The sequence below is a fragment of the Pinus tabuliformis genome, chromosome X (assembly GCF_031772625.1).
Source record: "Pinus tabuliformis cultivar Carrire ecotype Pingquan chromosome X, CPIR1, whole genome shotgun sequence".
Taxonomy (NCBI): domain Eukaryota; kingdom Viridiplantae; phylum Streptophyta; class Pinopsida; order Pinales; family Pinaceae; genus Pinus; species Pinus tabuliformis.
This window is the reverse complement of record NC_142308.1, coordinates 698,963,659-699,107,837: the sequence shown is the minus strand read 5'-3', so window position 1 is coordinate 699,107,837 and position 144,179 is coordinate 698,963,659. Positions and strand designations below refer to the sequence as shown.

Below are 144,179 nucleotides of genomic sequence, written 5' to 3'. Positions count from 1 at the left end.
CTTGTCTTTCTTGGCGAGATTGATGCTGTAGCTTTCTTTTTTTTCTCTACGGTCTTCCAACTTTCTTCATCTTGCATCTCCTTCATCTCTTCTTTTTCTTGGGACATTGGTGTCTTAGCTTCGCGATCTATTGTGTTCGTCCTTTTAAAGATAGTCAGAGAAGAAGTTTGGTCTAGGAGATCTACTTTCCTGTTAAATGTGTGCGATATTTGAATCCTCATAATTGTTGATGCTTGAGAGGATAGGGCTTTCTCCATGCTTGCCTTGAGAGTTGTTTATTCTTGTCTGATTTCTTGTGATTCAAAGTCTTCTCTAGAGAATTCTTCTTTGATGACAGTGTAGTGTTCTTTTTGTGCTCCTTCCCACCATGTAGATCTGTGGTGGTTTTTTCTAGCAGAATTTTTCTGGGAGGCTTTTGGGCAATTTTTGGCTAGATGGCCTGTCTTAAAGCAGGATCGACATATGAAGAGGACACTTTCATAATTGAGTTTCTGGTTCCACACATAGTCTTTACTTGTTAGGTTTATTTCAGCTGGGAATCTAGCACTGAAGTCCATTTCCACACAGATGCGTGCATAGGTGGTTCTAGCATATTCCTTTGTTTCTGGGCACCTGCAGTAAAATTTTCCAATTGCATTTCCAATGGCTTTTAGCGAGGAGAGATTCCAGAGATGCAAGGGTAGGCTTGGCAATCTCACTCAAACTGGGGCTGGGGTTATAACTGCTGTTGAGGGGTCGAATGATGGGTTCCATGGCTTCATGAATAGGCCTGAATTTTCCCAAAACCAAAGGCCGGAATCTAGAATACATTGTCTGCTTTCAGGATTTTCAAAATCTACTATAAAGAAACCCCTATCATAGGGATAGATATTAATTTCATCAGAAATGACAAGCTTCCATACCTCTGAGATCCAATTGTGAAGAGCTGTCAGCCGCGGCCAAAAACCATTGAACTAGTAGATTATGGCACTTTCGAAAAACTTCAAAGCCTCATCGAGTGAGGCCTAGACCACCTAGATAGTGGGAATTGGGGCTTCAATGACGATATGGGCAGGAGCTTGCCCTCCAGAAGCGGACGGAACTGAGCCAACACAATTTCTAGAAGGAAGAATTCATAAAATATTACACATATATATCACTATGCAAAATTTTGGGTGTACATATACATATTAAGGTTTTAATAATCATTGATAAGAATTTATATGAATTTGATGAATTCTTATAATAACTCATTTTTAGAAATAATAATAATAATAATAATAATAATAATAATAATATATATATATATATATATATATATATATATATATATATATGAGTTTTAGTAATGGGTGGTAAGAATTTAATCTTCTATTTTTTTTCTTTCTAAATTTATATATTTTTTCCTTCTTCTAATTAAAATCTATTCCAATTAAACCTTAAAAAAATCATTTCATTACAAAACAATTAATATCTGCTTTAATATAAGTTATTTAACTATTATTGGGGCAGATCCATCCACCCGAAGGGATCTGCCCGTCAGCCAGGGCGTTGAGGAGATTTGACCCCGTGACCTCCCAACTGGAAAAGTACTTAGCAACGGGAACTCGACCAATTGAACTATCCCTTGGGGCTATATCAATTTTATTACTTTAATTAATTTGACCAAATAAAATAAAATATTGTTAATTTATTATATTTTTACCAATTTTTTTTGGTTAATTTTGGTAAATTTCATATAATTAATTTTATTTGATATTCTTTTTACATCCCCTTAAAACCATTTATTAATTTATGGGCAATTTGACTAAATCTTTTAACTTTGTTCTTCTAATCTAATTCCTCTGTTAATTTTATTTAATGTTAATTCTATTAACTTTATTCTTATTATTGACAATATTTATTGTAATTTGACCTTTCTTTCTAAAATCAATAATTATTAACCAACCTAGATTTATCTTAACTCAACGAAGGGAGGAGAGGGATCAAATCTCTTTGCATCTTAAGATATTTCCATTTCAAGATATTTGATCCCTTTGGACCCTTGACAGATTAGTTAATATAAATCTAGATTGGTTTAAATAGGCTATATTCCATATAAATACCATTAGATCTCATAAACTTAGAACTTATTTTTATTTTTATGTATTTTGACCAAGTCAAAATATTTACAATATATGATAAGACATTACAAAACATCTCTAAATATAAAAATTATTTTAAATTAATAATTATTAATATATTGTTTTAGTTCACTTTCTCTTTACTACCCTCATAATTAGATTTTAATTTATTTATTACCGGACTAATAGTCTTCGTATCAATAATATAGTTTATTACCGGACTAATAGTCTTCGTATCAATAATATAGTTTTATGTCCTGGTTGAAGTGTTTGTAATACTACATAATATTTTAGAAAAACTCAATATAAAAAATTCATATATTCATAATAATTTTAATGAATTTTTATAATAATTTATCTTTTTGAAGTAATAATTCTCATATATATATATAAGTTTTAGTAATTTTGAATAAGATTTATTCATATTTATTATAGATTTAACAATTTTTTCTAAAAAATTTAATATTTTTTAAATATTTTTTTTAAATTAATTTTAGAATAATGATAAATATTTCTTAAAATAATGAAAATAATTTATATTTCATATGATATATACCATCACAATGCCATGTTTGATCTTTTGGCTGATCCGTAATGAAGCCCATCAATGATTGTGTTAATGGTAATCACAATTTTTACATTTTGAACAAATCTGGATGGAGCCCATCTGCATTTGGAATTAGGATATATTTTTATTTTTATTTTTCTGAGATTTATATAAATGTTTCAAACTAACAATAAGATATTTTTATATAAATCATCTATAAATTCCAAAACAAAATTACTCTTCTCAAATAAACTTACACTCTAAAATTTACCTGTTAGGTAATGCCTTTGATAAGGCAGATGGGAAAAGTAATCACTTTCCCCCATGAAATTACTTCGTGAGCACTTTATGAATTCTATCAAAACTTTGCAAATAACTGTGCCAATGGTATCGATGGTAGGTTATATCCATCGACATCTTAGAATTACCTTGGTATATTCCGTATGTATTGTGTTTATATAAAATGAATTAAAATTATATATATATATTTTTTTAATTTATTTATTTATTTATTTATATATATGAATATAAAGAAATTTAATTAGATTTAAAAGATAATATGGTAAAAGTGATTTTGATGTTGATTTGGCATTTTTTTAGGGTGACATGGGATCTAGGTTGTCATTCTATCTGTTACTTATTAATAATATAATTGCATTGATATGACACAATACAATCATCAAGCTACTTTTATTTAGTGATTTAGACTTGGAATTTGTTAAAATTTATATTGTCAGAAAGTTCTTAATGAACAAAAGACGATGGTGGTGAGTAATGATTAGTAACGATGATGGCTTTAGAAATGAGTATTGCCTTGAGTAATAAAGATAATATTTTTTCGTTGTGGTTCATGGACACCCTGGTCAATGGGTGGTGCTACGTCCACAAAAAATTCTGGGCTAATCGACCCCGTAGGGAATCTAGCCCTGCGGCCCACTAGCTAGGCCTGACCCCAAGGGCTTCGAGGAGAATGGACCCTGTGACCTCCCGATGGTCAGGCACTGATTTTGACCAATTGAGCTAACCCCTGGGGTTCCCTTGCATAAAGGGGTTGATCTGTGAAGTTTTTCCATTTGTTATAATGGAAAATACCTGAAGAAGATAAATGGTAGGGCATGACAATAATATTGCTAACCATGTTTTGGAAATACCAATACTGCTTGAACTTAACCTTAGATAAAGGGTCATATTGAACAACTGTGTAGAAGAATACTCCCTTAAAGAGGGAGTTATATCCTAAAGATGAAAATGTGGAAAGGAGTATGCAATCCTATGTTTCATGTTGCTCTCAATTTAGTTCAAGAATACTCAAAAAAGGAAAGTGTGCCAAAAATATTTTTCATACAAACTCTGCTACAAATGTGTGTGTGTGTGTGTGTTACGATGCAATACATGATTAAGGTAATGTTGAATACCTTGATTAATGCATAGAGTAGATGCATGGATGTTTATATAAATTTGGAATAAGATGTATAGCTTGATGTAAGTGTGGAAGCTAATTTGTTGTGTATGGACCATAATTTAAGAACCTTTTTAAGATAGAGATAGTACAAGTACTCACCCAACAAGTGAGTGAGAGTGCTATATATAGCAAGTTCTTACATGAAAGGGAAAAGTTTATTTGTAATGGAATTCTATGGCTACAAAGGCTATACATAGGAGCAAGGATAAAGCTCCCAATCATGAATTGATTTCTATAAGCCCATGTTGAAGATATAAGGATGATGTTGGTTGTTTTTTAGGCACTAGGACCAATTGGCCCTCTCATCGATATAAGTTTTACATAGGGATGAATGAGAAGACTAGTAGAGTAACATTTGATCAGATCAAAGAGTCAAGTTCTTTGATCTTGCTAGATCAAATAACTACAATAAGTAAGTTACATGTTGAAAGTAGTCACCTAGATGGACTACAAAAAAAAATGTTAGGATAATAGAGTTGTAAAAGTGGTACACTGATGTAATATGAGATGGAACGAAGGTTATACATGCTTTGAAAGTGATCAAGATAAAAATTGCTACACTATTTCAAGATCAAGTTGTAATGCTTGCATGCATGGAAATGCACGAGGAAGTCCCCTTGATTATTATAGAATATAATCTAGGATAAAAGTCGTGTTAAGAATATTAAAGGATATGGATAAGGATTATTGCATATATTTAATAAGTTGAAGTTCTAATTGAACTTGTGAAACTTTCCTTAAGAAACTGAATGCAAAATTCCATCAAAAAGGGTAGATTGAGATGAAGATTATACATGATGGATTTGACTAGGCCGATGAGAAAAATGGTGTTGTAGACTTCAAGTTATGTAAAGGATTCAATGGAGAGGCTAGAGTCCCTTGGAATTCTTGGGATTAATCTAATTTACCTTTCTTTGGATTGAGAAAGTTGAATTTTGTTAGCAATTTAAGCATGAAAATGTTGGTAAACATGAGGAAATAATAATGAATTGTGGTGCATATATGCTAAGGAAATATTTGATAATGACCATTGATTATAAAAGTGTTGTAGCACATGCATTGTGATTGGTTTACTAGTTGACATCATTACTTTGATTGTGAACATTAATAGATGTAGATTTCTCTAAATAAAGTCACACTTATTAGAAATGTGAATGAGTGCAGTAGAAGTACCTCCAACCATAAAAAAATTGAGAACAATGACAAGGGGTTTCTTGTTTAAAAGGCATGGTCCAGTTGTGGGAAATCCTAGGAAATATCGACTAGTTAAGAATCAGGTAAGAATCCATTTAGACAAATTTTATATCTTTAATGATAATTTTGTAATTAAATGTCTAGTTGAAACTAGTACCCAAATAAGGTATGATCAAGGTAGAAAACTATCAACAAACCAAGATAGTAAATCTTGGCAATACACATATGCTTTGAGTTTTCATGATTGACAACAACTAAATGAGTGAGTATAACACTTATGAGATGGATTATGTGTGGAAATGTGAAAGTTCTAATGAATGCATTCAAAAAATGCATGATTATATACTTCAAGAATTATGAAAGTATATTTCCAACTGAACTAAGTCAAGCATGATATCGCATCCGTAATAAATGCACGATGTGCATGTGGATATGAGCATCGACCTAGTGATTTCTAATTCTTGAAATAAGCAATATCATTATGACATGTTGAGTGTTTTGGTAGGCACATGTAGATGGGTGATTATCTTCTCTACTGATAAGAAACAAAATAAATAATAGAAAATGCGAAAATTGTATGACAAGCATGAATGTGTCATTGTCATTGATACCTAGTGGGGTATGCTAGAATTCTTGAGATGCATTCCTCAGTTGTTATGACATGATTATTTTATGACACCCATATTATGAGTTATGATACATATGCTTGGTACACTAAGGGGATGCATATTTGCATGGAGCAAGCATTTTTATGATTACATGACCTAAAGGGAAAGAACTTACAAAACATTAAGAAAATTGTTAAGTATTGAAATGAGTGGTGTGAATTCCTTATCCCATATGACAAAGTGTAATGGATGAAACATGTAATTAGTGAAACAAAATGATTTTTCCATTGTTGGTTTTGGTCTTCTAGTTAAAGGAATAAATGTTTGAATTGAATTTTGATATACATGGAATGTTAGTAATGCATATACCTAATGTAATGATAGATCCTTCCAATTTATGTGATATATATGTGAGAATTCAATATCATTTCAAGAACAATTTTAGATGTTATAATGAAAGGACTTGATGCATGTATACTAAAATTGTTTGGTTGATTGGAAGTTCATAATGTAGGTGGAATGGCCTTGGATATGGCAATGAATGTAAGCCCATAATGAATGTTGGGTACTATCACCTATAGGAGCCAAACATCTTGAGAAAGATCTTATGCTTATGAAAAAATTGTTTCTATTTGATAGAAATTATTGTGATGATATCTCATAGAAATGGCATGTATGTGATACTGGGGATATGATATATCTACCAATGAAGGATAAATGATGGTTGTTGAGATGGAAATCTTAGGAAAAAAGGTCACTATACTGACATTGGAACATTGAGATATGTTTTGATCACCATGAATTCTTTAACATAGATGTGTTGTGCCATGATCGAGAAAACCAATGGGATACGTTGACTATAATATTATAAGTCACTTTGAACTTCATATGTAAGAAAACCTTGGTAAGATGGATTTCTTAAGGGGTTGTTTAGCAAAGAGAGTGATGCCTGAGCTTGGAGGGTAAGTGACTACAAAGAAGAGGGGACTTAAATGAATATGGTATGAATCATTCTTGTTACATGCTAATTGGGATAATCAATCCATTAGGTGTGTTCAAGAAATAAATGAGTTGAATTGTTGCCTATGGAAATCTTGTGAAGCAAGGAACAACCATATAGATAAGTACTATACTAAAGTACACAATTATCTTGAAATCCATGATTACATTTTCAAGCTAAACATTCTTATGCATAAGATAACTGCAGTGTAAAATGAATATAATTTACATATTTTTTCAATGATTGATGTAGGCATCTACTAGAATGCTAGAAGTTTGGAGGTAGCCAGAAAATGAAGATGAATGGCTCTACTAAAGCAGTAACGAAAGGGACATGGAAAATGTTGTTGATGTAAAGGAGGATAGTGGCATTAGTGTAGCTAAAAGAGGCGCTATGTATACTATTGTAGTGAATAAGGACATGTTGACAGTGTTGGATACCGCCAACATACAAGGGGGTCTCCTCGATGTGAAGTCCCAATTAGACCTCACACCATTTGGAGTAGGTGCCCCATCCGGAGTGTCGACCTGACCACCATAAGACAAAGGTTCATCTTGGTTTCAACGGATAACATAAGAGATTATATACATAAATCTTGAATAAGCAAGTTGACATTGTGAAACTCCAATTGCAATGTGTAAAAGGAGACCTTCACGAGGGTGGAGACAAAAATGAGCCTCTAGAAGGAAATAATAGTACTAACCTAAGAGAGACACATAAGCAAATAAATATTCATTAGTTATCTAGCAAAATAGTTCACATAGACATGATGATTATTAAACTACATACAACACACCTTCAACAAGATAAATACTAAGGCCACCAAAATAGTTCAATTTCCTTAGTAGATATGAACAAAAACATATATAGAAAACATATAAATAATAATCCTAAGACATTCACAATGCATGCATGAAAATGTGTTGGCTCATAGAGCTTAAATATTAGGTGAAAGATACAAGTACACAGTTACAATGTTGATGCACTAGTTCCAATAGTGGAACATTAAGTCACTTCTTGCTTCGCCAAATAATAGTTTTCTCTCCTAGGCCAAGTAGAGAAGCCAAGACTAGCTCTCCAAAGCTTAAGCATCCAAAATCCTTTTGCCCGAGTTAAGAGGTTTATCTTATAATAAGGGGGATGACCTGTCATATCCCCATGTGTCTTGAGTTACCCTCATGACTCTTGGACTTCTAATGTGTCCTTTGGAATTCTAAACAACTCTTGAACTTCTAATGACTTTTGGACTCCTCCTAAAATCAATTTGTCCATATATGATTACGTGACTTTTCATATTCCACATATGACTCTTGGACTTCCACACATTACATTTTGTACTTTTCTTGAGAATATATCATTACATTCCACATGATGATGTGGCATGACACATGGACACATATTGACCATTATGATGACACTTGTACAAATTAAAACTTGACAATGATGACATGGACTTCATGATGAGGTGGCAATGCCAAGTTGTGTTCCTTGCTGCTTCATCTTGCATTCTTGATTGTGGATATGATCTATGCTTCATCTTCATGAAAGATCCACTTTATTTATCATATTTACCCTCCAAAGGGTCTTTGATCATATCAAAATCCTTTGAGTCATCATGCAATGTCTTCTTTCTGCCTTGGTCCATGATTTTCTTAATGTCCTCATGATAGATTTCTTAGTGCTTGTTCTTTGCACGTGTTTCTTCATGCTCTCTCCATGCTATCTACTCTTGAGTGTCACCTTGTCATTATTGGAAGACAATCCTTCCAATGCAAATCATTCATGACATGGAAAGATCGGTCTTAAAAACATCTATTTTATCCATACCTAGCTCATAGAATGATATACCCATGATAGGCCCGTGAGAGGGTTAAAAGAAGTAGGCTTGTCTAAGAGGGTGCAATCAAAATCATTAGTGGATTAGGAGGGTTCCACACTATGAGGAAGAGCTCTCCTTGGTCTAGCGTAGTGGGGGAAACTGAAGGGACAATGTGGAAAGCTCCATGCTTCAACGTTGTGCCATGTGCTCTAAAGAAAAGAGAGGAAATCCTAAAATAATAGTTTGGCCAATTAAGGGTGAGGGGAGGCATCCTTCAACCTTCCCTACTATGTCACGTGCTCAAAGGAAGAGTCAAATGAAGGCTTAGGGTGCATGAGTGCACTGGGAAGGAGGGAAGGTGAAAGGTTGAGGCTTCAGAACTACGCCATGCACTCAAAAGGAAAGGAGACTCCTAGGAGAGCAAAGTTTGACTGATCAAAGAGAAGAGGAAGCCTCCTTCAACCTTCCCTACTATGCCATATTATCAAGAGGGAAATAATAGGTGGGCTTGGGTGCATGAGTGCATTGGGAAGGAGGGAAGGTGAAGGTTTAGCCTTTAATACTCCACTATGCGCTCAAAGGGAAAGGAAGCTTCAAAGAGGACACAATTTGATTGGTCAAGGGTCGAGAGGAGGTTTCCTTCATCCTTCTACTATGCCATGAACCCTAGAGGAATAGGTTAATCCAAGATTGTGTACAAAGCACATTAGGGAAGGGGGAAGGGTGAGGCTTCGACCTTCATGAGTGCACCATGTTCTTAAAGGAAGAGGATGCTTGAAAGAGAGCACAATTTTCTTCAACAAGGGGTCATTTTTGTTTTTTAGTGTGATTTTCATCCCATGCTAGTGCAATTTGACCCAATAGTGGATTATTTACCATTTGGAGTGCACTTTTAATTGAGGGAGGCCATAGGGATGAACCTGATTATCTTAGGATGGTTCTAATTACACTAGGGGGATATGAGGATCTTTATATTGCAAGTTTTTCCTTTGAAAAGGGTGAAAGAGGTTCATGTTGCTAGTTGGGAGTGCTCTATGTGTCATGTAAGGTAGATGTCACCAAAACTCAGTGAAGTGAGTCTGTATGAGCAAGAAGAATAAATGACTACCCTTAGGAGGATCATAATGTGCAACAAATTTGGGGTGATCTTGAGAGGGAATTATTGCACCAACCTTTGGGAGTAGGATTGTATCATTGAGGCATATGTATAGGTTTATATCTGCACTCAATAATAGGGCCAAAGGCTTCACAACTTGCACTGGGCTAAAGGACCAAGAAGGGATCTAAAATGGCTAAGTGTGGGATCAACAGAGTAAAAGAGGGAAATTCATCTGGACATGACTCAAACTTGGATCACACAAATAAAACCATCAATAACAACCAAAATAATACATAGGACTCATGAATGGTAACCACACCTCAAAACAACAATAAAGCGACACTTATGTCTAAGTGTGATAGTTGAAAAGATACATTACAACACTTAGAACACAAGTTACAACAACTGTGATGACTGTGATCAAAAGGTGTGCTAAGTTGTGTTGAAGAAAAGTGCAACCAAGTTCAGTATTTATCAATATGATTTTGATCTTTTTACTTGTCAAGAAAGAGAAATATTATTTTTATAAAATATGTGAATGCTTTTCTTGCTCATTCCATAGATCTAGGAAATTCAAAGAGTCAAAATTATGTTGAAGAGCTCTCCGTGAGCATTTATGTAATGTACATGGGCTAACCTAGTGTCAAGTAGCCTTCCAAGACAAGCACCATCCTTCAAAGAAGAAGACTGTAGGAAAAACAATGAAGAGAACATCATGTCGGTCTCAAAATATGTACATTAATGTAATGTCAGTTCATATAAAAGACACAACGATTCACCTGGAAACATCGACTAATTATGGAGGACAAACTACTATAAATACCCAACTAGGGTATCTGCAAAACTACACAATAGGATTTCAGATATCTTTGAAATTTTGTATGAGGTGTAGGAACTCATATTCCTCTGAATTTCGGATGGGTGCAGGATTGAATTTCGGATGGGTACAGTGGTGCAGGAAGAAAATAATTTTGGATAAGGTATAGTGGTGCAGGAAGACATAATTTCGAAGAAGGTACAGTGGTGCAACAAACTCAGATCACTGTGATTTTTGGATAAGCATTACATTGTTACACTTTCTCGGCATAATTATGATCTCGGTGAAAGGAGAATACATTATAGTCTCGGTGGAGCATGTTACTAAATGTTGTCACAAGTCTTGGTGGAGTGCAACAGTAGAAATAAATTGTTGACATGGTGAAGCAAGCAATGGTGCAACAAGTAAGGACCTACGTGGTACTACGATAATGATCTCAATGAAGGTGCATAGATGATCTCAATAAAGGCACAATGGTGATCTCAAGTAGTAGTCATGGTGTAGCAATGATAATCTCGATGAAGTAGTAATGATGATCTCAGCAGTTAGAAGAGGATTGGTGTCTTGGTCTTGGAGTGGCTTGATAGGTCAAGGGTCATGGTCTTGGTGTTCATCAATTGGAATCTCTATAAGAAGAATTATGTGCTTAGTCCAAGAAGGAGAGGTTTTGGCCCTAGAAGAATGCCAACATCTTGTGTTATTGTCTCTTTGTTTTTGGTAGCAGTTTGATGAGGTAAACACACACACTAATAATAAGATCAAGCTAAGATACATTGTAAAAGCACTTCACAAATTGTTATCAAGTCCAGAAGAATCTTAATAATGCTAACTACCCTAGATTCTTCAACATGGGATCAAGGCCAAGGTGCTAAATTCAAAGGAAGGGAAGTTAAAAGAGACATTCAAGGATCAGTCTACAACAACAGTATACAATGTCACAGTTTTGAATTCCAACCTCTCTCAACTTGATGACCTATACTCAGATTCTTCCCACATTCTTAGCCTTAGAAAAATCAGACAAAATATGCAAATGAACACAGGAAGAACACTCAATTAGGAGAGCTCATACAATAGTTTAGTTCGAATACACAACCAAATGACATTTATTTTACAAGTCCCATTCTACCCACAGTCTTAGTGCCACTATATGAAGATGTCAACCTCATATTGAATCCTTTCTATAAAAGAAATAGTATTGACATCTTAGATTCTCATAGCTTGATGATATATATTCAAGGGCATATATATAGAATTTTGTATAAACAATACTCAATATAAAATGAAGAAGTCCTATGATACATCAATTCTAACTAATGGGTCTCTATACATCATGGAAAATGACCTCAATACTATATGATTCTACAAATGATGCATACTACAAGGTTCCATGGTCTACTTATGTGATAGCAATGTAGTACCATCACAAGTACATCAACATTTTGTCAGATGTATAAGTCGAAGTGACTCGAAGGCAAAGAAGGAAATCTTCCTATCATTACAACACAGATCTCATCCGGAGGAAGCATCAATGCATCTGCTTCAACCACTTCCAACATCAAGGTGAAGATTTCATCTTCACATGACAAGTATCTTTTCATTCTATAATTAAGTCTGGTTAAATGATTTCATGATTGCAAGGACATCTATAGGTTGGATGGGTCATCAAGATTCCTTGCATGAAGAAGGAGGATATTCATAGTCCTCTAAGAAGCAGAAGTCATTAAACATATCAATAGGTCTCATTTGAATTTATGGAAAGGGAATCTCATGGAAAATTTTAGGGGCTAATATTCACAAGTGGGCTAATTTTCCATGATTTTTCCAAAAAAAGATTTGCCAATTTCCATTTTTTTTTATAAAAATTATTCGCTCAAATTTTACAATATAAAATTATTTTACCCTAAAAATCGCCAATATTATATAGAGAGTATATATAAAATCGTTATAACTTTGAATAATTCTACAAATAAATCAATAAACATTTTATAGTTTGCATATTAGGGGCTAGTGAGATTCGCCAATGTTTTTAAACTTCAAGATAATTTTCCATCCTTAAAATATTCCCTGATTTAAGGGATTCTTATGAAAGATCCCCTCACATAGAAATATTGGAGACATCAAAGTGATGTAGATGATAAACTAATTCTCTAAATATACATTGAAGAAGGTCACATGAAATTTGATCTACATGAAAGTAAAGGGTATCAAGGGATGTAGGATATCTTCATAAGATCTCATCTGCAAGATCTAGGAAGGAAGATAATCATCATCATTCTAACTAATAGGAAAGGTAACAAATGCCCATGAACAAGAAGGTTACCTCGTTCAACAACTTGTGGTATCTATGCTAGATAGAGAAAGACAAGTTGATGACAAAAATATTGAAGGCTAAAAGAACTCAACCATGTGTAGAAAGGAAAAGCAATATTGGTCCTCAAACAAGATAGAATAAGTATAGCTAAGATTCAATGCTATAAAAACATTTTGGAAAATCATATCACTAAAAGATGGAGGAAGCTGAAGAAAAGGGCCAAGGAAAGAGGGAGTCACAAATCTCTCCTATGAGTAAGATAGTATCCCTCACAAAAGGGTCCTATCATAAGCTCCTAAATCTTGTGTTATAAGGTATGACAATGATAATAAGATGCATCATGGCATCATGGAAGAATTAGAAACCAGAGCTCGTGACATCACCATGGGAATCATAAAGGAAAAAATCCATGGCAGACAAACATGTAGGGTATATAGCTCTTGGGAACCTTAGTGGACATTGAAGAAAAGAAAGAAGTCATCTAAGGCTCATCATACATTAAGTAAAAAAGGAAAAATATGCTAGTTGGGGATATACAAGATCTTCAAAATTCTCTATTGGAATCCTCATCGAAGGGTTCTCTAATATAGAGAGGAAGTAAGTGTTTCAACGAGAATTCCAACCTATTGAATCCATGAGATAATGATGTGATGACATGAAGCAAATCAAGGGATTGAAGATATCTTCCATCAATGAAGTTGCTAGAAGAATCCTCGATGAGGTGAAGGTAAAATAAGGTATGTACGCTTGTGTTTAATATTATAATGACATATCATGTGGTTGCAGGTAACATGGATCATTACTTCTATCTTGAGAAGAATGATCAAGAGAAAAAGGATCTCCTCCTCTAAAAGGATGCAGGAAGGCATAAGTCACACTAGATGAAATCAACATAATTTGTCCTCATATGAGGTATGAGGTGGTTGACTACAATTACATAACTTTGATTAGAAAACTCTAAAATGCCACTTGGGAATGGAATGTGTAAGGAAGGAAGAGATCGTGAGATATGCAACCCTGATGAAGACAATCAACATCCAAAAGATCAAGAGGACTTGACTAGAAAATCTCCTGGAAAGCTATGAAGACTATGATGGAGAAGATGTAGACACTTGACAATGGATATCTTTGGGAGATGTGTCAACATGAATGCAAGATGCTGATACCTACAAGAATATGTCATGATAAAGATCCCTCATAAGGTATGATTTAATTTAATATGATGTTTTTATTTCTTGAATAATATCTAGATGAGTTCATGCAGGGCTACTAGAACAAGGCTTGTAAGTACAAGTACAACCAACATTCATGCGATGGATGGAAACTCCTAAAAGAAGCATGAAGAGAAAAGAAGTAGCCATATGAAGAAGGTTCCATATGTGTACCAAGAAGGCCACCTTCCATGAACAAAGGAATGACATGGCAGAATAAGAAGGAAAGTGATCAATGGATGGTGCCCTACCAAGAAGAAGTTCGAACAAAGACTTCATGACATCAAACAAAAGAAGGAGATCAAGAAACTGGAGGACCCACAAAGAAAAAGTTATTGATGAATGGACAAGTCCCTAGCTAAGAGGGAGTTATAACAAGTTCCCAATTACAAAGGAACTTAGACAAGTACCTTGTCAGACGATACTTGGGAACGTCTTCCTCAATTGAGAGGAAGAGATAAACACAACATTCTTTTCTTCACTTGGGAAGAAATAATGAGAGGATTGGGTAATCATCTGGCATCCGATACTATTTGAGGATGTGTAGGGCATCCAAGACAAGAGTAGGCAAGAGGACTGATATTATTTGAGGGTTGGGAACCCAAGACAAGAATAGTCCTAGAAGGTCATACTCAGTGAACACCCGGGTGGGTATGTAGCTCGAGAGACAATGACTAAGGTGTCTATAAGTCATTGGTCTCACCAACATTGTGCTCTGATCTATTGAGAGATAGAGCTGTCAGTCAAGGCCTTGTTGTGGAAACAATGTTGGTTACTATGATGCTATAAATATGGGATTATCAATCTGATTCTTCTTATGAGAAATTATTCACATTGAGAATAACCAAGTACCATTGTAAATACCTCCCTAGTTAAGAGGGAGTGTTGAAGAAAAGTGTAACTAGGTTCAACATTTGTCAATATAATTTTGATCTTTGTACTTGTCAAGAAAAAGAAATATTATTTTTATAAATTATATGAATGAGTTTCTTTCTCATTCCATAGATCTAGGAAAGTCAAAGAGTCAAAATTATGTTGAAGATCTCTTCTTGAGCATTTATGTAATGTACATGGGTCAACCTAGTATCAAGTAGCCCTCTAAGACAACCACCATCCTTCAAAGAAGAATATTGCAAGCAAAACAATGAACAAAACATCATGTCGACCTCAAATATGTATATGTAATTTCGGGTCATATAATAGACACAAGAATTCACTTGGACATGTTGGCTAATTATGGAGGATGAACTAATATAAATACCAGCTAGGGTATCCGCAAAACTACACAACATAATTTCAGACATCTCTGAAATTTCGTATGAGGTGCAGGAACTCAGATTCCTCTGAATTTTAGATGGTTGCAAGACCGTAATTTTGTATGGGTGTAGGATTGTAATTTCAGATGGGTGCAAGACTGAATTTTAGATGGATACAGTGGTGCAGGAAGAATATAATTTCAGACAATGTACAATGGTGCAGGAAAAAACAAATTTCAGACAAGGTACAGCGGTGCAGCAAACTCGGATCACTGTGATTTTCGGATAGGCATTACAGTGTTACACTTTCTCGACATAACTGTGATCTCGGTGCAAGGAGAATATAATTACAGTATCGATGGAGCATGCTAATAAATGTTGTCATAAGTCTCAGTGAAGTGCAGTAGTAGAAAGAACTTGTTGAAATGGTGAAGCAAGAAATGGTGCAACAACTAATGACCTCTGTGGTAATACGATAATGATATCAATGAAGGTGCAAAGATGATCTTAGTAAAGGCACAATGGTGATCTCAAGTAGTAGTCATGGTGCAACAACGATGATCTTGGTGAAGGAGTAATGACGATATTAGCAGTTATAAGAGTATTGGTGTCTTGGTCTTGGAGTGGCTTGATAAGTCAAGGGTCATGGTCTTGGTGTTCGTCAATTGGAATCTCTATAAGAAGAATTATGTGCGGGTTTTCCTCTCCAAGAAGGAGAGGTTTTGACCCTGGTACAATGCTAACATATTGTGTTCTTGTCTCTTTGTTTTTTGTAGCAATTTGATGAAGTAAAGAAACACACTAATAATAAGAAGAAGATCAAGCTAAGATAAATTGTAAATTCACTTCACAAATTGTTATCAAGTCTAGAAGAATCTTACTAATGCTAACTGCCCTAGATTCTTCAATAGTAGGAATGTGTCTTGTGCATATTCTAATGATATTTAGGATCACATAATGCAGAAGAGAGTGCCATAACTAACTTTGGTGATGTGAAAAGGTGTAACAGATGCAGGAGTGAAAAATCACAAAAGCGACACCTGCGACATGAGGAAAACATAAGACGACACTTGCAAAATGAGAATGACATTGAAAGAAACACATGCCAGAGTGAAGATAACATGAAAAAACCACTTATGAAAGTGAAAACAAGCAAAAGTGATAACTGCGAAGGTGAAAGAGACACTTGTGAAGTTGAAAGTGCACAAAAGTGACAGTTGAGAAAAATCAACAAAATAGAAGTATAAACGCAAAACAGTGAGGGGGACTATCAATACAAATGTGTATTGATCGTCGACATGAGTTGAACATCGCACAAGAATTGTCTTGATGGATGGTGCTATGTCTGTCCAAGCTTGCATAAAGGAAGTGTTCTCATGAACTCATCGAAGACTGAGCATGTGTGTGCAAGTGTCTTGACAATTTTAAAACTAGGAAAAAGGCTGAGACACTTTACAAATCATTAAACAACCACGGAGTAACCATAAGATAATGGACCGTAAGATCCTCACTAGGCTTGAAAATTCAAGTGTGAGCAAAATTTTCGAGGGTGTTGATCGCAGCAACAACAAGACACCTAGAACAATGTGTTGTTGTAAGAAAGAGGACATCAAGAGTCATGTGAACACCACAGATGGTGTTCATTTAAGGGGGAGGGGAATGTAATATCCCCATTTTTATCCCTAGTTTAAATTGTAACTATGATATTATTACATGAATTCTATTGAACTGGTTAAACTAAGATTACTATGTATGTATTTTACGTTAATTAAAAATGCTAAGTTGCTGATTGGGATGTGACCATTGATATACCCCATGATACTATGAATGGGGAAACAATGAGGGGATTGTCGTAATTATCTTGCTGAAACCTTGACATGAAATTCAAATTTAAGTCGAAATGTTTTCCCTCTTTCTCAAGAGCTCATTGATTGTAAATAACTAGGTAGCTGGAGAAGTCATCCTTATAATTATTGAAGTTGGGGTGCTAGGAAGGAATGTGATGAGTACATTCCTTGGAATTTGAAGTTGACCCATCGATTTTCTTAAAATATTGAGGTAAACGTGGGGCTATACAACAACAAACTGTTATTAATGTGAATAATTGTATAAGGGCTAATGAAGCACAAAGGGGAAACTGTGTAGAAGAATTATTCATGGAAAAATCCAGCCATATAGAGAGATATCAAAGGTGCATGAGTGCTTAGAGCAACATATTTTTTTATTAGAACATTTCCATTCTCAAGTGTAAATACTATTGGGTGTTATGAGTGAATATATCACGTTTTGGGTGCCTAAATACACCTAAAAAAGTGCTATTCATGGATTGGAACATCGCCAGTGTGAATTGGGCTCTCCAAAAATAATTTTTCATGTTAAATACTTACAAGGGAGCTCTAGAATCTAGTTGGATAGAAGAGGCCATGATTTAATGCATGTTAGGTGAGTATGATAAGTAATGGGCATGGAAACCATAAAATGAGTATACAAAGAACCAAAGGGATTTATATAATTGCTTTTTTGGCCAACTAAGAGGCACTTGAAGGTTGTGGAGGCTTTAGGCTCATTAGTGAAAATAGTTCTTTAACATTTTCATATTTGTGAAGGAAAGGTGTCTTCACCTAGTCTAGTTATTTGAGTGTTGACAATTTTTCCTTGATGATATCATGGTCTAAATAAACAAAATGATCAAGTTAACAAGAAAATTACATCTTGTTTTTTAGAAATTGCACTTAGTGGCTATTTTTATTCATGAATAAAAAATTTGTGCTACCCATAACATCCTTTTTTTGTGAGCTGGTTAAAATTGCAACATGTTTGATTCCCAAATTGAAAAGTGATGCTATAAATAACACCACTATTATTTTTTGGATTAAAATTATGAATTAATGGAAATTATTAGCATAACAACTCGTATCCTTGAAGATAACAAATAAAAAATAGACTCTAAATCTAAAAGTAGTATTACTTGAATTTTCTTTTCATTAATTGTTTAATATACTTTTAATAATTTACATAAAAAAAAAAAAAAAAATTGAGGAAAAGAGTTGTAACGTTTATTTTTTCTTAAGGAGGCAAAAAACAATTTATAAAAAGAAGAAGAGAAAAACACATTTTTTAAAATAAAATTGCAAAACACTTTTTTAGTTTCTTAAATTGAAAAAAGGGGAAAAGACCCTTAAAACACAAACAAAATTTTTTTAAAAGTATAATGTAATAAAATCCCCAAAATTAAAAAATATTAAATTAAAACTTGAAAATACAAATGCATCTCTCTCTCTCTCTCTCTCTCGAGAAAAACACATTTTTTAAAATAAAATTGCAAAACACTTTTTTAGTTTCTTAAATTGAAAAAAGGGGAAAAGACCCTTAAAACACAAACAAATTTTTTTAAAAGTATAATGTAATAAAATCCCCAAAATTAAAAAATATTAAATTAAAACTTGAAAATACAAATGCATTCTCTCTCTCTCTCTCTCTCTCTCTCTCTCTCTCTCTCTCTCTCTCTCTCTCTCTCTCTCTATATATATATATATATATATATATATATATATATATATATATATATAGATATTATTTATTTTAACAAATACAATGTTTTATATTCTATTTGAGGAAAATACATATATTGTCGATGTTTTAAACATCCATCATGTCTCTTGTGAGAAATGAACCTGAGTTTCGAGGATTCTATTCATACCTCCCAACCACTCGAGCTACGCCCAATTGAAAAACACACACACACATTTCATAGACCCCCGAGATTGGTGACCGCTACATCCACATCCACAAAATATTTATACAAGGCATATCCACCCAAAGGGATCACTTCCCGCAGGCTCAACCACAAATCTTGACCTCGAGTGTGTTGAGAGAATTGAACCTGTGACCTATCAATAGAAAATGTGCATTAATGAGGGGGACTCAACTAAGTGAGATAACCCTTTGGGCTACATATATGTTTCTGTGTGTGTGGTGTTTTTGATGGGGTTTTGAAGGAGCTAGAACACTAAACTATGCACATGAGGGTTTAGCTTGGCCACGTATAGGACCTATAAGACCTAAACTTTCTAGTTTAAAAAATGGACCTAGAGTTGATATATTACTCGAAGGATCCCTATGATGGCCTCCAAATATGTTCTAACCCTAGAGGCCCTCACATCTGACACTTATGACACCTCGGGAGTAGCCCCATTCATGTCAAACAACTTACGCCAATACGATGACTCCTCCCCTCAATACCTTATGTTCTCCTCCTTCAATCTCCTCCACCTACCCTCTCCTCAAACCCCGAGCCCTTCCCTCGTCATATTCTCCATCTACAAACCCCCTATCGCCCCCATGGCTCCTTCACAATTCCCCCCTAATACCTCCTTGTATTCAACAAAGGTCTTCCCTGCTCCTCTCATACCTTTTAGTGGTTTTGAAGACTCGACAACCCTCATTTTGGTAAACCACTCCTACCTACCTACCTCTACCTATTTTATTTATGAAATTATTACTTGGGATACAGTGGGGGTACACACTCAAAAAAATGGTTGCCTCCCCTTCAATTGGAATCGACGGTTGTCCCCAAAATTAGTAAAAATGTTTGAAGTGGAAGTTTGAAGAGCCAAACTTGGTTTTGGGAGCTGACATGAAGCTCAATAATATCTCCAAGATGGAACACAACAGTCGTTGGTAGGTTTGCGAGTAAATGAATAGATATGGCATTCATGAGGATATGAAATGAGAAACATTTCACCCCGATGTTGGGTTACTTTCCTAGGTGGATCATTATCATGAATGGATGGATGGGATGGCTCACATTCTCTAAGGCGAATGCAGATAAACTACTCCAGAGGCAATGGCATTGGGGTTTTGTTGTTAGTGCGATCAACACCCTCCAAATTTTTTCTCATACTTGAAATTTGGAGCCTAATGAGGATCTTATGATCTATCATCCTATGATTAATCTATGGTCGTTTGATGCTTTGGAAAAGTGTTTAAGTCTTCTTCCTTGTTTCAACCTGTCGAGTCACTTGCACACACATGCTCAAACTTCGATGAGTTCATGAGAACACTTCCTTTATGCAAGCTTGGATAGGCATAGCACCATCCATTAAGACAGTGCATGTGTGATTTTAAAATCATGTCGACGATCAATGCACACCTTTACTAATAGCCCCCATCTCCTTGTTGCATTTACAATTCTATTTTGGTGATTTTTCTTAACTGTTGTCTTTTTCTCATTTCTGATTTCACAAGTGTCACTTTCACATTCATGGCTGTCATTTTGACTTGATTTTACTTTAATAAATTTTATTTTCATGTTATCTTCACTATGGCATATGTCACTTTTAAGGTCATTCGCATTTTTCAAGTGTCGTCTTCATGTTTTCCTCCTATCACATGTGTTTCTTTTGTGTTTTCACTCTTGCATGTGTCCAACATTTTCACATCACTAAAGGTAGCTCTGGCATAATTTTTTGCATTAGATGGTATTACATATCATTGAAATATGTGCTAGACACATTCCTGTATCTTAGCGCACCTATTGGCCACGGTTATCACTTCTATTGTAGCTTTCATTCTAAGTGTTGTAATGTGTCATTTAAACAATCGCACGTAGAAATAAGTGTCACTTTGTTTTTGTTTTAAGGTGTGAACATTGCTCATGATTCCTATGAATTCCATTGTCTTGTATTGGTGGCATTTATGTGTGTGAGCTATGTTTTAGCCATGTTAGAAGCATTTCTTTCCCCTGCTCTACTAGTCCCACTCTTAGCCATTATGAGATCCCTTCTTTGTCCTTCATCCCAACGCAAATTCTAAAGGCATTAATCATCTTACTGGGTGACAAACACAACTTACTCACAAGCCTCATTAACGTATATTTCCTCCCATACTTGTACACTAAGAATTTTCTAAGGTCTCATCCCTCTCACAATGCATTAGTACTTCATAAGGATAAGTCACCTAGCCATGTGCTACCTCCCTTAGTGAAAATCACATTCCAGAGGAACAAGTAGCCATTGTTGGAGAGAACTGCACCCTTCCAAGTTTGAGTGCACTTGAAACGCTTAGTGAAATGTGCACTTGAGAAGAACAAGGACCTTCTCTCCTCTAAAAAGAGTACTCTAGACAAACACATACCTTCTTTCCTTAAAAGGCACACTCTAAGAGCCTTAGCAAATTTCAGAACAACGAATGCACTTTGAGATCACAAGCACACTCCTTTGAATCGAAGATATGTGCCCTCCTAGAGCGTATGGTCCACTCATGAAGCGTGAAGCTTCATTCTTCTCTTAGAGGGCATGAAACACTCACAAAGCACAAAGCCTTATAGTGCATGACGCAATCACGAAGCTTCATCCTTCACTTTTAGCACATGGTGCAGTCATGAAGCCTGAAGCTTGAGTGCACTCCTTTGACATGGAGAAATTATCCCTCTTTGAGTGCATGAGTGCACCCTGAAGGCTTGAGTGTTTCTCCTTCGTCTCTTCGGCATGTGCCCTTGCGCCCTCCTTGTCCTCATGAGTGCATGAGTGCACCTTGAAGGCTTGAACGCCTGAAGCCTCACTCCTTCATATCTTTAGAGTGAACCCTTGTTCCCTTGGTGTTATCTCTCTCATGATTGAGTGCACAAGTGCACCTTGAAGGCCTCTTGTGAGCCTTCATGAGCTTGAGTGCGCCCTCCTAATCAAGCCTTCTTATTTTAACCCTCTCACAAGCCTATCATGAGCTGATCATTCGATGAGATAGGGAGTGATAGAATAAATATTTTAAGACTGATTTTTCCATCCCATGAATGATCTTCATTATCATTAGTACTATCTAAACATCACAAGGTGATGCTAAAGGAAGATAGTAAAGAAGATGAACAAATAACACTTGCAGAGAAGCAACAAAAAGAAGAATAATCATGAAGACATGAAGTAGATGATGGACCGAGATAGAAACAAGACATTTCATGATGACTTAGAGGATTCTGATAGTGATCAAAGACCCTTTAGAGGGTGAAGATAAGAAACAAAGCAGATCTTCCACGAAGATGAAACATAGATCAGATTTATCATCAAGAATGCAAGATGAAGCAACAAGGAAGGAGACTTGGCAATGGCACCTCATCATGAAGTCCATGTCATCACTGTCAAGTTGTAATTGTACAAGTGTCATCATAATGGTCAATATGTGTCCATGTGTCATGCCTCATCATCATGTGGAATGAAATGATGCATATTCAAGGAAAAGGAAAAATTTTAATGTGTGGAAGTCTAAGAGTCATGTGGAATATGAAAAGTCACACTCATATATGGAAAAGATCGTATAAAAGTCCAAAATTCATTTAGAAGTTCAAGAGTTGTTTAGAAGCCCAAAGGACACATCAGAAGTCAAATAGTCATGAGGGTAATTCAAGAGTCATGAGGACATGAAAGGTCATCCCCCTTGTTATAAAAGAAACCTCATAACTCAAGAAAAAAGTATTTTGGAGGCTTAATCTTTAGAGAGCTAGGTTTGGCTTCTCTACTTGGCATAGGAAGAAAACTATTCTTTGGAGAAGCAAGAAGTGACTTAATGTTCCACTATTGGAACTAGTGTCTCATCATTGTAACTGTGTACTTGGATCTTTCACCTTATAGTTGAAGATTGATGAGCCAACACACTTTAATGTATGTATTGTGGCTGTATTATGACTATGATTTGGATGTTTTCTATATATGTTTCGTTCACATGTACTAAGGAAATTGAACTATTTTGGTGGCCTTGGTACTTATCTTATTGAAGATGTGTTGTATGTGGTTTAATGATCGTTGTGTCTAAGTGAAATATTTTTATAGATAACTAATGAACCTTTCTTTGCTCATGTGTCTCTCTTAATTTAGCACTCTTACTTCCTTCTAGAGGCTCACCTTTGTCTCCCACCTTTGAAAGTATCCTTTTACATATTATGACCAATGTTTCACAATGTCAACTTACTTGCGTGTTCAAGGGTTATGTATATAATCTCTTATGTTATTCATTGAAACCAAGGCGAATTTTACAGTTACAGTGGTAGAGGTGATACTCCGGATGGGGCTCTTACTCCAAATGGTGTGAGGTTTAATTGGGACTTCACATCAGGGAGAACCCCTACATGTTGGAGGTATCCAACACCATCAACATTTTTGCACTAGAAGGAGGGCCAAATGACAAGTTGTGCCTTTTTAATTTGTTTGAATCTCTTATCTTTAATGGACAATCCTCAAATCATACTCTTGGGGTGTTTCTCTAATTTATCCAATGATCAAATTTAAATCCCCAGTGAGCCTCTTTATGAATTGTCTCAATAGAAATTTGATGGTGAGGATGGAACATCCACAATCGAGAACATTTCTAATTTTCTTAAATTTTATGAATATTATCAAATCAATAATGAAAATATTTCTTTTGTTCTTTTCCTCCTCACTCTCGAAAGTCATTTTATTCGATGGTGTTACACCTTACCGTTTTCCTCTATTCATTCTCTTGATCAATTTCTCATGGAGCTTCAACAAGATTTCGATAGGTATGATTATCGAGATGTTTTCAAAAGAATCAATCAACATAAAATGAATCATAATGAATCAATTGAATATTTTTCTAATAGATTCCTTCACTTATGTTGTGAGTTTCCTAGGGAAATTTTGGACTGGGCTTTTCTTAAAAGGAAGTTTGAAATTTTGGTTTTAATCTCTTTACACAATGAATCTAAACCTCCTAATGTTTATGTTCCCCCAACTTCTGTAAATTGTGAGACGGCTCTAATTCCAAATGAGGAACCTACTATTCCTTTTGTTCCTTGTCCTCCTCCTTTTCCGGTACCAATTTGGGTTATCCCTAGTGATAATCTTGAAGTTGAGAAATCTAGAAATCAAATTCCTAATCCATCTTCCAAACCTTCTCCCACTTTCCATGATTCATATCCAATGGAGGAAACCTTGGAATCGTTCATGGAGCCCAAGGTGAAGGATGATACCTTTATTTCTCAAGATGGTATTGACACTCATAACTCTAGTCTTAAATATGATTTGGATTCTTATCATCCTCTATCATCTCTTTCTCATGATCCGTTTCACCTTGATCTGCTTGATCAACCTCTTCCAAATACAACCAACTATTAGGTGCAAGGAAGTCACTATTCATAGGTAGAGGAGAAGGAAAGTGAGTATCCTTTTGATATTTCTTCTCTTTTCCAAAATCCTCCTTGTCAATATTATGTTCTTCCTCCTTAGTTGATTTTGAATCTAGCAATCTCAGTGATGAATCTAATGGAATTGATTTTCCTAATCAATCCAAAGTCTTGGGAAACCATGATTCTGATGATGATGATTCTATTGGTGTACATGGTGATGAATTCCCAAGTCTACCATTTGAACTTTTGGTTTATCAATAAGATTTTGTTTTGGAATATCTAGAAGTCAAGTCTAGTTCAATCCAAGAAAAGGTTCTTATGGAAACTTCCTCTTCACCTCACTATCCCTTGCATTTTATTGTTTGTAATGCATTAACTTGTGAAGGAGATACTCCATGCTCTTCAAATTTATCATCTAATGAGTTGGATTTTGAATTGCCACAAGGTAGTGAGGTCATTCATGATGATAAAGAGGGGAGGCAACCTATCAAGTATCCATCGCATTCCTTATCATTTCCAATTTTGCATGAAGAAAATTCTTCTATCCAGGTTACTCATGAGATTTGTTTGATTTATCCATCTTTAGATGTGTAATTAGAAGAATCTTTTGACTTGGGTAATCTGTTTGTTGAAGATGTAAATTTTGATATTTTTAGTGATTTAGATGGCTTCCATTTGAATAAAGGTGATTTTATTGAAATTAAAGATGGTAGTTGTCCATAAACCGTGGTTGATTTGATTCAACCTTCAAAATGAAATTGTATAATTCTTGGAAGTTTTGGGACTCATCAGGGAGTCAGGGCACTTCAAATTTTGTTGATGGTTATGTCAATTTCTCGCAACTCTGGTAGGAACCCTGAAATAAGTCAGATATGGGTTTTCTCGCTCATTGAATGAAAATTCCTTCTTGAGACATGTTTGTTATTTTGAATATACCTCTTTCGATTTTCAAGATTTGGTTTATGATCGGACTTAAGATTCTATTTCAATTTATCTTTCCTCATTTAAATCTATTGTATCAAAATTAGGTTTGGAGAGTATACCTTTCATGGATGTACAAAGCTGTGAAGTTGATCATTCTAAAGATTATCTTTGGATGAAGGATTTATACCTTTATTATTTTCTTGAAAGTAATCAACTCCTCTTGTGAATATTCTGATAGTGTTTATTTTCTTCATGGCACCATATATCCTCTTCAATGTCAATGAATGCTTGTGTTATGTGTTGAATCAAGTTCCTCTATTTCATCCACTACATCTTGATTGGTTTCATGTGCTTTCCATATTGGCATTCATTTTTAATGATTATAATGTCAGTCTAGGGTGTATCCAGTAGCAAGTAGATGATGTGTCACATTCAACATATGAGGAAGATGATTCTTTTATTCAAAGAATTTGTGAATTTTTTCAAACTGATCTATTTTTGATGTCTCCTAACTGAGAATCTTATGCCTTAATCAACCCATATGATCACGGTTCTTGTTCTAACAATTGTCATTCAATTGATTGTTTTCCAACTAGTGTACACAATGATGGTTGTTTTACATCAGTTGATATTTATGGTTTATCATTTCAATATTTAGATACTTGTCAAGAAGTTGAGGCACTTCAACCTCCACTAATGGTTATGTTAGCCCCTCACTATCTTGACAAGCTTTCTGAATATGATCAGATTTATTTTCCCTCACAATATTCTCATCTTGATTCCACACTATTAATTGAAATTATTTCTCCCAAGGATTTTAGGATTTCCAAGATTATTTTTTTGAATTTCATGATCCAATCTATCATCATTTAGAAGCATCTTACTTAGCAAACCCATTTTCTAAGAGCGAGTTCTGATCTTTCCTTATGTTTGCTAAGAAAGACAATATAGATGCATGTAATTTCACAAGGAGTTGTAGAGGTTTGTATGATAATTCGTTCTTATCAAAAAGGCAAGGTGGCATGTTGGGTAAATTCATGTGAACACATCTTTGTTCCTTTAAGAAATACCTTCTATTTTTTGTGCAAGATATTAAAGTTCTCATTTTTTCTATTGCACATTATTATATATCAATTGTAATTTCTCTTATCTTTGTGTTTACAAGTCAGGACCAATTATGGTGGCTTCATTGGAAATATCATTACACTTAGCCTTGACCTTCTAGCTTGTTAGGTTAGGAGTAGGTCTAGTTTCACTTAGTTTCCCTTGCATTGCATCCACCTTCTGTCCTGCTCTACATCTAGTCTTTGCATCTGTTTTATTTTCATATTTTTATCTTACATTATGATTTTGTGTTCATTATCAATTTGCTTTGTCCCTTTTTTTTTCTTTTCATTTTGTTATGTCTTTTCATTCATGTTTCCTTAATACTTTGTGTGAAATATGTTCCTGTTTGGCTCAAAAGATGATGTGGAAAAACTTGAAAAGGGCAATTGTTATGATGAATAATGCTTGGATTATTTGTTACCTATTCTCTATCTTAGGTTTAAATATATTTAAAGTCAATGATGTCTGAATGGAAAATATGATCCATTCAAATGGAAAGCCTTTTGGTCGAATTATAAAGCCCGTATCTATTCTAACATCCTCATTCCTCAACTTGGTATTGTAAATAGTTTCTTCTTGTTGATCCAGTCAAGTAGAGAAAGATAACGAGAAAATCTAAAGTGAGAAAACCAATATCATAGGTTACAAAAATATTTCTCTGAAGGGGAAAAATCCTATGCTCTCAATAAGTCGAGATCCCTCTTCTTCCAAATGAAAATAATAAGTGCTAAAGCACAGTCCTATTAAATAAATAAATAAAGGGTTAAAGAAGAGAAAGTATTCCCGCAAAGGGAGGTGAAGCAAGTGAATTCATCGAGGTACTATATAGTCTCAATGGTGGTGAAGCAACGCTTGTGCTCCTGTAGTGACTCCATCGGGGTACTATCCAGGCCTGTTGGTTGTAGAGAAACACCAAAGATGAAACTCATACTTTGAATATCTTAAACTCACCATGCATATTACCTTTTCCGAGATCAACACAATTGTGATTTGGCAAGCCTTGATATGTGTTTAACTAAGTAAGGGAATGGAGGGGACTATATCTCTAACCAGGTTAAGTAAGGAATCCAAGGTAATCCACAAGATGAATTAATGCTCCCTAAAAGAATGAGACCTTGCACTTAGAGAATTAAACCTAAACAGAGAAGTTGGAGTTCAACCAGTGTGTTTCCAAGTGTTGTCGCTACGATCAACACCCACAATTTTTTTTCTCACACTTGAATTTTGTAGCCTAATGAGGATCTTATGATTTGTCATCCTATTCTTACTCCATGGTCATTCTATGTATTTGAAAAGTGTTTAAGTCTTCTTCCTAGTTTCAAATTGTTGAGTCACTTGCACACACATGCTCAGTCTTCGATGAGTTCATGAGAACAATTCCTTTATGCAAGCTTGGAAAATCATAGAACCGTCCATCAAGATGGTGAATGTGTGATGTTCAACTCATGTCAACAAGTACTATGCACCTCTACTAACAACCCCCCTCTCCTTGTTGTTTTTGTATTTCTATTTTGGTGAGTTTTCTTAATTTTCGTCTTCTGAGCATTTCCACTTTCAAAAGTGTCACTTTCACATTAACAAATATCGTTTTGAATTACTTTTTGTTACACCGGACAAATCCCTCTTGCATACAAGAGTGATCTCTCTAAATCCTTGATGGAAACTAGAAACAAGAAAGACAATTGAACTTACTCTTTCCCTAAGTTGGACTTGTTTGAATGATAAGAATTAAAGCTAATGGATGAGCCTCTTACCAATTTCACGAAATACTCGGTGAAGATCCCTTGTTGTGACTTGATGCAGCTCCTTAATGCTTGACAATACCTGCAACCGTAAACCATGAAAGGATCAAAATCATATGCAATATAATAATCCTAACAAAACTTAACCTAATGATCAAGGAGATTAGGAATTGAATTTGCCTTAATAAAAATTGTAAACAATTATAAACATGGTAAATTTTAGGGGTGAATTTTAGCCCAATGGAAAAATTTAAGGGGTTTTGCATTTTAGAGGGGACAATTTTTTATAAAACATCCACTTGATATATTTAGCCCAACTTTTATTTAAATTTTTTTTTTTTTTTTTTCATTTTAGCCCAAAAAAAATGGCGGCTAAACATGAAAAACTCATTTGGCTTGATTCTCCTGGGTTTGGGAGGTTAAATTCTTGCAAATCACCTAATTTTCAACTTTGAGATGTTAAATTCTTGCACATCGCCCTGGTTTAGGAGGTTAAATTCTTGCAAATCGCCTGATTTTCAGCTTTGAGATGTTAAATTCTTGCACATCGGCCATTTTCTGGTTTGGGAGGTTGTTAAATTCTTGAAAATCATGGTTTGGGAGGTTGGATTTGCTCTGAATCGCCCTGATTTCCTTATTTCTTGGTTTCCAAATGGAGGGCAAGGGTGATACAACTCCCTGTTTTCAAATCTGGTTTGGTGACTAGCTATAGGCAGCAAAGGGTATCAATTTTGTGAAAGAATCCTCCATTTGGACCATTTCTAAATTATTGACTCATTTCTAGGTAAGTCGCAACCATTCAACTACTTGAATATGAATATGCTTATAGGTTATTGCTGGCTCTTCATGTTTGCATAAAACATTTGTAGACTTTGCATACTTTTAGCACAATTATCTTTGAAATTATTTTGCAGCCAGTAGTGGTCAAGAAGATCCTTAGAAAAGGTAAAGTTTTGAAGTCTGTGAACTAATGGAGCAATACCTAAATTTTCGTCATACATGAATCATATCTTCTGCGACCCTATTGTCTTCTGCGATCTTACTTTCTGAATGCAATATTCTTTGTGGCCTTTTCTTATTTGGTTTACATCCTAAAAAAATAAGTCTGTATGGGATTCTTTGGGCCTTAAAATTCACTATGAAAGCTTGTTGTAGACTTGTCTAAAGCCATATCGAGGTTGAATTAAAGGGTGTATTTTCGGTCTCTCCAAATTATGTCTGCGACCTTCTTTTGCAACACATCTGTGGTATCTCAAGGAAAACATACAATTCTTTAAGGTGATTATTTGTACACAGGTCCAACCTCCTTTTGTTTGAGAAGATTTTGTCTATCTAGCTTATTCATACTTGGAGATTGTGCGTGGTTCAAAGTAAGTGGAGTTTTCATATTTGATACCCAGAAAATGAAATGAATCTTATAAACCCTATGATATCATTGGCTATGTTCAAGGATTAGTCTCCTTGTTCATGAAAAAATTCTGAGTTGATTCCAAGATGAAATCCACTGGCTACCAACCTATATGAACATTGTATTTACAATCTAGATCGAAGAACTCGATTAAGAGTTCTGGACAAATACTTATCCTTTTGTTGAAAGTGATATGCATTCAATTTGAAGATTGATCCTATCTAATCCAACCTAAGGTAGCTCTACTTATGTATTATTTTTGGATGCTAACTTTTCTAAGGTTGTTGTAGCTTAAGGACTGTATGACATTGACATTTTTGATAGCTATATTTTGAAGATCACGCAACCCTTTTTGCGCGCTAGGTGACAGATATGTGAAATTTGGAGCAAGTGTTGGAACCTGTGTGTGCATACCTAAGATACACTGTGTGTGCATAAAAAGGAAGTGTGATACACTGTGTGTAGGAGTAGTGGTGGTTCACAAACTCCTTCACAAGTCCGACCAAGCTTCCTCCTTAACTAACCAAGACTAAAATGTTGTGAAAGATGTGCTCAGGGATGGTATGCAAAAATGAAACGTATGTTGTAATATATCTCTGAAAGCAAAGTATATTACTAGCCATATGACCATTTAAATTCATCATTATTGTTACATGAGATAGTAGCCACCTTCGGCAGAATTTTTCTTTACTCATATGTTCAGGGAAATAAATGAGGAAGTGGACACATATCGAAAGAGGGTTAACAGTTAGCAGTGGGGTCCATGGCTGTGGAGAAAATAAGAATGGAGTCTTTGTTGCTGCCCTAATTTCTGAACTGTTTATAATGCTTATGTTTCATTTATTTTTCATTGAGTTTCTCCTTGCAATTTTTTTATAATTGTTATTGCAATTTTTTGATTGGTTGTTTGTGCCCATAAATGTCATAGTGATGTAGGACACTTTTCATTTGGTTTTCAAGGAAGCTTGATCTTCTTTTGAGTAGCCTATTTTGCAGGATGTTTTTGATGCCTTTTTCCCGTTGAGGCTACTAAAATATATGGTTTTGCAGTTTTTATGGTTCTTTTGGGTGTGGGAGTTTTATCTTCTTTTCAGTAGTGTAATTTACAGTTTTGTAGGCTATATTTGGTGTTTTATTGGGACTAGAAAATTCAAGATTCTCCAATTTGTAGAATGGTTTTTCCCTACAACTAAATTATTCATGGAAATTTGTTGTTTCTGAAGATTAGGGGTTCGAAATCAAGCTTAATTTGAAGGTTGTTTGTGCTATTAAATTTTTTTATGTGGCTTTCTCTAGGGTAACGATCTGATTCATTTTACTAGTTGTTTTTGTGACAACAAAATGTATTTAGGTTCTGTACGATCTTAAGCAACAGAATGTTGCATTTGCTTTTGTGTTTTACACCTTTTTGGGGGAACATGATCTTGTATTCAGAAGCATAGTTGCATTTTCTTTTATGTTTTACACCTTTGTTTTGGGAGAATTTGATCTTGTATTCAAAAGCCTAGCTACATTTGCTTTTGTGTTTTACACTTTTTTGGGGGGAACTTGATCTTGTATTCAGAAGCCTAATTTGAAGGTCATTTTCACTGTTATTGTTTTCAGTAGTATGATAGTTTACATGATCTACTTATGTAAAAACCGAAGTAGTAGAATGTTGGGTATTGGAATCTATCGTTTTATGTTTTTTTAGTTGCAACATGATTTGGTCAAGAATGAGTTTCATTAATTTCTGAAGAAACTACATGTTCATGTATGATAATAAACACCAGAATGATATTTGGATCTCTTGTTTTTTGGTTTTGAACTTTTGATGAGGACTCAATTTTAATAATTTATGAGAATTTTGAATGACATACTGAAGATTACATGCTTTATAATGCAATAAAATCTCATGTAGGATACTATTATATTAGGATATTGTTTTTCTTCAATTTGGATGTTTTCTTTATTGTCAAGACTTGGTTTCATTAATTTACTGAAAGTGCATGCTTAAGTGTATGAAATCCTTATTACCAACATCTTGTATTCAGAAAATGTCAACTTGAATGTGTAGGACTACAATGCATTATGACTGCTGCAAGAAGTGCACTTTTGGGGGACTTTTTTGGTTATTCTGATCACAACTATTTTCTATGGGTTATGATGGATGATTAAATATGTATTTTTACAGAGGCCTTCGTTTTATGTCTTTGTTCTACTTCAAGCTCTGGTGGATGACACAGAGGATGGGCTCCTATGGGAGAGATGTCCCATTTGAGTTCACTGGACCATGCAACTTCTTCAACAATTTGTTTCTATAGTGGATCGGTTGGGAATAAACATTAAGTTTGAACTTCCATAATATGCCTTGACCTAGCAGTGAGAGGTTCTGTAGGTGAAAATTTTCCAATTCCTGAAACATTGTTTTTTGAAGTTTTTTACAGGAGCAATTCCAAAGAAAATCATAAAGATTATGAAATTCGAGGGACTTTCACTGGAGAATGTTACAAGTCATTTGCAATTATCCATCAGAAAAGAGACTATATTTTCAAAGTTACAAAAATCATATGGTTATTTAAAATTTAAATTTATATTAGCAGGATATCCAAAAAGAATACAAATTTGAGTCAAGGTGATGTAGAATTAGTGTGTTAATCTTTTCAATCTCAAGAACATAAATGCACATGCTTTCTATCAATATAATTGTAGAGTCTATTAGATCATGTATTTCTTGTATTTTACAAAGCTAAGCAAGAATATTTTCCATGTCTCTAAAAGAGAAAATTCCAAGGATGTACTAAATCTTGTCTCTATGTTTTTGTGTGTGTAGAAATACCGACTGCATCTAAAGAGACTGTATGGGGCCATCTTGGAACACTATTAGTTTCTCATTCTAGGTTTCATATGGTAGCATCTCTAGAGGGATGATAAAATTACAACAAGGGGAAAATAGTTTTGCTTAGTCATATTGTTCCTTATACTAGGATGCAAATGATAACATACTTGGAGGGATGATGAAATTATAGCAAGGGGAGAAAAGTGTTGCTTCATTATATAGTGAAAAAGGCTTGAATGTGGGAATTGGAGTAAGTTCAATTTTATTCGTTAAGGGACTAGACCCAAGGACTCTCAAATTCCTTCAATAATACAAGGCTTATCGTTACGAATTCTCTTGATTCCATAATACTATTTAAAATTATATCCCCCAATTAAACTATAAAGTTTTAGGAACTTATCCTAGCAAGTGTTGATGAATAATGAAATATTATTGATAATGATACCAAAGATCCTTATCGATGTAGCAGAAGAACATACATAGAGAATGAGATAGATGAGAAGCTAATATTGTCTTGCCCATTAACCTCTAAGAAGGCCAATACAAACCACAAATCAGTGATCCACGCAAGGGGACTTGAATTGTCTATATATACACAAGTTGGGATGGCCTAGAATATTAAAATCTGAACACAATTTTAATTATTCTGATTGGGGATGTCTACGAGTTGCCCTTTGATACTGAGGAAAGAAAAAAGCTAACAATATTTATCCTTTAGTGTTCAGCACAAGTTTCCTCTTTAAGATGCTTTGCCTCAACATATGTGCAAGCGGGGATAGTTTTGGAGGAAAGTACTAGACCCCCGTTTGATTCCTCATGTCGAAGTTGCTTCCATTTGATCAGTGATTCGGTAATAGATTTGGAGTAGAGCAACTTAGTGTGTGTTGTTATAACTAGACATGAATTTTGTAACAAAATATCAGATCTTGAGAAGAGTGTTAGGTATTGTGTTGCCTTTATTTGCACTGGATGCATGGAGAGGCCTTTTTTGTTGTTCTTCATCCTGACTACTTAGTGCTAGCTCCAATTGGATTCTTTGTGAGCTAGTTGACATTTCATCCTGTTGTTTTGCTAAATTGACTCCTTTCTAGCAGCTGAGCTCTGGAATCATTGATTGCAAAGCATCCAACTGAATTCTCTACTAGAGCAGTATACTCATTAAAAATTCAAGTTTGAGATTGGCACTCCTGCTTTCTCAAATTGTCAAGGAGAGACCAGAATTGGGAATTCAAAGCAGTGACTGCCTTTTTGTTCCTTTGTAGAGCGAGGCATGTTTCTCTTAATTCTTGATAGTCCATTGGCACTATGAGGGAGCTTTCAATTTCAGGGATGCAAACCAATGAGGGAGAGAATTCCAACCTGAGAGCTAATTTTGATTGTTCGAGGCCGAATTTGGTAGTGCTTGATTCTTTTCCCAAGCAAGGCCCATCAAGTTTTAAAACGAGAAATCTAAGCTCAATTGAATACAGAGAGCTGGAAAGAATAGAAACTTTGAGATGGAACTGACTACGAGCCTTGCCAAAGACACGACCATGGTCTGCACTGTATGGGATGAACCAGAGCTAGAGTGCCAGAGCTCACCAAAAGAAAATGTTGCATCCCTTCCCTGAAATTGAAAAGGAGCAATGAATTCCACATTAAGAGACGACACCATAATCCTACCTTAAAACCAGATTCCTAAGGCCAAGCAGTTATTAGACATAATGTGGGTTAATTTAAGTGTGTACAGGGATATGCAAGTCTTATCCCTCCTGCCCTGGCTTCATGGGAATGGTTTTTCATGCTCAACACCATGTCTTAATGCTGATGTTGTGACGTGTGATGAGGAATTTGTAATATGAGATAGTTTGATCAGAATCTCAATCGTTAACATATAATATACCCCTTTTTCCTTGATGTGCTATTGGATTTTGAATCCGCCATGGCATTCTGCTCGTGAAGGATATGATACGAATTCACCTTTTCAAATTCAACTATAGTTTTTCTTAATTCTTTCCAAAATGGAAGACAAACGAGGGTTTGCATGATTAGAGTTGAATAACATATGCTAAATAATTAGGCCAAAGTCTCCTAACACAGTGACACTTTGGATTTGAGAAGTCTTGGCTAGAGTGAGTCCTTGCAAGAGAGCATATGCTTTAGCCCTGTTTTTTGACATGATGCCAAAGTAGAAGTCAGAAGATGGGCAAGAGGGTGCCTCATGCATTCACTATTATGGGCCTTGACATCGTTGTTTGGTGGGAAAAACGCAGCCAGGCTTGGCAAGTTTTTGATGACAATTGTCCTCATAGAAGGGCTCCTCTGTCTGAAGGAAGGATAGTTGAAGAGAGGGATTTGCAATGAAATTACCATGGCTAGTGCTTTGGCCCCAAGGGAGATTGCACATACATTCCACAAGCACCATCTAATGGACCTCCGGTATTGTAGTCATTGCTTAGATTCCACTAAAAAGTTAATACATTCCTCTCCTTGCACTGAACAATCTAGAATTGAGAAAATTTCTTATACTGTGAACATGGTTTTCAATGTGCCAAGAGTTGTGGTTTGTAGAAAATGACCTAATAGTCAATTAAGACTAAATATAAATTATCCTGTCTCTGATCTATATCTGAATTTCCAAATTATTTTCTAGCAAGTGTTGATGAATAATGAAATATTATTGATAATGATACCATAGATCCTTATCGATGTAGCAGAAGAACATACATAGAGAATTAGACAGACGAGAAGCTAAGAATGTCTTTCCCATTAACCTCTAAGAAGGCCAATACAAACCACAAATCAATGATCCACGCAAGGGGACTTGTACAAGGATATGCAAGTCTTATCCCTCCTGTCCTGGCTTCATGGGAATGGTTTGTCATGCTCAGCACCATGTCTTAATGCTGATGTTGTGACGTGTGATGAGGAATTTGTAATATGGGATAGTTTGATCATAAGCTCAATCAACCAATATTAATTTGGATACTCTATGATTCTCTCATAGTTACTACAATTGTGTACATATGCTTTCAGTAGGGTATTTTCTCAGAGACACTACTATTGTATATTGTTTCAGTGACAACATGCATGTGAATTCCCCAAGAAATATCAATAGTTAAGGAAAACTAAGACCATTACGATATGGTTATGTGTAAGGTGTACTTACCAAATGAGGACAGGTTCAGGCTGCTTTAAATTGTTGGATTGGGACTAGATCTTCTTGTACTAAGTAATTGGTTTCCCTTCTCTCTAGGATTAGCTTTTCATTTTCTAGAACATGAAATCTGAATACCCCACTAGATAGCTTGCAACATCAAATTTATGAACAAACCAAAACATTTTCAAAGTAGTTGGAGTTATTGTTGAAGTTCGTCCAAACATTTCTTGATAGTTTGACTATGGGAATTAGGTTTTTAACTGTTATTTTCCACTATTTTCTCTGATCGACTTAAATTATTTTTTCCCTTTTATTTTTGTATATCTAATGGAGGAAGTTAAGATTCAACTAGTTTGGTTAGTTGAGCCATGCTACACCACATATTCCCTTGCATTATTATGTCTATAGTGATGTCAACAAATGAAGATACTAGTGTTGTGATGAAAGGAATCACTGATGGAGCCTATGATTACTTCATTAAGTCTATAAGGTTAGAGGAGATAAGAAACATTTGGAAACATGTAGTGCATATATGGGGCAGAGAATCTCTCAAGGTTGACTTGGGAGAATGTGAGGATTGTGAAGTAAGTGATTCACCAGACACCTCTTCCAAAAGGAGGAAGGATACCAGTGGTGGGGAATTTTTTGATGAGGTTACATGTGACATTACTTGTATTAAGAGGGCACGAGTTCACTAGACCATGCAACTTCTTCAACAATTTGTTTCTACAATGGATCGGTTGGGAATAGATAGTAAGTTTGAACTTCCTTAACATGTCTCAACCTAGCAGTGAGAGGCTTTGTAGGTGAAAATTTTCCATTTCCTAAAACATTGTTTTTTGAAGTTTTTTACAAGAGCAATTCCAAAGAAAATCATAAAGATTATCAAATTCGAGGGACTTTCACTGGAGAATGTTACAAGTCATTTGAAATTATCCATTGGAAAAGAGACTATATTTTCAAAGTTACAAAAATCATATGGTTATTTAAAATTTAAATTTATATTAGCAAGATGTCCAAAAAGAATACAAATTTGAGTCAAGGTGATGTAGAATTAGTGTGTTAACCTTTTCAATCTCAAGAACATAAATGAGCATGCTTTCTATCAATCTAATTGTAGAGTCTATTAGATCATGCCTTTCTTGTATTTTACAAAGTTAAGCAAGAATATTTTCCATGTCTCTAAAAGAGAAAATTCCAAGGATGTACTAAATCTTGTCTATGTTTTTTTGTGTGTAGAAATGTCGATTGCATCTAAAGAGATTGTATGAGACCATATTGGAACACTATTAGTTTCTCATTCTAGGTTGCATATGGTAGCATCTCTAGAGGGATGATAAAATTACAACAAGGGGAAAATAGTTTTGCTTAGTCATATTGTTCCTTATACTAGGATGCAAATGATAACATACTTGGAGGGATGATGAAATTATAGCAAGGGGAGAAAAGTGTTGCTTCATTATATAGTGAAAAAGGCTTGAATGTGGGAATTGGAGTAAGTTCAATTTTATTCGTTAAGGGACTAGACCCAAGGACTCTCAAATCCCTTCAACAATACAAGGCTTATCGTTACGAAGTCTCTTGATTCCATAATTCTATTTAAAATTATATCCCCCAATTAAACTATAAAGTTTTAGGAACTTATCCTAGCAAGTGTTGATGAATAATGAAATATTACTGATGATGATACCAGAGATCCTTATCGATGTAGCAGAAGAACATACATAGAGAATGAGGTAGACGAGAAGCTAAGATTTTCTTGTCCATTAACCTCTAAGAAGGTCAATACAAACCACAAATAAATGATCCACGCAAGGGGACTTGAATTGTCTATATATACACAAGTTGGGTTGGCCTAGAATATTAAAATATAAACACAATTTTAATTATTTTGATTGGGGATGTCTATGAGTTTCCCTTTGATACCGAGGAAAGAAAAAAGCTAACAATATTTATCCTTTAGTGATCAGCACAAATTTCCAAATGTGGGAATAGAACCATTGTAGGGAGGATAACAATCATTCCACTTAACCAATGGAGCTAGACCCAATTGACATCAGATGTGTTTGCAGTTAGACAAAGGTGTATAAATTTTGGAAATAAGTTTTTTGGTGTTTTTGGAAAGTTAGAGATTGCTCTTATTTTGGTTGTTTTCCAGTATGCTGGAAAAGAGCAACTGTTTCTTTTTCCTTTTTACTTGAAACTTTAAAAGATCTTAAAAACTAGTCCAATAATGGTAGATGGCCCTTAGTACGCTAACCAAACAAACAAAGTCTCACTAACTTAAAACTTCTCCAGGAGGTCCCACCTTACCGATTTTCAAAAAGGTGTAGTCCAGGAGTCCCAGAAGAGCTTATCCATCCACTTGACTTTCAATGTCTGTTCCAAGTGAAAAATGAAATACTATTCTACTAGTAAATTGTTCCATAAATAGAGCAATGAATATGAGGGGCATGTTGGGCTTCTAGTTCATTTGAACTTCACAGAAGTCTATTGCTCCCAATGTTATTTTCCATGTTTGATGCATCTGTGAGTTTCATGTTCTCCCTTTTGAATGCAAATAATGGAATTTCTGCAGTACATCAACTGATTATTTCCTAAATTAATTACGAGTCCCTTGTTAGAGGAGGTTAGAAGAGAGCTTCTTGATAATCTTAATGATTAAGAATATGTGTCATGTTTTGAGCCTTATACAAGGTGAAACTGCAAGAGCTTCAGAAGTGAGGGAAGTTGGGGTTTCGTTGTATTGTATAACTTTTGCACAACACTCGGCAGGGATCTTAATTTGGCCAAGCATCATTGATATTAATTAGCTCTACGATTATTCTTGCATATATCATCCCATCTATAACATTTACTTTTTTCTATTGATCTCAGTGGACATTCAAGTTTTATTTCCATTTGAAATTCATATTGGAGACATGGTGATATTGATGCATGATTTAAAACTTTCTTCACTTGTTTTGCATTCAACAGGGTTTGGCAACTGTGGTTCCAGATATTGAGCCAGCAGGAATTGATCTTCTCTCAAAGAGGACAAACATTATCTTTGTTCTTTGGAATATGATCAAAGGATGTCAAGTAACAATTTTTCTTAATGCTGACAACTTTGCTGTTTGTTTCTTTGTTTTTCTGCCACCATGTTCCCTCCCAGAAAATGTTGTGCCTGGAGCCTAGTAGACACATCATTGCTCGTATGCTCTGGAACACGATTATTTCAAATATCTAGGTTCTGTACCCTGACTTGTATATTAGTTGTGGGGATAAGAAGATTATTGGCCTGTTTTAGCTTAGCTTGCATCATCTCACCGATGAGTTTCTCTTTGGAGACTGGGAAATTAGATGGAAACCTGTATAAGTAACATCATCAAGTATACCATGTTTTGAAAAAATTATTTTGCCACATTTATTAAGGATTTGCACCATTGGTGTAGCTGGATTATGGTGGTTCTAGTTCTTGAAGACTATTGAACAAAAATTTATTTGGAAATTAAGTTGTTTACGATTTTCAAATATGACTGATCATTTGAATTTCTTTGCCATGTGTTGTTACTAACGGGGTATTTTATAATGTTGTGCAATCTGGTTTTCTATGCTTTATAGTGCAAGTATTTACTTGTTATGGTGATGTGTAGAGGATATGATATTCAAGAGGTTTTTATGCTGGTTTTGAAGATAGCATCTCAATGGTGATGGAACCCTTGCTTTGAATCATGAAAGGTTCCAATGGTGAACTGTGAAAGAGAATGCTTATTTTGGATTCTAACCACGAAATGTTTCTCAAAAGTCTAACCCATAGAAAAAGGTGAAATGTTGCATATAAATGATGTTTGTTGCTGAGCAAGAAGTCTTGTTAAAATTTTCAATATGATATATAATCGTGACTCTGTTTTTGAAGCACGTTTTTTGATTGGAAGGCATAGTTTTTTTCCAGCTATATTTCAAAATTTAAACCTTCTTGTTCTTGATGGTTTTACAAAGGCTTTTAGTGACATTGTGTTCCTTGTTGAATGAATGTTATGGGTGCCTTGTTGAGAATAAGGGTATCTTCTATGATATTGATGTCTTTTCTTCAATGTATTTCATGCACCATATGTTTGCATTGATGATGAAGTAACTCTGTGATTATCTTGATCTACATGGATAACTCCTTGTTGGTGTTGTTTGCTCATGGGTATCACTGCATTATTGAGCTCTTTAGATTAATGATGGAGATGATCCCTTCTCGTTGCTTCATGTGATCCCGTGCTTATTTAGAAGAGGTTGGCTAAGTAGTTGATCATTGTTTTGCCACCACTGATGTAGCATTCTCTTGTTTGTGTAAGAAATTATGCATGAATTTAGGTTCTTACATTGTTTCATTGGTGATTAACATGTCTTCTTGCAAAAGTTGTTTTGGTTATGATCAAGTTTTGTGAAGTTTTAACAGTGTTGACCCTCTTAGTTGCTTTGTGGTTAGGTGCATGTTCACAGAAGAGTTGCTCCTTTAAGTTTAGGTGCATGTTCCCTAAAGTGATTGGCTTTCGCTACCTTAAACACAAAGCTTATGCAATCATTGAATTCTCGTTTCGATCATCAATGTCTTTCTTGCACTTGATTGCTTATAACTAGGTGTAAAATTATAAACAAGAAAACTTCCCAATTGACCACAAATTTATGAGTTTTTCAGTGAATATTTTAGCGAGAAATTTTGTCAAACAAATCATATAGATGCTTAAGTAGGTGTTATCTTACGATAGTGAACAAATAACATACCATTGAAACCCCAAAAGAGTTCAATCTGATATATTCATTACTCAGAAATTTACATATAGCTGATACATATAATTTTGACCACCAATTCAACACAATATCACAAGGAAATAGATTTTGGAAGCACAGTTTCTTGTATTTAACAGCAACAAGATTTACAAGTCTCCAATCCTACCAAGATTACATGCACAACAGGTAGTGAAACTTGTCTAGGGCTCCTAACTGATACACACAATTTATTCACACTTGTTCCTTATGTTAACTAGTCCCAAAGGGTCCATATATCCTCCACGCAATAGTGTAAATCACAACTACGTCCAACTATGGTAATAAAACTTACCAAAGTCTCAAATAAGGCCCACGAACCTTTAGAACTAGATTAATTGACATCCACACACTAGGTACAGGCCCCACGTCCAGCAGATGAGTGTGGAGTCTGGTTACAAAGAGAATAGGCCCCAAAAATGATATGTTTAACACAACCCACCTATACACAACCCAAGAAAATATGGTTCGTCCAACTATAAAGAAACTTGAGGTTTTGACCAGGAGCTCGAGCTTCCCCTCCAAGGATAAAATCTGACTTAACAGAGACCACTTCTCTAGCACAAGAACACAATGAAACTCGAGCTGTGCCTTCCTTACGGATTTGAACTTCAAAACAGTGAGAATCTTGGCTTGTGGATGAAAATATTTCTCCTTGAGAGTTGGCGTCTACAACTTTCAATGGTCCCTATTCTCGTTCACATAACTTCCAGAATTTTTCATGGCCATCTCTTGTAAGAGAATATTTATGAAAAAAAATTAGTGAATAAAATTAATTGATAACGCCTCAAAACATCATGGGCCAGAAGAAAAACCTAGAGCTAGGGAATGGTGGGATAATGAATCATGTGTGATAGTGCAAACCATATGGGACAACTTTCCTAGGACTCACCCAACTCTTGATATTCCTCTGGCAAAGAAACATTCTGTAGAAATTCTGACTGTAGATTAACCTGATAATGCAATATAACTAAAGAAAAATACTTTAATCTACTTCTACAATCAAACTTGCGGAAGCTTAATAGATTTGAGCAAGATCAAGCGGAACACATATAATCAGAAGAAGAATCAATGCACATGAAACACAGAAGAATACTTAGGAGAAAGCCTCAGCTAAAAACCCCACTATTTGTATTATCGTACAAGGTGGAAATACATTAGAATTATGCAAAGTCTTAGCTCTCATAGCTAGCCAGTTCTCAGTACAATCCTCCTAGATGCTCATAGGCAATCAAAGCTTCTCACAAACCTTCTCCTTAGCCCTCCAAGCCTCCTATTTCCTTGTGCAGTTTCTCTAGGTGATCCTCCTATTACCAAGTGTAACACTGATCACTCTGCTGATCTCACACCCTGTAAAACTGCACAATCCTCAAGGAACCTTATTATTTCTGCATGAATGTTTTTCCTTTATAGGAACACTCATGCAACTGATAGTACATTGTATCTGTCTTCAATCTCAACTGGGTCTTTCTCATAATAGACATGCATGAGTTAATGATGAGAGAATCTTCAGTTATTTGGAGTACACTAGTTGGATGCATGTATGCATTAACTGACTAAACTCACAATTAGTTCCTCAAACAGTTTGGAACTAATCTATCTCGACTTAAATCAATAAACTAAGCTAACTAATTACAACTCAAATATAACTCAATCTTATCTCCTTAATTAAGGGATAATCTCCTTAATTTAAGGGATAACTATTGCATGACTTCACAAAGACTTCTAACTTGAATTTCTCCAACTAATTAATCCATAATGAATTAATTAATTATTTTTCAAGCAGCTGGTGAGACTAAATTCGAATTTTAATTCACAATTTTAATTCAAGGACAAATTAAAATTGGAATATCTGGATTCTATTTTTATCATTTCTTGTTGTTATTTTCAACACATTCCATGCAGACTTCTTTCAAAATTTCACTTAAAATATTCAATCACCCCTTTGTACATAAGCATGTTTGTTATTTAGTCCTTGGTGTTAAATAAAGTTGATTTCATTGTTGTTGTAAGTAGACAAGTTAGGTTGGTTATGTACAACATATTTTGACATATTAAATGAGAAAGTGTCAATAGTTGTGTATGATTCTAAGTAGTTTGAGGTATCTATTACTTATACTTTAACTCCCTTTAAACTATAATACAAGAAACATCCATTCAATTGATCTACATGTTACTGATGCTTTTGTGATACCCTATTGTCCTCTGTATGACTGTGTTTTAAAAGAGACAATTGGTGGCAGATTTGTATTAGTTGCAATATTTTTGGGAGCTACCTTTGTACAACTCTAGATTCTGAGTTGTTTTCCTTGGAATCCTCAGTTGCATAGAATCCAACCATTGACATTCTAAATGGTCCATAATGATAGTTTTGCCACTTTGAACCATTAGAATACAATTCTGATTTGCACCTTGACTAAAACAGATTGACTCAAGCTTCCCATTAGACATGTCTTTTACTAGAGAAAGTGAAATACTTTCAGCCTCATAGCTACTTGCAATGTTATTAGTAAGACTGTAGGAGGTTATAAAATTCATCTTTGAGACCATGTTGCACCTATTGAGTGGGCATTAAAATCAAGATGTAATTGGAACTAGTTTGATATCCATTCAAAGGTAAACTTGATAATTGAAATTATACTAAAATATGTGAAAATTGTGAGATTATTCTCACTTGTACACCAATTGGAAATGCCAAATAGTAAACTGTCTAGTATGTGAATATGGTTTGACGTCCATAAAATTATGTTGAATTAATAAAATTGGGGAGAAAAATAGATTCATTCTTCTTGAAGTATGGAATCTATATGGAAAATTGAAACAATATTGACGTTATCTGCTTCTTTATGTGTATTCGATGTGATAGTTGTAAATGGCCATGGAAGATGCCTCCATCTGTGAAATCTCTAGTACAAGTAGAATGCCTTGCGCTACATCGCAAGTAAGATAGCTCTCAACAAATTGCACGGAAGCAACAATCTTAGTACTACAATGCCAGGAAACAAAAATCACTATGATATATTGCTAGCAAGGAAGGTTCCTTTCACTACATTATAAGGTAGGACGTTTAATCATAATACATTGCAAACTAGGGAGGCTCATTGTGTTAAATTACAAACTGGGGAGGATATATGCACTAAATTACAAACTAAGGAAGCTAATTGTGCTCAATTTCAAACTAAGGAAGCTAATTGCACGCAATTACAAACTAGGAAAGCTTATCACATTAGTTCATCGCAAGACAATTACATTTGGTTGTTCGTCTTCCTTGTAATGATTAGAGGACATCTTAAAGCCTAGGAAACCTAGTAGTTAAGAAAAGGTTTGATTGACAAAATGATGAAGAAGTATTTATATATTCAGGCATACATGTATGTATCTTAATTTTTTCCATTATGTGGCGAATTTAAATGAATAAAGAAACCTAGTAGTTAAGCAAATGTTTGATTGACAAAATGATGAAGAAGTATTTATATTTTCAGGCTCACATTTTGTATGTATCTGAATTTTTCCATTATGTGGTGAATTTTGAACTTCAATCTTGAATTTTTTCAAACCAAGTGACTTAGTCATGCATAATTTCCATTTAAAACACTTGATAGGAAAGTTTGAGAAAATAAAAGAGCATGTAAGTCTTGAATTTTATAAAGGCCAATATCATGCATGCCTTCATTATCATGTATTTGAACTATAAATCAACACAACTATAGTGTGTGGAATTTAATATGTAAAACATAATATTAATATTTTTTAATAAGTTAATGCAATAAGTTATAGTTCATTTAAGGTCATTGTATTTTAGAATCTTGATATGAAGTAGTAAAGAAGAAAATAAAGCTAATACTAATTGCACTTGTATTCTTGTTCTATTAAAATATCATTTTCATCTAAGGTTATAAATTTTAACATCTTAACAAAGAGACTTAAAGTTGGGATGGGTAGATCATTTTCAAAAGGAGGGAGAACAAGGACCATGTGCAAGCCTATGAAAGACTAATACACTTTTTAAGAATGTTTACGAATTTTTACTTAAAAGTTTAACTAAAATAATTTAATAGTCTATTTGTGGAAGACCTTATTTTTGTGGAAATTTCAAACAAAATGAACCTTCCATATCACGAAAGCTAAAAAAACATGTTGTCTCTAACGCTCAACAGAAGGTGAGCATTGCAACACAAAAGTGCATTCTCACCACACCTGTGTTCACATTTTTGTGTGGTGAGGGTGCTTTTGGACAACTATATGCCAAATAAAGGAATGGGAACTTATTGAAAAATTGTATTCTTTAAGGACCAAGTGTCACGATAAGTTAGGTATGCATGCTCATTTTCTTAAAAAATATAAAATGGAATGGTAGTAATCTCATTACTTTTATTAAGTGAAGTATTTTCTTAGTGGCATTGAAGTGGGAAATAATATTGTTCTAGATGAATCAAAATGCAATTTAAAGCTTAGGCAAAAAGGCCAATAGAGGGAATATTAAAATGGGTTAAATCGTAGAATGAATAAGGGCATCAATGATGTATACAAGTCTTTTTTAAATTGGAATTGGATATATATTTGATTTTTTTATTTTTATTTATTTATTTATTTATTTTTTTCTCGAGGAAATTCACATGAACATATCCAAGTGACACCACCATATTTTTGGATGATACGACTAATAAACATGTAACATTGATTAATGTGTTTTATCTAGGAAGATTTGATTTTGGTACCTATTGATATAGAACTAGCCAAATGTCCAACAATATTGGAAACATCTAGTTTAGTCACGGGGGCTTCACTCAATGAAGCTCTGACATATCACGTGCATTCATAGCATATTAAACAATACCCTTAATTTGACTACATATTGGAAAATACCCCTAAAAATCACATTATTTAACCCCCTACCAATATGAACCCAATATACCTTCTCAATTAAAAAACCCCTACTTTCACTAGATATTGTAGGTATCCATTTTTTCATTAACATTTTTTACACCCCTTTATATCTTTTCATTAACTTTACGCTCCATTTTTTATACCTGCCAATATAAAAACCATCTACCCCCTATATATCCCCCATTATATTATGTCATTTTTTCCTCAATAAATATCCCCCAATATGAACCCACGTGGTATCGTATTGCTCCCCCAGTGAAGTCCCCGTGAGTTGAGTTAACCTCTTGGACTTGCATATATTTGAAATATATTTTATATGCTTGCACATTAGTCATACATACCACATTTGAATTACTAGGCAACAATGGAAATACCTTTTTAAGTGGTCACACATTAGTCTTGTTGTGAATTTGATGGCCACTTTGGGAAATTAGAAAGAAAGAAACACAAAATAAAGGTGAAGTTGCAATGGTGATTATTAAGTTAGTTGTTAAAAAGTTGCACACTTAATGAGATAGACACCTATTGATATATAAAGATGGGGAATCTATCATCCTTCCTTATTAAGTGCTCCCCACTACCTTAGTGGAAATTGCAATATGATCTTTTGTTTAAAACTAAGATCAATCGATCAAAATTTTGTCATCAATGTCATAGAGCTCTGACATAAGGATTGTCTGTTGACATGAATTATGCAACGATTGCTTAACTAGACAATCCACACACCTACTATAAATAAAATAAGTAATAGTTAATCCCTTGTGCACTTTGCAAAATGGTTTTTTCTTTCTTAATTTTTAAATTATAATCGAATGCATTAAAAGTTCATTGGAAAGAAATGCATAAATAGGGATTGCATGTATGAGAGAAAAAAAAATAAAATTGGTTGAATAGCTAGTTACATAGTCAACATTGATATCTAGTGTTGGTTGGAAAATATAAAATGTTTAGAATGACTAGAGAGAGAGGAATTCATATGACCCCAAGGAGATGATCCTTGCAAAAGAAACAATAAGAGGATGAGTTTGTTTGCTCCTTTCCTCTAGGCTCTAGAATGAAGGTCCCATAACAATATTACTTCTGCCAACCATGATAATATATGCATTTACATGTTTCAATTTGTCATGAGTGCCATTACATGGAATTTTTTTCCTAATTAACTCTTCTTCACTTGAGGTAGAGAATGATCAAGAATGAAAACTACGTAAGCAATAAATAAAAGCATGGAGCAAGAATATGTAACAAACACATGACAAATTCGTTATTCATGAATGATATGTTGAAAACGAAAAAACAAGTTTAATACTCAAGGCTTTATTATTTTACAAAAAACAAGTTTAATACACAACGTTTTTTTTATTTTATATTATTTGTTAGAAGATAAAATATGTGAAATAATAAAATTAATAGATGAGATATTTTAAAGCTAAAGTGAATTGGTTTATACCTATCCAATTCTATTGAATTCATTCATTGTTTAGAAATAATAGAAACATGATGATATACCAACATGAAAAAACAATTAAACAAACCCCATCCTTATTCTTCTATTACTAGTATTATGGAACCTAAAACCCTTCTATTGCTAGGCTTTTGACCTAGGAATATACTTGTTTTGGTTTTTTATGGATTGCTTAACAAGGCTTGAAGTCATTACAAGAAATACTCATTATGAATTTTGTTAGCCCTTTACAAAGTCTTTATTATTTAGTAAGATTCGCCAAGTTCTTACAAAATTTTATAATTTCGTGAAATATTCGCCTTGATTTTACAAGACAATATAATCTGGTGAGAGATTCGCCAAAACAATTATATATACATATTATATTATGGACAAAATCGCCTTCCATTTTTCCTATGTATCATGAGATTTGCCCATTTATTATACATATAAATTTAGGACGGTTCTTAAATTTTTCCTTGATTATAAACCATTCATCATTCCAATAAGATGAATCAATGGAAGAAAGTGTTCATTTGTATTAATCAAAGATAAAGAGGAGCCTTACAACTTTCGCCATGATGTCGTGAGGTTCCTACCAAATGCCTTCAATCTCCTCCTTAGATGACAAGCTTTCCAATCTCAAACTAATAGCATAAGTTTATCTTCTCTGAGTTCTGACCTCCTCTGACCCTCTACCCTCTAGTCATTTTATAGGCCAAGAGGAAGAAGTTTCAGATCCAAAAGAAGAGGTTGAGATCCCCTAATTGAGGGATTAGGTTTCCATGAGAAAAGGGACTAAGATGAATCATTTGAGGGTTATAGTTTGAATATTCATCACCTGGAAGCTTTCAGTTGGGAAATATTCGACCAACTATGTTTCTAGAATGTAGCTTTTATTTTTATTTTCTTGAATTCACTTGCACAAGTTTATAGTGGCAGATAGAGCGCATCTTTGAACTATTCCCAGAGTTAATTCTAGCGAATGCGCGAGAAAAGCTAAGAAAATCAGCACAGGTGAAACTTGACAAGGTGTGAGAGCTATTATTCCAAAATTTCTCATCTTCTTTAAGATATTTTTGGTTGTTTGACTTCTAAGGGAGTTCAATCAAACATGTTCACAAATGGTAAAAAGACCCATAAACTGATCAAGTGTCATGGCGACAAATTGAAATGTAATAAATTGCCCCCTAAAGTGCGAAGTATGTAAAATAAGTTTAAAATATTGAAGCACTTTATCATTCCAAAGATCATATCAAAGACAATGGTTGGAAACCTACAAGGAACATTCAAGGATTACAATGCAAATGCATATCAATAGTCATCATTGAGGTAGGAATTCCCATACTCAGAGAAAAGAAAAATCAATGAACAAGTATGGAAAAACCAAAATCATATAGATAGTAGACACAGTATGGACGCAACCATCTGTCATAAATGGGTCTACATAATCATCAATACAAAACGTCGTCGCAACCTAGATTGATGAAACTAGATCTAGGGTCTTGATCTCCATCCCTTGATCCACAGTATGAATCTAACCATGCGAGTGAATGTTTCGAAGTCGAAAATGGCATAAACCACTTGATTACTGATCAATGATGTGAACCGTTAACAAGTGCGAGAGAAACCACCAATAATGACAATGGTCCTCAAGGCACTTCTAGTATAATCTATGAAGTACGAATAAGTGATTTGAAGTTAAACACTCATAGAATTGTTTGATCGAAGGCCAATGATGAGAACTAGTCGTCGAAGGTGAGAAACTTGCCATTAAGGGATGTAGGCCTCAAGGTACTGAAGGTTTCTAGATAAAATTCCTAGATAATGAGCTGAAGTCGATAGGAAGCAACCTGTCGTAGGAAATACTGTTGGAATTATGATACAAGTGTTGTCCTTGATGGAAACTCACTCACAGGTCATTTTAGTTTTGATGAAAGGCAACCCACAGTGTAATAGGTCCACTCAGATGTAACAGAGCATTGGTACAAAAGAACAAGATGGAACTGAAGTCTACTAATAAGAAAGAAGAAGTTGAAGGTAAAGAATGGTGAAATGCAGTTTAAGATGTATATGCAGGTCCACTTAGTCAAAACAGTGTATACACGTTGGTTCACAGAAAAAAAGGGCGTATACATATACACGCACTTTGACAAGAAGAAAGCACGTATATGTTGGAAAATCAAGGAAATTCAAGAGGAGACAATACTAGGGGTCAATACCATGGTATTAGCCCACAATATTGAGTGGAGTAATGACTATTTGATCCCATCCAAGAATACCATGGGTCCTAAGTGGTTTTGGTCTGAGGTATTGAGAAAGGCCTAAAACTATATAAGGAGGAGAAGATCATAAGGCTAGAGTGTGCAAGTGAAAGGGTTTCTAAGGAATATTTTTATCTGAAGTATATTTTATGTTGCAGGGGATATGTTTGTGATTTGATCTGAAATATTTTTTGCACCTTGAATTCAATGTTGGGTCAGGATCATGAGACCTAAAATTAATTATCATTGAATGATCTGATATTGGTTGGGCTAGATCTGATTATGTACGCCTATTTTATTTTTTAAATCTCATGATCTGGGTTTGTCTGAAGTCCGAAATTGCATCAAAGTTATGAGTTAATATTTGCAGATCTATACGCTGGTTCGTCTTGGTAAAAGCACATCTACACAAAGGTTCTACTCTTCCAAGTAGCGTATACAAAAGAAAAGCCTTTTCTTCAGATCTGTCTGATATATCTAATCAGTTCTATTGTTTTATTGTTGTCTGTCAATGAAGTCTTCTTAGATCTGAATGTAAAACTGAATGCATAAGGAGTTTGGTATCTAATTGATTGATTGTATAAGTGAGAAGGGTGATCTCTGCTACTGCCTATGTAAAGCTCTGTAAATTTACATTAGATGTTCAGTATATTGGTGGTTGGTACAGACTTGAATCAGAAGTTTAATGTTTCAGTAGTTTTGAAGGTATACGCAAGTTTGATTAAAGGAAGTAGTGTATACACACAAGTTGGGTTTAGTAAAGTAGCGTATACATTTTGATGCATTATTTTTGAGGTTGTAGTTGGTCCTAAATGTTAATGTAGGTTTCTGGGTTTAGCACAGTGTTCTAGTGATAGTGATCTGAATGTTCATATTAACTGATTATTGTTTGATGCAGTTTGAAATTTCTAATGGGTCCAGTATGAAAATTTGATGAAACGAGGCCTTCATGTGTATTTTTGTGTATCAGGAGCATCCAATCTAAAAATTTATGATACATGGTCCCTAGAGGAAGAGATAAGGTCATAGCCTTCTATAAGCCGGCGCCTACGTACTAGTAAACACATTAGCTAGTACAAGGGATAGGGGGTTGTAGCTCCCTTCCAGTAGAAGCTGTAAAATGAGAGAAGGTTGTAGCCTTCTACAGGTGGGTTCCTACATACTGGTATGAGTCTGCACTAGTACAAGATTGTAAACATATTTTCTTATTATTAAAAGAAGATAGAGACGACAACAGCAGGTGGTTTTCATCCACATTGGGTTTCCACCTTAAATCTTGGTGTTCATGTGTGTTGCTTATGTTTGATGGTTTATTATGTTTTTATTGCACTGTTTAATAAGCTACCAATGCACTAGTTAAAGATCAACACATGATAAATTGACTAAATCACAAGTTCTCTGGGTATACGTTGGTTTCTCTAATCACAGTAGCGTTTACACGTTAGTTCACTTCACAGAAGTAGTGTATATAAATATGTTTGGGAAATGAAAAATTATTGATCTAATAATACTGATTCACCCCTCCCCCCCCTCTCAGTATTATTTCCAACATTTGGTATCAGAGCAAGTCCTTCAAAAGAAGCTTGATCTCTTGAAGGAAGATATTTAAAGATGAATAAACACGAAGGCATGGGATCCATCAGACCACCTATCTTCAATGGGAGCAACTTAGTATACTAGAAAATAAGAACCAGAGTCTCTACAATCGCTTGGAGCCGATGTTTGGAAAATTTTGGAAGGAGGATATCAATTTCCAACAACAATTCCTATAGACTCTGTAGGTAAGAAGTTATACGAAACCAATGCCAAAGATGTCAATAAATTATTGGGAAGTTTGTCACAATCATAATTTGTCAAAGTCATGTAGCTCAAGATAGCCAAAGAGATATGGGAAAAAAATCATCCAGAGCTACGAAGGAGACTCTCAAGTAAAACGTGCTAAGCTTCAAACTCTCAAAATTCAGTATGAAACTCTTAACATATATAGTGATGAGAGCGTTGCTAGTTACTTTTTACGTATAGATGAGATTGTTAATTATATGAAGAATCTGGGTGAAGAGATAAAGGAAGCTACTTTAGTTGAGAAAAATTTGAGATCTTTGTCTTCTAAATTTGAGTCAAAAGTGGTTGCCATAGAAGAAAAACAAGATCTTCAAACTATTACTGTGACTCAACTCCATGGAATCCTAACTGCCTTTAAAATGAGAAAAGGAGGTCCATCAGATATGAGAGAAACTACTTTTAAAGCATCAACAAAGGGAAAAGAAAAGGAAGAGCACAATGAATCAGAACACATTTCAAAAGAAGAAGATGAGGTAAATTTTATCAAGAAGCTTCAATGGGGTTCCAGAAGATTTAAAGGTAAGCTACGTTTCAAATGCTTTGTTTATGGTAGAGTCTTCCATTATGTTACCAAATGTCCTCATAAAGATAAATATGAAAAAGGAAAGGAATATGCAAAAGGAAATAGAAAATAGATTGTGAATAGAAGGAGTTACTATACGCATGAAGATAGTGATGGCTTATCCAATGGTGATGAAGATGAAACTAAACAAGATTATAGACTACTCATGGCTTATGAAAATGATGATTTTTTGGATGCCTTAGAAGAGGAAGAATTTCTTGAAGAAATCACTAAACTCAAAATCTATTTAGAAGAAAATAATATGATCATAGATACGTTGACACACCAACTCACTGAAAGAGAAAAACACAATGAAAATCTAGAATGTGAAATTGTGGGTTTAAGAAAAGAACTTGAGAAGACAAAAACTCTTAATCTTAGATTTTCTAAAGGATCTGAAACTTTAAATGAAATAATCAAAGTCTAGCATTCTCCTCTGATAAAGACAGGGATTGCATATATTGAAGAATCATCTCAATCACAGAAACCGTCAATCTCCACCAGAAGCTATCTTGATGCAATAAAGACCAGTGAACAATATGTCAATTGTTAGCAAAGGTCTAAAATTACTCATCAGGTAAATCATACCCAATTTACTCCAAGGATGAATATCAGTAGAAGCTTCAACCAACATGTAAACAATGCCAAAAGATTCTATGATCGCAAAAAGTTCATTAATGGGCAATGTTTTTCATGTCATAACTTTGGGCATAAGGCTACTCAATGTGTTACTTGCAAAACCATCATGACTAGAGAAGCACAAAATCAGAGTGTAACAAGAATCAAGAAAAGTTCCTATAAAAACTTTTATCCTCTTGAAACTGAAGTAGAATGTTCGATTTCTAACAACTTTGGTCATGAAGAATCTGAATGCAGGAGAAAATTTCGGCCATCACTTCAAAAGGAGAAAACATCATTAAATCCAAAGATGTGGAGAAAGAAGGAATCTCAATCAGAAATGTGTGGCATAGATCTGTATGCAGAAGGACAAGAAAGTCAGTGGTACATCAACAACGGATGCTCCAAACACATGACAAGTGATAAAGAGAAACTTCATTCATATAATGCTTTAGAAAAGGAAAAGAATGTCTCATTTGGAAATGACACTCTAGATGTCATTAAAGGTAAAGGTTCTGTCTTCTTGAAAGAAAAGTTTAAAGATGGAAATGTCATATATCTCGATGGTTTAAAGCATAACCTGTTGAGTGTCACTCAAATTTGTGATCAAGGAAATGAAGTTGTGTTTTGATCAAACGGATGTGTGGTTTGTGAGCTTGATACAGGAAAGATTGTGATCAAAGGAACAAGAACTCCAAACAACTTATACATACTCAAAGGAGGACACCAACAATGCTATCTAAGCAAAAAAATTGAAAACTGGCTATGGCATAGAAGATTGGGACATCTAATCTTTTCTCAAATAAGAAAAGCATGTAGGCTCAAGGCAGTTCATGATCTTCTAGATATCAGCATCCCAGAAAACACCATATGAAGACCATGTCAAGTCGGTAAGCAAACTAGAGTTCACTTCAATGAAAAAGAAGGATCATCAAGTAAGCCTCTTGAACTCATCCATGTTGATTTATGTGGACCAACAAGGAAAAATTCACCTTGTGGAGAAGAATAATTTATTTTATTTATTGATGATTTTTTGAGGATGTGTTGGATAGGACCACTAAAGCATAAAGATGAAGCATTTGAAAATTTTTAAGCCTTCAAAGCTTTAGTAGAAAATGAATCAGATCTAAAAATCAAATGTCTCATATCTGATTGAGGGGGAGAATTCATATCAGATGAATTCTTTGACTTTTGTGAACATCACAGAATAAAAATGCAATTCTCTATCGCAAGAAATCCTCAGCAAAATGGCATTGTGGAAAGAATGAACAAAACAGTTCAACAAATGGCCCAAGTGATGCTTGATGAATTTGGAACTATTGCAACCTTCTGGGGTGAAGCTACATTTTCTGTCGTGACTATTCTCAACAAAGTGAATGTTCGGGTAAATAGAAATCAAACTCCATATGAACTTTGGTATGGTAAGCCTCCTACTTTAAAACACTTTAGAGTTTTTGGAAGCAAATGTTTCATCAAAAGGATTGATGAGAAACTTGGTAAGTTTGAACCCAAAGCAGATGAAGGAATTCTTCTTGGTTATTCATCCAAGAGTAAAGGATACAAATGTTATAACAAAAGACGTCGGAAAATTGTTAAAAGCATTGATGTTGTAATTGATGAAGCATGCAGAAATCCAGAACAAATGAAATCAACAGAGGAATATGACAATGAGGAAGATGGGGAATGCTTTCCTGCATCAAATCAAAATGATATAGAAGAAGAAACCAGTGAAGCACCAGAAGAAGATACAACAGACAGGGAAAAGAATCCATCCAGGTATGTTCAGAAGAATCATCCAAAATCTCAAATTCTAGGAGAAAAAGGGTTTGGAGTACAGACAAGAAGAACTCTTACAAGGACCTTAGGTTATCTAGCATTACTATCCCGCACAGAACCTCACAATTTAAATGAAGCTTACAAATATGAATGTTGGGTCAAGGCCATGGATGAAGAACTTGACCAAATTGAAAAGAATGATACTTGGGAATTAGTTCCTAGACATCATGATAAAAATGTTATAAGAACAAAATGGATATTTAAGAATAAGTTGAATGAAAATGGAGAAGTTATTATAAATAAGGCAAGACTTGTTTGTAAAGGGTATGCTTAACAAGAAGGTATAGATTTTTAAGAAAATTTTGCACTTGTTGCCAGACTTGAAGCCATAAGGATGTTTCTTTCTCTTTCTAGTTTTCGAAAATTCAAAGTATATCAAATGGATGTAAAATCAACTTTTCTTAATGGAGATCTAGAATAAGAAGTTTATATTGAACAACCAGAAGGATTCATTCTTGGAAATGATGTAAAACTCGTATGAAAGCTCAAAAAGGCTCTCTATGGTCTAAAACAAGCTCCAAGGGCTTGGTATTACTGCCTCGACAAATATCTACAATAACAAGGTTTCACAAAAGGTTTTGCAGATAGCAATTTATACACAAAGATTGAAAATGATAAACTGCTAATTATTGTTGGGTATGTTGATGATATCATCTTTGGTAGCAATGAAGAATCCATGAGTCAGAATTTTGCTTCAATAATGCAACAAGAATTTGAAATGTCCTTACTTGGTGAACTTACTTATTTTCTTGGTCTACAAGTACAACAAACAAAAGATGGTATTTTCCTTTCACAAACAAAATATCTCAAGTAGATCTTGAAGAAGTACAGAATGGAAGATTCTAAACTAGTATGTACTCCAATGGTAACAGGATGCAGTCTCAGTTCTAATGATGAATCACCAACAGTAAACCAACCAACATACAGATCTATGATCAAAAGTATACTCTATCTAACAGGTACCAGACCTGATATCATGCATGCAGTAGGAATTGTTGGAAGGTTCCAAGCAAATCCAAAGGAATCACATCTTCAGGCAGTTAAAATAATTTTCAAATATCTTCAAGGAACTCAGGACTTTGGACTATGGTATCCTAAAGATACAGATCTTACTCTTCATGCATATACAGATGCAAATTGGGTAGCAAATGTCAAGGATCGAAAGAGCACTAGTGGAGGTGCATTCTATATGGGCTCACGGCTAGTGTCTTGGTTTAGCAAGAAACAAAGTTTGATTGCCTTATCTACCATTGAAGCAGAATAGGTAGTTGCTGCATCTTGTTGCACACAACTACGTTGGATGATGCAAACATTGCAATACATTCAAATCACATGTATTCCACCCATTTCCATTATATGTGATAATACAAGTGCCATCAGTATTTCAAAAAATCCTGTCATGCACTCCAAGACCAAGCACATACCCATTAATACCATTTTCTACAAGAACAAGTTCTTGAACAAAAGATTAAGTTGGAGTATGTTCCCTCCAAAGAACTTGTTGTTGATATATTCACCAAACCGCTTCCCAGAGAAACTTTTGAATATCTCAGACAAAAGCTGGGAGTAGTTGCCGCATCATCCTACTATTAAATCTAGTTTTTAGAGGAAGGTTATTATACATGGGTTTCATGAAGTATAGTCACATATACATGTGGGTTTATGTAGCTGAAGGAGCGTATATTTTTTTTCTGACAAAAAAATAGCAGGCCAGACTCTGATATGGGTGCTCTTTCTGATATTGATGATTATAGTTTGACAATATGTTTTTTCATTGATTTTTATCTGACTGACAAAGATGCTTTGATGAATGACGTGTTGACAATGCACATATAACATAGGTTTAGGGGTAGCATTAGCCTACACACACATTCTGCATTGTTGGAATCATGGTTGTTGAGTTTAGCTACGACTTCAGATACTTATATCATTTGTTGCATAAGTTATGTAAAGATACAGGGCGTGATATGACTTCTTCTGTCATGGTCTATATTTGGATGAGTCCTACCGGACATATGATGTAATTTGTATCCCCACTTTGCATGGGATGAATGATGTAATAATTTATGTATTTCTGTCATGTATAAGCAATTGGTATATCCCCACATGGTTGGGTGGATGAGTCAAATATGTTGTATGCCCACTTGGTTGGGTGATTGATGTATGTATGAGTCATTGGTCATAGGGAGTTCATACTCACTTAGTTGAGTTATAGAGTCATGTTATTCTTTTGAAACATATCTCTATATACTTGGCATGTACTCAGGGGGAGCATGGATAGCATAATGTATATCAAAGGGGGAGAATAGCTTGGTCTGCCCTTTGCCCTTGATGTCAAAGGGGGATAGTATTTTGGTGTTGCTTGATATCTCTAACAGTTTCTGCGACTTGCAGTAATCAACACCAGCATGGTTTCCATCAATTCCAAAGGGGGAGATTGTTGGCATTAGGATACGAGTGTTGTCCTTGATGGAAAATCACTCATATGTTAGTTCAATTTTGATGAAAGGCAACCCACAATGTAACAGGTCCATTCAGATGTAACAGAGCATTGGTACAGAAGAACAGGAATATGGAACTAATTTCTACTAATCAGAATGAAGAAGTTGAAGGTAAAGGATGGTGAAAAGTAGTTTAAGATGTATACGCAGGTCCACTTAGTCAAAACAATGTATCCACGCTGGTTCACATAACAAAAAGGGAATATATGTATGCACTTTCACAAGAAGAAAAGCGCATATATGTTGGAAAATCAAGGAAATTCAAGAGAAGACAATACCAGGGGTCAATACCATGGTATTAGCCCACAATATTGAGCGGAGTAACAACTATTTGTTCCCATCAAAGAGTACCATGGGTCCTAAGTGGTTTTGGTCCGAGGTATTGAGAAAGGCCTAAAACTATATAAGGAGGACAAGATCATAAGGTCAGAGTGTGCAAGTGAAAGGGTTTCTAAGGAATACTTCTATATGAAGTATATTTTGTGTAGCAGGGGCTATGTTTGTGATTTGATCTAAAATATTTTGTGCACCTTGAATTCAAGGTTGGATCAAGATCATGAGACCTAAAATGACTTATCATTGAAAGATCTAATATTGGTTGGGCTAGATCTGAATATGTACACCCATTTTATTCTTTAAATATCATGATCTGGGTTTGTCTGAAGTCTGGAATCACAGCAAAGTTATGAGTTAATATTTGCATATCTATATGCCGGTTCGTCTCCATAAAAGTGCATGTACACGCAACTTCTACTCTTTCAAGTAGCGTATACAAAATAAAATCCTTTTCTTCGGATCTGACTAATCTATCTGATTATTTCTGTTGTTTTACTGTTGTCTGTCAATGAAGTCTTCTTAGATATGAATGTAAAACTGAATGCATAAGGAGTTTGGTATCTGATTGATCGATTGTATAAGTGAGAAGGGTGATCTCTGCTATTGCTTGTGTAAATCTCTGTAAATTGGTTGTAGATGTTCAATATATTGGTGGTTGGTATAGAATTGAATCAAAAGTTTTATGTTTCAGTATTTTTGAAGGTATACGCAGGTCTGATTAAAGGAACTAGAGTATACACGCAGGTTGGGTTCAATAAAGTAGCATATACATTCTGATGCATGATTTTTGAGGTTGCAGTTGGTCTTAAATGTTAATGCAGGTTTCTGGGTTCAGCACAGTGTTCTGGTGACATTGATCTGACTGTTCAGATTCATTGATTATTGGTTGATGCAGTTTGAAAATTCTGATGGGTCCAGTATGAAAATTTGATGAAACAAGGCCTTCATGTGTATTGTTGTGTACCAGGACCATCCAGTCTAAAAATTTATGAAACATGGTCATTGGAGGAAGAGACAAGGTCGTAGCCTTCTGTAGGCCGGCACCTACGTACTAGTAAACACTTTGGCTAGTACAAGAGCTAGGGGGTTGTAGCTCCCTTCCAGTAGAAGCTGAAAAATGAGAGAAGGTTGTAGCCTTCTGCAGGTGGGTGCTTGCGTACTGGTATGAGTATGCACCAGTACAAGATTGTAAACATATTTTCTTATTATTAAAAGAAGACAGAGACGACAACAATAGGTGGTTTTCATCCACATTGGGTTTGCACCTTAAATCTTGGTGTTCATGTGTGTTGCTTATGTGTGATGGTTTATTATGTTTTTACTGCACTGTTTAATAAGTTACTGATGCACTGGTTAAAGATAAACACATGATAAATTGACTAAATCACAAGTTCTCTGGGTATACGTTGGTTTCTCTAATCATAGTAGTGTGTACACGCTAGTTCACTTCACAGAAGTAGCACATATAAATCTATTTGGGAATTGAAAAATTATTGATCTCATAATACTGATTCACCCCTCCTCTCAATATTATTTCCAACAAAGCATATGACATGAAACACAATGTCAAGTTTTGAAAATAGTTTGCAAGGACTGACTCAAGGATTAGAAAGAAAAACTAAGGAAAAGGAAGAGAACATAGACGATCCCCAGTGGAGTCGCCAATTTGTTTCACAAGAGAAATCCCACTTGCAGACAAGAGTGATCTCCCTATATCCTTGGCGCAAACTAGAAACAAGCGAGACAATTGAACTGAGTCTTTCCCTAAGTTGGAATTGTTTTAATTATAAGAATTAAAGCTAATGGACGAGCCTCTTAACTATTTCACTAAATGCTCGATGAAGATCCCTTGTTGTGACTTGATGCAACTCCTCAATGCTTTACAAGACCTGCAACCACAAACCATAAAAGTATCAAAATCATATGCGATATAATAATCCAAACAAAACTTAACCTAATTATCAAGGAGATTAGGAATTGAATTTGCCTAAATAAACATTGTAAACATCTATAAACCATTCATCATTCCAATAAGACAAATCAATGGGAGAAAGTGTTCATTTGTATTAATCAAAGATAAATATGAGCCTTACAAACTTCTCCATGATGCTGTGAGGTTCCTCCCAAATGCCTTAAATCTCCTCCTTAGATGACAAGATTTCAAATCTCAAACTAATAGCATAAGTTTATCTTCTCTAAGTTCTAACCTCCTCTAACCCTCTACCCTCTAGTAATTTTATAGGCCAAGAGGAAGAAGTTTTAGATCCAAAAGAGGAGGGTGAGATCCCCTAATTGAGGAATTAGGTTTCCATGAGGAAAGGGATTAATATGAATCATCTGAGGATTATAGTTTGAATAGTCATCACTTGGAAGCTTTCAGTTGGGAAATATTCGACTAACTATGTTTCTAGAATGTACTTTTTATTTTTACTTTATTTAATTCACCTGCGTGAGTTTATAGTGGTAGATAGAGCACATCTTTTCACTATTCCCAGAGTTAATTCTAGCGAATGCGCGGGAAAATCTAGGAAAATCAGCGCAGGGGAAACTTGATAAGGTGTGAGAGCTATTATTCCCAAATTTATAATCTTCTTCAAGATATTTTTGGTTGTTTGACTTCCAAGGGAGTTCAATCAAACATGTTCATGAATGGTAAAAATACCCATAAATTGATCAAGTGTCATGGTGACAAATTGACATGTAACAGATTTCCCCCTAAAGTGTGAAGTTTGTAAAATAAGTTTAAAAGATTGAAGCACTTTATCGTTCCAATGATCAGATCAAAGACAATGGTTGGAAACCTACCGGAAGCATTCAAGGATTACAATGCAAATGTATATCAATAGTCATCATTGTGGTAGGCATTCCCATACTCAAAGTAAAGAAAACTCAATGAACAAGTACGAAAAAACCAAAATCATATAGATAATAGACACAGTATGAACATAATCGTCTATCATAAATGGGTCTACATAATCATGAATATAAAATATCCTCGCAACCTAGATTGATGAAACTAGATCCATCTCCATCTCTCGATCCAAATTACGAATCTAACCATGTGAGTGAATGCTTCGAAGTTGAACATGGCATAAACCACTCGATTACCGATCAATGATGTGAATCGTTAACAAGTGCAAGAGAAACCACCAATAATGGCAATGGTTCTCAATGTACTTCTAGTACAATCTATGAAATGTGAATAAGTGATCTGAAGTCGAACACTCATAGAATTGTTCGATCAAAGGCCAATGATGATAACTTGTCATTGAAGGCGAGAAACCTGCCATTAAGGCATGTAGGCCTCAAGGTACTGTAGGTTTCTAGATCAAATTCCTAGATAATGAGCTGAAGTCGATAGGAAGCAACCCGTCATAGGAAAGCCTATGACATGAAACACAATGTCAAGTTTTGAAAATAGTTTGCGAGGAATGACTCAAGGATCAAAAATAAAAACTAAGGAAAACGAAGAGAACCGAGACGTTCCTCAGTGGAGTCGCCAATGTGTTTCACTGGACAAATCCCACCTGCGAACAAGAGCAATCTCCCTAGATCCTTGACGGAAAATAGAAACAAGCAAGACAATTGAACTCCTCTTTCCCTAAGTTGGACTTGTTTTAATTATAATAATTAAAGTTAATGGATCAACCTCTTACCTGTTTCACGAAATGCTCAATGAAGATCCCTTGTTGTGACTTTATGCAACTCCTCAATCCTTGACAAGACCTGCAACCATAAAACATAAAAGGATCAAAAGCATATGCCATATAATAATCCAAAAACACCTAACCTAATGATTAAGGAGATTAGGAATTGAATTTTCATTAATAAACATTGTAAACAATTATAAACCATTCATCATTCCAATAAGACAAATCAACGGGATAAAGTGTTCATTTGTTTAATCAAAGATAAAGAGGAGCCTTACAACCTTAGCCATGATGTCATGAGGTTCCTCCCAAATGCCTTCAATCTCCTCCTTAGATGACAAGCTTTTTAATCTCAAACTAGCAGCATAAGTTTATCTTCTCTGAGTTCTGACCTCTTCTAACCCTCTACCCTCTAGTTATTTTATAGGCAAAGAGGAAGAAGTTTCAGATCCAAAAGAGGAGGGTGATATCTCCTAATTGAGGGATTAGGTTTCCATGAGGAAAGGGATTAAGATGCATCATATTAGGGTTGTAGTTAGAATAATCATCACTTGGAAGCTTTCAATTGGGAAATATTCGACCAATTATGTTTCTATAATGTACTTTTTATTTTTACTTTCTTGAATTCACCTTGCAGGTTTATAGTGGTAGACCGAGCACATCTTTGCGTTGTTCTCAAAGTCAATTCCAGCGAATGCTTGGGAAAAGCTATGAAAATCAGCACAAGTGAAACTTGACAAGGTGTGACAACTATTATTCCCAAATTTCTAATCTTCTTCAAGATATTTTTGGTTGTTTGACTTCTAAGGGAGTTCAATCAAACATGTTCATAAATGGTAAAAGACCCATAAATTGATCAAGTGTCATGGAGACAAATTGACATGTAACACTTTTACTTTAATAAGTGTTGTTTTCATGTTATCTTCACTCTGGCATGTTTTACTTTTAAGGTTGTGATGGGCCTCTAAATTTGACATAAATTAAGGCCCATGCCTCTAAATTAAACATAAATGAAGGCCTATGACCATCCTTCAGCACATTAAATGTCTCCTTTTGCATTAGATAATGTATTTTTAACTTTAATATATTCATTGGGAAGGTTTATGAATAATTGCATATTTGTGCTAATATTATTTATATGTGTGGAATATTATGTGAATATTGGGAAGATTATGAAGATTTGGAGGAGATAATTTATAGACTTTATCCCTACTACAGGAGGATCATTATCAAATAATAAATCATCAATATATTATGGAATTATGGCACAGATTTTGGAACTCCAATGATTGAGAAAATCTAGGAATGTGTTCCCTGCCATTTATTGCAAATTCCTAGTATTGGGAACCAAATCCACTAATCAAGGGATTTTGGTGGGGAAAGCTTCCTCCTTTCATGGAGAAGGATTCCTAATCATTTTTTATAAGTACCAAGTCGAATTTTCCTCTAGGGGTATATTTCCATTAGTCTTCTTCTCGAGAGAACTCATATTTTTGCAACCCCATTGTATTTTCATGCAAGGATGTAATTGTATTTATGAAAATAATGAAGATTGGTGTCATGTTCAACTTCTAAATCTTGTTCTCCTCCATAGGTCTATGATTTTCCTTGGGCTTCACCATCCCAGGAGCCTTATAGGCATTTTTATTTCATTTTATTTTCTTCTTTTCACTTCTTATTCACATGCATCTCTTGTTCTTGTTTCTTTCCATTTCTCCATTTAGTATTAATGATTTCTTGTTGTAGGATTGGGTTAAATGGTTGATGTAAGTTCTTTTGTAGGATCACAAGAATCATTTCATCCTTGGAAAGGCTTTTGAAGGTCATAGTAATCATTGAGCTACTTGGATTAGTCTTCTTATTCCCAAATCTAGATTTCTGGAACTCCTTTTTAGCAAAGAATAGTAAATTTCTGCTATTTTTTAGAGCATGCTAACGAGCTTCAATAAAGTTGGTTCCACTTGCATTAGATAAAGAAAAACATTATATTTAATAAAAAAAATTACCCCATTGCATTTTCACTTGATTAGGTTAGGCAATTGATATATTTACTAGCTCACTAGTTCTCAAATTTCTGATTTTTAGATTAAGTAATTTTTCGATATTTAATAAATCTTTCCCTTGTATAGATGAATTTGTGGATATATGCATATAATAATGTGTGTTATTGAAGGAGATTATACATTTCAGGGAGACCTCATCTCATTCGCCTCATCCAAGCCTCATCCAACCATGTCGCCAAAGCAAAAATTTCCATTTCCATTGAGCAAATATCTACCCATCTTGAAGCCCTTTCTTGAGTTTTAGGTATTTTCCACCACCTCCATGCCTTATTCTTCCATTTTCCACCTTTCCCAAGCTCCATTCCACATTCTAGACCACTTCCTAAGCTTTTGACCTGCTTTTTGTAATAAAACAGGGGATCCTGTAGACATCCTATAGGAACTAGTACTTCCTATAGACATCTTGTAGGAAAACCTGTAGTGACCTGTTTTGAGCCCAAATTGAGAAAAATAATCACTAGAAGCGAGGATTAGGCCCCTACTTGCCCTCCAAGACATCTGAACCATTGTCCTCCTTTTCCTCCACACTTGTCTCCCTTGCCATAAAACCAAGCAAGATTAACATTTACATTTTTCAAGCAAAAAGATAAAAAGGAAAAAGTTATTTTATATTTATTCATGCACACAACAGTTAGCACTCTCTAGATCAAATTCCATGCTCGGTTAGTTTAAATCATCACATGTGATAAATAGGTTTAAGTTATGTTTATTTTCCATTTAATTCATGATATTTATGCAATTAGAATATGTTTCTTTCGTTGTACTTTATTTCTTGCAATAGGTTAGGGTTTCCATTTCGAGCAGTTGATTTTCTACAATTAGTTTAGGATTTGATTTCAGTACATGCACTTCATTACATCATGACAATAGAGGAAGGACACATCGTATGCTGCACATATAGTGCCGATACCTCTTAAGTTTGTACAAACCCCGTGCTAATAATTAAAGTCGGTAGCCTTGGGAGTTGTAGCATTCTTGTTGCAATACCGAGGCTCATCAGGTTGTTCACATTGTTAGGATATTCCGACACATAGGATATAGTTAAGTTCAACTTGGTCTAGTATAGAGTTAGGTTAGAGTTAGGTAAAGTGTGTTTCTTTACCGTTGTACATTTTGTAACTTACAATCCGACGGTCACGATATGTAGTGATCCGACGGTTCACTCTCACCTCGGTATTACCGACACTTGATCCGTGGCTTGACACCCGATTGGTCCATGAGTTCTATTTAAAGCGCATGGAGGGTCATTGTTCGTGTAATCCGTGCATGAGAGAAGCTTATATAAATTTTCATTCTTTGATTAATAAATTGTCTGTACCCACGTTGGGACAGGCCGTGGACTGTTTCCCTCCTTGCACTCTGAGGGTTTTAACCACGTCAAAAATACTGGTGTATTGATTTGAGATCTGGTTGTGAGCGGTGTCCTCTTGGTATTCTTTCTGAGGAACTTACCCTGTAAATTCCTACATGGTATCAGAGCTATTTGAGGGCCGCGTCCGTTGGTGATCCAAATCTGAAGCCGGTAGAACTGCATGCGGCTGTCGTTTCCTAGATCTGCTGTTTCTGACTGCTTTCGGGCCGAGAGGACTGCTCTGTTGCGTTCGGAGCATCTGTTTCAGTGAGGAACCCCTTTCGTTTCACGCGAAAAGGTTTCCGGTAGCCCTAGCTGCGTCATTTTTCAGATCCGGAGGTATACAGTGTTTTTTTTTTGCAGTTTACTGTCATTTTCTCTCTGCTTATTTCGGTTTCGGTTTATTTAGCCTTTTTTTTTTCCGGATCTATACCTTTCATTTCTGCGTATGCTCTTTGCCCTGCGACTCTGTGCGATCTGGGCAAATCAGAAACAGAAAGAAAGGATTTTTCTCATGCGTATGCTCTTTTCCCTGCACCTTAGTGTGATCTCGGAAAATCAGAAACATTGAGAAAAATATTTAGTTTTTCGGCTAAAAGCTAACTTTGAGATTTTTTTTAAAATTTCTAGTTTTTTGGCTAAAGCTAACTTCGAGCCGTAAGGTTCGTTTTTCTTTGGATATTCGTGTTGGGTTTTGTGTTTTGTGTTTTGTAGGGGAAAAGAGTCTTCCCAAGGCAAGCACGCAAATCGAGGCCCCCCCCCCCCTCTCTCTCTCTCTCTCTCTCTCTCTCTCTCTCTCTCTCAAATATTTTGTATAGATCAATTGGTTCAAAGACCTTTTAAGAGAGTAGAGGTCTTGGGTTCAAGTCTCCATTTTGTGGGGGCGGATTTTTTCATTCCCGCACATTCGCGCACTTTGCCGGCAACGTCAACAATTTTTTTTTCAAAAAGCCATAACTTCTTCATCCGGAAGCCTTTTTCAGAGCCGTTTTTTTTAAAACCGCCTATTTTTTCGAGATCTATCCATTGGACCACTTACTTTCAGCATCTTCAGCTTCAGTTGTTTTTCAAAAAATGGAAAGTCCATGCCAAGTCATTCTTGACAGCACTAACTACTTCCAATGGGTAGCCTACATGGGAGATTTACTTAGAAGTAAAGGTCTCTTCAGAATAGCCACAGACCAAGAGAAGAAACCCAAAGATGAAGACAAGGCCGAAAAATGGGAAAATCGACAAGATCAAGCACGTGGTTTGATAGGAATGTCTGTTTCTCCTGATCTTAGATTCCACATTGCAGAAATTGAAACTCCTCATGAAGCATTAGAAAAACTTGCTAAAGTTTTTGGGATTAAAAATGAAATTAGAGCCCATCAACTTGAGAATGAGTTGCTTACTTTGGATCCTAATAATTTTTCTTGCATTGAAGATTTCTTGTCCAAATTCAAGACCCTTAGATATCTCTTGGAAGGTGTTAAAGTTAAGAAAGAAGATGGTAACCTTATTTATTCCATCCTTACTAAGTTGGGACCAGCCTACTCTGTATTTGTTTCCACTTTCCATTCTACCAAGGAAGCTTTCATTTGTCAAGGCAAAGACTACAAGCCCCCTTCCTTTGACTCCTTTTGTGATTCCTTAATAAGAGAACAAGAAAAACTCTTACACCTTGGTCTTCTTAATCTTGGAAACTCTTCCTCGAAAGCGTTAGCCGCCCAGCAGCAACCAAATTCAAAGAATCCTAAGAAGTCTTATCCTCAAAGGAATGGTCCTAAACCAACTCAGCCTCAAGATGAAAGATCATTTCAGCAATATGACAAGACCAATAAAAACAAATGGAAGAAGACTGACAGACATTGTAACTTTTGTAATCGAGATGGCCACTTAGAATCTAAATGCTTTAAGAAGATGGAAGCCTTGGAAGCCGCAATGAAGAAACATAACATCCATCTGGAGCCTACTTCAACTTCAACTTCCGGAACGGCATTTTCTGCATGTCATCGTCAATCATCTCAGTCTGGTTATGCATTAAATGTATCTTCTTCTTCTTCTCATTCTCATGAGTGGCTCATTGATTCTGGAGCCTCTTGTCACATGGCCAAAAACCAAGCCATGTTTTCTTCTTTAAATGATTGTAACACCAAAAATATATATGTTGGTGATGATAGATCTCTTAATGTTGTAGGGACTGGAACTGTTCATCTAGACAATGGTCAGTTCAATGATGTATTATGTGTTCCAAACTTATCCTGCAACCTTCTATCTGTCTATCAGATAACTCATTCAGGTGAAGGTAAAATTGGTGAATTTTCACCTCATGATGTTGTAATCAAGGATCTAAAAGATCCTAAACAGATTCTAGCTACTGGTCTTGCTGATGATTCCAAAAGGTTGTATAAGTTTCACAACTTTGGGTCATCCCATCTTCCCTCAGTATTTGTTGCTCATAATGATGAAGTGAGCAAACTTTGGCATGAGCGGTATGGTCACTTAAACTATCGCTCCCTTCAGCATCTATGTAAAGAAAACATGGTGACAGGTCTTCCTATGGTATCTTGCAAAGATGGTGTTTGTTCCGGATGTGTACTCGGAAAACATCATCGGGACAGTTTTGACAAACGTGCCTCTTGGCATGCCTCAGCCCCTTTACAGCTTGTGCACAGTGATTTATGTGGTCCTCTTCCTGTTGCTTCATTCTCTGGCTGCAAGTACTTCTTAACTTTCATTGATGATTTCTCCAGACGCACTTGGGTATACTTCTTAAAACTCAAGAGCGAAGTATTTACCACCTTTTTGGCCTTCAAAGCATTCGTTGAAAAACAATCTGGACATCAAATTCTTAAGCTAAGAACTGATAATGGTGGAGAATATGTTAAAAATGCATTCATCAACTTTTGCACCGAAAATGGAATTCAAATGCAACATACTGTTCCATACACTCCACAACAAAATGGTGTAGCTGAAAGGAAAAATCACACCTTAAAGGAAATGGCTAATTGTATGCTGCAATCTAAAGGACTCAGTCTTAGTTTTTGGGCCGAAGCAATTAATTGTGCAAATTATATAATCAATCGCACTCCTACTAAGGTTCTAGAGAATATCACTCCAGAAGAAGCCTGGAGTTCCATTAAACCAGATGTAAGTCACTTTCGTGTGTTTGGAAGTGAAGCATGGGCCCATATTCCAGATGAAAAGCATAAAGCCTTAGAACCTAAGAGTGAGAAATGTACTTTTGTTGGATATTCTGAAGATGTAAAAGGCTATAGACTTATTCCATTTAAGTCCAAAAATGTTATCATTAGAAGAGATGTAAAATTTGATGAAAATAAATCGGCCTGCGAGCCTAGTCCGGCGGATGTGCCACCTCTTCCTATCTCTTCTATCTTTGAAAACATTTCTTCTTCTGATGATGAAAGCGAGGATGATAATCCTTCCCCACCTTCTCAGGATCCTCAACTTCCAAGATGGGTCCGTGCTACTCGGGATGCAGCAGGTGATCTTGCCGGTGATCCTACAGATCAGCGACGTACACGTTCTCAGTTTGAAAGAGCCTCTTCTTTACTGGCTCAAGCTCCAGTAAATCATGATCCTGACACTTTTGCAGAAGCTTCAGGCCATCCACATTGGGAAACAGCTATGAATGAAGAATATCATTCATTGATGACAAATGATACATGGGATCTTGTTCCTCTACCAAAGGGACGCAAACTTGTTAGATGCAAATGGGTTTACAGAACCAAGTATGGACCAGATGGGAAAGTTGATAAACATAAAGCTCGTCTAGTTGCTAAGGGCTTTTCACAGGTTGAAGGCATTGACTACACTGAAACCTTCTCTCCAGTTGCCAAAATGAACTCTATCCGCCTTGTTCTTTCCCTTGCTGCCTCTTTAAAATGGGAAGTCCATCAAATGGATGTTAAATCTGCCTTCTTGCATGGTGACTTGCAGGAAGAAATCTATATGGAACAACCCATTGGCTTCATACAAACAGACTCCAGCCTCGTTTGTCGACTTAAGAAATCCCTTTATGGCCTCAAGCAAGCTCCTCGAGCTTGGTATGCCAAAATGGATAGCTTTCTTTTAGAATCTGGCTTTTCTAGGTGTCATTCTGACAATACTGTCTACACCAAGAAAGTGGGCAACTCTCTCATCATCCTTGTTCTTTATGTTGATGATCTTATTCTTACTGGTAGTGATCCCAACCTTATAAACCATGTGAAGTCCAGCCTTAAAAAGAAATTTGAAATGACAGACTTAGGACACTTACACTATTTTCTCGGTCTTCAAGTCTTGCAATCCCAAGAGGGTATTTTCCTTTCCCAGTCCAAGTATGCTTGTGATATTCTTCGTCATTTTCACATGGAAGACTGTAAGCCAGCCACTTCTCCCTTTCAGTCTGGAGTCAAACTTTCAGTCTCTTGTACTTCTCTTGAAGTTGATGCTACCTTATACCGTCAACTTGTCGGAAAACTCTTGTATTTAACCCATACTCGTCCTGATCTTTCCTTTGCTGTTGGCCTTGTTGCTCGTTTTATGCAAAACCCCCGTGAAAGTCATTGGAAAGCAGCTAAAAGAATACTTCGTTATGTTCGAGGTACAGTACAGTTTGGGATTCATTACAGTGCCAAAGCAGCTCCTCTGTTAGTTGGTTTCACTGATTCTGATTGGGCTGGTGACCTTGATGATCGGAAGTCTACTGCCGGTTATGTCTTCACTCTTGGTTCAGGACCTATTACATGGGCTTGTAAGAAACAGGCTGCCATTTCTCTTTCATCAGCAGAAGCAGAGTATCGTGGTGCCGTGGAAGCTAGTAAGGAAGCCTTGTGGCTTCGTCAGATCCTATCAGAGTTTGGCTTTGAGCAGCAGCATCCAACCACACTTTGGTGTGATAATCAAAGTGCCATTCAGCTATGCAAAGATCCAGTCCAGCATCAGCGCAGCAAACACATTGAACTACACATGCACTTCATCAGAAAGCTCATTCATGACCATGTTCTTGAAGTGCAATATTGTCCAACAGATGATCAGGTTGCAGACATCTTCACAAAGGCTCTCACAGAGGCGAAGTTCACTAAACTTCGATATATGCTTGGAGTTCAGGAAGTTGTCACTAAGGGGGGATAGGCTCTAGTGCCTCCTTCCTTCTCCTATTGTGTCATATTTGTAAATCCTTCAATCCTATCCCAAGTTGTTCTTAAGGGGGGATGTTAGGATATTCCGAAACATAGGATATAGTTAAGTTCAACTTGGTCTAGTATAGAGTTAGGTTAGAGTTAGGTAAAGTGTGTTTCTTTACCGTTGTACATTTTGTAACTTACAATCCGACGGTCACGATATGTAGTGATCCGACGGTTCACTCTCACCTCGGTATTACCGACACTTGATCCGTGGCTTGACACCCGATTGGTCCATGAGTTCTATTTAAAGCGCATGGAGGGTCATTGTTCGTGTAATCCGTGCATGAGAGAAGCTTATGTAAATTTTCATTCTTTGATTAATAAATTGTCTGTACCCACGTTGGGACAGGCCGTGGACTGTTTCCCTCCTTGCACTCTGAGGGTTTTAACCACGTCAAAAATACTGCTGTATTGATTTGAGATCTGGTTGTGAGCGGTGTCCTCTTGGTATTCTTTCTGAGGAACTTACCCTGTAAATTCCTACACACATTTTGCAAGTGTCATCTTCATATTTCCTCCCATCACAGGTGTCTCTTTTGTGTTTTAACTCCTACATGTGTCACACATTTCAAGATCACTAAAGATATATCTAGTGCACTTTTCTGCCTTAAATGGTCTTACATATCATTGAAATATGAACTAGACACGTTCTTATAGCTTAGCGCACCTTTTGGCCAAGATTCTCACTTCTATCGTAGTTGGAATTCTAAGTGTTTTAATGTGTCATTTCAACTATCACACTTAGAAATAAGTGTCGTTTTTCTATTGTTTTAAGGTGTAACCATTTTTCATGAGTCTTATGCATTCCATTGGCTTTTATTGATGGAATTTATGTGTGTGACCTATGTTTGAGTCATGTTAGGATGCATTTCTTTCTCCTACTCTATTAGTCCCACACTTAGCCATTGTGAGAGCTCTTCTTAGTCCTTCATCCCAATGCAAGTTCTAAAGGAATTAATCCTCTTACTAGGTGATAAGTGCAACTTATTCATAAGCCTCATTGGGATATCTTTCCTCCCATACTTATGCATTAAGTATATTCTAAGGTCTCTTCCCTCTCATAGTGCATTAGTACTTCCTAAGGATAAGTCACCTAGCCTTATGTTGCCTCCCTCAGTGAAAAGTGCATTCCAGATGAACAAGTAGCCATTGTTGGAGAGAATTTCACTTCTAAGCCTGAGTACACTTCAGAACAACGAAGCACACTTTGAAATAACAAAGCACACTTTAAACACTTAGTGAAAAAATGAAGTTTTGAAGAACAAGGACCTTCTCTCCTCTATAAAGTGCACTCTATACAAACAAGGAGCTTCTCTCCTCTATAAAGCACACTCTAGAAAAACACGGACCTTCTTGTATTACAAAGTGCACTTTGAGAGGGAAGCGACCTTAGAATATACTTAATGCACTTTTCACTGAGGGAGGCAACACCAGGCTAGGTGACTTATCCTTAGGAAGTACTAATGCACTATGAGAGGGAAGAGACCTTAGAATATACTTAATGCACAAGTATGGGAGGAAAGATATGCCAATAAGGCTTTGGGAACATGAGCGCACTCCTTGAGTGCATGGCACACTCATGAAGCATGAAGCTTCATTCTTATCTTAGAGCACATGGCGCACTCGCAAAACAGGAATCCTTAGAGCACATGGCACAACCATGAAGCACGAAGCTTCATCCTTCCCTTTAAGCACATGGTGTAATCACGAATCCTGAAGCTTGAGTGGAATCCTTTGGAATGAAGAACTGTGCCCTCTTTGAGCGCATGAGCAATTATGAAGGATTGAGTGTTTCTCCTTCATCTCTTCAGTATGTGCCCTTGCACCCTCCTTTCCCTAATGATCACATGAGCACACCTTAAAGGCCTAAAGTCCTGAAGCCTCACTCCTTTGTCTCTTTGGAGTGTGCCCTTGCAATTTCATAGTCTCTTTGAGCGCATGAGCACACCTTGAAGCCTTGAAGGCCTGAAGCCTCAGTCCTTCATCTCTTTGGAGTGAGCCCTTACACCCTTGTTGTTATCTCTCTCTTGCTTGAGTGCACAAGTGCACCTTGAAGGCCTCTTGTGAGCCTTGATGAGTTTTATTGTGCCCTCCTAATCAAACCTTCTTCTTTTAAAACTCTCATGGGCCTATCATGATCTAGGTAGATATAGAATATATGTTTTAAGACTAATTTTTCCTTTCCATGAATGATCTTCATTAGCAATAGTACTATCTTAGCATGACAAGGCGATGCTCAAGGAATATTGTAAAGAAGATGAACAAAGAACACTTGCATAGAAGAACACAAAGAAGAAAAATCATGGACCAAGATAGAAAGAGGAAATTTCATGATGACTCAGAGGATTCTGATAGTGATCAAAGACCCTTCGGAGGGTGAAGATAAACAACAAAGTCGATCTTCCATGAAGATAAAGCATAAATAATATTTATCATAAAGAATGCAAGTTGAAGCAACAAGGAAGACAACTTGGCATTGCCACCTCATAATGAAGTCAATGTCATCATTGTCAAGTTGTACTTGTACAAGTGTCGTCATAATGGTGAATATGTGTCCATGTGTCATGCCTCTTCATCATGTGGAATGAAATGTTGTATATTCAAGGAAAAGGACAAAATGTAATATGCGGAAGTCTAAGAGTCATATGTGGAATATGAAAAGTCACTGTCAAATATGGATAATATTGTTTAGAAGTCCAAAGGACACATTAGAAGTCCAAAAGTCATGAGGGTAATTCACGAGTCGTGGGGATATGAAAGGCCATACCCCTTGTTATAAAAGAAACCTCATAACTCAAGCAAAAGGATTTTGGAGGCTTAAGCTTTGGAGAGCTAGTCTTGAATTCTCTACTTGGTATAAGAGAGAAAACTATTCTTTTGGGAAGAAAGAAGTGACTTAATGTTCCACTACTGGAACTAGTGTTATGTCCCTATAATACTAGTGTATCCCCCTTATTGTTATTTGTAGTGTAGCCCCCTATTGTTATTGTTGTGCCCATGTATTTCCCATATTGTTATTGTTATGCCCCATAGAAGCCCACTATCATTATTGTTGTGCCCTTACATTATTATTGTTATGTAGGCTATGATTATATTGTGACCCATTAGACTCCTATATATACCAATGTTATGCAACCAGCTCACAAATAGATAGATAAACGACTTAAAATTATCCTCTTTGAGGGGGAAACCTCCTTTACATTACATAAATGAAAAATTATTAGATGATACAAATGACAAGACCTCCCTTGTATGTATAGGAGTCTAATGTGTCACAATATAATCAGAGCCTACATAACACTAATAATGTAAGGGCACAACATTAACAATAGTGGGATTCTATTATAGACATATTTGGGCACTTCAACCCCAATATTATATGTCGATAAACCAAGGTCTCTTTGACCCCTGAAAGAGTTGTTTCATACCCTAAAGGATCATGGTCAACTGATTACATCATTCCCCAAAAGTTCCACCTGAAAAACCACTCAGAACTAGCCAAAACTGGACCATATTGACTGCTCCACTATTAGGGTGCGATGCATACTGACTCCTACACTAGCCAGGTGTGATGCATACTGAAGAAGCCTTATTTGGGGTGCGATGAACGAGAATGGACAAATGTCTGAGACAGTTTGCTAAGTGGATGCTCATGGAATCTTCTAGAAACTTCTCCTATGACACTTGCCTCTCTGAATTCGACCAGGGATGAGTAAGAGATCCAAGAAATCCCAAAGTGGAACCAAGAACAACAAGTGGAATGACACTAATCAAAAACCCAGATATGACTCACACCCTTGTAGACATCTATAAATGGATCCCTCATCTGAGAGATCTAGAGGCTGGAATTTTGTAATTTGTAAGGAAGTGTTGATGGTTTGTCTTTGAGAAAGAGCATTGTATTGTTGGGCGATTTTGCTTTTCACGAGGTGAAGAGGGCTTTGATGATGGGAGGATGATGCTGGATCAGACAGCTGGGTTGTAATTCTCCCTTCTATTTTAATAAAGTTCTTTGAGTTTTCCTCCATACAATCGTGTATTTGTGAGTCTTGTTAATTGTGAATGCTATTGTATGTTCAATGTATTTCTGATTCTGCATTGTTTATGATATAATAGATCGAGATGCTTTGATAGTGTTTTGTTACTTTGTTTCTACAGGTATTCTCTAAGCGGGACAAGTAGGAGAGGAGTTGCAAGCTCTATCAAGGGGGAGAGAAATCAAGCAAGGAGTCAAGCAGAAGATCTAGGTTGGTCCCATTGCTTCTCTCTTATCTATCATACATATAGGAAATCACAAATTTCTTTTATTGTTTGTTTCTAGGATGGTTTCCAATCCTAGTCGGGCTAGCAGATCAAAAAGACACTAGTTTAAAGGAGACTCGTTTTTTAGGAAAGAGTGGCGTTTCAGGGTAGCAACTAGTTCCGGGTAAGATTGGAACTTCTCAAGACATGGTGATGTGAAGAGGGTGGCTAACAAGACCACTCATTGCAGCTGTTCCTCAAAATGGTAAACAATCAAGTGAAAGAGTATGATCGGCCAAAAGGATGGAGGTGATTGAAGGAACACAACCAAGGTTCAAAAGGCTAATATAATTGCGATCACAAGGGTTATTTACTGAAGGTGGGTTCATTTTTTAACGAGCTTGAACTCTAGGGGAACATATGCTCAGTGGCAGGTTTATTTTTTAACGAGCTTGAACCATACAAAAACATTTCTCATAGTTGGGTTTATTTTTTAATGAGCTTGAACATTGTGGAAACATTTCTCATTTTCCTTTTTATGTAATCTAGGAACGACCAAACTAAAAAGCTAGAAAAACTATAAAGCTAAGGAACTACTAAGGTTAGGTAGGATGGTTTCATCCGCGGAACGGTTCAAACACTTCCTTTGCTTCATCTACGGCTCAGACAAAGGTGAATGGTGGATCAGACCAATCACCTAACCTAAGAAGTTGGAAAGTGTTAAAATTGGCAACCAGGGGAAAAATTCATGTGGGTCATCTTATTCATGGCTAATAATATCTTTATTAGATTCCTCTCGTCGAGAGGTGTAGGATTGATATAAAGATCATCCAATTCCGATAAGTATTCATGGAGATATGAATTTATTTTGATTATGGAATTATTATCAAGCCGACCTACAACTCATGTAGGCTCAGAAGCCCAACAGTCGCATCTATTCACCCACCAACGTTGTGTATAAATATAAGAGGAATTTTTCTCATTTGGACTCACTCATCTCATCACATCTCTCTCTCTCTACTGTGCAGATATGAGTCTCTTTTCTAGTGCGCTGAAATGGATCTCTCTCTCTCACACATGTGAAGCCGGAAGCTGTTGAATTTGAAGCTGCAACTGCAGAAGTAAAGATTGACTTGCGTGGCCTAGAAGATCTCCTCTTTGGAACTGCGCTGTAGGTTCATCTGAACCTCCTTTGAAATTCGCAACTTTTGGTGGTGGAATGAAGTCAATTCGACGAACAGTTTGCAAGATATCGACTGCCCTAGTTTGAAGCTGGAAACTGCTGAAACTGAAGCTACAACTGCAGAAGTAAAGATTGACTTGCATGGCCTAGAAGATCTCCTCATCTGAACTACGCTGTAGGTTCATTTGAAACTCCTCTGGAAGCCAAAACTTTTGGTGGTGGAATGAAGTCAATCCGACTGTCGGTTTATGAGATATGGTCTGCCCTAGTTTGATAATGAAGCTGCTAATGCTGATGCTACTGATCTAGGGTTTGCTACTGCTGATATGAATCAGATTTATTGTACTATTTCTCTCTGCTGAATTATTGAAGATAAAAGAATATTTGATCAAAGGGTTTCCCCACACATTGTGGGGTTTGTCCTTGCCTAGCCGCCACATCTTGTGTCTCTTGACTTGGCTTGTTTTCTGTCGATCGTTTAATGTTCTATCTGCACTTTACTTTATGTACATGTGATTGCTAATCGGTGGAATATAATAAGAAAAATAAGTAAACTGTTATAAGCATAGAACATACCATAACTTAACATGGTATCAGAGCTGAGGTGAAGACAAAGCCCAAGCAAGAGCAAGAGCAATCATTGAAGAGAAGATTGGCAAGGCTATCCTAAAAGAACTATGGGGTCCTCAACACTCTTTCCTGCCGAAGACAAGCTCCGCGAGAAAGCTGACTTTCACGGATGAAAGATGTCTATCGATCTAACCCTTGAAGATCAAGGAGTGCTGGACCATGTAAGAGGCAATATTGTTGAGCCTTCATCAAATGCATCTGTTGCTGCCTGGAACAAATGGAAAAATGGAGAAGTCAAAACAAACAAGATCATCCGAGACTCTATCAACAAGCGCTTGGTGGCCTACATCTCTGATCTAGTCACCTCCAAGGAAATCTACGACAAACTGGTGAGTTTATTTAAAGTTAATGATGCAAATCAAGTTTTGTTTTTTAGAAATAAGCTGAGGGAAATCAAGAAGGGTAAAGATGAAAGTATGCAAGCATACTTCTTAAGAATCACCGAGATCAAGAACGATCTCCTATCTATTGGGGAAACTATTACTGACAGAGAAATGGCACTCATAACTCTTGAAGGATTACCATCTCAATGGTATGTGTTCAGGACTACTCTTCTGAGCTATAATGTAATTCCTGGTTTCGAGGAATTAATGGCTAGATGCATTCAAGAAGAAACAAGGGAAGAAGTGTAAGAAATGCCCATGCCTAAAGGTCCTCCTACTGCCTTTTCTTTTCATGCAAAGAAAAGAAATAATTCCGGGACTAAATCAAAAGGAAAGGCTGGACCTAAGGCTAGAAGAAAATGACGATGTTACATTTGCGATAAAGCAAGTCACTATGCAAGGGAGTGCCCTGATAGAAAGGACTCACTCTAGGACGATGATCAAAATACCTCTGATGGCAATCAAAGGAATGACAAATTCAACAGCAAAGGTAAGAGGAGATCTGGGAATCAAGGAAGAGGACAAGCATTCAAGAAGGCCAGAAATTTCAGGATGTATTAAATGCACCTGACCTCAAAAAGAACCTAGTGTCCATCTCGAAAATGGAAGACAAAGGCTACAAGGTAACCTTCACCGATGGCAAGGTATGTATATGGAAAAATAATGTTAAAGATGCCTTTACTCTTGGGTTTAGTGTTGATTCATTATATCAGGTCGATGGAAGTCTGCTAGGTGTCATGTCTTATGACACATCTCTTCAGTCCGAACTTTGGCATCAGAGGTTTGCCCACCTTCATTATAAAGCTATACTCGGTGTAAGAAAAATGGTGATAGGGATGCCCGAATTCTGAATAGAGAATGAAGGTGTATGTCCAGGATGTGCTGAAGGAAAGCTCAAAAGGGGACCATTCCCCTCGAGCCAAAGCAAGACCTCTAATATATTACAATTGGTTCACTCAGGCATACCTGAGGTTGGCATTAAGAGGGAGACTACTACACCACATACTCCTGAGCAGAATGGTGTGGTGGGAAGGAAGAACCGCACGATGATGGAAGCTGTCTGGGCCATGCTACATGATCAAAGACTTCTGATGTTTCTATGGGTTTAAACTACAATCACCATCGTATATGTACAAAATTGATGTCCTCATCAAGCATTGGGTTCAAAGACTCCTGAAGAAAAATTCACCGGTAAGAAACCTGATGTTTCTCATTTTAAAATTTTTGGAAGCCCTGTATACTTTCATGTGCCGAAAGAGAAAAGAAATAAATTGGGAGCATCTGGAAAGAAGGGAATTTTCGTGGGCTATGGTGAAAATACTAAAGGCTATAGAATCTATGTAGCCGGTCAAAGGGAAGTCATAATTAATCATGATGTCACCTTTGACGAAGATATGGATCTCAGCAAGGTGATCAATCTTCCGACTTTGAGGAGCTCTCAAGAAGCCGACACCAGGGAACCGAAAGAAAAGGATGATGAATCAATGCCTGATGTAGAAGAACCCATGGATCCGATTGATCCTCCTCCATATGAGCCTTCCTCTTCTAGGAAGAGGCCTTCATCGCTTAAGGGGTTACTTGATGATGCTGAAGGACATGCTGCACCCTGAGGAACCTTCCGTCAAAGTAAGAAACTTAATAGGTATCAAGGATACATGTCCATCATGACCACGATCATACAAAATGAGCCTTCGTCATTCTCAGATGCCGTCAAGCATCAAATATGGAAGGATGCTATGACCGAAGAATATGAGTCTATCATAAAGAATGATGTTTGAGAAGTAGTTCCCAGACCCCAGAACAAGACTGTTGTTACTTCCAAATGGCTTTACAAGATAAAGCATGCAACAGATGGAAGCACGGAAAAGTATAAGGCTCGTTTTGTTGCTCGAGGTTTCTCCCAAAAGGAAGGTATAGACTATGATGAGATATTTGCACCTGTTGCCAGATATACGACCATCCGCTCGATCATAGCCCTTGCCGCTTCAAGGATGGAACCTACATCAGATGGATGTCAAGACTACGTTCTTGCATGGCTCGATCAAAGAAGAGGTCTACGTGGAGCAACCCGAAGGATTTGAGATTTATGATCGAAAATATCATGTATGCAGGTTGAAGAAAGCTCCCTATGGGCTGAAGCAAGCACCCCGAGCATGGTATGAGAGGATCGATAGCTACTTGATGAAGTTGGGATTCACTAGGAGTGAAGCCGATCCTAACCTTTACTTTAAGGTTGAAGATGACAAGCCTCTCCTACTGGTGTTGTATGTGGATGACCTCTTTCTAACAGGTGCAGACCCTCTCATTCACAAATGTAAGAGGGAGCTGGCCTCTGAATTTGAAATGAAAGACCTAGGACTAATGCACTACTTCCTAGGACTTGAAGTATGGCAGAAGCCAAGGGAAATTTTCCTATCTCAAGGGAAATATGTGGTAAAGATATTGGAAAGATTTGGTATGATGGACTACAAGCCTGTGACTACCTCGAGGATCTTAACTTTTAGAAGTTATATGGTAGTGATGTCGGACCAGATTTGGGAAATGCCTTTGAGTTTCATAAAATCATTCGCATTGATGTTCTTGGTGAACCTCTGTATGAACATATTTTTTGCAGTTAGCATTGTGAGCTCATATTTGGTTGAGCCTCACTGGATTGATGCCAGGAATCTTCTGAGATGTCTTCAGGACACAATCTCTCATAGATTAAAATACACTGCCGGAGATGTGAGACTACTTGGATATACTGATGTTGATTGGGCAGGCAGTGTGGTGGACCGTAAGAGCACTTCCGGGTGATGTTTCACCTTGGGATCTGCTTCGATATCCTGGATGAGCAGGAAGCAGAAGTCGGTGGCTTTGAGCACCGCCGAAGCAAGATATATTTTTGTTAGCATACCCTCGTGTGAGGTAGTCTGGTTGCGAAAGCTCTTCAGAGAGCTGTTTGGATTTACATTGGATACCACTGTGATTCTCTATAACAACCAGAGGTGGGATTCAATTATTGAGGAATCCCGTATTCATCGATTGCTCCAGCAGATAGACATCATCTTGGATATGGTAAGTTGATGAGCAAGGAGGCTCCATCGCATTAAGATGATGTACAGGTTGATACACCTTGTCAAAGCCCTAAGGAAAGATCTAATCTGTGATTTTCCCAAACGACTTGGAGTCGGTAAGAAACCCTTGTACAAGGGTCCTGCATGTTGCATACATTGAGCTCTGGGAGCTCTGAGGACTTGCGGTTATTACTGGAGCAACATACGACCACAGGGTGACTCACCCTCCCCTGGTGGTGCACACTGGAACAAGATGATTCACTCTCTTGTGGGACAAGATGATTCGCTCTCTTGTGGAACAGGATGATTTGCTCTCCTGTGTAGCAGGATGATTAGTTCTCCTGTGAGGCCTGGATTGATGTGTTCTCCATGGAGATTGTAGCAGGATTGATGTGTTCTCCTGTGAGGCCTGGATTGATGTGTTCTCCATGGCGATTGTAGTAGGATTGATGTGTTCTCATGTGAGGCCTGGATTGATGTGTTCTCCATGGCGGCCTGGATTGATGTGTTCTCCATGGCGGCCTGGATTGATGTGTTCTCCATGGAAATTGTAGCAGGATTGATGTGTTCTCCTGTGAGGCCTGGATTGATGTGTTCTCCATGGCAATTGTAGCAGGATTGATGTGTTCTCCTCTGAGGACAGGATTGATTAGTTCTCCTGTCGAGGCATCCTACCCATGCAGTCTGGGACTCATGGGAAGTACCTCTCATCTGATCAATGAGCAGGGAAATGAAGTTAGGGACCATAGTAGTACCGATGGACACATCGTTGTAACTACCGTACTCCCTACGCTAGGATGACCTCCATTGATCTGGGATCAATGATACTGGTCTGGGACCAGTGGTAGGAGTTGTACCATACTATGACGTTGACTTCGGGTCGGTTGAGACTGGTCTGGGATCAGTGGTACATACTCTGAGACTGACTTTGAGTCAGTGGAGGATGATATTGGTCTGGGACCATTGGAGTTGTACTCACTATGACGCTGACTTTGGGTTGGTTGAGACTGGTCTGGGACCAGTGGTACATACTCTGAGACTGACTTTGAGTCAGTATGATACATCCTCGATCATTTCTTCTTCTTCATAATTCGGACAAAAGCAGAGTAGAAAAGAACAATGCAAGAGCAGAGCAGAACAGAACAAAACAGTACAGATCAGTGCAGGGCAGAACAAGACAAATCAGAACAGGAAAAATAGAGCGGAGCAGGGCAAGGGTCAGGCTGTACAAGGCAGTGCATTTGATGGATGAATAGTAACGACCGATAGACAGATTGCAGATGAAGTTCTCCATGGTTGAGAGGGAGTGTTAAAATTGGCAACCAGGGAAAAACTTCATGTGGGTCATCTTATTCATGGCTAATAATATTTTTATTAGATTCCTCTCGTCGAGAGGTGTAGGATTGATATAAAGATCATCCAATTCCGATAAGTATTCATGGATATATGAATTTATTTTGATTATGGAATTATTATCAAGCCGACCTACAACTCATGTAGGCTCAGAAGCCCAACAGTCGCATCTATTCACCCACCAACGTTGTGTATAAATATAAGAGGACTTTTCCTCATTTGGACTCACTCATCTCATCACATCTCTCTCTCTCTACTGCGCAGATATGAGTCTCTTCTCTACTGCGTTGAAATGGGTCTCTCTCTCTCACACATGTGAAGCCGGAAGCTGTTGAATTTGAAGCTGCAACTGCAGAAGTAAAGATTGACTTGCGTGGCCTAGAAGATCTCCTCTTTGGAACTACGCTGTAGGTTCATCTGAACCTCCTTTGAAAGCTGCAACTTTTTGTGGTGGAATGAAGTCAATCCGACGAACAGTTTGCAAGATATCGACTGCCCTAGTTTGAAGCCGAAAACTGCTGAAACTGAAGCTGCAACTGCAGAAGTAAAGATTGACTTGCGTGGCCTAGAATATCTCCTCATCTAAACTGCGTTGTAGGTTCATCTGAACCTCCTCTGGAAGCCGAAACTTTTGGTGGTGGAATGAAGTCAATCTGACTGTCGGTTTATGAGATATGGTCTGCCCTAGTTTGATAATGAAGCCGCTAATGCTGATGCTACTGATCTAGGGTTTGCTACTGCTGATATGAATCAGATTTATTGTACTATTTCTCTCTGCTGAATTATTGAAGATAAGAGAAGATTTGATCAAAGGGTTTCCCCACACATTGTGGGGTTTGTCCCTGGCTAGCCGCCACATCTTGTGTCTCTTGACTTGGCTTGTTTTCTGTCGATCGTTTAATGTTCTATCTGCACTTTACTTTATGTACATGTGATTGCTAATCGGTGGAATATAATAAGAAAAAGAAGTAAACTGTTATAAGCATAGAACATACCATAACTTAACAGAAAGAAACTAAAAAGCTAAAAACTAGTGCCTTTTCGATCTACTAGCCCCACTAGGCTTGGCAGCCATCCTAGAAACAAATAATTAAAGCAATTTGCGATATCCTCTATGTTTGATAGATAAGAGAGAAGCAAAGGGACCAACCTGGATCTTCCGCTTGACTCCTTTCTTGATTTCTTTCCCCCTTGATAGAGCTTGCAACTCCTCTCTTACTTGTCCCACTTAGAGAATACCTGTAGAAACAAAGTAACGAAAAACCATCAAAGCATTTCGATCTCTTATATCATAAAAAATGCAGAATCAGAAATACATTGAACATACAATAGCATTCACAAATAACAAAATTCACAAATACACGATTGTATGGAGGAAAACTCAAAGAACTTTATTAAAATAGAAGGAAGAATTACAACCCAACTGTCTGATCCAGCATCATCCTCCCAACATCAAAGCCTTCTTCACCTCATGAAAAGAAAAATCACCCAACAATACAATGCTCTATCTCAAAGACAAACCATTAGCATTTCCTTACAAATTACAATATTCCAGCCTTGTTATCGGGAAAACTAGTGTCCATTTAGAGCTGCTAGTCCCACTAAGAAGGGTAGCTATCTTAGAAACAAACAAACTAAAGTTACTTATGTTTGTCTTTATGAGAGATAGATGAGAGAGAAGCAAAGAGTACCAAACTCAGTCTTTCACTAGTCTCCTTTCTTGTTTCCTCTCTCCTTTGATAGAGCTTTCGCCACTCCTTTCTCACTTGTCCCGCTTCAAAGAACACCTATAGGGTCAAAGCAGCAAAATACCATCAAAGCATAGAGATCTATAACCATAAACAATGTAGGATTAGATGTACATTAACCATATAAATGCATATACAAACAAGATTCAGAGATATACAAGCATATGAAGGAAAACTCAAATATCTTTGTTAATAGAAGTAGTAGAAGAGAGGATTACAACCAATCTGTCTTATCCAACATCATCCACCCAGCATGAAAGCCCTCTTCACCTCATACACAACGAGATCACCCAACAATGTATTCAAAGAGAAACCAACTGCACTTCCTTGCAAATTACAAAATTCCAGCCTTCTGGATCTCTAGGATGAGGGATCCATATATAGATGTTTGCAGGAGAGTGAGTCAGCTTCTGGGATTTTTATTAGTGTCATATCACTGATAGTTCTTGGTTCCACTTGGATATTTCAAATCTCTTACTCATCCCTGGGTGAATCCAGAGAGGCAAGTGTCATATGAGCAGTTTCTATAAGATTCTTTGAGTTTCCACCTAGCAAACTTTTTCTGCCATTTGTTTGCTCTCGCTCATCGTACCCTACAAAAGGGCTTCCCAGTATGCATCGCACCCCCCATGTGTAATAGTTGGAGATGCATCGCACCCTATGCGTGGAGCAGTCTGTGTGGTCCAGTTTTGTCCAGTTCTGAGTAATTTTTCAGGGAGAACTTCTGGGAAATGATGTAACTAGATGACCTTGTTCCTTTAGGGTATGAAACAACACTTTTAGGGGTTTAGAAGCCCTTGGTTTATGGACATATGTGATTGTGGTTGCAGTGCCCAAATATGTCTATAACACTTGCCCCCTAAAGCACGAGGTCGTAAATCTTCTGATGTCGGGTGAAATGCTTTATAATGAGGATCCGATGTTTTTTGAACTGGAAGGTGACCTGTAATAAGATACAATACAATACATTATCTTCATAATATTTTCATGGTCTAGATGAGGCAAGAATTCCCATGCTCAGCTTTATAAATTCATTTTCATGTACATAGGACAGACAATCGTCTGTGTGGCAGACTGATGATTCTGGTAGAGCCGTCATCCCTTGGCTTGGATGATTATCTATGCAGCAATGATGTACATTTGATGTCTTTATTTTCTTGAATATATCGCAGCCTAGATGGATGAAACTAGATCCAGGAACTTCAAACTCATTCAATCTTCGCCCGAAGTACAAGTCGATCCATGTGAAAAGATGTTCTGATGTTGAACATGGAAAGACATCGCCTGATTACCAGCCAATGATGTAAGCTGTTAACAGGCGCGAGAGGAATCACCGATAATGATAATGACCCTGAAGGTACTGCAGTACAATTCACGTGGTGTGAATACATGGGTTGATGTCGAACACCACGCAAAGTCTTTCGGTCGAAGGCCAACAATGTAAACCTGTCGCTGGAAGTGAGAAACTTGCCATTGAGGCATGCAAGCTTCAAAATACTGAAAGGGTTGTTCCTAAGTCAACTTCTTGGATAATGAGCTGATGTCAACAAGAAGTGACCCATCGTAGGAGGGCCTTAATGAATCCCACATCTATGACATGGAACAGAGCAAATGATTTTGTGGAGGTGAAAAAGATCTGATGATATAAGGTTCATGGCAGCAGTCATGAAAAATGGAGAGTGAAGATATTGCAGCGGATAAGGCGTTAGCTAGGTTGGTGAATTCTCTTAGCGACTTCTCTTGAACATATCGGTGACACTGAAATGGATTGGTAGCGTTAAGCCCATGGACCAATGGTGATATGACCGGTGAACGGAGTAACCCAACCCGACTCAATCATGGTGACGGAGTGAAAGTGTCATGTTCAAGAGTGACCTGCTACCAATGAAGCTATTCAAGTTTTCTTCCCTTTTTCCCCAGTCATTGCTGACCAGTACCTCTTTATTTTTGTCAAGCTTGAGGAGGATAACATATTCTTGTTCTATAATTTTCCCTTCAGGCAAACTTGTCGCTATGTTTTAACGAGCCTAGCAACAGTGAAACTCGTTCTTGTCTTCATGGACAAGTTTGTCGCTATTGTTTTAATGAGTTTAATGACAAAGATAACTCGGTCCTTTTCAATTTTAGAGAGTCTAAAAAGGGATAGAAAGGAAACTCCAGTAGTCCTTTTTCGTAATGTAATCCCTTAAGTTTGAAAAGGTATAAAATAATACGAAAGGGATGACTTTTTGATAGTTTTAACGAGCCAAACAAGACAAGCGCTCGATCTTTTTGTGTAATAATCCCTCGGGTCCAAAAAAGATTAAAATCTAGAGGAGGGATGGCACTTCCGATCGTTTTAACGAGCTGGAGAGGCCAATTGCTCGACAATGTTTTCATATTTTACGAGTCAGATGAAAAGAGCTTAAAGGAGACTCGTTTTTTGAAGAAAGAGTGATGTTTTTGGATAGCAACTGGTTCTAGGTAAGGTTTGGAACTTTTCAATCACGACAGTGTAAAGAAGGTGGCTAATGGAATCACTCGTCGCAGCTGCTCCTCAAAAGGGTAAACAATCAAATGGAGGCGTATGATTGGCTAAAAAAGAGTGGAGGTGATGGTAAGAACAAGACCAAGGTTCAAAATCTGATAATTATGCGATCACAAAGATTATTTACTAAAGGTGTGTTCATTTTTTAATGAGCTTAAACTTTGGAGGAACATTTGCTCATTGCTAGGTTTATTTTTTAAAGAGCTTGAACTTCGCGTAAAACTGCTCATTCCAGTCTGTCTCATCAGTAGGTTCATTTTTTAGGAAGCTTGCCCCATGTGCAACTTTGCTCCTGGAGCCTTTCGTTATGCAAGCTAGGAATGACCAACCTACAAGTTTAAAGGGTTAAGAGTCTACAGACTAAGAAAATAAATGGTCGCTTTTCACTTGCATGCCAAAAGGTTTGCATGCCCGCAGGTATAAAGTAGAGTTTCCAGGTCACCATATGGAAGTTCTTTCATTAGCAAGATTATTCCATCCGCGTCACAGACAAAACACTTCCTTGGCAATGTCCATCGAAATGGACAAAGGTGACTGTTGTCAGTGCCAATCACATAACCTTTGACGGGGGAATCATTTTCCAGTCCAAATACATTTCCTAAATGGATAGGGGTATCATAATAGTCATATTCATACGCGGAAACCTACCTTATATTTGGGGTTTTCCTGCCGAAGCAGACCAGGGCGCATGCCTCCTGGGTTTCAGTCACAATCACCGAATCACTCGCGATCATCAGGTGGATGGACTAGAGATTGATGAGACATTCCTTGTGAAAAAAGACCAGTTAGGGATGGCATTTGACTAATAGTTGTGTTTGAACCAGGGAATGAAAGCTGGTCAACTAGGTGGACCACTCTGCCTTCATGTGGAAAACACATCACTTGGAAGAGTGAGGAAATGATAGCTCCCATGCTATAAATGTAGTCACGCCCAAGGAGTAGATTGTAATCTAGAGGTACTTGGACTACCATCACGTTTAGATGAACGTTTTTCCTTCTCAAAGTTATAGGAAAATTTGGAAGGATCCTTAACGGTCGACTGGTTCCTTTGTTGAAGCCTATCAAATTTCGAATCTCAGGCAGAAGCAATGGCGAACCAAGCGCTTTCCAAGAAGTTGAGGAAAGGATACTCACAAAAGCCCCTTCATCTATAATAGTACCAACCATGATCATTCTGTAAGCTTGTACTATGATTCAGAATGGTACATTAGATGGTAGGCGGGGTCTGCCTAGTAGATTCCAATCGAAGGAAATGGCTAGATTGCTTAGAGGTTGGACCGAATAAACAGCCGAATAAACCTCTGACAAACTTCCTTCCTGCAGTAAAGGAATGGGTAGATTTCCCCCATGTTCATCAGAGTCTGTGTTTAGAAAAGAATTTGAACGATGTCATTCTCATTCTCTTTGGTGACAATATCATCTAAAGGTGGACCTTCTAAAGACAAGATTGGGTCGACTGTCGTCTCGACCTTTTGACTTTGGTCCAGTGTGGACTCAGAGGGTTTATCTTCAATGATAGGTGCTTCGACCGACAACAACAATGTGTCAGTTGGATTTTCAACTAGCGATGGACTCGGTAAGAGTTTCTTGTATCCAGGAGGAAGTCACTGCGGCGACACATGACAGTTATCCAAGACTCTTTTAGCTTCGTCTAGGAAAGGACAACAGTGGAGGACATGATCACCTTCACACAGTCTACAAGGGAATTTAGATCTTCCTTTCTTTCCATTGGCTTCGTTTTCGCTAGTTGATGGTGTGCTTTCAACATGATCCTCAGAGTTTGAAGACAACGGATTGTGCAAGCGGGGAGACCAGTCCCTTAGGATCCATGGGATGCGGGGACAATCTCAATGATAGTGGTCTCCCTTGCAAATGAAACATGGAGATTTAGGTTTGGAAGGTGTAGTGTGTGGATTTTCCCCAGATGATGCACGGTTTCCCCCTTTCGTCATTGGATTCTTCTTCTTCTCCTCCTTCCCTTTCTTCTTCTTCTCAGTTACTTGGTTTTTAGCGTTACTAGCTTCACCAAGCGAAGAGGAAGAAGGAGAGGGAGAAACAAGTGAAGTAGAAGGTGAGGGAGCAAATTCATCTGGTTGCTGATTGGATTGCTGAGGAATTGCGGTGTTTTGAATGACAAAGGTCGAGAAAAGCCATACTAACAAGCCAATTGTGAGTCTTGGAAGGGACAATGTAGCCATATGTGGAGCACCAACATCTCCCCAATAAGAGAAGGGACTAGGATTTCCCCCAAGGGGAAATCTTTGATTGGTAGACTCCATTTTCTCAACCTAAGACCAACGAGTGAATAGTGACGTTATTCCGATTAAAATAAATTTTATGACGCTTTGACACAACTTGCTTTTTCAATTTTTAAGAGTCGAGAAAAAGCTAAATATGACTCTAGTCGCCTTCGATTTTTAATGAGCCTAAAGTGACAAGTGCTCAGATGGACCTTTTCTTTTAAGGAGTCTGAAAAGGAATGAAAGTGACTACTCTGGAAATCTATACAGAGGGATTACCAAACCAATCACAAAACTGTAGAATACTTTTTACGGTACGGCAGTCAATTTTCGCGAATGTTGTGTTCAGTGCATTGTGATCGATAGGGCAGCAGACATAGCTTCCTAAGGATAAAGGATGTAGCCTATTGTGGTCTCCCAATATATACTCGATGGTACTTGGGAGCACAAGTCCGTACTGGCACTTGTCGTCTCAAAGAGGAGGAATCACCCAACCTACGATGAAAGCGATAGTTACCAGGATTTATGATGCTAGAATACATCTCTAGCCTAGACTTCTAAATGTTGTGCGTTAGGTTCCAAAGCGTTTTTATGTTCATTTGAGGTTTATTTTACAGTTGATATTTCTTAAGAAGTTTTCCTTTAAGGTTCACCGCGTGATGTAGATATACAATTCCTAAATATGCAATCTAAGATGATAAACAGACATTTATTTTCTTTTTGCAATGAAAATCCTAGCTACTAAGGAAAGAGAAATGAAATTCTTTCAACATAGAGCAGAGAGCACACACTAGATGCACTTTTCCTAAATCAATTTCAGCATGCAGCCTAAATGTAAATGCACATGCATGTATTGTTTTTCAGTTTCCTTGATGTGAGAATGACAAAAAGAAAACTAAGTACAAATTTGAATTATTTTCTTTCAAAGCGACAGTACTAACAATTTTCTCTTCAAAAATCGAAAGGAAGGTGAAGACGACACTTTGCGATTTTGAATTTAAAATTGCTTTCGACACTTGAAATACTATTAATTCAAATAAAATACAATGGAAAAAGTGTAATCGACTATCTAAAAGAGGAATGCTTTGCGACACTCTTTTTCTTGACTGAAAACGACACTCGCGAAACTTTCAAATCAAAAGGCGACAGTTCGATTAAGCTACTATTTGCAAAGGATAACTGTAAATGATGAAAAATACATTAAAAAAAAAAAAAAAACATTCACAATTCCTTCCGATGGAGGCTGAAATAATGCAAAGGAAGATGGTTTCAACAGTGATATACTGATCATAGACAACAAAACTACTGAATAAAGCTGAAGACAATGAAGAAAAAACCAAAACCTGGAGGCAGAAACAGTCTCATTTAGTCATCGCACCTGTAACATAGGGAAATAGGGATGCATCTCACCTGCAACACATGGGAGGTGCGATGCATCCAGATTGCCAAGAAGAGATAGTGCGATGGTCCAGGGAAGAGACTGTGCTTGGTTTTTACTCACAGTTTGCAGCTAAGTTCAGGGATTTAGGCTGAGCTAATGATAGTCAGTAAACAAAAAGTATAGGGGCTGATCTAATGAGGTTATTTGAGCTACCACCAAGGATCTTAGGATGTTTGCAAGCTAGATGTTCAGTTCATAAACCAACCCAAAGATTGACTGAAGCAACGTTTATCTACTTTGCAGTTGCATAGCAAAAGCAGTTCGAAGGCTAGTTGGCTTAACTTCAGGCTCCGTCTGTGGTTTATAAAGCAAACAACAGTAACAAAACAAACAAACTATTCAGTCCCCAGCGGAGTTGCCATTTTGTTATCGGGAAAACTAGTGTCCATTCAGAGCTGCTAGTCCCAATGGGATGGGTAGCTATCTTAGAAACAAACAAACTAAAGTTACTTGTGTTTTCCTTTATGAGAGATAGATGAGAGAGAAGCAGAGAGTACCAACCTCAGTCTGTTGCTAGTCTCCTTGCTTGTTTCCTCTCTCCTTTGATAGAGCTTTTTCCACTCCTTTCTCACTTGTCCCACTTCAAAGAACACCTATAGAGTCAAAGCAGCAAAATACCATCAAAGAATAGAGATCTATAACCATAAACAATGCAGGATTAGATGTACATTAACCATATAAATGCATATACAAACAAGATTCAGAGATATACAATCATATGGAGGAAAACTCAAATATATTTATTGATAGAAGTAGTAGAAGAGAGGATTACAACCAAGATGTCTTATCTAGCGTCATCCTCCCAGTGTGAAAGCCCTCTTCACCTCATACAAAGCAAGATCACCCAACAATATCTTCAAAGAGAAACCAACAGCAATTCCTCGCAAATTACAAAATTCTAGCCTTCTGGATCTCTAAGATGAGCGATCCATATATAGATTTTTGTAGGAGAGTGAGTCAGCTTCTAGGATTTTGATTAGCGTCATTTCTTTAATAGTTCTTGGTTCCACTTGGAGATTTCAGATCTCTTACCCATCCCTGGGCGAATCCAGAGAGGCAAGTGTCATATGAGCAATTTCTAGAAGATTCTTTGAGTTTCCACCTAGAAAACTGCTTCTTCCATTTGTCTGCTCTCGCTCATCGCACCCTATAGAAGGGATTTCCAGTATGCATCACACCCCCCGTGTGCAATAGGTGAGATGAATCGCACCCTATGCATGGAGAAATCTGTATGGTCCAGTTTTGACTAGTTCTGAGTAATTTTGCAGGGAGAACCTCTGGGAAATGATGTAACCAGCTGACCTTGTTCCTTTAGGGTATGAAACAACACTTTTAGGGGTTTAGAAGCCCTTGGTTTATGGACATATGTGATTGGGGTTGCAGTGCCCAAATATGTCTATAACAAGCCTCTAGATCTCTCAGATGATGGATCCATTTATAGATGTCTGCAAGGGTGTGAGTCATCTCTAGGTTTTTTATTAGTGTCATTCCACTTATTGTTCTTGGTTCCACTTGGAGATTTCTTGGATCTCTTACTCTTCCCTGGGCGAATTTAGAGAGGCAAGTGTCATAGGAGAAGTTCCTAGAAGATTCCATGAGCATCCACTTAGCAAACTGTCTCGGAAATTTGTCCATTCTCATTCATCGCACCCCACATAAGGCTTCTTTAGTATGCATCGCACCTGGCTAGTGTAGGAGTCAGTATGCATTGCACCTTGACAGTGGAGCAGTCAATATGGTCCAGTTTTGGCTAGTTCTGAGTGGTTTTTCAGGTGGAACTTTTGGGGAATGATGTAATTAGTTGACCATGATCCTTTAGGGTATGAAACAACACTTTTAGGGGTTAAAGAGCCCTTGGTTTACCGACATATAAGATTGGGGTTGCAGTGTGTTAGAGTCGGTCTTGTCAGTCCTCCGTCAGAGATCAAAACTCTTTCTGCATTTCATTTTTAGGTGTCTCGCTCCATTCACTCAGCTGCATTCCACTAGGGGCATGCCATAACCTAACGGAAGGGCCTTACCATTCATTCCCCTCATGTCTTGTACCTGCTGGCTCAGGTCTTTTCATCAATGTGTATTAAAGTCCATGACAGTCAATGTTTAATCTTTTAGTGGACGAGAGTCATTTCGGTCGTTAAGTCTAGGGATTAGTCATTAGGTCTTCAAACAATGTCCAATAAAGCCAACAAGGTCAAAGGGAGGCTCTTATGATGTTGTGATTCAAAGACTTTCATCATCATGTTGACAGAATACGACTGTAGTCAACAGTTTGTCATTTATAAAAAAATTCAAAAGTTTCTCAATGGATTTCTCCAAGCCCAGCCCTAGTCTCCTTAGCCAAATTCCATGTCGGCTACCCCTACAAAAAATCGCCAAAAAATTTCATCATTTTAGTCAAAGAAATAAAAAAGAAGTGTGAAAAGCATAATTGTGAAAAAGTGTCAAAGTGAAAACATTACAAAATGGGTTTTGGAAGAAGGAAAAATCAAATCCAACTCTTGCAACATATTTCTCCAAGTTATATAAATCGTTTGGGTCAAGTTACATTCATAAATCTCATATCAAATTCGAGTTTGGAGGTTGAAGAGCAAACAACAGTTCGAAAGGGCCGTGACTGTGTCAAGAATTGGAGCGCAGCGCACAGGTGGAGGGGCGCGACGCACACAGAGCGCGTGGTGCACTGGAGATTTCCTCCCAGTGTTAAATTGAATGGGCGTGATGCACACAGAGAGTGCGGCACATTGGGTTCTTAGTGCGACGCATATACATAGAAGCCCGATTTTGCTCAGAACTTGCAACCAATCGCCTTCAATCCCTTGAAATTGCTAGGTGGGGTCAATCTCTCAGTGTTTCATCCATTTTTATGTTAGCATGATGATAGTAAATGGCGGCTTATGGTTGCACCAATACTCTTAAAATATACCACTTAAAATCATCAAAGAAAATGCTGTTACGGTTACAAAATCATTGTGTTGGTGCCAAGGTTCTTCCCCCATTTCATTGTTGCCCTCATTCCCTTCTTCCCTATTCCACTTTTTCCATTTCTCCCTATCCTAGAATGCTATTAAAATCCTATTCCCTATCCCTTCCGCATATTTTTCAAAGGTAAAACCCCAAACCCTACCCCATATAAATTTTCCTAACACCCCAAACCCTACCCTATATAAAATCTCCTAAACCCCCTACTCCCTAAATAAAATCCCTCCTCATAGTCCCTAATCCCTTCATATTATTCCCCTTCCTAACAGTCCCTTGTTGCATTTTCCCCTTGGTGGCAAATTTCAACACATCAAAAAGGGCAGTTCAAGCACAGTTCATACACAACAGTCATCTTGTCTTCAGGGTATTTTGCATAGCAGTCATGGCATCTGAGCATTCATCGGACTATGAGGTAGAAACCCAAAGTGACTCTCCCTTGGAAGAACAGGCACCCCGGAGGCCTCATAAAAGTGGCAGACATGTTAGAGAGGAACCGACCACCCTTACAGAATTGCAGGCCTTCCCTCTTGCTATGTCATGTTTTCAACATCAATCATGCTATGAGTTTTGTCAAAAGGTGGCAAGTGTACAATTTCATCATGAGTTGGCTCGTCTTTTTGTGCTACACTTGCACGGAGATCAAGCTATCTTGGCTGGTGTCACCTTCACACTTACACCAGAATCTATCTCATTGGCAACCGGTATACCGAACATTGGTGAACCATGGCACAAGAAAAAGAAGATTGACCGGTAGCATTATGAGCCATACATCAAAACCAGTTTCTTAAGGCATCTCAAGAGAGTGTTCCCATTCTGGTATCTGAAAGATGAATATGCTCCACTAATGAGATTGATTATGAAATATTTCAGCTGTGAGGGGCGATTCTCTCGTCTTTATGCTTATCGCATCAAGTTTCTCATGCATTTCACCAGAGTACGGATGATGAACATTCCGTATTTCATTTGTCAGAACATAGAGAGAATGACCACCTTTATACAACACAAAACACCTCAGCAGCAACTTAACAGTGTCTATCATTTTTCTCTTATTAAGATTTTGGTGGTTCATCAGCTTGGATTGCAGGGCTTCACTTGGGATGATTTCATCTCGCGTGATTTCTTCAGAACTTCACGGAGAGTAACAGAGGTTAAGCATGAGGGTGAACCTTCTCATCGGTATGAGCGCGATGAGACTGCTAGTGTGCCGGTTTTCATCACATATCAGAAAGGCACTAGACATTTGTTTGCAACGGCAAAGCGAGTGTTATCTCCACCCGGAGTGGAAGGGGCCTCGCTTCCTCCATCAGAATCACAGGAACAGGACAAAGGCAAGGAGCCAATGCAGGATGAGGGGCCTTCAGGTGAGCCATCAGGTGAATGAGAGATCGAATTCGTTCTCCTTCATGATGATGATACAGATACAGATCCGACAGGTGCACATCTTAAAGAGATCATCCAGGAGCAGCAAGCAGAGATTCAAGCCTTGTCCCTTGATTTGGAAAGAGCCAAATGGAACATGAAATATCTAGAGCAGAGGAAAAAACAGCAGGAAGATCAGCAAGCGATCATGGAGCTACAAAACATTCATGAGCATCGCCAAGCTGCACAAAGGAGAAGAGTTGAGCTCACGTCATTGGAGCAAGAGATTAATGAGGATCGGGAGGCCAATCTCAAGAGAGTTAACATGAACTTAGAGAGGCTTCTGGACAAGGCCAACAAGGACCATGCATTGTTGAGACACACGGCTTTGCACTACATGGCGCGAAACAAAGCGTGCAAGGCCCGAAATCAGGAATTTGAAGGCGACATTGAGGAAGGCAATCAAGAAGCAAAAGAGGCAAAGGGAGCTTGATCGACTTCAGATATTGGCGGAAGCCTCTTTGGCCCAGCATAACACTTTATAAGGAAGCTCCAGCCCTAATTTCAAGAAATTTGGGGCATTTTTGGTGTTTTTGGAAATTTTTGTGCAAAAAACAGGGTTTTTCTCCCTGTGCGCAGCGCCACCTGGTGCGCGCTTACAATAGGGAGCTACAAATTACAAAAGGTTTGAATTTTTGGATTTTCCATGGAAAATCATGACTTTTGGTGCATTTCCAAGAAGTTTGGGCCAGTTTTGAGTCCTCAGGAGGTCAAAAACACCCAAAAAATGACCTCTTTGCCCCTATTTTGACACACAGGAAGCAGTCTTGGGAGATTGTAGTTTTGGAGGGGAAAATGGGCACCAAATTCAGAAATTCCACTTGGTTTGGAGAGTAGACAGGCAAGGATTTCCAACAAGAACACTTGGGCTCAATTTGGACTTCGGAAAGTGCCCCAAAACTAGCTCCAAAGTAGCACGACGGATACAGTTTTTAGCGCGGCGCACAGAGACCCAACGGCCAAAATTGCTCCCGCTTCGCAAAATTTCGATTCGCAATTTTCTCCAAGTGGGCCCTCTCATTTACAATAAATTTTTCCCGGCATTAACGGCAAAGCTTAAAAATAATTTTTGGCTTCTATCCAAGTGGCCAAATGAAGGCGAACATCCACCCACAAAATCTATGCTCATATTTGCTTTTTTCTAATTGGTTTTCATAGAAAATTAATGTAATTGTTGATGGTTGGCTCTTCATTGCCTGGGTTGATCGACCTTCCCATGGCAAAGCTTATTTATTGTATTGAGAGTCATTTTGTAAAGGGTTGGAATTTCTGGGAAACTGTGGGAGATAAAACCAGTCACTCACTGTACATTTTGACAGAGAATTAATGAAAGATTGCAGCTCTGGTTCATGAGATTCCTGTGGTGTGAATTTAGCAAATGTATCTTCTTTATGTTTCATATGTATTTCGTTATGTTTCATATTTTCATTCATATTCATTTCCAGTGAAAGCTTTCTAAGTAAAAAAGGTAGAATTCAGTGTACTGCTCTGCCTTGGGATAGTTTTCACGTTCTATGTTTTCTTTTGTTGAAAAGGATTCATGTATTTATGCCCTTTTCACACTCTCAAACAATCTCTCCACTTCATATTATTTCACATCTAATTTCTAGACTTTCTGCCTGTCTTGCCTCATGAAATAACCTACATCTTTGAGTTAAATTCTCTGCTCATGCTGTTCCTTGGCCCCACACATACCAGAAAACTCAGTCATTTAACAAAATACCTCCATCATATTTATTTACCTAGCCTAAAATCAGTATCCATTCTAAGTCATCCTTAGACCCTATTTGCTTATTCTTCACTGAGTGTGACCCGGAGAGAGAGCCCTCTCATGTTCTGGTAGGGCTAGCTACCAGACTAAGCGTGGTTTGTGGTTACCCTTAATTTCGCCTTCCTTCAGCCTAAGGCAGATTTAGGTGATAACATAGTGCCCAAATATGTCTATAACAGTTGCCCCCTAAAGCATGAAGTCATAAATCTTTTGATGTCGAGTGAAATGCTTTATCATGAGGATCCGAGGTATTCGAACTGGAAGGTGACCTGTATAAGATACAATATAATACATCATCATCATATTATTTTCATGATCTAGCTGAGGCGGGCATTCCCATGCTCAGCTTTATATATTCATTTTCATGTACATAGGACATATAATCGTCTACAGTTGCAGACTGGTGATTCTTTATATGTAGAGTCATCATCTCTAGATTGGATGACCATCTGTGCAGCTTCTGTGTACATTTGATGTCTTTATATTCCTGAATATATCGCAGCCTGGATGGATGAAACTAGATCCGTGGTCTTCAAACTCTTTCAATCTTCACCTGACGTACAAGTCGATCCATATGAAAAGATGTCCTATAGTCAAACATGGAAAGACATCGCCTGATTACCAGCCAATAATGTAAGCTATTAACAGGCGTAAGAGGAATCATCGATAATGATAATGACCCTCAAGGTACTACATTATAATTCATGTGGTGTGAATATATGATCCAATGTCGAACACCATGCAAAATCTTTTGGTTGAAGACCATTGATGTAAACCTGTCGCCGGAAGTGAGAAACTTGCCATTGAGGCATGCAAGCTTCAAAGTACTGAAAGGGTTGTTTCTAATTCAACTTCTTGGATAATGAGCTGATGTCAACAAGAAGTGACCCGTCATAGGAGGTCCTTAAGGTATCCCACATCTACAACACGAAACAAAGCAAATGATTTTCTGGAGGTGAAAACGATCTAATGATACAAGGTTCAGGAATGGTGGTCATGAAAAAAGGAGGGTGAAAGTATTGCAGTGGATGAGGCATTAACTGGATGGTGAATTCTCTGAATGACTTCTACTGAACATATCGGTGACACTGAGATGGATTGGTAGCATTAACCCCAAAATATGGATGGTATAGAGGACCAATGGTGATATAACCGGTGAACGGAATAACCCAACCCGACTCAATCATGGTGATGGAGTGAAAGTGTCATGTTCAAGAGCGACCTACTACCAATAAAATTCTTCAAGTTTTCTTCCATTTTTCCCCAGTCATTTTTGAACAGTACCTCTTTATTTTTGTCAAGCTTGAGGAGGATAACATATTCTTGTTCTATAATTTTCCCTTCGGGTAAACCTGTCACCATGTTTTAGCAAGCCTAGTGACAGTGAAACTAGTTCTTGTCTGGGTGGACAAGTTTGTCGCTATTGTTTTAACAAGTTTAACGACAAAGATAACTCGGTCCTTTTCATGTTTAGAGAGTTTGAAAAGGGACAAAAAGGAAACTCCAACAATTCTTTTTCATAGCATAATCCCTTAAACCCAAAAAAGATTAAAATAATACAAAAGGGATGACTTTTCTTATCACTTTAGCGAGCCAAAAAAGACAAGTGCTCGAACCTTTTCATGAGATAACCCCTCAGGTCTGAAAATTTTAAAATATATAGGAGGGATGGCACTTCCAATCACTTTAGCAAGCTGGACAGGCCAATAGCTCGACAATATTTTCATATTTAGTGAGTCTTAAAAAAGTTTAAATGAGACTCGTTTTTGAAGAACGAGTGGCGTTTCAGGGTAGCAACTGGTTCCTGGTAAGCTTGGAACTTCTCAAAACATGGTGATGTGAAGAGGGTGGCTAACAGGACCACTCATTGTAGTTGTTCCTCAAAATGGTAAACAATCAAGTGAAAGAGTATGATCAGCCAAAAGGATGGAGGTGACGGAAGGAACACAACCAAGGTTCAAAAGACTGATATAATTGCGATCACAAGGACTATTTACCGAAGGTGGGCTCATTTTTTAACGAGCTTGAACTCTAGGGGAACATATGCTCAGTGCTAGGTTTATTTTTTAACAAGCTTGAACCATAGGATAACATTACACATAGGCGGGTTTATTTTTTTACGAGCTTGAACCTTGCGGAAACATTGCTCATAGGCGGGTTTATTTTTTAACAAGCTTGAACCTTGTGGAAACATTGCTCATTTTCCTTTTTATGTAAGCTAGGAACGACCAAACTAAAAGGCTAGAAAAATTATAAAGCTGAGGAACTACTGAGGTTAGGTAGGATGGTTTCATCTGTGGAACGGTTCAAACAATTCCTTTGCTTCGTCTGCGGTGCAGACAAAGGTGAATGGTGGATCAGACCAATCACCTAACCTAAGAAGTTGGAAAAAAACTAAAAAGCTAAAAATGAAATTCGTCATTTTTAGCTCTCATAAAAAGGTTTGCATGCCCCCAGGCATCGAGAAAAGGAGAGTCTCCAGGTAACCACATGGAAGTCACTACGGTTCAGTAGGATTGTTTTGTCAATAGCGCTGACGAAACACTCCCTTGGCTTTTTCCATCAAATAGACAAAGGTGAATGGTGTGAGATAACACTTCCAATCACATAACCTATAGGGAAACCTATATTTTCAACTAGGTTTGTCTCAAAATAGACAAGGGTGCATGCCCCCTAAGCTTCGTTACATTCACCAAACTACTCATGGTAATTAGGTGGATGAAATGAAGGTTGAAGAGACACTCTTGACGTAAAAGGACCACTTAGAGATGATGTTTAACTTGAAGCTATGTTTGAACCAAGAAATGAAAGCTGGTCAACAGTGACATTTTGCTTTCATGTGGGAAACACATCACTCGAAAGAGTGTGGAAACAATAGCTTCCATGCTATAAACATAGTCACATCCAAGGAGTAGATTGTAATCTAACGGTCCTTGGACTACCATCACGTTCAAGTGAACAGTTTTCCTTCCCAAAGTTATCGGTAACTTAGGAAGGATCCCTAACGGTCAAGTGGTTCCTTTGTTAAAGCCTGACAAATTCTATGTAACAGGCATAAGCAATGGCGAACCAAGCGCTTTCCAAGCAGTTGAGGAAAGGATACTCACTGAAGCCCCTTCATCTATGATAGTGCCAGACACGATCATTTTGTAAACTTGTATTATGATCCAGAATGGTACATTAGAAGGAAGGCGGGTTCTTGCTAGTCGATTCCAATCAAAGGAAGTAACCAGACTGCTGGAGGGGGTACCAAATAAACGGTTGAATTAACCCCTTGAGTAGTGGGAACTGGGGGATTCTATTCCTGTTGTGAAGGAACGGGCGTATTGCCCCCAAGTTCATCGGCTTCTGAAGTAACAAAAAGAATTTGAACAGTATCATTCTCACTCTCTTTGGGAATGGTATCATCTGAAGGTGGATCTTCTGAAAGTAAAACTGGGTCGACTACCATCTCGACGTATTGACTTTGGTCTGGTATGGACTCAGAAGGTTCACTTTCAATGATAGGTAGTTGGACCGACAATTGAATTATGTCAGTCGGATTTTCAACTAGTAAAGGACTTGGGGAGAGTTTTTTGTATCCAGATGTAAGTCACTGCGGTGAAGCATGACAGTTACGCAAGACTCTTTTGGCCTCATCCAAAAAAGGACAATGGGAAAGGTGATGGTCCCTTTCACATAATTAACATGGAATTTTGACTTTTCCTTTCTGTCCAGGAACTTCATTTTCACTAGTTGATGGTGTGTTGTCAACATGATCACCAGAGGTTGATGACATTGCTTGGTGTGAACGAGGGGACCATTCTCTCAAGGTCCAAGGGATGCAGAGACATTCTTGATATAAATGGTCTCCTCTACAAATTATGCATGGATCTTTAGGTTTGAAAATCTTAGTGTGCAGATTTTCACCAGATGTTGCATGGTTTCCCCCTTGCTTAACCAACTTCTTCTTCTTCTCCTTCCCTTTCTTCTTCTCAGGCACTTGGTTACTAGCATCACTATTTTCACCAAGAGAAGATGAAGAAGGGGAGGGAGAAACAAATGAAGAGGAAGGTGAAGGGTCAACTTCAATATCAACTGGATACTGATTCAATTACTGAGGAATCACGGTGTTTTGAACGACAGAGGTTGAGAATAGCCATACTTGCAGGCCAATGGTAAGTCCCAAAAGGGACAAAGTGGCCATATGAGGAGCACCAATATTTCCCCAAGATGTAAAGGGACTAGGATTCCCCTCGAGAGGGATTCCATGATTGGTGGACTCCATTATCTCAACCTAAGATCAACGAAGGAACAAGGATGTTATTCCAAATTAAATAAATTTTAATGACGCTTTGACACAACTTTGCTTTTTCAATTTTTAAGAGTCAAGAAAAATCTAAAGATGACTCTAGTCCCCTTCGATTTCTAATGAGCCTAGAGTGACAAGTGCTCAGATGGACCTTTTCTTTTAAGGAGTCGAAAAGGAACGAAAGTGACTACTCTAGAAATCTAGACAGAGGGATTACCAAACCAATCGCAAAACTGCAATATACACCTTGGTGATAAATTAAAGAGAAATTACCAAGGACTTATGTACGGCAGTCAATCTTCCCGAATGCTATGTTCAGTGCATTGCGATCGATAGGGCAGCAGACACGACTTCCTATGGATAAAGGATATAAGCCTATTGTGGTCTCCCAATATATATGCAACGGTACAGGGAGCACAAGTCCGTGCTAGCACTTGTCGTATCAAGGAGGAGGAATCACCCAACCTTCGATGAAAATGATAGTTACTAGATTTTACAACGCCATAACACTTCTCTAGCCTAGACCTCCAGATGTGTTGCGTTAGGTTCCAAAGCGTTGTTAAGTTCATTGAAATTTATTTTAGAGTTGATCTTGCCTAGAAGTTTGCATTTCAATGGTTCACCGCATGATGTGTATGTAAAATTCCTAAAAATGCAATCTACAATGATATACAATCGTTGTTTATTTTGAGCAATGAAAATCCTAGCTACTAAGGAAAGAAGATTATGATTCTTTCAAACAAAGAGCAAAGAGCACACACTAAATACACTTTTCCTAAATCATTTTCCAAACACAACCTAAATGCAAATGCAAATGCATGTATTTGTTTTCATTCTCTTTAATGTGAAAATGCCAAAAAAGAAAACTAAATGTAGCCAAGATCTGAAATATTTTTACTCAAAGCGAAATTTCGACAATTTCTTTTTCAAAATAGAAAGGAATACTAAATGACACTTTTCAATTTTGAATAGAAAAAGCTTTCGACACTTCAAATATCAACAAAACAAATCAAATTCCAGACAAAAGTTCAATCAACTATCTAGAGAAGGAAGACTTAACGACACTTCTCTTTTTGACACACAACGATAGTTACGACACTTTTTGTACCAAAATGACAGATCGATTTAAGCAAATTTTCGACAAAGGATTGTAAATGAGGGAAAAATACACAAAAACATTTACTAATCCTAATCAATGGAGACTGATCTATGTAACGCAAGCAGGCTTCAGTAATGAGACATTGTTCATAAGCAACAAAACAACTAAACAGAGCTGAAAACAAGGACAAAAAACCCTAAATTTCAAGGAGAGAAATAGGTTCAGTTAGTCATCACACCTATGTTTCACAGAAACAAGTATGAATCACACTTGCTACACTCAGGAAATGTGATGCATACTGGTTGACAATGACAGACAGTGCGATGGGCCAGGGAGCGCAACTGAGGTGGGTTTTGATTCAAATTTGCAGCTAAATTCAATGAGTTAAGCTGAGCTATTATGGACAGTAAAGAGAAAAGTACAGAGGAATGATCTTGAGAGGTTACTGAGCTACCAAAAGGGCATCTAGAATGTTTGTAAGCCAAATGTTCAAATCATAAAATAAACCGGAGATTGACTGAAGCGGCATTCATCTACTTTGCAATTGCAGAGCAAGAGCAGTTCGAAGGCTATCTGGCTAACTTCAGGCTCAGTCTATAGTTTATAAAACAAACAATCAATAACAAACAAGCAAACTATTTGATCCCCAGCGGAGTTGCTAGTTTGTTTCTGGGAAAACTAGTGCCTTTTCAATCTACTAGCCCCACTAGGATTGGCAGCCATCCTAGAAACAAACAATCAAAGCAATTTGTGATTTCCTCTATGTATGATAGATAAGAGAGAAGCAAAGAGACCAACCTGGATATTTTTCTTGACTCCTTGCTTGATTTCTCTCCCCCTTGATAGAGCTTGCAACTCCTCCCCTACTTGTCCCGCTTAGAGAATACCTGTAGAAACAAAGTAACAAAACACCATCAAAGCATCTCGATCTATTATATCATAAACAATGTAGAATCAGAAATACATTGAACATACAATATCATTCACAAATAACAAGATTCACAAATACATGATTGTATGGAGGAAAACTCAAAGAAATTTATTAAAATAGAAGGGAGAATTACAACCCAGTTGTCAGATCCAGCATCATCCTCCCAGCATCAAAGCCCTCTTCACCTCATGAAAAGCAAAATCACCTAACAATACAATGCTCTTTCTCAAAGACAAACCATCAGCACTTCCTTACAAATGACAAAATTCCAGCCTCTAGATCTCTCAGATGAGGGATCCATTTATAGATGTCTGCAAGGGTGTGAGTCATCTCTGGGATTTTTATTAGTGTCATTCCACTTGTTTTTCTTGGTTCCACTTTGAGATTTCTTGGATCTCTTACTCATCCTTGGGCGAATTCAGAAAGGCAAGTGTCATAGGAGAAGTTTCTAGAAGATTCCATGAGCATCCACTTAACAAATTGCATTTGTCCATTCTCACTCATCACACCCCATACAAGGCTTCTTCAGTATGCATCGCACCTGGCTAGTGTAGGAGTCAGAATGCATCACATCCCAACAGTGGAGCAGTCAGTATGGTCCAGTTTTGGCCAGTTTTGAGTGGTTTTTCAGGTGGAACTTTTGGGGAATGATGTAATCAGTTGACCATGATCCTTTAGGGTATGAAACAACACTTTTAGGGGTTAAAGAGCCCTTGGTTTATTGACATATAGGATTGGGGTTGCAGTGCCCAAATATGTCTATAACAACTTCTATGGGGCACAACAATAACAATATGGGGGATACATGGGCACAAAAATAATAATAAGGGGGATACTCTAGTATTATAGGGACCTAACATTCCCCTCTCCTTCAAAAAAATGCTGTCCTCAACATTTGGTTAGTTCTAGATGCTTCTATATAAAATTATCATCCTCCCATGTGGAATCTTCAACGGGTAAGTTCTTCCACTTAGTGAGATGCTCTGAAATTGATCGATTCCATAGCTGTCAGTTTCTCTCTTCCATGACTACTTCAAGCTCAAATATTTTTTTCCTTCTTTGTCAACTTTTGGAAACATTCTTTGAATTGGAAGCTTGTCACCGATAACCTTCTTTAATCATGAAAAATGGAAAAATGGGTGTACTTGGGAAGATGTAGGAAAATCCAATTTGTATGCCATAGTACCAATCTTTTGCAATACCTTGTAAGGAACGTATTACTTGGGTGATAATTTATTATCATTCTTACATTTCTTGAGAGACATTTGTTTGTATTTTTGTAGCTGTAAAAATAACAAGTCACCTACATCGAAACTTCTTTCGCTACGACGCTAATCTACCTGTTGTTTCATTTGATTCTGCGCCAGAGTGAGGTTATCATTTAAGAGTTGGAGAACTTGATGTTGATGCTCAATGCGATCTTCCACTACTTGAACCTTAGAATTTTCTCTTAAAGATGATGTGATGGATGGTGGATGATATCCATAAAGTGCGACAAATGGGGTCATTTTTGTTGCAATATGGAAGGAAGTGTTATACCACTATTAAACTAGAGGTAACCACTTGACCCATTGTGTTTGTTTATCAGATACAAAGCAACGAATATATCCTTCCAAACATTTTTTCACTATCTCAGTTTTCCCATAAGATTGAGGATGCTAAGATGAGCTATGAGCTAATTGAGTACCAAGACAAGAAAATAATTCCATCCAACAATTTCAAGTGAAAATGGGATCTTTGTCACTTACTATAATCTTTAGATTTCCATGAATATTTTGAATTGTTTCCATAACTGAAGTAGAAATGTACTAGATTTAAAATGATGAAACAATGCACAAAAATGTGCATACTTGGTAAGTCTATCAACTACCACCATGATGACACTCTTTCCTTCAGACTTGGATAAACCCATGATAAAATCCATTGAGACATCCTCCCAACACTGACTTGGAATGGCTAAAGGTTGTAAAAAACCCAGGGTATTAATTGTCTCAACTTTATTTTGTTGGAAAAACAAACAGTCTGCCACAAAAGTCTGAATATCAGATTTAAGACCATCCCAAAAAATTCCTTCTTGACCCTATGGTAAGTTTTTAAAAATTTTGAGTGCCCTCCTAAGGGAGAGGTGAAAAATTCCAGAAGAATCTTTTGTTTGAGTTGGGACTTCTTACAAAGATATTAGCGATCTTTGTATCAAATGTATTAGGATCTTGCTGCAACTTTTCAAAGAGTGACCAAACTTCTTAATAATTCTTCCATTCATCCCTTGCTTCGTTTATCCACTCAGGTTGGATAATAGAAATGGAACAAAGCAAAGCTTCCGCATCCTCATCCTTTCTTGAGAGTGCATCTGCAACAATATTTTGCTTCCCTTTTTTGTAAATGATTTCAAATTTATAACCCAACATCTTTGTCACCCATTTTTTCTACTCTTCTCAAGATAATCTTTGCTCCAAAAAGTATTTAAGACTATCACGATGTATAGTTTACATTGAAGTGACTTCCTATTAGGTAAGGTTGGAATTGCTTTAAGGCATGTAGTATTTCCAACATTTCCTTCTCATAAATAGGTTTTTGTAAATACTTTACTTTGATTGGAAATTTTTCAAAAGCAATGGATCTTCCTTCTTGCATTAAAACAAGGCAAATTCCATTTCCCGAAGCATCACATTCCACAATATTTTTTTTTGTGAAGTCTGGCGTAGCTAAGATTGGTGCTTGGCACATTTCCTATTTAAGATGTTCAAAGGCATTCGTTGTTTCTGGAGTCCAAGAAAATGCATATTTCTTCAGTAATGATGTTAGAGGTGTTGTTATTCTCCCATACTTCTTAACAAACTTGCGATAATACTCTGTGAACCCAAGAAATCCTCGAAGATGTTTTATGGTTGCAGGGATTTTCCATTCCTTAATGGCTTTAATTTTGTTAGGGTCTACCTTAACACCCTCATGAGATACAATATGACCAAAATATTCCACCTCTTGTACTCCAAAGAAATATTTGGAGGTTTTTTCATATAATTGTTTCTCCTCCATTAGTTCAAGCACCATGTCAACATGTTGAACATGATCCTTCCAAGACTTTTTGTAGATTAGTATATCATCAAAAAATACTAACACAAATTTTCTAAGGAAGGATTTGAAAATGGAATTCAACAAACCTTGAATTGTGGAAGGTGCATTAGTAAGGCCAAAATGCATGACCAAAAATTCATAATGACCCTCATGAGTTTTGAATGTTGTTTTCATAATGTCTTCATTCTTCATTCTAATTTGATGATATCCTAAATGAAGATCCAACTTGGTGAAGTAATTTCTCCATGTAATTCATCCAAAAATTCATCAATGACAGGAATGGGAAATTTATCTTTAATAGTTATTTTGTTGAGCTCCCTATAATGTAGACACATATGCCATGATCCATCCTTCTTGTGCACCAATACTACTAGAGCAGAGAAAGAACTTTGACTAGGCTGAATTATACCAGCCTCTAGCATTTATGCAACCATACGTTCAACTTCACTCTTTTGGGCATAAGGATATCTGTAAGGCTTGATGTTTGGACAAACACTTCCTGGAATCAAGTGAATCACATGATCATGATCATGAATAGGTGGGATGCCTTTGAGAGTCTCAAACACCTTGGAATGATTGTCTAATACTTTTTGGAGATCTGTAGAAATAGATGATTTCGATGTTTGAAACCTAGTGAGCATAATTGTGAAATTATGCCTTGTTGTTATTTATTCAGAAGATTTGTCATGCCATTATAGCTGATTATATTTCATGGTTTCCCTATGATACCCCTTAATCCCACTTCCTTTCCTTCCCAAAAAAAATCAAGAAAAATTCTTGAAAATTGAAAGCTATACTCCCCAAAGATTGTAACCATTGGACTCCTCGTACACCATTAGCACCAACCATTGGAACGGAAAGCATTGGACTATTTAATACATATTACCTTTGAATCAGTCAGTTAGTCAGCCAGCCATGGTCAAAACCTCTTAACTTGCGCATCCTCATCATTTTGATCGATGCACCTCTACTCTATGCATGCGGGTATATAAAATGGAGATTTTATTTATATGCCATTTCAGGAAGTTTATATCTGATAGCCATGATTGAATACTTTTCACTTTCAACCTCGAGCCTTTCACCTGGAAACTTGAACCATAAGCCGGAAACCTTGAGCCTTCACACAAGCTAGCCGTCCTTCTTACTAGACTTTCTTGTTGAATAGTGACCCATGTAGGTAAATGATGAAATAGAGCAATTTGTGCTACATTAAGCCGTTATAGTTACGCGACAGTCTCCAAAGATAAGTAACTACAAGTCCTCCTTAACTTGATATTATGGCACTTTCCAGAATAATTTATAGTTCCTCCATTTGTAACCATTAATTGACACTCTGGTGTTTGATATAAGAAGCAATCCAATTCCTTGGCTATCTTACAATGAATAAAATTATGGTTACTACCTGAATCAGTAAACATTATTACCTTTTTATTCTTGATATATCCTTCTACCTTGAGAGTTTGAGGAGTGGTAATTCCTACCAATGCATTACAAGATATGTTCATATTCCTTTCTTCTTTCTTCAGGGTTGGTTCCTGGTGTATATCCTCCTCTTTTGATGTTTCTTGTTCCTTTTTTTCTCCTCTTCACAATCTATGTAGAACAATTTGTTCTCAGCACACTTATGACCTTTAGTGTATTTTCTATCACAAGTGTAACAAATCCCTTTTGCTCTTTTTTCCTCCAATTTTTTTGGTGTCAACCTTGTCGGTTTTGGAAGGCTAGGAGTACCAACACTTCCATCTTTATAGTTGTGAGTTGTAGGCTTCCTTGTTTCCATAAATTTTCTTTCAACTTTTCTTTCCACCCTGAATGCCTTCTCCAGTGAATCAGGTTCCCAAAGGTGAACCTCATGTTGGATGTTATCCTTTAAGGTGTTTATTAAGACACCAATCCCATGCTCCTCTAGAATATCATTTACCCTGATATTCAATTTTTGGAAGTCCTCAATGTGGTCCACCATTGAAATATTTTATTTGAGATTTTTCAATTGGCTAAAGAAGGTGTTTCTCTTTGTATCCTCATAATGTGATATCATTTTCTCCATAAAAATTGACCAAGTGACAAGTTTTTTACAATAATAAAGACATCGATACCATACAAACTGATTGGGTTCTAAATATAAAGTTGCAATGCACACCTTTTGTGTGTGTTGCACATTATGGAGATCGAAATTGCTCCATCTATAGTATCCATGTTACTAGACCCTTGCCATCAAAATTCCTCATGTCAATCTTTAAAATATGGTTGGTCTTCAATCTAAAGTTAGAGTCTATGGAATTATGATTAACATTCCCTTCATTCTCATCATGAGTTTCATCTAATACTTTTTCGCCATTAGGAAGCATTTATTGTAGCAACTTTGTCAAACCTTCCTTCAAACCTTCCATGTTTGTTTTTAAACCATTATTCAAATCTTCCATGTTGCCTTTCATTTTTTCTTCTATACTATCCATTTTAGTTTCATTTCATTTTTGGTTACTCTCTGCGAGAGTGAAATTTGTTGCACTTGGTCTCGTAATTTTGATATATCATGTTGCATTTCTTGCTCTTCTTCATGTGTCATAGAAGAGTTTTCTGGTTGCTTACTAGGTGTGTCCATTTTTTTGTTTAGAGACATTTTCAAATCAAACAATGATATCTATGCTTCACTGTGCCATTTGAATCACTTCAGGTTGATTTTTCAAACAAAAGTTATGCAAAATTTAAAAAATACACACATTTTTCTTGCTTTCTAGGAGCTAGATATTGTATCTGTTGTATCTTTGTAATTTCGAATCTCCAAGGTCTAAAATTATGTCCTATATTATACCTATGAGTCTTATTTCCAACCCAACAAGTCATACCAAGAGTGGATTCTTCAAGAAAGAGTTATGCCCAATCTCCCATGATGACCTAATTATAACTTGTTTCAGTAGAGCATACTTGTACGGAGTTCCACATGTCACTTTTCCAACCTTCAGCCCTAAACATGATACTCAAAATACTACAATCCATCCTCTTTTTGTTACTTTTTACAAAATCCAAATCTGATGCTCAGAGATAAAGTTATGATGATTTTCCATAGGTCACCTGTTTGAGATGGAATTATGGAGGTTGCAACAACCCTAACTTCCTCGGATCATATCTTTGAAATATATCGAGACAAGATCTGAAATTACCACGCAAATTTCAACAAGAGTTCATTTCCACGTGGTTCCAATTTCAACTTCTAAAGCTTCTTAGAAAAAACTTATAACGAAAATTCCACAATGCCTTGTTTGAAGCAGCGAAACCCTAGAATCCAAAGCTCTGATTCCAAATGTTATGCAACCAACTCAAAAATAGATAGATCAACGACTTAAAATTATCCTCTTCGAGGGGGAAACCTCCTTTACATTACATAAATGAAAAAATCTTGGATGATACAAATGAAAATACCCCCTTTGTATATATAGGAGTCTAAGGGGTCACAATATAATCAGAGCTTACATAACAATAAGAAGGTAAGGATACAAAAATAACAATAGTGGGCTTCTATGGGGCACAAAAATAAAAATATGGGGGCTACATGGGCACAACAATAATAATGAGGATACACTAGAATTATAGGGACCTAACAACCAAGGAGGTCTTATCATTTGTATCATCCAAGAATTGTTCATTTATGTAATCTAAAGGAGGTTTCCCCCTCGATGGGGCTAATTTTTAAGTAGGTGATAAATATTTTCTTCTATTTTGTGAGCTGGTTGCATAACATTTGGTATCAAAGCTTTGGATTTTGGGGTTTTGATTCTTCAAATAGGTCATCTTCGGATTTTTGCTATAACTTTGTTTCTACAAGGCTTCAAAAGCTAAAATTGTAACCAAGTAGATATGAAATATTGCTAAATTTCGTGTACAAATTTTAGATCTTGGTTCGCTATATTTTCGAAGATATGATCAGAGGCAGTTAGGGTTTTTGTAGGCTCCAGAATTCCATCTCAAACATGCGACCTAGGGAAAATTATCATAACTTTCTCTCCTAGAATAAGATTTGAATTTTGTAAAAGGTGTCTGAAAGTGAACAGAATGTAGTTTGTATTATATCATTTTCAAGGTTAAAATTCAAAACAATGACACATGGCACTCTGGACAAGTTCACGCTACTGAACCAGTCTATAATCAGGTCATCGTGGGAGATTGGGATACCTCTTTCTTGAAGAATCCAATCTCAATACAACTTCTGGGGTTGGAAAGAAGACTCGGAGGGATACCATAGGACGAAATTGGTTATCTGTTGATCTTGCTCGCCAACCATGTCCTGATGATGAACCTCGATAGAGGTTCGAAACACGTCGACCCTAAGATTTCTATACGATTTCTCCAGAATATCTTGGCTTAAATCATGAATCACAGAAGCATTCAATCTGAGATAGGGCGAAATTTCAGACTTTTGAGATCTGAAATTATGGAGATACAATAATTTCAATATCGAGCTCCTGAAAAGCAAGAAAAAGGTGTGTACTTTTTTTTTTTTAATTTGCAGAGCTTTTTTTGAAAAATCAGTTTGAAAGGATTCAAATATCATAGTGAAGTATATATATAGTTGTTTGATTCCAAAATGCCTTGAAACAAAAAAAAAAATGGACACACCTAGTAAGAAACTAGAAATATCTACTATGACACATGAAGAAGAGGAATAAATGCAACATGATATATCAAAATTACAAGACCAAGTGCAACAAATTTCTCTCTCGCAAATAGTAACCAAAAATGAAATGGAAGCTTTGAAGAATGGTTTAAAAGTATACATAGAAGATTTGAAGGATGGCATGAATGTTAATATGGAAGGTTTGAAGGCGGATATGGAAGGTTTGACAAAGTTGCCACAATAAATGCTTCCTAATTGCGAAAAGGTATTCCATGAAACTCGTGATGAGAATAAAAGGAATGTTAATAAGGACTTTAAAGACTCTAAATTTGGGTTAAAGACCAACCACATTCCAAAGATCAATATGAGGAAGTTTAATGGCAAGAATCCAATAACATGGATACTATAGATGGAGCAATATTTTGATATCCATGATGTGCAACACACACAAAAGGTACACATTGCATCTTTATATTTAGAACTTGAGTCAGTTTGTATGGTATTGATGGCTTTGTTCTCATAAACCACTTATCACTTGGTCAATTTTTAAGGAGGAAATGATATCACATTATGAGGATACAAATAGAAACACCTTCTTTAGCTAATTGATAAATCTCAAACAAAAGGGTTCAATGGCGGAGCACATTGAGGACTTCCAAAAATTAAATATCAGGGTAACTGATATTCCAAAGGAGCATAGGATTAATGTCTTCATAGTGACTTCAAAGGATAACATCCAAAATGAGGTTCACCTTTGGGAACCCGATTGATTGGATAAGGAATTCAAGGTGGCACGAAAAGTTGAAAGCAATATTATGGCAACAAGGAATTTTAATACTCACAACTATAAATATTGAAGTGTTGGTACTCCTATCCTTCCACAACCTACAAGGTTGAAACCACAACAATTGGAGGAAAAAAGAGAAAAATGGTTTTGTTAAAGTTGTGATAACAAATACACTAAAGGTAATAAGTGTGCTGAAAATAACTTATTTTACATAGATTGTGAAGAGGAGGAAGAAAAGGAACAAGTAACATCAAAAGAGGAGGATATAAAACAGGAACCGACCCCAGAGAAAGAATAAATGAGTCCAACCATATCTTGTAATTCATTGGCAGGAATTACCACTCCTCAAACTCTCAAGATAGAAGGATATATCAAGAAGAAAATGAAAATAGTGATGATTGATTCGGGTAGTACCCATAATTTTATTCATTGTAAGATAGCCAGGGAATTGAATTGCTTCATATATCCAACACCAGAGTGTCAAGTGATGGTCACAAATGGAGGAACTATAAATTGCTTTGGACAATTTCATAATATCAAGCTAAACGTGGGGGGATATGTATTGAATAGTCCAATGCTTTCCATTCGAATGGGTGGTGTTGATGTTGTACTAGGAGTCCAATGGTTTCAATATTTGGGGATGATAGCTTTTAAATTTCAAGAACTTTTCTTGGAATTTTTTTGGGAAGGAAAGGAAGTTGAATTAGGGTTATCACAGGGAAACCGGGAAATATAATTAGCTCTAATGGAATGAAAAATATTTTGAATAAAGAACAATGGGAATAATTGCACAATTATGCTCACTAGAGGTTCAAACATCGAAATCATTTATTTCTCCAAATATACAAAAAGTCTTGGACAATCATTCCAAGGTACTTGAGACTCCCAAAGTCCTCCCACTTCTTTTTTATCATGATCATGCTATTCATTTGATTCCAAGAAGTGTTCCTTCAAACATCAGGCCTTACAGATATCCTTATGCCCAAAAGAGTGAAATTGAATGTATGGCTCTAGAAATGCTAGAGGTCGGTATAATTCAACCTAGTCAAAGTTCTTTCTTAGCTCCAGTAGTATTAGGTGCACACGAAGGATAGATCATGATGAATGTGTCTGCATTATAGGGAGCTCAACAAGATCACTATTAAAGATAAATTTCCAATTCTTGTCATTGATGAATTATTGGATGGATTACATGGAGAAATTTACTTCACCAAGTTGGATATTCATTTAGGATATCATCAAATTAGAATGAAGACTAAAGACATTTTGAAAAAAACATTAAGAACTCATGGGTATGAATTTTGGTTATGCCTTTTGGCCTTACTAATGAACCTTCCACGTTTCAAGGTTTGATCAATTCCATTTTTAAACTCTTAGAAAAATTTTGTTAGATTTTTTGATGATAAACTAATCTACAATAACTCTTGGAAGGATCATGTTCAACATGTTGACAGGTGCTCAAACTATTGGAGGAGAAAAAATTATATGTAAAAAGCTCCAGATGTTTCTTTGGAGTACAGGAGGTGGAATCTTTAGGTCATATTGTATATCATGCAGGTGTTAAGGTAGACCCTAACAAAATTAAAGCCATTAAGGAGTGGAAAATCCCCACAACCATAAAGCATCTTCGAGGTTTTCTCGGGTTGACAGGTAATTATTACAAGTTTGTTAAGAATTATGGGTGAACAGTAACACCTCTAACAACATTACTAAATAAATATGCATTTTCTTGGACTCCCGAAGCAACTAAGGCCTTTGAACATCTTAAAGAGGAAATGTGTCAAGCACTGGTCTTAGCTACTCCAGACTTCACAAAAACATTTATTGTGGAATGTGCTGCTTCGGGAAATGTAATTGGTGTTGTTTTAATGCAATAAGGAAGACCCATTTCTTTTAAATATTTGAAACGCAGCCGCAGTAGCCTCCCGCGGCAACTCGCAACAGCCTTAAATGCAGTAAGCTCACGCAGCAATATACAACTGCCCTCAGTGGCCTCCTGCTACTGAGGATCGATGAAAATGAAATCATCAAAGGACGAAGATCCTCCCTTAGATAACCAGCGAATGAAGGAACATCAAAAGCTTTCACCTCTCTCATTTCTACAATGGGTCCAACAAAGATCTGACCATCAATAACCAAGTTTGTCAAAAGATTGGAAGACATTCCAAAAACATCAAGCTCTTCCTTATAAAGCAGCACTCTCCCTAGCGAAACATGGATTAGTTGGGTAGTTTACACGGTTATGGCCATAGCCCAAAACGATACAAAAATGGGTAGAAAGGAACTAGTCTCCAACAATAAACGTAAAAATATCAATCAGGTTCTCTGGAAGAGGATACTACACCTTCCACTTTGAAACCAAGGAGGATCGAGATCTAATATTTAGGAATGGCCCGTACTTTATGGATACAAGGGGTTTGTATCTAAACAGATGGACACCAGATTTCGACCCAAAAATGGATATACCCAATGTCGTTCCCATTTGGGTCAGATTGCCGCATCTTCCCCTCCACTGTTGGGGAGACGATTCAGTTAAAGCCATAGGAAATGCAGTTGGGAAATACATAGACAGGTGTGAGCCAAAGAAAAACATGCACGCATGCACCAAAATCTGTATAGAGGTGGATCTAGGAAAAGGGATTCCAGAAGCCATCAAAATCAAAGTGGATCAGTGGACGCATATACAACAGCTAGACTATGAACAAATCCTCTTCAAATGCAAGGTATGTCATGAATATGGTCATTTTGCTAATAGATGTACAAAAATAAAAGATAACAAAAACGAAAATATTGAAGACCTGGAAAAAAAATGGGAACAGGTCAAAAGAAAGAAGGCAGTCTATAAACAACCAAATCCTTCTTCTACACAGCCCTCCATATCCTCTGAGATCCATCCTCTACCACCAAAAGCTAACAACAATTCTCTTTCTAGCCTCAATCCTTTTGAGCCACTGGATCCCTCTGTCCCCCATTCTCTGGAGAGAGATCCAGATCTAGATCTAGATCCCCTCATCACACTCCCTCCCTTCCCATCCCCTCTAGCCCCAACCACCCAAATCTCAGCCCCCCCTCAGTAGACATAATCCTAACTAGAAAGTAGTCCAAGGAAGCTCTCCCAAATATAGAAAATAAAAATAAAAGCAGGAAAAAAGACAAACAAAGAGCTAAGGGATGAAGCAACAGCAAAGGAAATGGCATTAGGAATGTAGCAACCTATGGAAACCTTCTTAGGAAGGAACACAGGAAACAACGAAAAAAGCCAGCAAAGAGGGAAAGGAGCCATGCACCACCCAACAAGCAAATAATGATAGTGGTCTCCTAGAATTGCCAAGGATTAGGATCATCTGTCAAAGAAAATGCCACAAGAGACATTCTGGCAAAAGAAAACCAGACATCCATATGATTCAGGAGACAAAAACAAATATCCAAGAAACTGAAAATATCAAAAAAAAAATTCAAAAATTATGAAGGTGGAGCAATACAGGCAATAGGAGCGTTAGGAGGTATTTGCACAATATGGAAGAAAGGAATATGGGAATTAATACACTACAAAAAAGCACGGCACTCGATACAAACGGATCTAATGCAAATCAGTACAAAAGAGAAGTATACTTCTTACCAAATTTAAGTCTCCTCCTAGAATTATTTTTCCTATTTGCGTTTCTTTTAGTGCTTCTTTTATGGTGGCCCAGCATTGCTCTTTTTCCTTGTAGTGGTTTGGGGCATATATCACACAGACCCATCCAAGGATGCACTAGAAGAAATAATGGAACAACACAATCTTTTAGACATCCCCCCAAGCAACGGGAAATACACCTGGAGCAATAAAAGAGTGGGCAAAAGCAACATAAAAGAAAGGTTGGACAGAATCCTGATACAAGAAAACATAGCACCAGCGTACAGTGCCATTAAAACAAAAATCATTCACACCATGACATCTGACCATAAACCGGTGGCAATAGTCATGGGCAAAATGGAAAATCAAGGACCACTCCCATTTAGATACAACTCAATTTGGGACAGCAATATAGAAATCAATGAATTAATTAAGGAAGCATGGGAGCCAAGAGTATCATGATCACCACAATATATTTGGGAGACAAAATTAAAAAAATGCAAGAATCAAGTTAAAGGAATGGGCAAGAGCAAATGAAAAAAATAAAATTAAAAAAATAAATAATAATATAAATATAATAATAATAATAAGAATATAAATAAATAAAATAAAATAAAACTACAGCAGAGAATGGCCAGCATGCAAATTGAAAGAAAAGGTAGAGAAGAAGGCAAGCAAGATTATCTAAGAGAAAAGGAAATCTTTTGGGAAATATACAGGGAAAACAGGAAAGAAGAAGAAGAGGTTAGACTAAAATCCAGAAGCCTGTGGCTCAAGGCAGGGGATAAAAATACATTTTTTTTCCATAACTCAGTGAAGATTAGAAGAGCAAGAAATCAAATAGAAAAATCCAAGTGGAAAATCAAGAGGTCAATGGTGTGGAAGATTTAATAAAAGCAACCCACAAGCACTTTAAAAATTTACTGTCAGCAAAAGAAGAAATGGTTGAATATGAAGATTTCCTTCAGCACAAAAAAGAAAAAAAAAAAGGATCAAAACGCAGAAATGTGTAAAGAAATTACAGAAGAAGAGGTAGTGGCGGCTATATGGAGCCTGCATCCGGATAAAGCCCCAGGGCCTGACGTATTTACAATAGCATTCTTCAGATATCATTGGTATACAATCAGAAAACATTTCTTAAGAATGGTGAAGAATGTTTAAAAAAAGAAGAAGGAAGCAACACAAAATCCTCCTACGTTGCCCTAGTCCCAAGGGAGTCAAATCCCTCCACCTTCAACAGGTATCGTCCTATATCTCTATGCAATTCCTCTTATAATTTAATAACAAAAATAATTACAAATAGAATCAAGGAAGTGCTACCAATAATCATATCTAAAAATTGAGGATTTGTGCCCAACAGGAAAATCATAGATAATGTAATTATTGTACAGGAAGTTGTACACTCTAGTATGCTAAGGCAAGAAAAAGGCATAATAATTAAATTAGATATGGCAAATGCATTTGACAGGGTCAGCCATCCATATCTCATGGTTGTTCTTCAGAAACTGGGTTTCTCAAGAGAAATAATATAAGTCATCTAGGCATGCATCTCCACCCCTTGGATTGCCCCCCTCATAAATGGAAGGCCAAGTGAATTTTTTCAAAGCACAAGAGGACTCAGGCAAGGATGCCCTCTCTCACCCTTCCTATATATTATAATGGTTGAAACTCTAAGCAGAGCTTTGGAAAAACAAAGAAAAGAAAGAAACATTACAGGGCTCAGAATAGCAAAAAGAGTAAAAACAATCAACCACTCACTTTTTGCGGATGACACCCTGCTACTGGGAGGGGCATCAACAATAATAGCAAGAAGGTTCAAAAAAAAATTAGATGATTTTTTACAAGTTTCAGGTGGGCTTCTGAATAACACAAAATGCATAATATATGGATGGAACACCCCTCCCAGAATCATGCAAAGGATTTCACAAATATTAGAAATCCCAGTACAGGAAAAATGGACCCATTTCTTTTACCTAGGACTTCCAATCTCAAAAGAGAACATGAAGGCAGAAATATGGACTAAGCAGATTGAAAAATGAAAAACAAAATTCAAATTTGGGGTATGATGTGGTTAAATTGGCAAGAAGGGTTATTTCAATCAAAGCACTCCTTGCAGCACTACCTATCTACCAATATGCAATAATCATGGTCCCAACAAGTGCACACAAACAAATGGAGTTAATCTTAAGAAGCTTTCTATTGCAGGGGAGAAACAAGAAAATAAAAAGTTCAGCCTGGTGAGGTGGGAGCAAGTAGTGCAACCTTACGAACAAGGAGGCCTTTCTATATGGATACCTGGACTCATGAACACAGCCTGGGAATGAAGATAGTATGGAGATTGATCACGGGAAAAGAGAGCTGGTGGAAAAAAACTCTCATCTCAAAATACATGGATGGTTCAATGGAAATATCCCAACAAGACAATGTACTCAAGCTTGGAAGCTAGTAAAAAAAAAACAATTCCTCTAATTAGTAGCTACATCTGTAAAACCCCAGGCAATGGAAAAACAATATTGATATGGGAGGATAGAATCATGGGAAAAGAACCACTAAAGACTCATCCAGAAATAGAAGGCATCCAAGAGTGGATGAAAGGAAAAGGTATTAACACTCTATTCTCAATTTCTCTATGGAACCAAAAGGATTGGCAAGACTGGAAACTCTCAACAATACCTGCAAATCTGGAAGGGAAATGGAGCAAAATTAGGCAGCTCCTAAAAGGGGCAGCACCGAATGTTGGCAACAGCTTATAAGCCCCTTGGAAATAAGAATAAATTTTGAAAAGCCGTTGCCAAATTTTCTACAAACAGTAGAGAAGGCCTATCCATATACAACAAAGAAGAAAGTCACTATTCAAATAATATGGAAGTGAATCCCAGCAGTACTATGCTGGAAAATTTGGTTGACAAGAAATAAGTGCATCTTCAAAAACCAAACTCCAAGAATAGGGAAAACTCTATCAAAAATGTGGGGATTAACTTCTGAAATCCTCAACGTTAAAGGAACAACACCAACATATCACAACATTCTACAACAAGAAGAGGGAGATTGGCTCAGCAAAGCCATTATAAATAACAATGGAAAAAAAGGACAAAGGAAAGCAAACTCAAGAAATATTTGGAAAACAAGAATGAGTGAAGAGGAACTAGAAATTTGGAAAAAAAATCAGAACAGATACTGCCTCTACTTTGATGGGGCCTCAAAGCATAATCTGGGAAAGGCAGGGGCAGGGGGATTAATCCTTGATCCTAATGGGAGAGAAATTGTCACATATGAATGGGGACTTGGACAAATCTCAAATAATAAGGCTGAAGCATACAACCTGTTGATGGGATCAAGAATTATAAAAAAAAGAGAAATACAAAATCCTATAATAATAGGAGACTCAACCATAATAATAAAGGCAATGGCACGAAATAAAATCCTAAGTAATGAGTTCATGAACAGAATTCTCAGAAGAATCAGGAAGAACCTTGAAGACTCTGTCGATGTAATCTTCAGACATGTCTTGAGAACACATAATCAACAAGAGGATTATTATGCAAATCAAACAGTGGAAAAAATTGAAGGGAATATTCGTGAAAATTAGGAGGAATATCACAACTCGGTCCCATAATAATCAGCAAATGATCATAAGTATGAGGATCCCCAAAAATAAGGAACAAAGCACAATGATAAAAGAAACAAAAAATAAATCAATAGTAAAAAATCATCAAAGGACACTCCATTACAGACAAAGGCAGAAAGTCACGAGAATGCAATGGAAACAACTCAATAGTTTAGAAATTCACATGAGTATAGGAAGGCAACAAGATTACAATCTTGGTTACGAGAATCATGCTACAGACCACCCCATCAAAGGTAGTCACTGGAGTGCTCATAAATGCTATAAAAGCAGAAGGAAATCGAATATTTCAAGCAAGCGTTTCATGCAAATTTGTGCTCACGCAGAGTTTCTCTGCTCCCTAGTTTAGCGATCAGGGTCATTGCCCTCTCCAAGCCCTTCACACAAATCTATTACCTTCCCTGCCTCTCTGCAAATTAATTCGCATGGAGCGGAGTATTCATATCGCATCGGCGGATTGTTAAAGGGGAGCGAGAGCCGTCTGATCGATAGATCGACAGATCTAACGGTCATCACATGGGGAAGGCACGCGGAAGATAACCAGCAAAAAGGTGGTTTTTATACAGGAAATGGTATTTCGAAGGAGAAAAAAGTAGTAAGTGGTAATCCATATTGGGCACCTAATTCCATTAACTGCTCAACACGTAGTAGTAGAGGAGAGAGGAAAAAACAACTTTTCAGGCGAGTAACCACCGTGTAAGTGGTCCACCTGAAATCACTGCTAGCTGTCAGATCCAGGTGATCAATGGTGGAGGATGGCCAATCATTTTGTTGACCAGGTGAAGTCACTACTATCAGATCTAAAATTAGATCAACAACGGAGAGTTAGATTTGATGGAGTAATGGACGACAAAGATCAGAGCGACGCAAGGAAATGCGATGAAGTATGGACTGTCAGATCGGAGAGATGGCAGGGAATGGATGTGCCGATATGCGATGGGCTGATACTCCGATGGCCAATGAAGCGCCGATCAGAGATCGGAGAATACAAAGGAGCAGTGCTCCCACGGAAGGCATTAAGCAGAACTCGACCTTAGTTCTATTATGTCACATTCAGAATAGCAGTCAGGGAAGCATAGAACAAAAGAAGCGTGGACAACAACAGTGAAGGAAGCAGTAGCTCAGGCAAAATAAGACTCAGGAAGCATGGCGATGCAGAAAGAAGAGATCATGGATCTAAAAACCAAATGCAAGCATCTAGAAGAAGCAGTGGCATACTACAAAAATAACACAATGAGCAATGAAGGAGAGAACTCGGTCAATTACGACAAGAAGAACCAACCAACTTAGGAACAATTAGTCTACAAGCCATGAAGAAGTTACAGTGAATCTATGATTTGTAAATTTACTTTCCTAGTAGGTCAGTTTGTTAGGAAGTATTCAAGAATAGTCATAAAAATTCATGAAATTTTGAACTCAAGCATAGGAGATGGGACTGCGCTCCCATCTCATTGCTCAGTTTACTATCATGCTATAGTCGATTGTAATAGGAGCTTGCTCCAACACAACTTTTGTTAATATATCAACTACTTGACCTTGTTTAAAAAAAAAAGGAAGACCAATTTCTTTTGGAAGTAGTCCAATCAAAGGAAATTATTTACACAAACCTATTTATGAGAAGAAAATGTTGGCAATACTACATGCACTAAAGCAATGGTGACCTTACCTAATGGGATGACACTTCAAGCTAAAAATAGATCATGATAGCCTTATATACTTTTTGGGAAAATGATTATATTCGGAAGAGAAACAAAAATGGGTCACAAAGATGTTGGGTTATAACTTTGAAATCATCTACAAAAAAGGGAAGCATGTTGCAAATGCGCTCTCAAGAAAGGATGAGGATTTGGAAGAATATCTTTTTGTCATTTCTATTATCCAACCTGATTGGATAAACGAATCAAGGGATGAATGGAAGAATATGAAGAGGTGTGGGCACTCTTTGAAAAGTTGCAGCAATATCCCAGTACACCTGATACATTTAGCTAGAAAATGAGTCGTTATGGTACAAAGATCACTTATATCTTTGTAATAATTCCCAACTCAAAAAAAAACATTCTTTTGAAATTGTACACCTCCCCCTTAGGAGGGCACTAGGTATTTTTAAAAATTACCAGAGGGTCAAGAAGGAATTTTTTTGGGATGGCCTTAAATATGATATTTAGAAGTTTGTGGCAGAATTTTTGGTTTTCCAACAAAACAAAGTTAAGACAATTAAGACCTCAAGTCTATTATAACCTTTAGCCATTCCAATTCAGCATTGGGAAGAGGTCTCAATGGATTTTATCACAGGTTTATCCAAGTCTGAAGGAAAGAGTGTCATCATGGTGGTAGTTGATAGAATTACCAAGTATGCACACTTTTGTGCATTATCTCATCCTTTTAAAGCCAGTACAATTTCTACTGCATTTATGGAAACAATTCAAAAGCTACATGGAAACCCAAAGATTATTATAAGTGAAAAAGATCCCATTCTCACTGGAAATTTTTGGACGGAATTATTTTCTTGTCTTAGTACCGAATTAGCTCATAGCTCATCTTATCATCCTCAATTTGACGGGCAAGCTGAGATTGTGAACAAATGTTTGGAAGGATATCTTCATTGATTTGTATTTGATAAAAAAACACAATGGGTTAAGTGGTTACCTCTATCTGAATGGTGGTATAACACTTCCTTCTATACTGCAGCAAAATGACCCCATTTATGGCACTTTATGGATATCATCCACCATCCATCACATCATCTATAAGAGAAAATTCTAAGGTTCAAGTAGTGGAACATCACATCGAACATCAACAACAAGTTCTCCAACTCTTAAAGGATAACCTCACTCTAGCGCAAAATCGAATGTAACAACAGGTAGATCAACATCGTAATGAAATAAGTTTTGATGTAGCAGATTGGGTATTTTAACGACTACAAGAATACAAGAAAATGTCCCTCAAGCAAGCTAAGAAGGATAAAAAATTATCACCCAAGTACAATGGTCCTTACAAGTTGTTGCAAAATATTGGTACTATGGGATACAAATTGGAGATGCCTTCCTCTTCCCAAGTACACCCATTTTTCCATGTTTCATGCTTAAAGAAGGTTATTGATGACAATCTCCCGATTCAAACATTGTTTCCATAACTTGATGAAGAAGGAAAGATCATCTTTGAGCCTGAAGTAGTCATGGAAATAAGAACCTGGCAACTATGAAATCAATTAATTTCATAGTATCTCATTAAGTGGAAGAACTTACCTATTGAAGATTCCAAATGGGAGGATGAGAATTTTACACGAAAGCATCTAGGACTACTCAAACATTGAGGAAAATACTTTTTTGAAGGAGAGGGGCATGTTAGGTCCCTATAATACTAGTGTATCCACCTTATTGTTAATGTTACTATAGCCCTCTATTGTTATTGTTGTGCCCGTGCATTTCCCATATTGTTACTTTTGTGCCCCATATAAGCCCATTATTGTTATTTTTGTTCCCTTACATTATTATTATTATGTAGGCTCTGATTATATTATGACCCCTTAGACTCCTATTTATACCAAGGAAGTCTTATCATTTGTATCATCCAATAATTTTTCATTTATGTAATGTAAAGGAGGTTGCCCCCTCAAAGAGGCTAATTTTTAAGTCCTTGATTTATCTTTTCTTCAAATTTGTGAGCTGATTTCATGACAAATAATGCCTCATCATTATATCTGTGTACTTGGATCTTCCACCTTATAATTGAAGCTCGATGAGCCAACACATTTTCATGCATATATTGTGAATGTCTAAGGACTATTCTTTGAATGTTTTCTATATATTTTTCATTCACATGTACTAAGGAAATTGAACTATTTCAGTGGCCTCAATACTTATCTTGTTGAAGGTGTGTTGTATGTGGTTTAATGATCGTTATGTCTAAGTGAACTATTTCGCTAGATAAGTAACAAAATTTTCTTTTCTCGTGTGTCTCTCTTAGGTTATTACTATTACTTCCTTCTATAAGCTCACTTTTGTCTCCTCCCACCCTCTCGTAAAAGTCTCCTTTAACACATCACGATCGGTGTTTCACAATGTCAACTTACTTGTTAAAGGGTTATGTATATAATATTTTATGTTATTAATTTAAACGAAGGAGAATATTATGGTTATGGTGGTTGGGCCAATAATCAAGATGGGGATCCTACTCCAAAAAATGTGAGGTTTAATTGGGACTTCACATCGAGGAGCCCCCTATATGTTGGCAACATCCAACATCTTTAACAGGTTCACATATGTTGTTCCTAAAAAATTGGTTAGTGTATTTCAATGCTCACTCTGAATATTTTTTGGTGGTTCCAGTCTAGGTTAGGCTCCCAACCCGTCCCCCGTAGTTCTTTTGGCCTGAAGAGTTTTTCATATAGATTGTAAAATTTTAGGTTTTTTATGAGGCAAATTACTCTAATAAGAGAATGGGATACATGGTGATGGCCAAAAATTTAGTGGGACTAAATTTGGTTTCAAGTCTCCTAGATTCGATTTCCTTTAAAGAAGGTTCAAAAATTCACAAGTAGACCCTTGACTATGAGGGAATACCGTTCAAATTCACTCGTTTCCATTCCTATGGCCATCCATGGGAGGAATTCCCTAGCGAGAATGTAAAGAAAAGATGGATACAAAAATTGCAAATGGGATTGGACTTCAATAATGCTCCATCTCAAAGTGTGAACTCAAATGAAAATACAATAAACGGAAATGCATCCGGCCCTAGTTTTGGTTCAGATGTGAATGGGTTGGCCCTAATTCAAAATATTCAAGGCACACCTATTGTAGCCTTAGAGGAGCCTCAAAGGGAACCTATATCCACTAGCGTAATCACCACGACTTCATCATCGGGTATGTCAACGCCTATCACTCCTTCTTCCCCTTCTTTATTTGAAAATATTTATGTGCCTCCATTATTGTCTCATTACACTTTCCCCCTTTTGGATCTTTCAAATTTCTCTATCCCCCCCTTCCTTCTATCTATTTTTTTTCGTTTTATCCCCTTTAAAATTCCATATTCCTCATCACCAACCTTACACTCCTCTCTAAGGATATTTTCCCTCCCCTTCCCCATCATTTCTCAAAAACTTCCATATAACCTTAGATCCTTTTCCTCTGATTTGACAAAGAGTGGCCTCCAATAAGGGGTTTTCAATCTTGAACCTAGTGGAGGTCTTGGTACTATCGACCAGCAAATGCCTTTAGGCTTAGGTAATGGAAGGAAATCCCTAATCTCTTTATTCATGGATCAAGAATTCTTAGAGATAAAATAGGGGAAGAAAAATCCATCATTGAGCTCTTACAACAACATGCCCAAAGATGTTTTAAGAATGAAATTTATATCCTTGAATGCTCGGGTTCTGGCCAACCCTTCAAAAACTTTGACCTTAAAGTGAATGATCGCAACCCTATCACCTCAAATTATCTTTCGGTAGGAGACTATGATTGAAGGCCACAAGGAAGATCCATTTTTGTTCCCCCTTCTTCCATACTATTCCTTCCACCATACTGACACATTAGGGAATTAGGGAGGGCTAATCATTGGCTATAATTTTGCTTTATTACATTGTTCACTAGCATGGTCCTCCAAGTCACGTCTCTCTACTACTTTTACTTTTAGGGATGATGGATTCTCGTTTACTAGTATAAATTTATATGGGCCATATCTATAGAAAAAATTATTTTTGGATAACATCTTTAGCTTCTCCTATTTTGCATCAAACTTCATCTCCCTGGAGGGAACCTAAATTTCACTATAGGGAAATCCAAAATTTGGGGCCCCTCTATTGATATTGACCCATTAGCTAATTATTTTGTGTATAATAATAAGAATGTTGGTTTAATAGATGTATTCCCTGCAAAAATATTCCAACTTTGAAGAATAGTAGGACTAGACCCTTATATATTTGTAAGAGATTGGACTACTTCCTCATTTCATAAAATATTTTGGGTCAGCTCTTTCATATTCGATAATGGGTAGCTTCCGAGGGAGTGTTGAATCAAAACCCAATTATAATGGACGTGATTTTTGTCTCCCAAAATATTATGGGACCATTTAAACTAATGCTAGTTGGCTTGAACACTTGTCCCTTGTGGAAAATATTAAGGTAGATTAGTATTCCTATGATCCCATTTGGGTACCATCCCCTCTAATTCAATTCCAGGAGAATCTAAAAAAGGATAAAAAACTATCTCCCAATAGGAAATGGAGAAAAAATGTTATGATGAATGGTCTCTATTTGAAGTTGACAAAAAAATAAACGGCCTCTTGGAAATTCTGCCTCTCTGATGAGCAACTAAATTTCTAGAAGGAAGTAGAATCGAAGAAGAGAACCCTCCTAATGGATAAGAAGAAGGAATCGCGCCTAAAAATCAAATCCCTTTGGCTGAAGGCAGGGGATGACAACATGAAATTTTTCCGCAAAATAACTAACCATCAAAAGGCCATAAACACTATTTTATAAATCAAGAATGATGATGGTTCAAAAGCCACCTCCTTTAAGGAATTATCTAAAGATAGTGTATAATCTTTTAAGGACATCTTTAAATCATCATTGTGCCAAGTATACATTGAAAAGATTCTTAGAATGGTTTCCCTCTTTCCCCATTTTATTAATGAAGATGAGAATGAAGAAATAATTAAGGAAATTACAAAACCAAAGCTAGAAGTTGTTCTTCATAGTTTTCAATGGTCTCGATGGCATTTCCACTAAATTCTATCTGGATTTATTTTTTATTATTGGCGATGACTTACTACAGGTGGTGGAATACTCTAGACAACACAAGAGATTTATTCCCCCCTCCAACACTACCTTCATCACCCTTATTCCCAAATTCGATAAGCCTCTCTCATTTGATAACTTTTGGCCCATGTCTCTCTACAATTCTATTTATAAAATTATCTCAAAGATCATAGCCCTTTGTTTAAGGTCTTTTCTCTCCGAGCATATATCTTTGGAACAATTTACTTTTAGAAGGATCGATAAATCAACGAGGCATATGGTATTACTCAAGAGGGCCTTCACTCCATCCATATCTAGAAGAAAAAATATGTTATTTATAAAGTATATCAAATTGATTCTCCTTCACCTTCGTTTCAATCCACTTTTTGTTTCATGGATCTATAGTTATATTAGTACTTCTTTGATGGCCCTATTAATTAATGGATCAACTACACCCTTCTTCAATCCTTAGAGAAGTCTCGGACAAGGGTGTGACTTGTCCCCTCTCCTCTTTCTACTAGTGGTCAAAGCTCTCCATTGAGTTATCATCGATGCAAACAAAAAACATATTATAGGTGTTGAAAAGTAACTAGGTTCTTTCTTCATAATCACATGCGTAATTGTGATTTTATGTAATTGATGAAAAGAAGAAAAATAAAATTATTATTGTAATTATTGTCACATGGGTTTCATGAGCAAGGAATTTTATTTTTACTGATGGCTCCCTTTGTGATCCTTTAGGATTGAGCCATCTAGTCATAAAATTCTAATTAAGTCTATCTCATGTATGAAGGACCCTTCTTGGGCATGTTATAGTTTGTATGAGTCATTAGATAAGTGTAAGTAGCCCTCCAAGACAAGCACAAGTCATCCCTCTTCAAGTTGGCTTCAAATGAAATTAATTATCTCCTCCTAACAGTCATGTCGGCTTACCTTCTTCAGGTCGGCTTATTTCAGTGGAAAACCACTATAAATAGAGCCATCTGAATTTCAGTTAGAGACAGATTTTCGGACAAGAGTTTAAGGGGTCTGCAATTCGAACAAGATTACAGTGCGAAGATAAGACTACAGTAAGGGTGCAGTGCGAGGTAAGTACTGAAGTAGAAGTGTGAGGTACAACAGAAGAAAGATCTGAGAAAGGGTAGCCAAAATAGTGCGTAATTTGAAGCATAAGGCAATGTTATAGTGTGAGATAATGCAACAGTGTAGTGCGTGGAGAAGCAATAGTACAGTGCGAGGTAAGGTAGCAGTACATTGCGAGGTAAGGTAGTAGTACAGTGGGAGGTAACATAGCAATACAATAAGTAGTGCAGGGCTGACAAAGAAGTGCAAAGGTAAGAAGGTAAGGGCAATAGTAAGGACAACCATACAATTCTCTAAGGTCCTCAAGGAAGTTGAAGTAAGGAACAGTTCTGAAGCAGTGAAGAGGAAATCAAATTCTAAAGGGTAGCCAAGAAAGAGGAAGAAAAGCAAGAAGAATCTTATCAAGGAGGTTTTGTGTCTTGGTCTTGGAAGGGAAAATAGGTCAAGGGTCTTGGTCTTGGTATTCGTCAGTTGGAATCTCTATAAGAAGAATTTGTGTGGGTTTTCCTCTCAAAGAGTGAGAGGTTTTAGCCTTGGCTGACAACCTATATTTTGTGTCTCTTGTCTCTTTATGGTTTATGCATTGGTAGTTGTTTGATGAAGCATAACACTAATAACCTAAGTAAAAGAAGATCCTAATCTAAAGAAGTAAAAACACTCACAAGAAGTTACTAATAGAAGAGAAATCACCTAATATCATTGCCTTAGATTTCTCAACAATAAGGGGTATTGAGATTTCTATGCATGTCCCCTTACACATCTTTTATTTGTGGATTATATCATCATGTTTCTTGCAATGGATGACAATTTACAAACTATAAACATATCTTGGACTTATTCTCCATGGCTATCGACATGTTGATAACCTATGCAAAATCTACTTTAGTTCGAAATGCCCTTGACTAGGAATATTATGACCTTGTCTCCATAATCCTCTCAATTTCCCCTTCCCCTCTTGGGGATCCCCTTAAATACCTAGGTTTCTTTGTAAATCATAATAGCTATATGAAGGAAGATTGAGCTTGGCTCATCGCAAAAATTGAACTTAGAATTAGAAATTGTTTTAATATATGCCTATTGAGGGTTGGTAGGATGGTTCTCTGTAAGGTTGTGATAGAAGTTATTCCTGTAAACTAGGTGTGACTTGCATGGGTCCCTTTGCGCATCTTACAAAAAATTAAGTAGATCTCCTTAAGATACCTTTAGGGTAGGAAACAATGTAGTAGACCCTTTTCTCTTACAACCTTGTCTTCTATTGCCCTTCTAAAGTAGCTTGGAGGATGGGGATTAAAAACCCTCATATGGTTCTCGAGAGCAGTAGTTGCAAAGGGCGTATTGAAATTGATTCAAGGTTCTAGGTTTTGCGCTCAAACTATGGCAAAAAGATACATCTACCCTTATACTATATTAGATTGGCTCAGAACCCCAAGAAGACCATCACATTTCACATCTCTTGTTTAGAAAGCTATTAAAAAATCGGCAAATGTGTAATTCCCTGTATTAATAAGTCAATAAATGATGATGATGATGATGATGATAATAATAATAATAAAATAAGTGATATAATAAAAAATAAAATGTGAGAATATTAATAAATAAATAAATAAAATAATAAATAAGTTAAATGATTAAACCTAACTTTGAGAGCATGTAATCTTATGTTTTAATAAATCAATAAATAATGATGATGATAATAATAAAATAAATGAAATAATAAACACTAAAAAGTGAAAATATTAATAAATAAATAAATATTAACAAAGAAAAGATAATAATAGTAAATAAATAAAATAATGAATAATAAAGTGAAGTTCTAAATCAATAAAATAAACTATAAAAATAGCAAGAATAAGTTAACAAAAAGTAAGAAGGAATAAAATAAGCAAGAATAAAATTAAGAAAAAATTTGAGTTAAGGAAAACTTACGAAAAAAATAGAAGTTGACATGATGACACATGGATTGTGTGGATGAAGATTCCATTTCAATTTTTGGAACAAATTGTTCTACTTAATGGATGAGAAGGGGGATGAAAGACATTATTCTTTCAAGAGGAGAATTCTAGGAGAGGACAGTTCACTAGCTATAATAGTTGATTAAGGGTTAGGGGGTGGCCAACTACAAAAAGACTTGGTGCAGATAAGCCTATGGTTGGGCATAGAGTCGTCCCCAAAACATTGTTGTGGTCAATGAGATCTGAATAGCACAACAACTCTGAAATATCCAGTAAGATATATCTTTACTTTATAGGAAATCCACCAATGGGCTGAGAGGGCAAATTTAAAGTTAATAAAAAATAAAACTAAATAAAATAAGCATCAAAGTTAAAAAAAAACACATTGATTTAAGGAAAACTTAAGACAAAAATAGAAGTTGGCATGATAACACATGGATTGTGTTCATGAAAATTCCCTTTCCATTTTTGGAACAAATTGTTCTACTTAATGAATGAGGAGGTGGATGAAAGACATTATTCTTTCAAGAGGAGAATTCTAGGAGAGGAGGATTCCATGGCTATAGTAGTTGATTGAGAGCTTGGGGGTGGCCAACTGCAAAAATACTTAGTGCAACTAAGCCTATGGTTGGGCAAAGATACATCCCAAAAATGTTGTTGCAGTCAGTGAGATACAAATGCCGCAAGAACTTTGAAATGTCCATTAAACTAAATCTTCATTTTATAAGTAAGCCCCCCTCTCGTGGTTTTTCATAAATTATATAGTAACCAATTGAAATATTTTTATGTTGATTATTTGTGGCATTGATTGATGTAAATAATTTGTATGCTTTAATTCTGAGTCATTACAAAATGTCATTTTTCAAGGCCTCATATGGAAAATCGAGGATGGCTCAAAGCTACTCATTGGGAAGGATCCTTGGATAGGGAAAGGAGAATTACACACTCTCTCTAATCAACTCATCCATGCTCTTCATTCTCAGGGAATGTTCTTCTTAAATTAGGCTTCTTCTCATATGGGATTCATGGGCAAACAAGCTTGGAGGGGGCAAAAGATTTACAAATAGAGGGGGATTTTGCTATTGAATGGGCCAAGTATATCTAATCCCTTTTCCATAATCTCATCTCTCTCTCACCTACCGAAGACACTTTAGTTTTTTCATATGTTCCTTCACATATGTACATCCCAAAATATGGGTATCTTTCCATTGCTTAACAACCAACCACCCACCCACCTCCAAGGTGGGTCAAAAAACTCTAGAAACAAAATTGTCGACTAAAAACAAAACTATTTATGTGGCTGGTCCTGAAAAATAAACCCCAAACCTAGGAGATTCTATAGAAAAGATATTTTTGTAGACCTAGTAGATGTTTGCTCTATTTAGAAGATGCAAAATCTATCCCTCATCTCTTCATAAAATGTCCCTTTATTGTCAGAGTTTGGAATGAGATTTAGAAATCTATTGGAACTACCCATACTTGGCAAGGGAACTATGTGGATGAATGCCTAAAAGACTAGCTTGGTAGGAAACCCCCCAATAATATAAAATCTCTTCCCCTAATTGTATGTTTGGGCATGTGGATTGAAAGAAACACTTCTATTTTTGAGAATCATGGTCAATCCTATATCAAAGTGGCAAAAAACAATCTTTCTTTCTAGACTTTGATTCCGATAAATTAGCCTACTGCTCATGTACGTACTAGCTCTGAAGTTGAAATTATTAAAGACAAACCATGGGATTTTTTCGATGGGGTTTCACAACAAAATTATTCTTTGGGAGGCTCAAGGGGTCTTATTTATCTCACAAATAATCATTTATTCTCCTTCTCTTGCAACATAATGCATCAAACAATTTTGCTGAGTTATCTTCTCTCTAATTATTATTGTAGTTAGAAAATTACCTAAATATCTATGAGATTCATATTTATGGAGACTTCATGTTCGTTATAAAATGGATGCAAGGAACAACTAGATTGAAAAGATGCACCCTTCTTTGATTGTATCAAATGTCATCCATAAAACAATATTTTTTTCTCATGTATCTTTCACTCATATCTATAGGGAAAAAAATAAAATGACTTATCAATTTTCCAAGGGAGGAATAGCACCGGATCAGGGAAAGCGGGAAATCAAAGAAAGTAATGAAGTAACAACTAGTCAACACCATCTATGCCCCTAGATATAATTAATCAATCAGATTTTCTTTCTATACAACTCCATCATGTTGGATCATCAACACCCTTTTGACAACAAACTTACTTTTTGTTTACACTATTTAACAATGTACATCCACTTGGTGGAATCTACAAGTATTTTTCTTTGGTTGGAAAGTAAGGCACTAAATAGTGCAAACAATGTTCTTGACTCCCTGTTTTTGTTTCTATCTCAACAAAAGATTTTTTTATAGGAAACATGGTTTTTCAAAGACACCTTTTTCATACAAGGCACTAGATGACGTTTTCATCTAATATCATGAACTCCCTTTGATTTTGCAAGATATTAGATTGGTTTGTAACAACATAATTATGTAATTTGCATATATAACCGAAATGGGTCATCATACTAGACAATTTTTTTGGAACTCAATGCAATTGGAATGATACAACATCAACACTCATTGTATTTTATTTTTACTATAAATAGAATACGTGTTTTTTTCCTTGGAAAAATAAATAAAACAATATATATATATATATATATATATATATATATATATATATATATATATATATATATATATATTATGTTTATTTTTATTTTTTCTGAAGAAAAAATCGTAATTTTATTCAATCTGAAAACCAAGGAACAAAATTACATTCTGCAGATGCCAAAAAGTATTCGATCAAGTTAGCCTTTCAGCTGATGCAAAAAAATGAACAAATACATGTCTATATATTCCATGTGACGAATATACATATTTTGTCCATTACATCAAAGTCCATCATGTCACTTGTGGGAATTGAACTTGTGTGGGGAGGATGCCAATCATTCATCCCAACCACCCAGTATAACCCCAATTGACACACACATATAGATATATATAATAAAAGTAAAATCAAAATTTAAAAAAATAATAATAATAATAATAATTAAAATGATTTAAAAAATTGTTTATAAAAAAATAAAACATTTTTAAATTCTTTTATGTAAAAAAATAAAAATTAAATAAAAAAAGCATAGGGGTGATCCTTAGCATCCCTTGTTGAAATTCCAATGCAAGAGAGAATTTACAAATGTGGATTAGATATAGATATAGATATAGATATAGATATATCCCTTAACATTTACTTTGTTTAGTTATGTTATCAAGCAATTACACATTAATAATTTATCCATCCAAATAGAGATCATAATGCAAAGGAGACAAGAGACACCAGAGATTATGCTAGAGGTTAGGGCAAAACCCACAAGGGGAAAACCCATCAAACCTTTCCTTATATATTATTCGTCAACAAGAGAAATCCAAGTCAAACTAACTAGTGATCCAATTTCCAAGTTAGCCCTCCAAACTCTGCCATGTTTTTTCCACAAAAATAATTATATAAATTTGGCACATCCCTGTCGTTTGAATGCCTCATCCCACAAAGATATGTAGCTCATATTTCGCAAAAAATGTACCCTTCCTATATCTCACATTATTTCCACAAAATAATTATATAAATTTTTCACATGCTGGTCATTTGGATGCCTCATCCCACAAAGATATGTAGCTCATATTTCGCAAAAATTATACCCTTCCTATATCTCACATTATACACAGTTTATCCTTCTTGTAGCTCCCATGATACACATATATTGACATTCCTATAGCTCACATTATGAGCATATATTGTCCTTCCTGTAGTGGGCATCACAAATAGAGATTCTCCTTTTTGTAGGTCATATCGCAAACAAATATTGTGCTCCCTGAAGCTTGCATCATAAACAAAGATTGTCCTTCTTGTAGTTCACATTGTAAACAAATATAATAGTCCTATGATGTATGCATTCATCTTCTACAAATGAAGTACCGCATTGGTTTCTAAATGGTGGAGGATAGGTGCCAACATATAGTTGTTTCTTCATGCAAAGGGTCACATCTTTTGGGCAAACCGACTTGTCCGTTTGGAGGGTTGACATCGTAGATTGGAGGTACAAATGACACTTAATTCAAATAGACTTCTTTTACAATGGTAATGAAAACAATTCCCTTTATTTTATTTTGAAAAAAACAGAGCTTGAAGAACATGCTTCACCAAATAATAATAATAATAATAATAATTTTTCTCTTTTATTTTACATGAAATACATAATGACAATTATGAATACCAAACCTAGTTACAATTCCAACAAGCCCTCTTAACTAGGGAGGTATTCATAATGACTTATCCGAATATTCTCAAGTTGAAAACTTATATAAGAAAAGATCCAAATGATAAGGCCTTGACAAGTATGCTCTATTTTTTTGTCACCTAATCTTTGGGATTAGGTAAACTAATGTAAATATTGTAAATAGTAAAAATAAAATGAAGTTGGAAGACGAAGAGACATTGAGAGATGAAACCCAATAATCTCCCTCTCTTTATATATATTCATATTCTCTAGTAATACAAATCAATTCAAATTTGTGGAGTTACCCCTGACTTAACAAAAACCAACTTCCAAGTTTTTTGACTCTTACAATTCTCTGTCATTTTTCTGTCCTAGACCATAATTTTTCTGTCTTACAATTCTCTTATAATGCGACTTTTCGGAAAAACTGGTCACCCAAAAAGTGTATTATTCCGGCATGCCTATGACTGATGCGAGGTCACTGGAACCTCTTGTCGCTCCTCGTCCGCCGGTGCCCCCTCCATCACCTCCTCTCCGACTGCACGTTACATCGGCTGTGGCTACATTAACTCTCCCCCAACATGTGCATTTCAAATCGAAATCCAAATGCATTACCGCGCTAATTTTTCATTTCAAATTGAAATCCAAACGCATTACCGCACCAATTTTTCACCAAAACGAATTGGTTTTGATGTGGAGGTAGAAAGTATGAAGCAAATATTTTGCACTTTCATGCATGAGCGATCTGTCAAACTTGAGGATTGTGAGCTGAAGAATATAAGCAGCAACTCATACAGTTTTCGGAAAATTTTCACTGTGGAAAACATTTGAGATGTATATCTTGCTTGGATTGCTAAGGATGCGAGATTAAATCCAGGAAAATTCGCAGAACTTGTTGGGATTTTGCATTGTTCTACTTGTTGTAGTCACGATTTATTGAGATTGTGAGCTCAAGATAGTTTCCACTTTCATGTGTCTTTCTCCCAGCAATAAACATAATAAGTATTGAACCATGATTGTTGAAGAGCTATAGAATCCATAGAATGGAAATCATCTTCTTGCATGTCTGGAAGCCTGTCTCGCCAAGATTCTACTGCCAGAGCCTATGTCTGTGAATTTTTAGGCTGCAAGGAATGGGGATCATCCATATCAAAACCCTCCAACTCAAATAAACCTTTACCAAATATAGTGAAAGCAGACACATATACTTCTTCCATGGATCGAGATCGTGAATGCTTCCTCGATCTCCCTGCAATACCTTCCATTCAAAAACCCGATTGAAAAAAAAAATTGAATGGAAACGCCCATATTGGAGATACTGGTTTAGACAGCATTATATTATATTAAAAGGGCAATTTTTCCCCTTTTCACTCTTCTTGGATTCTAAATTGAACAAGAGATACTCTAGCTTATCAACACTTACAGGATCTTCCTAATTCAGCAAATTAAACTTGAATTCTCTCTTTAATACCTCCAAAATCAAGAAACTTCCTAATTCATCAAATTAAACTTGAATTCTCTCTTTAATACCTCCAAAATCAAGAAACTTCTTAGACATTGCTACACAATATAGATATGAAAGACTCTGAGCAAGTGTTTTAGATGCAAAAAAGTGCACAGTGGCATTATTTTTTAGTTTCTGAATATATTGAGAAAATTTTATTTCTCTATTAAGTTGTCATTCATTCACCCATTGTGGTTTCAGTTGGCTTGGGAGAAGGACATCTAGTTTTTGTGATGTGTATGGATCCTTGTTTCTGTTAAAAAGTATGGAGAACATCCTTCTGTAGTTTGGAAAGAAGGGTTGTTTATTTTTTTAGTTGATCAAGGCAAGGAGTAGTAATTTATGTCAAAAATTATGAAGTATCTAATGTGAATACTCAAATTTATCCCAAAAACGTAAATAAATAACTATTTGATAAAAAGGAAACACATAAATAAAATAGCTTAAGGGAAATTTGTTAAGCTCCCTCTCCCAATGGCTTTCTGGAAACCAACTGCAGTAATTTCTGGAAACCAACTACAGTCATTTCCTTAGATTATGGAAACCAACTGCAGTTATTTCCTTAAATTACAGAAATCAACTGCAGTTAATTAATTTCTTGTTGGGAGCTTCTGGAGTGGTCCATTACTCCCTCTGCAGTTCTCTACCATGATCTGTGGAACACTTGACACATAGCCAACAGAAGCTTGATGGAAGCTTGGCTATATATACTTATGTTTGGTCCCCAAGCTCACTAACTCAATCCCCTTCAGTCTTACACCATCAAGTGAGAGTAAGCAGAGCTTGGAAGTGCCAAATGAGATTTGGGAACGATCTGTCTGCCTCTATATAATCCTTAAAGCCCCCAATCTTCTTCACTTTATTTTGAGTGTTTGTGTGGATTGGTACGAGTTTAGATCCACTTCTTGTAGATGCGTAGATCATCTTCTTGACGCTGTTGGAATCTATAGGAGAACAAAGCCTACGTTGGTGAACCCAACGTTTTTCTGTTGGGCTAGCTTGAAGCTCGATAGAAAGCACAACACCTCGTGTGAAATTGTTTGATGCAATATAGTATTGGATTAAGGTAATAAAATAAAATAAAAAACAAGGGGATCTTGTCCACTAGTGCAAAGAGCACTAGTTACGGTAAGTCACGTTAAGCTAGTGTAGAGCACCAGAACTAGAGTTGGAGTGCGGCTACAGAGAAAAGAGAAAAGTGTGAGCAGCATCAATGGCTGGAGGTATGTTTTTTTTTTGGGCATAAAGTTTATTCCGCATTAAAGTTCAGATTTAACATTGTTAAATTTTTCGATTCTTTTCAAGTGTTTATTCCGCAATAAAGAATCGTTATTTTTGCTTTCATTTGGTATTAGAACATTTTTTATCTCTGCCTTGGTGTTTGTAGACATGCTATGTTTGGATAAATGCCATATTTTGAGAATTTTCTGAATTAAGGCATTTATTTGGAAATATGTCTAATTTTTGCTCAATTATCTTTACATGCTTATAATATTTATTTGGGTTTAACTATATGCAATTTGGAAAATTGTTGTGCAAATTTATTAACTATGCTCATATTTAATTTGCATGAATTGATTATTTCTGCTCTAATTAATACATGCTATTTTGGATGAGTGTACGAGACCCATCGTTGAATTTATGCATGAATATTATAGTTTATTTATGCAAGTTATAATTATTGTCATATCAAGTTAATTTTTATGCATAAAAAAATAATGTCTAAGTGATCCATATAATTTTTATTTGATTAGAGAATAGCCATACCATCTCTAATTAAATAATATTATATATTATGATTGATTAGGATCACATAAAAAAATATTTAGACATTAATTGTAATTAATTAAACTAAATATAATAAAATTTATCCCACAGGAATTTTTATTATATTTATATAATTAATTAGGATAAAATATCAAATTATTCATAACTTTCCCATAGGAATTATGAATTAATAGTTTTATCATAAAGTTCAAATCTAAAATGGAATTTATATCAAATTATAATCATAATATACCCTTTAGAATTAAGAATTAAGTGAATAATTTGATAAAAACTATCAAAAAGAATAATTGAATCTGCTTGAATTGGAAATTTAGCCCATAGGCAATTTTTATGTAATTAGATTCAATTTTAAGCCTGGTTTACATTGGTAAAGCATGAAATTTTATTTTTAGGCCTCAATTTTAACATAAGCATGTGATCTTTAATTTTATGCAGTTGTACAACCTGCAAATTTCTCTGATATTCGTTGTGATATCCCTGAACTTAAGGGAGATAACTATAAGGTCTAGAATGAGAGAATTCTCCTTCATTTAGTGTCGATGGACATAGACTATGCTAATAGGAAAGATGAACCATCGACACTCACTAATACCAACACTGCGGTGGACATCACGCTTTATGAATGATGGGAGCGATCTAATCGCCTAAGCATGATGTTCATTAAGACTAAAATTTCAACTGGTATTCGTGGTTCCGTTGATTAGCATGAAAAGGTCCGAGACTTGCTGAAAGCCATTGATGATCAATTCGTCACTTCAGACAAGGCACTAGCAAGCACCCTAATCATGAAGTTCTCATCCCTAAGGCTCACCAGCGTGAAAGGTATGCGCGAACACATCATGCAAATGAGGGACACTGTGGCTCAATTGAAGAAACTTGAGGTTGAAATATCGGAGTCCTTCCTGGTGCACTACATTCTGAACACCCTTCCGCGGTAATACGGACCCTTCAAAATCTCATACAACACACATAAGGATAAATGGTCAATTAATGAACTCATGACCATGTGTGTTCAAGAGGAAGAGAGACTGGTGATGGTACTAGGAGAAAGTGCAATGCTGGCAACACGTGGAAAGGGCAAATCTCAAGCCAATAAGAAAGGGAAAGGTAAAGTACCTCCCGAAGCCGATATCAAGAAGGATTCCAAGTGTTTCTTCTGTAAAAAGAAGGGACACATGAAGAAGGAATGCACTAAATTTCAGAAATGGCTTGCAGACAAAGGTAATCCAATCTCGTTTGTTTGTTATGAATATAATATGGTTAATGTCAATATTAACACCTAGTGGATTGATTCTGGATCAACAATTCACATTTCGAATTCCTTACAAGGTTTGCAAAACGTAAGGAAGCCAGTGGGAAGTGAGCAAAGCATCTTATCAGGAAACAAGATGGGCTCGCATGTGGAAGCTATAGGAACATGCTATTTAACTTTAAGTAGTGGTTTTCTTTTAGAATTAGAAAAAACATTTTATGTTCCAAATTTTTCTAGAAACTTGATTTCAGTTTCAAGACTTGTACATTTTGGATATTCCTTTAACTTTTCAGAAACATCCTTCAATTTATTTTATAAATCTGATTGTGTTGGGTATGGTATTTTGTCTAATGGTCTTTACTGTATTAATTTACAAAACAATGTACACTTATGATTCAATGCATGTTCACACTGGCACTAAAAGATGTGTTATTAATGAAGATTCCTCTAAATTATGGCATCGAAGATTAGGTCATATCTCCATAGAAAGAATTAAAAGATTGGTAAATGAAGGGGCACTTAATACTTTGGATTTCACTAATTTTGAGACTTGTGTGGACTGCATAAAGGGAAAGTAGACCAACAAGTCAAAGAAAGGTGCAAATAGGAGTTCGGACAGATTAGAGATCATACATATTGATATATGTAGTCCAGACATGGACTCACATGGTCAAAGATACTTCATCTCTTTTATAGACGATTACTCACGATATATGTATCTCTACATGCTTCATAAAAAGAGTGAAGCATTAGATGCCTTTAAGATCTTTAAGGCTGAAGTAGAGAAACATGCGGCAAGCAAATTAAGATCGTGAGATCAGATAGAGGTGGAGAATATTATGGTAGATACACAGAAGATGGACAAGCACCTGGGCCATTTGCAAAATTTCTTCAAGAGCATGGGATTGTTACCCAATACACCATGCCTGGTTTACCCGACCAGAATGGTTTAGCAGAAAGAAGAAACCAAACATTATTGGACATGGTGCGGAGTATGCTTAGCAGCTTCAATCTTCCTAAATCCTTGTGGATTGAAGCACTTAAGACACAGTGTATATATTAAACCGAGTTCCAACCAAGGTTGTTCCTAAAATTCCATTTGAATTATGGAAAGGTTGGAAACCGAGTTTGCGACATGTGCACGTTTGGGGATGCCCGTCTGAAGTAAGAATATATAATCCACAAGAGAAGAAGCTGGACCCAAGAACCATTAGTGGGTATTTCATTGGATATGCTGAAAGGTCTAAAGGTTACATATTTTATTGTCCATCTCACAACACTAGGATTGTGGAATCAAGAAATGTAAAGTTTCTTGAAAATGACTTGATCAGTGGAAACGATCAAACTAGGAACATAGTTTCTGAGAATGATCATTCAGAATCTCAACCTTCCACCTCAAGTGATAGATTGGTTATTGTTCACAACACCCCTCAAGTACAAACTAGTGTTGAACAACCAATTGTAAAAGTTCCACAAGCTGCTGACGACATTCCAGTAGATCAGGCAGTTCAAGAGTTGCCAAGAACTTTTGAACAACGTTTTGAACCACATACTTCTCAGGAAGATGATGGTATAACATTAAGAAGATCTATTAGACCAAAGAGATCAGAAATTCCTGATGATTATGTTGTGTATCTGCAAGAATCTGACTACAACATTGGAGCCGAAAATGATCCCGAGTCCTTTTCACAAGCCATGAGTTGCAAAGAATCAGAATTATGGTACGATGCCATGAGGAAGAGATGAATTATATAAAGAGTAAAGAAGTCTGGGATCTTGTTGAGTTGCCTAATGGTGCAAAATCCATTGGATGTAAATAGGTCTTTAAGACAAAGAAAGACTCATTGGGCAACATTAAGAGATACAAGGCAAGACTTGTTGCTAAGGGATTCACTCAGAAAGAAGGAATCAACTACACGGAGACTTTTTCTCCTGTATCTAAGAAAGATTCCTTGTGCGTAATTATGGCATTAGTAGCCCATTTTGACTTGGAGTTGCAACAAATGGATGTGCAAATGGCATTTTTCAATGGAGATCTAGAGGAGGAGGTTTACATGAAACAACCTGAAGGATTCCCCTCTAGTGATGGTGAGCAATTGGTTTGCAAGCTCAAGAAATCCTTATACGGTTTAAAACAAGCATCCCACCAATGGTATTTGAAATTCCATAATGTAATTTCTTCATTCGGTTTTGTAGAAAACATTATGGATCAATGTATATACCTGAAAGTCAATGGGAGTAAAATCTGTTTTCTTGTTTTATATGTGGATGACATTTTGCTAGCAACCAATGATAAGGGTTTGTTGCATGAGGTGAAACAATTCCTCTCTAAAAATTTCGATATGAAGGATATGGATGAGGTATCTTATGTCATTGGCATTAAGATCCATAGAGACAGATTTCGAGGCATCTTGGGTCTGTCTCAAGAAGCCTATATTAATAAAATTTTAGAGAGATTTCAGATGAAAGATTGTTCACCAAGTGTAGCTCCCATTGTGAAGGGTGATAGGTTCAATTTGAACCAATGCCTGAAGAACAACTTTGAAAGGGAAAAAATGAAGAAAATTCCATATGCTTCTGCTATCGGAAGCCTAATGTATGCTCAGGTCTGCACAAGACCTGACATTGCATTTTTTGTGGGAATATTGGGATGATATCAGAACGATCCAGGTTTAGACCACTGGAGAGCTGCAAAGAAAGTAATGAGGTACCTTCAAGGAACAAAAAACTACATGCTTATGTATAGGCAGACAGACAATTTGGAAGTAATTGGCTACTCAGATTCTGACTTTGCTGGATGTGTTGATTCACGCAAATCAGCATCAGGATACATTTTTATGATGGTCGGTGGAGTTGTATCATGGAGGAGTGCCAAGCAGAACTTGATTGCCACTTCCACTATGGAAGCCAAGTTCGTCCCCTATTTTGAGGCTACTTTACATGGTGTATGGCTTAAGAGTTTCATTTCTGGGCTTAGAATTATGGATTCTATCTCTAAGCCTTTGAGAATATATTGCGACAATTTAGCTGTTGTTTTTATGGCTAAGAACAATAAAAGAGGGAGTCAAAATAAACACATCGACATTAAGTATTTAGCTATAAGGGAATGTGTTGAAGAAAAGAAAGTGGTCATTGAGCACGTCAGCACTGAGTTGATGATCACTGATCCTTTGACTAAGGGCATGCCACCGTTTAAATTCAAGGATCATGTAATGAATATGGGACTTGGTTCCATTATGTAGTTTCTCATTGTATGGACAATGTTATTTTAATGAAATTCTTACTTATTGTGATGTTTTCCTCATATTTATGTGCACCTTAATTTGATTTGAGAGAATTCATCTATGTAGGACCAAGAATAAAAATAAGGTTTATTCATTAAGAAATTGTTGCCACATAAATTATAATAGAAATAAATACATAGTAATACATGGAAGATAATACTCTTCAATAGAAGACTTATCGCCATGATTCATGTAGCTATTACTTAATACAAATTATCAATGGGTTTTAAGATGAGACATTAAGATTGGAAGTATGGGCCAAGTGGGAGAATGTTAAGCTCCCTCTCCCAACGACTTTCTGGAAACCAACTGCAGTCATTTCCTTAGATTATGGAAACCAACTGTAGTTATTTCCTTAAATTACAGAAGTCAACTGCAGTTGATTAATTTCTTGTTTGGAGCTTCTGGAGTGGTCCATTACTCCCTCTGCAGTTCTCTACCATGATCTGTGGAACACTTGACACATAGCCAACAGAAGCTTGATGGAAGCTTGGCTATATATACTTTTGTTTGGTCCCCAAGCTCACTAACTCAATCCCCTTCAATCTTACACCATCAAGAGTAAGCAGAGCTTGGAAGTGCCAAATGAGATTTGGGAACTATCTGTCTGCCTCTATGTAATCCTTAAACCCCCCGGTCTTCTTCACTTTAGTTTGAGTGTTTGTGTGGATTGGTACGAGTTTAGATCCACTTCTTGTAGATGCGTAGATCATCTTCTTGATGCTGTTGGAATCTGTAGGAGAACAAAGCCTGCGTTGGTGAACCCAACGTTTTTCTGTTGGGCCAGCCTGAAGCTTGATAGAAAGCACAACCCCTCGCGTGAAATTGTTTGACGCGATGTAGTATTGGATTAAGGTAATAAAAAAAAAATGAGGGGATCTTGTCCACTAGTGCAGAGAGCACTAGTTACGGTAAGTCGCGTTAAGCCGGTGTAGAGCACTAGAACTAGAGTTGGAGTGCGGCTACAGAAAAAAGAGCAAAGTGTGAGCAACATCAATGGCTGGAGGTATGTTTTTTTTTGGCATAAAGTTTATTCCGCATTAAAGTTCAGATTTAACATTGTTAAAGTTTTCAAATCTTTTTAGGTGTTTATTCCGCAATAAAGAATCGTTATTTTTGCCTTCAAAATTTTGGATGACAATTCAGATATTTGTGGATGGATTTTATACAAATTGTGACTAGAACAAGTAGATCAAAGCAAAATCCCAACAATTTTTGCGAATTTTCTTGGATTTAATCTCTCAGCGATCGGAGGAAGATATACATCCCAGAGGTTTGCCACAGTAAAAAATGTCTGAAAACTATATGAGTTTTTGCTTATATTTTTCAGCTCACAATCCTCAATTTTGAGAGATTCTTGATGCACTTCATACTTTTTCCCTTAGCATCAAAACCAATTCGTTCGGTGATGCCACATGAGTCAGAGTCATGCCGGAATAATACACTTTTCAGATGATTGGTTTTTCCGAAAAATCGCATTATAGACTACTCCTAATTATTGTGCCTCAATTTTGCCACTGTTGCAGCACTCAGAAATGTTCACTGCTATCACATTTCTGCTATCCCTATCCCATCTGACATATGCACAGTACTGTAGACCAACAATCCTTAAATAATAACTTTCTCATACCCATCGTTTCTATGCAAAATTCCATTGGAGTTGTTCATTATCAAAAAGAAAATAATGACCCTTTTCCTCTCTCATTCCACTTCCCCTCACCATTATTTTTCAAAAATGTTATTTTCTTTCGCTTGAACCTTAATTCCATTGAACTTAAGACCAGAGAATTTAAGTAGCTATTATTTAACTCGTAGTGTAACGAAGCGAAGGAGTTGCCTGGAAAGTTATGGAAATTCCAGTCATATTTAGAGAAAATTCAGCAAGGATTTTTGTAAATCCAAGTTATAGTTGTTAAATTTCAAAATTTTGAGTGTCTCAAACGTTTTTGATGGCGTTGAATCCATTTCCACCATCAAAAATATGATTCAAATACTACCTCTACAAGATTTTTTTGGATTTTCTGCCCAAATTCCAACCACTTTTATCAATTTTTCAATCGTTAGACGAGTCCATTATTTCACACCAATGAGAGTTGAAGTTGTAACCTTTGCCTTCACGCACGTAAAGTACGAATCAAGGCATGGATGAGGATTGAAGTTCCGGTACGTTGGGAGCTGGACCGGTTCAATTGGTTTCATAACAAATATTCGTGATACAAGTGAAAGCAAGTACCACAGGTTCCACGTGGGCGTATTTAAAGATGGGTGTGGGGACTGTGAGTGTATGTATTTTTTTAAGACTATTGAAATGTCGTGTTGCGTTGGTATTTTTATGAAAGTGAATTTTATTCGTCGGTGTTAATAAGTTCCATATGTGTTGAATATTCTATGATAAAGTGTGTTTAATCACATGTATGTGACATATAATGTATTTAAGGAAGAAAAAAGGTGCGATGGCATATGAATAATGATATATGAAAGTGGTTGAGCTATTTATTTTTTAATGGACATATGGTATGAAATTACATTAGGTATATTCAAAGCTTACATTATGAGTGGTGGAATTATCAATTTTTGTTGCAAATATTAAATTATTTTGAGGTCTCATATCTAATGTGGAGTAGTTTTAACTAGAAAAGAAAATTACCATGAGTGGTTTTAAGAATAAAACACACTTTTATTTTTAATGGGTTGTGGAAAGGATTTTGTGAAGGAGGAGACAGTGTATCAGAAAAACCCACTTCAGATAAGAAGCTTGCCATTTGGGAAAATAAGAATAGCAAGGCTTATGTCTTGATTGCAACGTCAGTAAATGAAGAGGTGAGTCGACCTATTTCACCATTTTAAAATGCCTTTGAAGCCTTAAATAAATTGAAGGAATTGTATGACTCACACTCTAAACTTGAAGTTGTTCAATCTTGAATTGAAAAATGATGACCCTCTTTCCTTAGCATCAGAAGTAAGATCCATTATGCATGACATAAAAGCCACTGGTGTTGAAATAGATATTCCTCTCATATCTTATTTCAAGGCACTATATCCCACCTATTCACATTATCTTGAGTCATTGCAAGCAAGTGGCAACCTTAAGGAGATTACCTTTGACTCCCTTGAAAATAAGTTTGATGAAAGAGAGAAAGATTTTGGGAAGAAGACAACTCCTCAATCTATTGAAGAAGTTATGTGCCTTGCATAGAAAAGAAGAATCAGGGACACGATTTTTCTAGAGGAAGAGGTGGACGAAGAGGAAGAGGAAGGAATGATTTTAGCGGCAAGGGGGGTAGACATTTCCAAGGAGAAAGGTTTGATCTTCATTGCATACGATGCAATAGAGATGGACATGATGCTTCCACATGTAAGCTTCCTTGGGACAAAATTGACCAGGAAAGAAATGAAGGAAAAGGTAAAACACCTAACAAAGGAAAAGTTAAAGCACCTGAGTCTGCTCATTATGTTGTGGCACATTGCAACATTGAAGTAATTGAAGACTTATTCAATGCTTCATATGCTTCATGGAAATATGTTTGGTTCCTTGATTCAGGAGAAACTTGCCACATGATTTTCAGAAGAGATTTCTTTGAAGAATTCACTGATAATGTTAATGGAGCAGTGTAATTTGAAGACAAGTCAAAACTCAATGCATCATGGCTTGGCACCATCAGGCTCAAACTGCCTGGTCTTCCAGACTTTCTTCTACATGATGTTTTATACCTCCCGATGTTGAGGAGATTTTTTTTTGTCTTTGGTCCACATCCTCCAACAAGGACACTTGATTCATATATTTGATGGCAAGGTCGACGTCGGAAAAGCATCATATCACTCAATTTTCATGACTGGGATAGAGGAAGAAAGACTTTTGAAGGTACAAGGAAGAGTTTGCTCGTGCACAAAACTTTTCATATAGTTCTCACTATGTTGAAGGTACATTTCCATCAAGTCTTTTATGGCATGTTAGATTTGGACACTTGAACTATGACGACCTCCATTTGTTGAAGAAAAATGGTGTTACTGGTTTGCCTACAATTCCTAGGAAACTTAATTAATGTGATGCTTGTATCTTAGGAAAGCGCAAAAAATGGTCTTTTCATGATTCTCATTCCAGAGCACGTAGAAAACTTGAACTCATTCATTCTGATTTGTGTGACCTAATGCTTGCTCCTTTTGTAAATGGTAATAAATATATAATTACATTTATTGATGCCTACACGAGAATGTGTTGGGTTTATTTATTGAAGTACAAATATGAAGTTTTTGAAACATTTAAGAACTTTCATGTATGGATTGAAAATGATGCACAATCTCATATTGGCTCTATTCACACTGACAATGGAAAGTAATACACTTCAAATAAATCTGAAAATTATCTTCACCAGCATGGAATCAAACATCAAACAATTGTGCCTTATAATCCCCAATAGAACGAAGTAGCTAAAAGAATGAACAGGACAATCTTAAATATGGTACATTCCATGATGTTTTTCAAGAATTTTAAACTGATGTTTTGGGTTAATGTAGTTATATGTGTTGTGTATATAAAGAATAGGTGTCCATATAATGCTATAAAAAACAACACTCCCAATGGAATGTGGTATGGCCACATTCCTTCGGTGAGACATCTCATGGTTTTTGGTTCCACCTGTTATGCTTTGATACCTAAGGAACAAAGAAATAAACTCAATGCAAGGAGTCACAAATGTATCTTCTTGGGGTACTCAAACACCTACAAATCATACTATCTATATGATGAAGTTAATATGAAGTTAATAAGAAGTTTATAATATCTAGAGATGTGATCTTTCTTGAATCTTCCAAGACTGACAATGTTGTTGAGCGGAAGCTTGATCACTTGGATAGATTTGGACATGAAAATTATTTTCAAGAGTTTGATAATGAGATTCCACATCTTGAAGGGGAGATCCCTATACTAGATCAATCTATAGAATCTTCTTTTGAAGCACTCTCTCCCCCGCATGAAACTCCAACCACTGATGACACTTTGAGCTATGTGATTGAAATAATTGGGAGGCTAAATCTTGATTCAACCCCATCTCAATCAAGTGAGTAGCCTAGGCCATCTCATAAAGGTCCTCCAAAATGGCTGACAAAGACACTTGAAAGTGTTCATTCTGATGGGTTGGAAAGACATGAACAAGAAGCTCAACCAGATATAATGGAGGTGATGTAAACAATCCAGATTCACCTGTTGATATGAATGTTTCTTATGAGTGTGAACTGAATTTGTCTACATATTTTGAACCATTTTCCTTCAAAGAAGTCGCTTCTCATGGTGAACGGAAATAAGCGATGCGGAAATAATATGATGCTTTGATAAATAATGTCACCTAGAAGCTGGTTGATCCTCCATTGGGAACCAAACCAATAGGTTGAAAGTGGGCCTTCAAAAACAAGTATAAAGTAGATGGCTCACTTGACAAGCATAAATCCAAGCTTGTGGAAAAATGTTTTGCACATAAGGAAGGGGTCGACCATGAGGAGAATTTTTCCCCCACAGTAAAATGGGCTACCATCCGAACACTCCTTTCTTTGGTAGTTCAAAATCGTTGGAAAGTCCATAAAATGGATGTAAAAACTGCTTTCTTGAATGGACATTTGAAAGAGAGTTTTTTTTATGTCCCTACCAAAAGGATTTGTTGTGAAAGGTTTGGAACAAAAAGTATGCAATCTTGTAAAATACTTGTATGGCCTCAAGCAAGCACCGCGAGCCTGGTACGAGAATTTAACCGAGCATTTTCTGAAACTCAACTTCAAACATTATGATCATGATGATGCAACTTTGTTTGTCAAGAATGTTGGAAAAATAGTTGTATATATTTTGGTGTATGTAGATGATCTTATGATGACAGGAAACAATGGGAGCTACATTTCATCCATAAATAAAGAATTGAGGAAAGGTTTTGAAATGACAAATTTGGGCTATGTTCACTACTATCTTGGTATGGAAGTAACTCAACATCCGAAGTTTATATTCCTCTCTCAGAAGAAGTACATCGGAGATCTGTTGAATAATTTTGGCATGGATGAGTGCAATCCTTTAACTAGTCCAATGGAACAGAACTTAAATCTCACATCCATTGAATGAAAAAATTTGAGGATGCAACAAAGTATAGACAACTCATAGGAAGTCTCAACTACCTGATTACTACCAGACCATAAATTTCATTTGTTGTTGGAATCCTCTCCAGGTTTATGCAAAAGCCTTGTGAGGGTCATTGGTCTACTGCAAAAA

The 144,179-nt window shown here is 36.6% G+C and overlaps 1 pseudogene; it reads left to right on the top strand.

Annotated features, from left to right (window-relative positions):
• Nucleotides 1-36,065: 36,065 nt before the first annotated feature.
• Nucleotides 36,066-37,282, top strand: LOC149141906 (two-component response regulator ARR14-like; annotated as a pseudogene).
• Nucleotides 37,283-144,179: the final 106,897 nt, after the last annotated feature.